The sequence below is a fragment of the Prorops nasuta genome, unplaced genomic scaffold (genome assembly GCF_024137725.1).
Source record: "Prorops nasuta isolate Cenicafe-Biocafe unplaced genomic scaffold, Cenicafe_Pnas_1.2 PNAS00001, whole genome shotgun sequence".
Lineage (NCBI taxonomy): Eukaryota > Metazoa > Arthropoda > Insecta > Hymenoptera > Bethylidae > Prorops > Prorops nasuta.
The window spans coordinates 669,760-813,938 of record NW_027116798.1 but is presented as its reverse complement, the minus strand read 5'-3'; the positions used below and the strand labels follow the sequence as shown (position 1 = coordinate 813,938).

The following is a 144,179-nucleotide window of genomic DNA, read 5'->3' as shown; positions in this document are numbered from 1 at the left end:
GACCCCATGTGACCCCCCCATGTCCTATATAAGTACTAAATGACCCCATGTCTCCCACCCTATTCCTGTATAAGTACTCAATGACCCCATGTGACCCCCCTAGTCCTATATAAGTACTCAATGACCTCAGGTCAGCCACCCTAGTCCTATATAAGTACTCAATGACCCCATGTGACCCACCCTATTCCTGTATAAGTACTCAATGACCCCATGTCTCCCACCCTAGTCGTATATAAGTTCTCCATGACGCCATGTGACCCACCCTAGTCCTATATAAGTACTCAATGACCCCATGTGACCCCCCCTAGTCCTATATAAGTACTCAATGACCCCATGTGACCCCCCCTAGTCCTATATAAGTACTCAATGACCCCATGTGACCCACCCTAGTACTATATAAGTACTCAATGACTTCATGTGACCACACCTAGTCCTATCTAAGTACTCAATGACCCCGTGTGACCCACCCTACTCCTATATAAGTACTCAATGACCCCATGTGACCCACCCTAGTCCAATATAAGTACTCAATGACCCCATGTGACCCCCCCTAGTCCTATATAAGTACTCAATGACCCCATGTGACCCACCCTATTCCTGTATAAGTACTCAATGACCCCATGTGACTCCCCTAGTCCTATATAAGTACTCAATGACCCCATGTGACCCACCCTAGTCCAATATAAGTACTCAATGACCCCATGTGACCCACCCTAGTCCAATATAAGTACTCAATGACCCCAAGTGACCCCCCCCTAGTCCTATATAAGTACTCAATGACCCCATGTGACCCACCCCATTCCTATATAAGTACTCAATGACCACATGTGACCCACCCTACTCTTATATAAGTACTCAATGACCCCATGTGAACCACCCTAGTCCTATATAAGTACTCAATGACGGCATGTGACCCACCTTAGTCCTATATAAGTACTCAATGACCCCATGTGACCCCCCTAGTCCTATATAAGTACTCAATGACCCCAGCTCAGCCACCCTAGTCCTATATAAGTACTCAATGACCCCATGTGACCCCCCCTAGTTGTATATAAGTACTCAATGACCGCATGTCAGCCACCCTAGTCCTATATAAATACTCAATGACCCCATGTGACCCCCCCTTGTCCTATATAAGTACTCAATGACCCCATGTGACCCTCCCTAGTCCTATATAAGTACTTAATGACCCCATGTGACCCACCCTATTCCTATATAAGTTCACAATTACCCCATGTGACCCACCCTAGTCTTATATAAGTACTCAATGACCCCATGTGACCCCCCATGTCCTATATAAGTACTAAATGACCCCATGTCTCCCACACTAGTCGTATATAAGTTCTCCATGACGCCATGTGAGCCACCCTAGTCCTATATAAGTACTCAATGACCCCATGTAACCCCCCCTAGTCCTATATAAGTACTCAATGACCCCAGGTCAGCCACCCTAGTCCTATATAAGTACTCAATGACCCCATGTGACCCCCCCCTAGTCCTATATAAGTACTCAATGACCCTATGTGACCCAGCCTAGTCCTATATAAGTACTCGATGACCACATGTGACCCACCCTAGTCTTATATAAGTACTCAATGACCCCATGTGAACCACCCTAGTCCTATATAAGTACTCAATGACGGCATGTGATCCACCTTAGTCCTATATAAGTACTCAATGACCCCATGTGACCCCCCTAGTCCTATATAAGTACTCAATGACCCCAGCTCAGCCACCCTAGTCCTATATAAGTACTCAATGACCCCATGTGACCACCCCTAGTTGTATATAAGTACTCAATGACCGCATGTCAGCCACCCTAGTCCTATATAAATACTCAATGACCCCATGTGACCCCCCCTAGTCCTATATAAGTACTCAATGACCCCAGCTCAGCCACCCTAGTCCTATATAAGTACTCAATGACGGCATGTGACCCACCTTAGTCCTATATAAGTACTCAATGACACCATGTGACCCCCCTAGTCCTATATAAGTACTCAATGACCCCAGCTCAGCCACCCTAGTCCTATATAAGTACTCAATGACCCCATGTGACCCCCCCTAGTTGTATATAAGTACTCAATGACCGCATGTCAGCCACCCTAGTCCTATATAAATACTCAATGACCCCATGTGACCCCCCCTTGTCCTATATAAGTTCACAATTACCCCATGTGACCCACCCTAGTCCTATATAAGTACTCAATGACCCCATGTGACCCCCCATGTCCTATATAAGTACTAAATGACCCCATGTCTCCCACACTAGTCGTATATAAGTTCTCCATGACGCCATGTGAGCCACCCTAGTCCTATATAAGTACTCAATGACCCCATGTAACCCCCCCTAGTCCTATATAAGTACTCAATGACCCCAGGTCAGCCACCCTAGTCCTATATAAGTACTCAATGTCCCCATGTGACCACCCCCTAGTCCTATATAAGTACTCAATGACCCTATGTGACCCCCCCTAGTCCTATATAAGTACTCAATGACCCCATGTGACCCACCCTATTCCTATATAAGTTCACAATTACCCCATGTGACCCACCCTAGTCCTATATAAGTAATCAGTAACCCCATGTGACCCCCCATGTCCTATATAAGTACTAAATGACCCCATGTCTCCCACCCTAGTCGTATATAAGTTCTCCATGATGCCATGTGAGCCACCCTAGTCCTATATAAGTACTCAATGACCCCATGTGACCCCCCCTAGTCCTATATAAGTACTCAATGACCCCAGGTCAGCCACCCTAGTCCTATATAAGTACTCAATGACCCCATGTGACCCCCCCTAGTCCTATATAAGTACTCTATGACCCCATGTGACCCACCCTAGTCCTATATAAGTACTCAATGACCCCATGCGACCCCCCATGTCCTATATAAGTACTCAATGACCCCATGTGACCCCCCTAGTCCTATATAAGTACTCAATGACCCCATGTGACCCACCCTAGTCTTATATAAGTACTCAATCACCCCATGTGACCCACCCTAGTACTATATAAGTACTCAATGACTCCATGTGACCACACTTAGTCCTATCTAAGGACTCAATGACCCCGTGTGACCCAGCCTAGTCCTATATAAGTCCTCGATGACCCCATGTGACCCACTCTAGTCCCATGTAAGGACTCAATGACCCCATGTGACCCACCCTAGTCCTATATAAGTACTCAATGACGACATGTGACCCACCATAGTCCTATATAAGTACTCAATGACCCCATGTGACCCCCCCTAGTCCTATATCAGTACTCAATGACCCCAGGTCAGCCACCCTAGTCCTATATAAGTACTCAATGACCCCATGTGACCCACCCTATTCCTATATAAGTTCACAATTACCCCATGTGACCCACCCTAGTCCTATATAAGTACTCAATGACCCCATGTGACCCCCCATGTCCTATATAAGTACTAAATGACCCCATGTCTCCCACCCTAGTCGTATATAAGTTCTCCATGACGCCATTTGAGCCACCCTAGTCCTATATAAGTATTCAATGACCCCATGTGACCCCCCCTAGTCCTATATAAGTACTCAATGACCCCATGTGACCCACCCTATTCCTATATAAGTTCACAATTACCCCATGTGACCCACCCTAGTCCTATATAAGTAATCAGTAACCCCATGTGACCCCCCATGTCCTATATAAGTACTAAATGACCCCATGTCTCCCACCCTAATCGTATATAAGTTCTCCATGACGCCATGTGAGCCACCCTAGTCCTATATAAGTACTCAATGACCCCATGTGACCCCCCCTAGTCCTATATAAGTACTCAATGACCCCAGGTCAGCCACCCTAGTCCTATATAAGTACTCAATGACCCCATGTGACCCCCCCTAGACCTATATAAGTACTCTATGACCGCATGTGACCCACCCTAGTCCTATATAACTACTCAATGACCACATGCGACCCCCCCATGTCCTATATAAGTACTCAATGACGCCATGTGACCCCCCTAGTCCTATATAAGTACTCAATGACCCCATGTGACCCACCCTAATCTTATATAAGTACTCAATCACCCCATGTGACACACCCTAGTACTATATAAGTACTCAATGACTCCATGTGACCACACTTAGTCCTATCTAAATACTCAATGACCCCGTGTGACCCAGCCTAGTCCTATATAAGTCTTCGATGACCCCATGTGACCCACTCTAGTCCCATGTAAGGACTCAATGACCCCATGTGACCCACCCTAGTCCTATATAAGTACTCAATGACGGCATGTGACCCACCATAGTCCTATATAAGTACTCAATGACCCCATGTGACCCCCCCTGGTCCTATATAAGTACTCAATGACCCCAGGTCAGCCACCCTAGTCCTATATAAGTACTCAATGACCCCATGTGACCCACCCTAGTCCTATATAAGTACTCAATGACCCCATGCGACCCCCCCATGTCCTATATAAGTACTCAATGACCCCATGTGACCCCCCTAGTCCTATATAAGTACTCAATGACACCATGTGAACCACCCTAGTCTTATATAAGTACTCAATCACCCCATGTGACCCACCCTAGTACTATATAAGTACTCAATGACTCCATGTGACCACACTTAGTCCTATCTAAGTACTCAATGACCCCGTGTGACCCAGCCTAGTCCTATATAAGTCCTCGATGACCCCATGTGACCCACTCTAGTCCCATGTAAGGACTCAATGACCCCATGTGACCCACCCTAGTCCTATATAAGTACTCAATGACCCCATGTGACCCACCCTAGTCCTATATAAGTACTCAATGACTCCATGTGACCACACCTAGTCCTATCTAAGTACTCAATGACCCCGTGTGACCCAGCCTAGTCCTATATAAGTACTCAATGACCCCATGTGACCCACCCTATTCCTATATAAGTTCACATTTACCCCATGTGACCCACCCTAGTCCTATATAAGTAATCAGTAACCCCATGTGACCCCCCATGTCCTATATAAGTACTAAATGACCCCATGTCTCCCACCCTAGTCGTATATAAGTTCTCCATGACCCCATGTGACCCCCCCTAGTCCAATATAAGTACTCTATGACCCCATGTGACCCACCCTAGTCCTATATAAGTACTCAATGACCCCATGCGACCCCCCATGTCCTATATAAGTACTCAATGACCCCATGTGACCCCCCTAGTCCTATATAAGTACTCAATGACCACATGTGACCCACCCTAGTCTTATATAAGTACTCAATCACCCCATGTGACCCACCCTAGTACTATATAAGTACTCAATGACTCCATGTGACCACACTTAGTCCTATCTAAGTACTCAATGACCCCGTGTGACCCAGCCTAGTCCTATATAAGTCCTCGATGACCCCATGTGACCCACTCTAGTCCCATGTAAGGACTCAATGACCCCATGTGACCCACCCTAGTCCTATATAAGTACTCAATGACGACATGTGACCCACCATAGTCCTATATAAGTACTCAATGACCCCATGTGACCCCCCCCCAATCCTATATCAGTACTCAATGACCCCAGGTCAGCCACCCTAGTCCTATATAAGTACTCAATGACCCCATGTGACCCACCCTATTCCTATATAAGTTCACAATTACCCCATGTGACCCACCCTAGTCCTATATAAGTACTCAATGACCCCATGTGACCCCCCCTAGTCCTATATAAGTACTCAATGACCCCATGTGACCCACCCTATTCCTATATAAGTTCACAATTACCCCATGTGACCCACCCTAGTCCTATATAAGTAATCAGTAACCCCATGTGACCCCCCATGTCCTATATAAGTACTAAATGACCCCATGTCTCCCACCCTAGTCGTATATAAGTTCTCCATGACGCCATGTGAGCCACCCTAGTCCTATATAAGTACTCAATGACCCCATGTGACCCCCCCTAGTCCTATATAAGTACTCAATGACCCCATGTGACCCCCCCTGGTCCTATATAAGTACTCAATGACCCCAGGTCAGCACCCTAGTCCTATATAAGTACTCAATGACCCCATGTGACCCACCCTAGTCCTATATAAGTACTCAATGACCCCATGCGACCCCCCCATGTCCTATATAAGTACTCAATGACCCCATGTGACCCCCCTAGTCCTATATAAGTACTCAATGACACCATGTGAACCACCCTAGTCTTATATAAGTACTCAATCACCCCATGTGACCCACCCTAGTACTATATAAGTACTCAATGACTCCATGTGACCACACTTAGTCCTATCTAAGTACTCAATGACCCCGTGTGACCCAGCCTAGTCCTATATAAGTCCTCGATGACCCCATGTGACCCACTCTAGTCCCATGTAAGGACTCAATGACCCCATGTGACCCACCCTAGTCCTATATAAGTACTCAATGACCCCATGTGACCCACCCTAGTCCTATATAAGTACTCAATGACTCCATGTGACCACACCTATTCCTATCTAAGTACTCAATGACCCCGTGTGACCCAGCCTAGTCCTATATAAGTACTCGATGACCCCATGTGACCCACCCTAGTCCTATATAAGTACTCAATGACCCCATGTGACCCCATCTAGTCTTATATAAGTACTCAATGACCCCAGGTCAGCCACCCTAGTCCTATATAAGTACTCAATGACCCCATGTGACCCACCCTAGTTCTATATAAGTACGCAATGACCTCATGTGACCCCCCTAGTCTTATATAAGTACTCAATGACCCCAGGTCAGCCACCCTAGTCCTATATAAGTACTCAATGACCCCATGTGACCCCTCCTAGTCCTATATAAGTACTCAATGATCCCATGTGACCCACCCTAGTCCTATATAAGTACTCAATTAACCCATGTGACCCACCCTAGTCCTATATAAGTACTCAATGACCCCATTTAACCTCCCCCCCATGTCCTATATAAGTACTAAATGACCCCATGTCTCCCACCCTAGTCGTATATAAGTTCTCCATGACGCCATGTGAGCCACCCTAGTCCTATATAAGTACTCAATGACCCCATGTGACCCCCCCTAGTCCTATATAAGTACACAATGACCCCATGTGACCCACCTTAGTCCTATCTAAGAACTCAATGACCCCGTGTGACCCAGTCTAGTCCTATATAAGTACTCAATGACCCCATGTGACCCACCCTACTCCTATATAAGTACTCAATGACCCCCTGTGACCCACCCTAGTCCTATATAAGTACTCAATGACGGCATGTGACCCACCATAGTCCTATATAAGTACTCAATGACCCCATGTGACCCACCCAAATCCTATATAAGTATTCAATGACCCCAGGTGAACCACCCTAGTCCTATAAAAGTACTCAATGACCCCATGAGACCCCCCTAGTCCTATATAAATACTCAATGACCCCATGTGACCCCTCCTTAGTCCTATATAAGTACTCAATGACCCCATGTGACCAACATTAGTCCTATATAAGTAATCAATGACCCCATGTGACCCACCCTAGTCTTATATAAGTACTCAATGACCCCATGTGACCCACCCTAGTCCTATATAAGTACACAATGACCCCATGTGACCCCCCCATGTCCTATATAAGTAATAAATGACCCCATGTCTCCCACCCTAGTCGTATATAAGTTCTCCATGACGCCATGTGACCCACCCTAGTCCTATATAAGTACTAAATGACCCCATGTGACCCCCCCTAGTCCTATATAAGTACTCAATGACCCCATGTGACCCACCCTATTCCTATATAAGTTCACAATTACCCCATGTGACCCACCCTAGTCCTATATAAGTACTCAATGACCACATGTGACCCCCCCATGTCCTATATAAGTACTAAATGACCCCATGTCTCCCACCCTAGTCGTATATAAGTTCTCCATGACGCCATGGGACCCACCCTAGTCCTATATAAGTACTCAATGACCCCATGTGACCCCCCCTAGTCCTATATAAGTACTCAATGACCCCATGTGACCCACCCTATTCCTATATAAGTTCACAATTACCCCATGTGACCCACCCTAGTCCTATATAAGTACTCAATGACCCCATGTGACCCCCCCATGTCCTATATAAGTACTAAATGACCCCATGTCTCCCACCCTATTCCTGTATAAGTACTCAATGACCCCATGTGACCCCCCTAGTCCTATATAAGTACTCAATGACCTCAGGTCAGCCACCCTAGTCCTATATAAGTACTCAATGACCCCATGTGACCCACCCTATTCCTGTATAAGTACTCAATGACCCCATGTCTCCCACCCTAGTCGTATATAAGTTCTCCATGACGCCATGTGACCCACCCTAGTCCTATATAAGTACTCAATGACCCCATGTGACCCCCCCTAGTCCTATATAAGTACTCAATGACCCCATGTGACCCCCCCTAGTCCTATATAAGTACTCAATGACCCCATGTGACCCACCCTAGTACTATATAAGTACTCAATGACTTCATGTGACCACACCTAGTCCTATCTAAGTACTCAATGACCCCGTGTGACCCAGCCTAGTCCTATATAAGTACTCGATGACCCCATGTGACCCACCCTAGTCCCATATAAGTACTCAATGACCCCATGTGACCCCATCTAGTCTTATATAAGTACTCAATGACCCCAGGTCAGCCACCCTAGTCCTATATAAGTACTCAATGACCCCATGTGACCCACCCTAGTTCTATATAAGTACGCAATGACCTCATGTGACCCCCCTAGTCTTATATAAGTACTCAATGACCCCAGGTCAGCCACCCTAGTCCTATATAAGTACTCAATGACCCCATGTGACCCTTCCTAGTCCTATATAAGTACTCAATGATCCCATGTGACCCACCCTAGTCCTATATAAGTACTCAATTAACCCATGTGACCCACCCTAGTCCTATATAAGTACTCAATGACCCCATTTGACCTCCCCCCCATGTCCTATATAAGTACTAAATGACCCCATGTCTCCCACCCTAGTCGTATATAAGTTCTCCATGACCCCATTTCTCCCACCCTAGTCGTATATAAGTTCTCCATGACGCCATGTGAGCCACCCTAGTCCTATATAAGTACTCAATGACCCCATGTGACCCCACCTAGTCCTATATAAGTACACAATGACCCCATGTGACCCACCTTAGTCCTATCTAAGAGCTCAATGACCCAGTGTGACCCAGTCTAGTCCTATATAAGTACTCAATGACCCCATGTGACCCACCCTACTCCTATATAAGTACTCAATGACCCCATGTGAACCGACCTAGTCCAATATAAGTACTCAATGACCCCCTGTGACCCACCCTAGTCCTATATAAGTACTCAATGACGGCATGTGACCCACCATAGTCCTATATAAGTACTCAATGACCCCATGTGACCCACCCAAATCCTATATAAGTACTCAATGACTACAGGTGAACCACCCTAGTCCTTTAAAAGTACTCAATGACCCCATGAGACCCCCCCTAGTCATATATAAATACTCAATGACCCCATGTGACCCCTCCTTAGTCCTATATAAGTACTCAATGACCCCATGTGACCAACATTAGTCCTATATAAGTACTCAATGACCCCATGTGACCCACCCTAGTCCTATATAAGTACTCAATGACCCCATGTGACCCACCCTAGTCCTATATAAGTACACAATGACCCCATGTGACCCCCCCATGTCCTATATAAGTAATAAATGACCCCATGTCTCCCACCCTAGTCGTATATAAGTTCTCCATGACGCCATGTGACCCACCCTAGTCCTATATAAGTACTCAATGACCCCATGTGACCCCCCCTAGTCCTATATAAGTACTCAATGACCCCATGTGACCCATCCTATTCCTATATAAGTTCACAATTACCCCATGTGACCCACCCTAGTCCTATATAAGTACTCAATGACCCCATGTCTCCCACCCTAGTCGTATATAAGTTCTCCATGACGCCATGGGACCCACCCTAGTCCTATATAAGTACTCAATGACCCCAGTTGACCCCCCCTAGTCCTATGTAAGTACTCAATGACCCCATGTGACCCACCCTATTCCTATATAAGTTCACAATTACCCCATGTGACCCACCCTAGTCCTATATAAGTACTCAATGACCCCATGTGACCCCCTCATGTCCTATATAAGTACTAAATGGCCCCATGTCTCCCACCCTATTCCTGTATAAGTACTCAATAACCCCATGTGACCCCCCTAGTCCTATATAAGTACTCAATGACCTCAGGTCAGCCACCCTAGTCCTATATAAGTACTCAATGACCCCATGTGACCCACCCTATTCCTGTATAAGTACTCAATGACCCCATGTCTCCCACCCTAGTCGTATATAAGTTCTCCATGACGCCATGTGACCCACCCTAGTCCTATATAAGTACTCAATGACCCCATGTGACCCCCCCTAGTCCTATATAAGTACTCAATGACCCCATGTGACCCACCCTATTCCTGTATAAGTACTCAATGACCCCATGTGACTCCCCTAGTCCTATATAAGTACTCAATGACCCCATGTGACCCACCCTAGTCCTATATAAGTACTCAATGACCCCATGTGACCCCCCCTAGTCCTATATAAGTACTCAATGACCCCATGTGACCCACCCTATTCCTATATAAGTTCACAATTACCCCATGTGACCCACCCTAGTCCTATATAAGTACTCAATGACCCCATGTGACCCCCCCATGTCCTATATAAGTACTAAATGACCCCATGTCTCCCACCCTATTCCTGTATAAATACTCAATGACCCCATGTGACCCCTCCTTAGTCCTATATAAGTACTCAATGACCCCATGTGACCAACATTAGTCCTATATAAGTACTCAATGACCCCATGTGACCCACCCTAGTCCTATATAAGTACTCAATGACCCCATGTGACCCACCCTAGTCCTATATAAGTACTCAATGACCCCATGTGACCCCCCCATGTCCTATATAAGTACTAAATGACCCCATTTCTCCCACCCTAGTCGTATATAAGTTCTCCATGACGCCATGTGACCCACCCTAGTCCTATATAAGTACTCAATGACCCCATGTGACCCCCCCTAGTCCTATATAAGTACTCAATGACCCCATGTGACCCACCCTATTCCTATATAAGTTCACAATTACCCCATGTGACCCACCCTAGTCCTATATAAGTACTCAATGACCCCATGTGACCCCCCCATGTCCTATATAAGTACTAAATGACCCCATGTCTCCCACCCTATTCCTGTATAAATACTCAATGACCCCATGTGACCCCTCCTTAGTCCTATATAAGTACTCAATGACCCCATGTGACCAACATTAGTCCTATATAAGTACTCAATGACCCCATGTGACCCACCCTAGTCCTATATAAGTACTCAATGACCCCATGTGACCCACCCTAGTCCTATATAAGTACTCAATGACCCCATGTGACCCCCCCATGTCCTATATAAGTACTAAATGACCCCATGTCTCCCACCCTAGTCGTATATAAGTTCTCCATGACGCCATGTGACCCACCCTAGTCCTATATAAGTACTCAATGACCCCATGTGACCCCCCCATGTCCTATATAAGTACTAAATGACCCCATGTCTCCCGCCCTATTCCTGTATAAGTACTCAATGACCCCATGTGACCCCCCTAGTCCTATATAAGTACTCAATGACCCCATGTTACCCACCCTAGTCCAATATAAGTACTCAATGACCCCATGTGACCCCCCCTAGTCCTATATAAGTACTCAATGACCCCATGTGACCCACCCTATTCCTGTATAAGTACTCAATGACCCCATGTGACTCCCCTAGTCCTATATAAGTACTCAATGACCCCATGTGACCCACCCTAGTCCAATATAAGTACTCAATGACCCCATGTGACCCACCCTAGTCCAATATAAGTACTCAATGACCCCAAGTGACCCCCTCCTAGTCCTATATAAGTACTCAATGACCCCATGTGACTCACCCCATTCCTATATAAGTACTCAATGACCACATGTGACCCACCCTAGTCTTATATAAGTACTCAATGACCCCATGTGACCCACCCTAGTCCTATATAAGTACTCAATGACGGCATGTGACCCACCTTAGTCCTATATAAGTACTCAATGACCCCATGTGACCCCCCTAGTCCTATATAAGTACTCAATGACCCCATGTGACCCCCCCTAGTTGTATATAAGTACTCAATGACCGCATGTCAGCCACCCTAGTCCTATATAAATACTCAACGACCCCATGTGACCCCCCCTTGTCCTATATAAGTACTCAATGACCCCATGTGACCCTCCCTAGTCCTATATAAGTACTTAATGACCCCATGTGACCCACCCTATTCCTATATAAGTTCACAATTACCCCATGTGACCCACCCTAGTCCTATATAAGTACTCAATGACCCCATGTGACGCCCCATGTCCTATATAAGTACTAAATGACCCCATGTCTCCCACACTAGTCGTATATAAGTTCTCCATGACGCCATGTGAGCCACCCTAGTCTTATATAAGTACTCAATGACCCCATGTAACCCCCCCTAGTCCTATATAAGTACTCAATGACCCCATGTGACCCCCCCTAGTCCTATATAAGTACTCAATGACCCCATGTGACCCACCCTATTCCTGTATAAGTACTCAATAACCCCATGTGACTCCCCTAGTCCTATATAAGTACTCAATGACCCCATGTGATCCACCCTAGTCCTATATAAGTTCTCCATGACGCCATGTGACCCACCCTAGTCCTATATAAGTACTCAATGACCCCATGTGACCCCCCCTAGTCCTATATAAGTACTCAATGACCTCAGGTCAGCCACCCTAGTCCTATATAAGTACTCAATGACCCCATGTGACCCACCCTATTCCTGTATAAGTACTCAATGACCCCATGTCTCCCACCCTAGTCGTATATAAGTTCTCCATGACGCCATGTGACCCACCCTAGTCCTATATAAGTACTCAATGACCCCATGTGACCCCCCCTAGTCCTATATAAGTACTCAATGACCCCATGTGACCCCCCCTAGTCCTATATAAGTACTCAATGACCCCATGTGACCCACCCTAGTACTATATAAGTACTCAATGACTTCATGTGACCACACCTAGTCCTATCTAAGTACTCAATGACCCCGTGTGACCCAGCCTAGTCCTATATAAGTACTCGATGACCCCATGTGACCCACCCTAGTCCTATATAAGTACTCAATGACCCCATGTGACCCCATCTAGTCTTATATAAGTACTCAATGACCCCAGGTCAGCCACCCTAGTCCTATATAAGTACTCAATGACCCCATGTGACCCACCCTAGTTCTATATAAGTACGCAATGACCTCATGTGACCCCCCTAGTCTTATATAAGTACTCAATGACCCCAGGTCAGCCACCCTAGTCCTATATAAGTACTCAATGACCCCATGTGACCCTTCCTAGTCCTATATAAGTACTCAATGATCCCATGTGACCCACCCTAGTCCTATATAAGTACTCAATTAACCCATGTGACCCACCCTAGTCCTATATAAGTACTCAATGACCCCATTTGACCTCCCCCCCATGTCCTATATAAGTACTAAATGACCCCATGTCTCCCACCCTAGTCGTATATAAGTTCTCCATGACCCCATTTCTCCCACACTAGTCGTATATAAGTTCTCCATGACGCCATGTGAGCCACCCTAGTCCTATATAAGTACTCAATGACCCCATGTGACCCCACCTAGTCCTATATAAGTACACAATGTCCCCATGTGACCCACCTTAGTCCTATCTAAGAGCTCAATGACCCCGTGTGACCCAGTCTAGTCCTATATAAGTACTCAATGACCCCATGTGACCCACCCTACTCCTATATAAGTACTCAATGACCCCATGTGAACCGACCTAGTCCAATATAAGTACTCAATGACCCCCTGTGACCCACCCTAGTCCTATATAAGTACTCAATGACGGCATGTGACCCACCATAGTCCTATATAAGTACTCAATGACCCCATGTGACCCACCCAAATCCTATATAAGTACTCAATGACCACAGGTGAACCACCCTAGTCCTATAAAAGTACTCAATGACCCCATGAGACCCCCCCTAGTCATATATAAATACTCAATGACCCCATGTGACCCCTCCTTAGTCCTATATAAGTACTCAATGACCCCATGTGACCAACATTAGTCCTATATAAGTACTCAATGACCCCATGTGACCCACCCTAGTCCTATATAAGTACTCAATGACCCCATGTGACCCACCCTAGTCCTATATAAGTACACAATGACCCCATGTGACCCCCCCCATGTCCTATATAAGTAATAAATGACCCCATGTCTCCCACCCTAGTCGTATATAAGTTCTCCATGACGCCATGTGACCCACCCTAGTCCTATATAAGTACTCAATGACCCCATGTGACCCCCCCTAGTCCTATATAAGTACTCAATGACCCCATGTGACCCATCCTATTCCTATATAAGTTCACAATTACCCCATGTGACCCACCCTAGTCCTATATAAGTACTCAATGACCCCATGTCTCCCACCCTAGTCGTATATAAGTTCTCCATGACGCCATGGGACCCACCCTAGTCCTATATAAGTACTCAATGACCCCAGTTGACCCCCCCTAGTCCTATGTAAGTACTCAATGACCCCATGTGACCCACCCTATTCCTATATAAGTTCACAATTACCCCATGTGACCCACCCTAGTCCTATATAAGTACTCAATGACCCCATGTGACCCCCTCATGTCCTATATAAGTACTAAATGGCCCCATGTCTCCCACCCTATTCCTGTATAAGTACTCAATAACCCCATGTGACCCCCCTAGTCCTATATAAGTACTCAATGACCTCAGGTCAGCCACCCTAGTCCTATATAAGTACTCAATGACCCCATGTGACCCACCCTATTCCTGTATAAGTACTCAATGACCCCATGTCTCCCACCCTAGTCGTATATAAGTTCTCCATGACGCCATGTGACCCACCCTAGTCCTATATAAGTACTCAATGACCCCATGTGACCCCCCCCTAGTCCTATATAAGTACTCAATGACCCCATGTGACCCACCCTATTCCTGTATAAGTACCCAATGACCCCATGTGACTCCCCTAGTCCTATATAAGTACTCAATGACCCCATGTGACCCACCCTAGTCCTATATAAGTACTCAATGACCCCATGTGACCCCCCCTAGTCCTATATAAGTACTCAATGACCCCATGTGACCCACCCTATTCCTATATAAGTTCACAATTACCCCATGTGACCCACCCTAGTCCTATATAAGTACTCAATGACCCCATGTGACCCCCCCATGTCCTATATAAGTACTAAATGACCCCATGTCTCCCACCCTATTCCTGTATAAATACTCAATGACCCCATGTGACCCCTCCTAAGTCCTATATAAGTACTCAATGACCCCATGTGACCAACATTAGTCCTATATAAGTACTCAATGACCCCATGTGACCCACCCTAGTTCTATATAAGTACTCAATGACCCCATGTGACCCACCCTAGTCCTATATAAGTACTCAATGACCCCATGTGACCCCCCCATGTGACCCCCCCATGTCCTATATAAGTACTAAATGACCCCATTTCTCCCACCCTAGTCGTATATAAGTTCTCCATGACGCCATGTGACCCACCCTAGTCCTATATAAGTACTCAATGACCCCATGTGACCCCCCCTAGTCCTATATAAGTATTCAATGACCCCATGTGACCCACCCTATTCCTATATAAGTTCACAATTACCCCATGTGACCCACCCTAGTCCTATATAAGTACTCAATGACCCCATGTGACCCCCCCATGTCCTATATAAGTACTAAATGACCCCATGTCTCCCACCCTATTCCTGTATAAATACTCAATGACCCCATGTGACCCCTCCTTAGTCCTATATAAGTACTCAATGACCCCATGTGACCAACATTAGTCCTATATAAGTACTCAATGACCCCATGTGACCCACCCTAGTCCTATATAAGTACTCAATGACCCCATGTGACCCACCCTAGTCCTATATAAGTACTCAATGAACCCATGTGACCCCCCCATGTCCTATATAAGTACTAAATGACCCTATGTCTCCCACCCTAGTCGTATATAAGTTCTCCATGACGCCATGTGACCCACCCTAGTCCTATATAAGTACTCAATGACCCCATGTGACCCCCCTAGTCCTATATAAGTACTCAATGACCCCATGTGACCCACCCTATTCCTATATAAGTTCACAATTACCCCATGTGACCCACCCTAGTCCTATATAAGTACTCAATGACCCCATGTGACCCCCCCATGTCCTATATAAGTACTAAATGACCCCATGTCTCCCACCCTATTCGTGTATAAGTACTCAATGACCCCATGTGACCCCCCTAGTCCTATATAAGTACTCAATGACCACATGTTACCCACCCTAGTCCAATATAAGTACTCAATGACCCCATGTGACCCCCCCTAGTCCTATATAAGTACTCAATGACCCCATGTGACCCACCCTATTCCTGTATAAGTACTCAATGACCCCATGTGACTCCCCTAGTCCTATATAAGTACTCAATGACCCCATGTGACCCACCCTAGTCCAATATAAGTACTCAATGACCCCATGTGACCCACCCTAGTCCAATATAAGTACTCAATGACCCCAAGTGACCCCCTCCTAGTCCTATATAAGTACTCAATGACCCCATGTCTCCCACCCTAGTCGTATATAAGTTCTCCATGACGCCATGTGACCCACCCTAGTCCTATATAAGTACTCAATGACCCCATGTGACCCACCCTATTCCTATATAAGTTCACAATTACCCCATGTGACCCACCCTAGTCCTATATAAGTACTCAATGACCCCATGTGACCCCCCCCATGTCCTATATAAGTACTAAATGACCCCATGTCTCCCACCCTATTCCTGTATAAGTACTCAATGACCCCATGTGACCCCCCTAGTCCTATATAAGTACTCAATGACCCCATGTTACCCACCCTAGTCAAATATAAGTACTCAATGACCCCATGTGACCCCCCCTAGTCCTATATAAGTACTCAATGACCCCATGTGACTCACCCCATTCCTATATAAGTACTCAATGACCACATGTGACCCACCCTAGTCTTATATAAGTAGTCAATGACCCCATGTGACCCACCCTAGTCTTATATAAGTACTCAATGACCCCATGTGACCCACCCTAGTCCTATATAAGTACACAATGACCCCATGTGACCCCCCCATGTCCTATATAAGTAATAAATGACCCCATGTCTCCCACCCTAGTCGTATATAAGTTCTCCATGACGCCATGTGACACACCCTAGTCATATATAAGTACTCAATGACCCCATGTGACCCCCCCTAGTCCTATATAAGTACTCAATGACCCCATGTGACCCACCCTATTCCTATATAAGTTCACAATTACCCCATGTGACCCACCCTAGTCCTATATAAGTACTCAATGACCCCATGTGACCCCCCCATCTCCTATATAAGTACTAAATGACCCCATGTCTCCCACCCTAGTCGTATATAAGTTCTCCATGACGCCATGGGACCCACCCTAGTCCTATATAAGTACTCAATGACCCCATGTGACCCCCCCTAGTCCTATATAAGTACTCAATGACCCCATGTGACCCACCCTATTCCTATATAAGTTCACAATTACCCCATGTGACCCACCCTAGTCCTATATAAGTACTCAATGACCCCATGTGACCCCCCCATGTCCTATATAAGTACTAAATGACCTCATGTCTCCCACCCTATTCCTGTATAAGTACTCAATGACCCCATGTGACCCCCCTAGTCCTATATAAGTACTCAATGACCTCAGGTCAGCCACCCTAGTCCTATATAAGTACTCAATGACCCCATGTGACCCACCCTATTCCTGTATAAGTACTCAATGACCCCATGTCTCCCACCCTAGTCGTATATAAGTTCTCCATGACGCCATGTGACCCACCCTAGTCCTATATAAGTACTCAATGACCCCATGTGACCCCCCCTAGTCCTATATAAGTACTCAATGACCCCATGTGACCCCCCCTAGTCCTATATAAGTACTCAATGACCCCATGTGACCCACCCTAGTACTATATAAGTACTCAATGACTTCATGTGACCACACCTAGTCCTATCTAAGTACTCAATGACCCCGTGTGACCCAACCTAGTCCTATATAAGTACTCGATGACCCCATGTGACCCACCCTAGTCCTATATAAGTACTCAATGACCCCATGTGACCCCATCTAGTCTTATATAAGTACTCAATGACCCCAGGTCAGCCACCCTAGTCCTATATAAGTACTCAATGACCCCATGTGACCCACCCTAGTTCTATATAAGTACGCAATGACCTCATGTGCCCCCCCTAGTCTTATATAAGTACTCAATGACCCCAGGTCAGCCACCCTAGTCCTATATAAGTACTCAATGACCCCATGTGACCCTTCCTAGTCCTATATAAGTACTCAATGATCCCATGTGACCCACCCTAGTCCTATATAAGTACTCAATTAACCCATGTGACCCACCCTAGTCCTATATAAGTACTCAATGACCCCATTTGACCTCCCCCCCATGTCCTATATAAGTACTAAATGACCCCATGTCTCCCACCCTAGTCGTATATAAGTTCTCCATGACCCCATTTCTCCCACCCTAGTCGTATATAAGTTCTCCATGACGCCATGTGAGCCACCCTAGTCCTATATAAGTACTCAATGACCCCATGTGACCCCACCTAGTCCTATATAAGTACACAATGACCCCATGTGACCCACCTTAGTCATATCTAAGAGCTCAATGACCCCGTGTGACCCAGTCTAGTCCTATATAAGTACTCAATGACCCCATGTGACCCACCCTACTCCTATATAAGTACTCAATGACCCCATGTGAACCGACCTAGTCCAATATAAGTACTCAATGACCCCCTGTGACCCACCCTAGTCCTATATAAGTACTCAATGACGGCATGTGACCCACCATAGTCCTATATAAGTACTCAATGACCCCATGTGACCCACCCAAATCCTATATAAGTACTCAATGACCACAGGTGAACCACCCTAGTCCTATAAAAGTACTCAATGACCCCATGAGACCCCCCCTAGTCATATATAAATACTCAATGACCCCATGTGACCCCTGCTTAGTCCTATATAAGTACTCAATGACCCCATGTGACCAACATTAGTCCTATATAAGTACTCAATGACCCCATGTGACCCACCCTAGTCCTATATAAGTACTCAATGACCCCATGTGACCCACCCTAGTCCTATATAAGTACACAATGACCCCATGTGACCCCCCCATGTCCTATATAAGTAATAAATGACCCCATGTCTCCCACCCTAGTCGTATATAAGTTCTCCATGACGCCATGTGACCCACCCTAGTCCTATATAAGTACTCAATGACCCCATGTGACCCCCCCTAGTCCTATGTAAGTACTCAATGACCCCATGTGACCCACCCTATTCCTATATAAGTTCACAATTACCCCATGTGACCCACCCTAGTCCTATATAAGTACTCAATGACCCCATGTGACCCCCTCATGTCCTATATAAGTACTAAATGGCCCCATGTCTCCCACCCTATTCCTGTATAAGTACTCAATAACCCCATGTGACCCCCCTAGTCCTATATAAGTACTCAATGACCACAGGTCAGCCACCCTAGTCCTATATAAGTACTCAATGACCCCATGTGACCCACCCTATTCCTGTATAAGTACTCAATGACCCCATGTCTCCCACCCTAGTCGTATATAAGTTCTCCATGACGCCATGTGACCCACCCTAGTCCTATATAAGTACTCAATGACCCCATGTGACCCCCCCTAGTCCTATATAAGTACTCAATGACCCCATGTGACCCACCCTATTCCTGTATAAGTACTCAATGACCCCATGTGACTCCCCTAGTCCTATATAAGTACTCAATGACCCCATGTGACCCACCCTAGTCCTATATAAGTACTCAATGACCCCATGTGACCCCCCCTAGTCCTATATAAGTACTCAATGACCCCATGTGACCCACCCTATTCCTATATAAGTTCACAATTACCCCATGTGACCCACCCTAGTCCTATATAAGTACTCAATGACCCCATGTGACCCCCCCATGTCCTATATAAGTACTAAATGACCTCATGTCTCCAACCCTATTCCTGTATAAGTACTCAATGACCCCATGTGACCCCCCTAGTCCTATATAAGTACTCAATGACCTCAGGTCAGCCACCCTAGTCCTATATAAGTACTCAATGACCCCATGTGACCCACCCTATTCCTATATAAGTTCACAATTACCCCATGTGACCCACCCTAGTCCTATATAAGTACTCAATGACCCCATGTGACCCCCCCATGTCCTATATAAGTACTAAATGACCTCATGTCTCCCACCCTATTCCTGTATAAGTACTCAATGACCCCATGTGACCCCCCTAGTCCTATATAAGTACTCAATGACTTCAGGTCAGCCACCCTAGTCCTATATAAGTACTCAATGACCCCATGTGACCCACCCTATTCCTGTATAAGTACTCAATGACCCCATGTCTCCCACCCTAGTCGTATATAAGTTCTCCATGACGCCATGTGACCCACCCTAGTCCTATATAAGTACTCAATGACCCCATGTGACCCCCCCTAGTCCTATATAAGTACTCAATGACCCCATGTGACCCCCCCTAGTCCTATATAAGTACTCAATGACCCCATGTGACCCACCCTAGTACTATATAAGTACTCAATGACTTCATGTGACCACACCTAGTCCTATCTAAGTACTCAATGACCCCGTGTGACCCAGCCTAGTCCTATATAAGTACTCGATGACCCCATGTGACCCACCCTAGTCCTATATAAGTACTCAATGACCCCATGTGACCCCATCTAGTCTTATATAAGTACTCAATGACCCCAGGTCAGCCACCCTAGTCCTATATAAGTACTCAATGACCCCATGTGACCCACCCTAGTTCTATATAAGTACGCAATGACCTCATGTGCCCCCCCTAGTCTTATATAAGTACTCAATGACCCCAGGTCAGCCACCCTAGTCCTATATAAGTACTCAATGACCCCATGTGACCCTTCCTAGTCCTATATAAGTACTCAATGATCCCATGTGACCCACCCTAGTCCTATATAAGTACTCAATTAACCCATGTGACCCACCCTAGTCCTATATAAGTACTCAATGACCCCATTTGACCTCCCCCCCATGTCCTATATAAGTACTAAATGACCCCATGTCTCCCACCCTAGTCGTATATAAGTTCTCCATGACCCCATTTCTCTCACCCTAGTCTTATATAAGTTCTCCATGACGCCATGTGAGCCACCCTAGTCCTATATAAGTACTCAATGACCCCATGTGACCCCACCTAGTCCTATATAAGTACACAATGACCCCATGTGACCCACCTTAGTCATATCTAAGAGCTCAATGACCCCGTGTGACCCAGTCTAGTCCTATATAAGTACTCAATGACCCCAAGTGACCCACCCTACTCCTATATAAGTACTCAATGACCCCATGTGAACCGACCTAGTCCAATATAAGTACTCAATGACCCCCTGTGACCCACCCTAGTCCTATATAAGTACTCAATGACGGCATGTGACCCACCATAGTCCTATATAAGTATTCAATGACCCCATGTGACCCACCCAAATCCTATATAAGTACTCAATGACCACAGGTGAACCACCCTAGTCCTATAAAAGTACTCAATGACCCCATGAGACCCCCCCTAGTCATATATAAATACTCAATGACCCCATGTGACCCCTGCTTAGTCCTATATAAGTACTCAATGACCCCATGTGACCAACATTAGTCCTATATAAGTACTCAATGACCCCATGTGACCCACCCTAGTCCTATATAAGTACTCAATGACCCCATGTGACCCACCCTAGTCCTATATAAGTACACAATGACCCCATGTGACCCCCCCATGTCCTATATAAGTAATAAATGACCCCATGTCTCCCACCCTAGTCGTATATAAGTTCTCCATGACGCCATGTGACCCACCCTAGTCCTATATAAGTACTCAATGACCCCATGTGACCCCCCCTAGTCCTATATAAGTATTCAATGACCCCATGTGACCCATCCTATTCCTATATAAGTTCACAATTACCCCATGTGACCCACCCTAGTCCTATATAAGTACTCAATGACCCCATGTCTCCCACCCTAGTCGTATATAAGTTCTCCATGACGCCATGGGACCCACCCTAGTCCTATATAAGTACTCAATGACCCCAGTTGACCCCCCCTAGTCCTATGTAAGTACTCAATGACCCCATGTGACCCACCCTATTCCTATATAAGTTCACAATTACCCCATGTGACCCACCCTAGTCCTATATAAGTACTCAATGACCCCATGTGACCCCCTCATGTCCTATATAAGTACTAAATGGCCCCATGTCTCCCACCCTATTCCTGTATAAGTACTCAATAACCCCATGTGACCCCCCTAGTCCTATATAAGTACTCAATGACCACAGGTCAGCCACCCTAGTCCTATATAAGTACTCAATGACCCCATGTGACCCACCCTATTCCTGTATAAGTACTCAATGACCCCATGTCTCCCACCCTAGTCGTATATAAGTTCTCCATGACGCCATGTGACACACCCTAGTCCTATATAAGTACTCAATGACCCCATGTGACCCCCCCTAGTCCTATATAAGTACTCAATGACCCCATGTGACCCACCCTATTCCTGTATAAGTACTCAATGACCCCATATGACTCCCCTAGTCCTATATAAGTACTCAATGACCCCATGTGACCCACCCTAGTCCTATATAAGTACTCAATGACCCCATGTGACCCCCCCTAGTCCTATATAAGTACTCAATGACCCCATGTGACCCACCCTATTCCTATATAAGTTCACAATTACCCCATGTGACCCACCCTAGTCCTATATAAGTACTCAATGACCCCATGTGACCCCCCCATGTCCTATATAAGTACTAAATGACCCCATGTCTCCCACCCTATTCCTGTATAAATACTCAATGACCCCATGTGACCCCTCCTTAGTCCTATATAAGTACTCAATGACCCCATGTGACCAACATTAGTCCTATATAAGTACTCAATGACCGCATGTGACCCACCCTAGTCCTATATAAGTACTCAATGACCCCATGTGACCCACCCTAGTCCTATATAAGTACTCAATGACCCCATGTGACCCCCCCATGTCCTATATAAGTACTAAATGACCCCATTTCTCCCACCCTAGTCGTATATAAGTTCTCCATGACGCCATGTGACCCACCCTAGTCCTATATAAGTACTCAATGACCCCATGTGACCCCCCCTAGTCCTATATAAGTACTCAATGACCCCATGTGACCCACCCTATTCCTATATAAGTTCACAATTACCCCATGTGACCCACCCTAGTCCTATATAAGTACTCAATGACCCCATGTGACCCCCCCATGTCCTATATAAGTACTAAATGACCCCATGTCTCCCACCCTATTCCTGTATAAATACTCAATGACCCCATGTGACCCCTCCTTAGTCCTATATAAGTACTCAATGACCCCATGTGACCAACATTAGTCCTATATAAGTACTCAATGACCCCATGTGACCAACCCTAGTCCTATATAAGTACTCAATGACCCCATGTGACCCACCCTAGTCCTATATAAGTACTCAATGACCCCATGTGACCCCCCCATGTCCTATATAAGTACTAAATGACCCCATGTCTCCCACCCTAGTCGTATATAAGTTCTCCAAGACGCCATGTGACCCACCCTAGTCCTATATAAGTACTCAATGACCCCATGTGACCCCCCCTAGTCCTATATAAGTACTCAATGACCCCATGTGACCCACCCTATTCCTATATAAGTTCACAATTACCCCAAAGTGACCCACCCTAGTCCTATATAAGTACTCAATGACCCCATGTGACCCCCCCATGTCCTATATAAGTACTAAATGACCCCATGTCTCCCACCCTATTCCTGTATAAGTACTCAATGACCCCATGTGACCCCCCTAGTCCTATATAAGTACTCAATGACCCCATGTTACCCACCCTAGTCCAATATAAGTACTCAATGACCCCATGTGACCCCCCCTAGTCCTATATAAGTACTCAATGACCCCATGTGACCCACCCTATTCCTGTACAAGTACTCAATGACCCCATGTGACTCCCCTAGTCCTATATAAGTACTCAATGACCCCATGTGACCCACCCTAGTCCAATATAAGTACTCAATGACCCCATGTGACCCACCCTAGTCCAATATAAGTACTCAATGACCCCAAGTGACCCCCCCATGTCCTATATAAGTACTAAATGACCCCATGTCTCCCACCCTAGTCGTATATAAGTTCTCCATGACGCCATGTGACCCACCCTAGTCTTATATAAGTACTCAATGACCCCATGTGACCCACCCTAGTCCTATATAAGTACTCAATGACCCCATGTGACCCACCCTATTCCTATATAAGTTCACAATTACCCCAAAGTTACCCACCCTAGTCCTATATAAGTACTCAATGACCCCATGTGACCCCCCCTAGTTGTATATAAGTACTCAATGACCGCATGTCAGCAACCCTAGTCCTATATAAATACTCAACGACCCCATGTGACCCCCCCTTGTCCTATATAAGTACTCAATGACCCCATGTGACCCTCCCTAGTCCTATATAAGTACTTAATGACCCCATGTGACCCACCCTATTCCTATATAAGTTCACAATTACCCCATGTGACCCACCCTAGTCCTATATAAGTACTCAATGACCCCATGTGACGCCCCATGTCCTATATAAGTACTAAATGACCCCATTTCTCCCACCCTAGTCGTATATAAGTTCTCCATGACGCCATGTGACCCACCCTAGTCCTATATAAGTACTCAATGACCCCATGTGACCCCCCCTAGTCCTATATAAGTACTCAATGACCCCATGTGACCCACCCTATTCCTATATAAGTTCACAATTACCCCATGTGACCCACCCTAGTCCTATATAAGTACTCAATGACCCCATGTGACCCCCCCATGTCCTATATAAGTACTAAATGACCCCATGTCTCCCACCCTATTCCTGTATAAATACTCAATGACCCCATGTGACCCCTCCTTAGTCCTATATAAGTACTCAATGACCCCATGTGACCAACATTAGTCCTATATAAGTACTCAATGACCCCATGTGACCAACCCTAGTCCTATATAAGTACTCAATGACCCCATGTGACCCACCCTAGTCCTATATAAGTACTCAATGACCCCATGTGACCCCCCATGTCCTATATAAGTACTAAATGACCCCATGTCTCCCACCCTAGTCGTATATAAGTTCTCCAAGACGCCATGTGACCCACCCTAGTCCTATATAAGTACTCAATGACCCCATGTGACCCCCCCTAGTCCTATATAAGTACTCAATGACCCCATGTGACCCACCCTATTCCTATATAAGTTCACAATTACCCCAAAGTGACCCACCCTAGTCCTATATAAGTACTCAATGACCCCATGTGACCCCCCCATGTCCTATATAAGTACTAAATGACCCCATGTCTCCCACCCTATTCCTGTATAAGTACTCAATGACCCCATGTGACCCCCCTAGTCCTATATAAGTACTCAATGACCCCATGTTACCCACCCTAGTCCAATATAAGTACTCAATGACCCCATGTGACCCCCCCTAGTCCTATATAAGTACTCAATGACCGCATGTGACCCACCCTATTCCTGTACAAGTACTCAATGACCCCATGTGACTCCCCTAGTCCTATATAAGTACTCAATGACCCCATGTGATCCACCCTAGTCCTATATAAGTTCTCCATGACGCCATGTGACCCACCCTAGTCCTATATAAGTACTCAATGACCCCATGTGACCCCCCCTAGTCCTATATAAGTACTCAATGACCTCAGGTCAGCCACCCTAGTCCTATATAAGTACTCAATGACCCCATGTGACCCACCCTATTCCTGTATAAGTACTCAATGACCCCATGTCTCCCACCCTAGTCGTATATAAGTTCTCCATGACGCCATGTGACCCACCCTAGTCCTATATAAGTACTCAATGACCCCATGTGACCCCCCCTAGTCCTATATAAGTACTCAATGACCCCATGTGACCCCCCCTAGTCCTATATAAGTACTCAATGACCCCATGTGACCCACCCTATTCCTGTATAAGTACTCAATGACCCCATGTGACTCCCCTAGTCCTATATAAGTACTCAATGACCCCATGTGATCCACCCTAGTCCTATATAAGTTCTACATGACGCCATGTGACCCACCCTAGTCCTATATAAGTACTCAATGACCCCATGTGACCCACCCTAGTCCTATATAAGTACTCAATGTCCCCATGTGACCCCCCCATGTCCTATATAAGTACTAAATGACCCCATTTCTCCCACCCTAGTCGTATATAAGTTCTCCATGACGCCATGTGACCCACCCTAGTCCTATATAAGTACTCAATGACCCCATGTGACCCCCCCTAGTCCTATATAAGTACTCAATGACCCCATGTGACCCACCCTATTCCTATATAAGTTCGCAATTACCCCATGTGACCCACCCTAGTCCTATATAAGTACTCAATGACCCCATGTGACCCCCCCATGTCCTATGTAAGTACTAAATGACCCCATGTCTCCCACCCTATTCCTGTATAAATACTCAATGACCCCATGTGACCCCTCCTTAGTCCTATATAAGTACTCAATGACCCCATGTGACCAACATTAGTCCTATATAAGTACTCAATGACCCCATGTGACCCACCCTAGTCCTATATAAGTACTCAATGACCCCATGTGACCCACCCTAGTCCTATATAAGTACTCAATGACCCCATGTGACCCCCCCATGTCCTATATAAGTACTAAATGACCCCATGTCTCCCACCCTAGTCGTATATAAGTTCTCCATGACGCCATGTGACCCACCCTAGTCCTATATAAGTACTCAATGACCCCATGTGACCCCCCCTAGTCCTATATAAGTACTCAATGACCCCATGTGACCCACCCTATTCCTATATAAGTTCACAATTACCCCAAAGTGACCCACCCTAGTCCTATATAAGTACTCAATGACCCCATGTGACCCCCCCATGTCCTATATAAGTACTAAATGACCCCATGTCTCCCACCCTATTCCTGTATAAGTACTCAATGACCCCATGTGACTCCCCTAGTCTTATATAAGTACTCAATGACCCCATGTGATCCACCCTAGTCCTATATAAGTTCTCCATGACGCCATGTGACCCACCCTAGTCCTATATAAGTACTCAATGACCCCATGTGACCCCCCCTAGTCCTATATAAGTACTCAATGACCTCAGGTCAGCCACCCTAGTCCTATATAAGTATTCAATGACCCCATGTGACCCACCCTATTCCTGTATAAGTACTCAATGACCCCATGTCTCCCACCCTAGTCGTATATAAGTTCTCCATGACGCCATGTGACCCACCCTAGTCCTATATAAGTACTCAATGACCCCATGTGACCCCCCCTAGTCCTATATAAGTACTCAATGACCCCATGTGACCCCCCCTAGTCCTATATAAGTACTCAATGACCCCATGTGACCCACCCTATTCCTGTATAAGTACTCAATGACCCCATGTGACTCCCCTAGTCCTATATAAGTACTCAATGACCCCATGTGATCCACCCTAGTCCTATATAAGTTCTCCATGACGCCATGTGACCCACCCTAGTCCTATATAAGTACTCAATGACCCCATGTGACCCACCCTAGTCCTATATAAGTACTAAATGACCCCATTTCTCCCACCCTAGTCGTATATAAGTTCTCCATGACGCCATGTGACCCACCCTAGTCCTATATAAGTACTCAATGACCCCATGTGACCCCCCTAGTCCTATATAAGTACTCAATGACCCCATGTGACCCATCCTATTCCTATATAAGTTCACAATTACCCCATGTGACCCACCCTAGTCCTATATAAGTACTCAATGACCCCATGTGACCCCCCCATGTCCTATATAAGTACTAAATGACCCCATGTCTCCCACCCTATTCCTGTATAAATACTCAATGACCCCATGTGACCCCTCCTTAGTCCTATATAAGTACTCAATGACCCCATGTGACCAACATTAGTCCTATATAAGTACTCAATGACCCCATGTGACCCACCCTAGTCCTATATAAGTACTCAATGACCCCATGTGACCCACCCTAGTCCTATATAAGTACTCAATGACCCCATGTGACCCCCCCATGTCCTATATAAGTACTAAATGACCCCATGTCTCCCACCCTAGTCGTATATAAGTTCTCCATGACGCCATGTGACCCACCCTAGTCCTATATAAGTACTCAATGACCCCATGTGACCCCCCCTAGTCCTATATAAGTACTCAATGACCCCATGTGACCCACCCTATTCCTATATAAGTTCACAATTACCCCAAAGTGACCCACCCTAGTCCTATATAAGTACTCAATGACCCCATGTGACCCCCCCATGTCCTATATAAGTACTAAATGACCCCATGTCTCCCACCCTATTCCTGTATAAGTACTCAATGACCCAATGTGAACCCCCTAGTCCTATATAAGTACTCAATGACCCCATGTTACCCACCCTAGTCCAATATAAGTACTCAATGACCCCATGTGACCCCCCCTAGTCCTATATAAGTACTCAATGACCCCATGTGACCCACCCTATTCCTGTATAAGTACTCAATGACCCCATGTGACTCCCCTAGTCCTATATAAGTACTCAATGACCCCATGTGACCCACCCTAGTCCAATATAAGTACTCAATGACCCCATGTGACCCACCCTAGTCCAATATAAGTACTCAATGACCCCAAGTGACCCCCTCCTAGTCCTATATAAGTACTCAATGACCCCATGTGACTCACCCCATTCCTATATAAGTACTCAATGACCACATGTGACCCACCCTAGTCTTATATAAGTACTCAATGACCCCATGTGACCCACCCTAGTCCTATATAAGTACTCAATGACGGCATGTGACCCACCTTAGTCCTATATAAGTACTCAATGACCCCATGTGACCCCCCTAGTCCTATATAAGTACTCAATGACCCCATGTGACCCCCCCTAGTTGTATATAAGTACTCAATGACCGCATGTCAGCAACCCTAGTCCTATATAAATACTCAACGACCCCATGTGACCCCCCCTTGTCCTATATAAGTACTCAATGACCCCATGTGACCCTCCCTAGTCCTATATAAGTACTTAATGACCCCATGTGACCCACCCTATTCCTATATAAGTTCACAATTACCCCATGTGACCCACCCTAGTCCTATATAAGTACTCAATGACCCCATGTGACGCCCCATGTCCTATATAAGTACTAAATGACCCCATGTCTCCCACACTAGTCGTATATAAGTTCTCCATGACGCCATGTGAGCCACCCTAGTCCTATAAAAGTACTCAATGACCCCATGTAACCCCCCCTAGTCCTATATAAGTACTCAATGACCCCATGTGACCCCCCCTAGTCCTATATAAGTACTCAATGACCCCATGTGACCCACCCTATTCCTGTATAAGTACTCAATGACCCCATGTGACTCCCCTAGTCCTATATAAGTACTCAATGACCCCATGTGATCCACCCTAGTCCTATATAAGTTCTCCATGACGCCATGTGACCCACCCTAGTCCTATATAAGTACTCAATGACCCCATGTGACCCCCCCTAGTCCTATATAAGTACTCAATGACCTCAGGTCAGCCACCCTAGTCCTATATAAGTACTCAATGACCCCATGTGACCCACCCTATTCCTGTATAAGTACTCAATGACCCCATGTCTCCCACCCTAGTCGTATATAAGTTCTCCATGACGCCATGTGACCCACCCTAGTCCTATATAAGTACTCAATGACCCCATGTGACCCCCCCTAGTCCTATATAAGTACTCAATGACCCCATGTGACCCCCCCTAGTCCTATATAAGTACTCAATGACCCCATGTGACCCACCCTATTCCTGTATAAGTACTCAATGACCCCATGTGACCCACCCTATTCCTGTATAAGTACTCAATGACCCCATGTGACTCCCCTAGTCCTATATAAGTACTCAATGACCCCATGTGATCCACCCTAGTCCTATATAAGTTCTCCATGACGCCATGTGACCCACCCTAGTCCTATATAAGTACTCAATGACCCCATGTGACCCACCCTAGTCCTATATAAGTACTCAATGACCCCATGTGACCCCCCCATGTCCTATATAAGTACTAAATGACCCCATTTCTCCCACCCTAGTCGTATATAAGTTCTCCATGACGCCATGTGACCCACCCTAGTCCTATATAAGTACTCAATGACCCCATGTGACCCCCCCTAGTCCTATATAAGTACTCAATGACCCCATGTGACCCACCCTATTCCTATATAAGTTCACAATTACCCCATGTGACCCACCCTAGTCCTATATAAGTACTCAATGACCCCATGTGACCCCCCCATGTCCTATATAAGTACTAAATGACCCCATGTCTCCCACCCTATTCCTGTATAAATACTCAATGACCCCATGTGACCCCTCCTTAGTCCTATATAAGTACTCAATGACCCCATGTGACCAACATTAGTGTCTTTACTAGTTTCGTCTCTGCTTCTGTTGGATATTGTGGTTTATATTGATCACTCACTATACTTGCGATTTAGATTATTTCTTTCTTTATTTATACTGAATGTATGACTAATTCAAGTGTTTAAGTATTATGATGTGATCGATTGATTGATCTCTGAAAAATCTGGTTCACCGTCCTCTAAGTTTGCCTAATAAGAAGTGACCCCAGCGCCTCCTTAGCTCGCCCTCCCTTCCACGGCCCACCCATCTCCCGATCCTTCCCGAATGTTACGTCACGTATCCGATCTAGTGTTCCGAATGTACGATCACTAACATTATGCTCGATGCACCAGATCTTTCGTTCGATTACTAAAAATTTTGAGAGTCTAAGAATCTTGTCTATTCAACTCTCTTTCTTATTTGCTATCGTGGATGTCTGTACAGAACATACTCCCCCGTTGAGAGGGTTACCGATCAATCATCATCCTTCCTTAAACATACTTGATACAAAAAATAATAATAATAATACATAGAAAAATTGTAAATACATTCTTAACATTATGTTAATGCTTAATAGCATTATTATTCGTGGACGTTTCGAACGCTAAATATATATATGTTGATGTTGTGAACTATGGAATATTCGCGTCGTCTGGTAGCGGACATATGTATTTAATTGTTCTTCGAATATTTCCGTTGAGGGTGCGTATTGTTACGACCCTCACTATGTTGTCTTCACCGGCATGTGTTTCAATTATTCGTCCCATGGCCCATTGCGAACATGGCATAGCCTTGTTTTTAATGAGCACCAACGTGCCGATTTTTATGTTTGGACTATTCCTTTGCCATTTATTTCTGATTTGCAACTCATTCAGATATTCCAGGCTCCACCTCTTCCAGAAATCTTGGCGAACCTTTGTAATGTGTTGCCATACAGATAACCTGTTATCTGGAACAGAAGATAAATTTTTCTCCGGAACGGAGGTTAATGATTTGCCGATGAGATAATGGCTTGGAGAAAGGGCTTGTATGTCATTTGGATCAGTAGAAATAGGCATTATAGGCCGAGAATTAAGAACACCCTCGATTTCGACCACAAAAGTATTGAATTCTTCTAAAGTGAATAAAATATCACCCACTACTCGTTGCAAATGATGTTTAAAAACCCTAACTGTCGATTCCCACAAACCACCGAAGTGAGGAGAGGCCGGAGGGATGAAATGCCACGTAAACTGATTCGATAACGCGTATGACATAAATTTTTGTTTATTTTCATCAAGGTCTAGAAAGTCGTAAATTTCCTTAATTTTATTATTAGCGCCAACAAAATTGGTTCCGTTATCGGAATATATGTGTGCTGGTAATCCCCGTCGCGAGGAGAACCTACTCAATGCTGCTAGAAATGCGTCTGCAGTCATTTCAGTGACGACTTCTAAGTGTACGGCCTTAACAGACATGCAAATGAAAACACACACGTAAACCTTGATTCTGTTACGGTTTCTGAATTTTTTTTCCTTTATAAAAAACGGACCGCAGAAGTCGATCCCTGTGTGAGTAAAAGGAGGTCCGACTGACACTCGCGATGCAGGCAAGTTGCCCATTTTGTAATTGACAGTATTTGTTCTAAAGCGAAAACAACGCATACATGACCTTATCACCTTTCGTACATAATTTCTCCCGTTTGAAATCCAATATTTTTGTCTAATATCATAGAGTGTCGTTTGCACTCCTGCATGTAAGAGTCTACAATGCGACTCTCTTGTGATACAAGTAGTTAGGTGTTGTTTTGGCATTAGTATCGGATGCTTCTGACCGAACGATAAATTGGACTTATGAATACGACCTCCTACCCGAAGGACGCCCCTATCGTCCTGGAACGGACTTAGATTAGCGAATTTTTGCGGACTTGTATTGCGTGGTTTATTTAAGGAGACGATGACATCTGAGAAATGTATTCCTTGTAATAATTTTATAATGTGCTCTTCAGCTTCATTCAGTTCGTCAATGCACAAAGGACCTCGATACTTATTGGATTTACAAACGCGTAAACAATATGCTACTATTCTTGTCGTTTTTGCGTAAGATGAAAATCTGGTGAAGACATCGAAATCATTTGTGCAATTCGAGAAGCATGTTTCTTCTTTAAGCTCGGGAATCATAGTAACATTATACTTTGTCTTCGGCCAACTCTTTTCTGAACTACTCAACCAATTCGGACCATGTCTCCAAAGTTTGTTATTAGCAAAATCGATTGGCAACTGTCCCCTGGATATCGCGTCGGCCGGGTTTTCTTTGGAATTGATATGACGCCATTCATGACCCTCGCTCAATTGTTTGGTATTCATTACGCGGTTGGCTACATATGTTTTTAGTTTATGTGGAGGTGTATTCAACCAGCATAAAACAATGGTAGAATCACACCAAAAGGTACATGACTCAAACATTCTTTTATCTATCGTTTTACTCACTTCATTGTACAGTTGCGCTAATAATGTCGCTCCGCACAATTCAAGTCGTGGAATCGTAGTGGGTTTTATCGGCGCAACTCTAGATTTCGCACCAAGTAGATGTGTAGCTATATTCCCATCTTGACCTTGTGATCTGATATACAAACACGCCCCATACCCCCGACTACTGGCGTCACAGAATCCGTGTAACTGTATATTCTTACAATTCGGAATTAGTAAATTTCGATCGAACGATATTGTACCCATTATTTCCCATTGGCGTACGAAATTTAGCCAATCAGTATAAATGCCTTGTGGTAGTGACTCGTCCCAATTAATTTTCTGGCGCCAAATGTTTTGCATTAACCATTTTAGGTAAAAAATTATTGGTCCTAATAGTCCAAGGGGATCAAATACCTTAGCCAATTCTGATAATATGATTCTCTTAGTTGGGGTTTTACATATTTGTATTCTTTTGGGTATATAGCATATCTCGTCTGTATCGGCATTCCATGTAATGCCTAGCGTTTTCAACGTGGTATCTATATTAATAATAAAATGGGCATGTACTGATTCAGCCGGTAAATCGTTAATTATTCGTGGATCATTCGATGCCCATTGACGTATACGAAATCCACCTCTTGAGAGAAGTGAAATTATGTCATTCCGTATTTCGCGCGCTTCTTCAATTGTATTCGCGCCTGTTAATAAGTCGTCAACGTAAAGATGATTCTTTAATATTTCCGCGGCTTTCGGAAAATCAGCCCTTTCGTCTTCAGCTAACCTTTGTATCGTACGGATTGCCAAGTACGGGGAAGAAGATACACCGAATGTAAGTGTATTCAATTGAAATGTCCGAACAATACCTTCGTGACGCCAGAGGACCCTTTGAAACCGTCGATCCTCTTGGTGCACCAATATTTGACGGTACATCTTTTCAATGTCTGCCGTGATTATGTAACGATGCATACGAAAGCGTGTTAAATGCGACACTAACCGATTTTGAATCGTCGGTCCTATCTTTAGCAAATCATTTAACGAGATTCCTTCTTGATCTTTCGCCGACGCGTCGAATACGACTCGAAGCTTAGTTGTGCAACTCGCTTCCTTGACCACAGCATGGTGTGGCATATAATAGCCTCCGTCATCTGCATCATCTATGAGCGACATATGTTCTAATTCTAAATATTCCTTGAAAGTTTTAGTATATGCTTCTTTTAATGTATCATTTTTAGAAAATCTGTTCTCGAGCACGGCGTAACGTTTCGCGGCGTTTTCCTTAGATCCGACGAAAATTTCCCTTCGCGTACGAAATGGTAATCTAACTATATATCTGCCACTTTCATGTCTTGTAACCGTTTCCTTGAAATGTGCTTCGCACTCGGATTCTTCCTTTGATAAACCTTTGGTCAAAGTGACTTCTTCGATTTCCCAGAATTTGTTCATGGTGTTTTCTAACCTTGCTAAATGACAAGCTTGTTCGTTTGCCAATGAATCAGAAATTCCGCCAGCTATGATCCAGCCTAATCGCGTCTTTTGTAAACATAACTCAACACCACCGCTTGTTAAAGTAATTTGTCCGATAGCTAGCATAGATAAAGTTTTGCCCGAGCCTAATAACAAATCTATCGCACGCGGCAAGTGAAAATCCGGATCAGCTAATTGTAAGTTCCTTGGTATTTGAAAACCCTCTCTTTGGAAAATTTGACATGGAACAAATTCTGCTACTTTCGGCATAATCAAACACGTCAAAGTTGTACAAAAATCGCTATAACAGGATTTCATCATTATTTGTACGGAACCTCGTGTAATTGTTTTCATTCCGTCTATTGTTGTGATCGTTTTTACGCATGGGTTTATCTGGCTACCTAAACGCTTAACCATGTTCTCGGAAATGAAGTTATTTGACGCTCCTGTGTCTAATAATGCCCTGCCGTTAATGAAAGATCGATTCTTGTCTCGTACCATTATGATCGCGGTTGTTAATAATTGTGTCGAAGACGAACCCTTTGCTGTGCATGTGATTTCAAGTTTATTTTTGTCAATTTCTAGTCATGAGGAACGATCGATCCCTGATTTAGTCTCCCCCTGATTGGTGTTGACGAGTCCTCTTTCGATGTGCAACAGCGTGTTGTGTCTTTGATTACAAACCGTACATCCGGATAATTTGCAAGGTTTGTTCCTGTGTGATCGAAGACAATTATAACATAGCTTTGCGTTTTTTACTAGGTTAAACCGATCTTGTGGTGTTAATCCCTTGAACGATTCGCATCTGAATAATGGGTGCCAATTCGATTGACAAGCTATACAAGTCTGTGTTGCGGTGGCCGTAAACGTTTGCCCTGGAGATTGTTTACGACGTTTCTTATTTTGGTTCTCGCCTTTGTCGGCGTCTCCCTCATGCGGACGTGTCCGATCGCGTCTGGAAGCGTTCACCGCGCATTTGTACAAGAACTCGTACATCTTGTCTAATTCTGGGTATTCATCTCTACTTAGTAAAGATTCCCATTGTCTCATCGTTGTCTTCGGTAATCGCGATTCTAGAATGTAAACCGCCATTTCCGGGGTCACGTTGACACCTAACGTTTGCAATGATGCTATATGCTGTTGCATATCGTCAGCCAATTTTGTAAAACCTTTGGTCGATTCCTTTTCTAAGCTAGGTAAATTTAAAATTAACGATAAGTGTTTCGATATTAACACTCTTTTAACTTCATACGCCTTTTCTAGGATCTCCCATGCCTTGCTATAATTGGTACTACTAACCGAAAATATTCCGATTTTGTTTGCAGCTTCACCTTTTAATGAAGACCTTAAATAATGTAGTTTATCGACATCTGACACGTCTGTACGCGACCCTATTAAACTTTGAAAGGCATTTTTATACGTTAACCAATCTTCAAATTGACCGTTGAACACGGGTAATGATATTTCCGGTAGTTTCACCTTTTGCTTATCTACGCTGTTTGACACCGACGATCCTTCGTTACGAAATTCACTATCACTCGCGGTACTTGGTTCGTTAGAATTCGTGGGAGGATTTATTAACAATTCTACTCTACTAGCCAAATGATAAAATCTTTCTTGCAAGGCATCAAAATCCGATTGATATTCATCCTTTGGTTCTAAGACCATCAATTCATCGAATAACTCCTCGAAATTATTGTATAAATCGTTTAAACGTTTCATTCGAAGCTTTATGAAAGTTATTTCTACCGTGCCGTTATCGAGGATGTTGCTTAAAGTCGTGATTTGCGCCTTTAACGCAGTCCTTTTTTGCAGGATTAATTTTATTTGATCGGCCATTTTATTAATTAACTGATCCAATGACTCACCCTTTTTTCTTTCTCTTGTTTCCGGACCTCACAGGAGGCACCAAAATGTCTTTACTAGTTTCGTCTCTGCTTCTGTTGGATATTGTGGTTTATATTGATCACTCACTATACTTGCGATTTAGATTATTTCTTTCTTTATTTATACTGAATGTATGACTAATTCAAGTGTTTAAGTATTATGATGTGATCGATTGATTGATCTCTGAAAAATCTGGTTCACCGTCCTCTAAGTTTGCCTAATAAGAAGTGACCCCAGCGCCTCCTTAGCTCGCCCTCCCTTCCACGGCCCACCCATCTCCCGATCCTTCCCGAATGTTACGTCACGTATCCGATCTAGTGTTCCGAATGTACGATCACTAACATTATGCTCGATGCACCAGATCTTTCGTTCGATTACTAAAAATTTTGAGAGTCTAAGAATCTTGTCTATTCAACTCTCTTTCTTATTTGCTATCGTGGATGTCTGTACAGAACAATTAGTCCTATATAAGTACTCAATGACCCCATGTGACCCACCCTAGTCCTATATAAGTACTCAATGACCCCATGTGACCCACCCTAGTCCTATATAAGTACTCAATGACCCCATGTGACCCCCCCATGTCCTATATAAGTACTAAATGACCCCATGTCTCCCACCCTAGTCGTATATAAGTTCTCCATGACGCCATGTGACCCACCCTAGTCCTATATAAGTACTCAATGACCCCATGTGACCCCCCCTAGTCCTATATAAGTACTCAATGACCCCATGTGACCCACCCTATTCCTATATAAGTTCACAATTAACCCAAAGTGACCCACCCTAGTCCTATATAAGTACTCAATGACCCCATGTGACCCCCCCATGTCCTATATAAGTACTAAATGACCCCATGTCTCCCACCCTATTCCTGTATAAGTACTCAATGACCCCATGTGACCCCCCTAGTCCTATATAAGTACTCAATGACCCCATGTTACCCACCCTAGTCCAATATAAGTACTCAATGACCCCATGTGACACCCCCTAGTCCTATATAAGTACTCAATGACCCCATGTGACCCACCCTATTCCTGTACAAGTACTCAATGACCCCATGTGACTCCCCTAGTCCTATATAAGTACTCAATGACCCCATGTGACCCACCCTAGTCCAATATAAGTACTCAATGACCCCATGTGACCCACCCTAGTCCAATATAAGTACTCAATGACCCCAAGTGACCCCCCCATGTCCTATATAAGTACTAAATGACCCCATGTCTCCCACCCTAGTCGTATATAAGTTCTCCATGACGCCATGTGACCCACCCTAGTCTTATATAAGTACTCAATGACCCCATGTGACCCACCCTAGTCCTATATAAGTACTCAATGACCCCATGTGACCCACCCTATTCCTATATAAGTTCAAAATTACCCCAAAGTTACCCACCCTAGTCCTATATAAGTACTCAATGACCCCATGTGACCCCCCCTAGTTGTATATAAGTACTCAATGACCCCATGTGACCCACCCTATTCCTATATAAGTTCACAATTACCCCAAAGTGACCCACCCTAGTCCTATATAAGTACTCAATGACCCCATGTGACCCCCCCATGTCCTATATAAGTACTAAATGACCCCATGTCTCCCACCCTATTCCTGTATAAGTACTCAATGACCCCATGTGACCCCCCTAGTCCTATATAAGTACTCAATGACCCCATGTTACCCACCCTAGTCCAATATAAGTACTCAATGACCCCATGTGACCCCCCCATGTCCTATATAAGTACTAAATGACCTCATGTCTCCCACCCTATTCCTGTATAAGTACTCAATGACCCCATGTGACCCCCCTAGTCCTATATAAGTACTCAATGACCTCAGGTCAGCCACCCTAGTCCTATATAAGTACTCAATGACCCCATGTGACCCACCCTATTCCTATATAAGTTCACAATTACCCCATGTGACCCACCCTAGTCCTATATAAGTACTCAATGACCCCATGTGACCCCCCCATGTCCTATATAAGTACTAAATGACCTCATGTCTCCCACCCTATTCCTGTATAAGTACTCAATGACCCCATGTGACCCCCCTAGTCCTATATAAGTACTCAATGACCTCAGGTCAGCCACCCTAGTCCTATATAAGTACTCAATGACCCCATGTGACCCACCCTATTCCTGTATAAGTACTCAATGACCCCATGTGACCCACCCTATTCCTATATAAGTTCACAATTACCCCTTGTGACCCACCCTAGTCCTATATAAGTACTCAATGACCCCATATGACCCCCCCATGTCCTATATAAGTACTAAATGACCCCATGTCTCCCACCCTATTCCTGTATAAATACTCAATGACCCCATGTGACCCCTCCTTAGTCCTATATAAGTACTCAATGACCCCATGTGACCAACATTAGTCCTATATAAGTACTCAATGACCGCATGTGACCCACCCTAGTCCTATATAAGTACTCAATGACCCCATGTGACCCACCCTAGTCCTATATAAGTACTCAATGACCCCATGTGACCCCCCCATGTCCTATATAAGTACTAAATGACCCCATTTCTCCCACCCTAGTCGTATATAAGTTCTCCATGACGCCATGTGACCCACCCTAGTCCTATATAAGTACTCAATGACCCCATGTGACCCCCCCTAGTCCTATATAAGTACTCAATGACCCCATGTGACCCACCCTATTCCTATATAAGTTCACAATTACCCCATGTGACCCACCCTAGTCCTATATAAGTACTCAATGACCCCATGTGACCCCCCCATGTCCTATATAAGTACTAAATGACCCCATGTCTCCCACCCTATTCCTGTATAAATACTCAATGACCCCATGTGACCCCTCCTTAGTCCTATATAAGTACTCAATGACCCCATGTGACCAACATTAGTCCTATATAAGTACTCAATGACCCCATGTGACCCACCCTAGTCCTATATAAGTACTCAATGACCCCATGTGACCCACCCTAGTCCTATATAAGTACTCAATGACCCCATGTGACCCCCCCATGTCCTATATAAGTACTAAATGACCCCATGTCTCCCACCCTAGTCGTATATAAGTTCTCCATGACGCCATGTGACCCACCCTAGTCCTATATAAGTACTCAATGACCCCATGTGACCCCCCCTAGTCCTATATAAGTACTCAATGACCCCATGTGACCCACCCTATTCCTATATAAGTTCACAATTAACCCAAAGTGACCCACCCTAGTCCTATATAAGTACTCAATGACCCCATGTGACCCCCCCATGTCCTATATAAGTACTAAATGACCCCATGTCTCCCACCCTATTCCTGTATAAGTACTCAATGACCCCATGTGACCCCCCTAGTCCTATATAAGTACTCAATGACCCCATGTTACCCACCCTAGTCCAATATAAGTACTCAATGACCCCATGTGACACCCCCTAGTCCTATATAAGTACTCAATGACCCCATGTGACCCACCCTATTCCTGTACAAGTACTCAATGACCCCATGTGACTCCCCTAGTCCTATATAAGTACTCAATGACCCCATGTGACCCACCCTAGTCCAATATAAGTACTCAATGACCCCATGTGACCCACCCTAGTCCAATATAAGTACTCAATGACCCCAAGTGACCCCCCCATGTCCTATATAAGTACTAAATGACCCCATGTCTCCCACCCTAGTCGTATATAAGTTCTCCATGACGCCATGTGACCCACCCTAGTCTTATATAAGTACTCAATGACCCCATGTGACCCACCCTAGTCCTATATAAGTACTCAATGACCCCATGTGACCCACCCTATTCCTATATAAGTTCAAAATTACCCCAAAGTTACCCACCCTAGTCCTATATAAGTACTCAATGACCCCATGTGACCCCCCCTAGTTGTATATAAGTACTCAATGACCGCATGTCAGCAACCCTAGTCCTATATAAATACTCAACGACCCCATGTGACCCCCCCTTGTCCTATATAAGTACTCAATGACCCCATGTGACCCTCCCTAGTCCTATATAAGTACTTAATGACCCCATGTGACCCACCCTATTCCTATATAAGTTCACAATTACCCCATGTGACCCACCCTAGTCCTATATAAGTACTCAATGACCCCATGTGACGCCCCATGTCCTATATAAGTACTAAATGACCCCATGTCTCCCACACTAGTCGTATATAAGTTCTCCATGACGCCATGTGAGCCACCCTAGTCCTATATAAGTACTCAATGACCCCATGTAACCCCCCCTAGTCCTATATAAGTACTCAATGACCCCATGTGACCCCCCCTAGTCCTATATAAGTACTCAATGACCCCATGTGACCCACCCTATTCCTGTATAAGTACTCAATGACCCCATGTGACTCCCCTAGTCCTATATAAGTACTCAATGACCCCATGTGATCCACCCTAGTCCTATATAAGTTCTCCATGACGCCATGTGACCCACCCTAGTCCTATATAAGTACTCAATGACCCCATGTGACCCCCCCTAGTCCTATATAAGTACTCAATGACCTCAGGTCAGCCACCCTAGTCCTATATAAGTACTCAATGACCCCATGTGACCCACCCTATTCCTGTATAAGTACTCAATGACCCCATGTCTCCCACCCTAGTCGTATATAAGTTCTCCATGACGCCATGTGACCCACCCTAGTCCTATATAAGTACTCAATGACCCCATGTGACCCCCCCTAGTCCTATATAAGTACTCAATGACCCCATGTGACCCCCCCTAGTCCTATATAAGTACTAAATGACCCCATGTGACCCACCCTATTCCTGTATAAGTACTCAATGACCCCATGTGACTCCCCTAGTCCTATATAAGTACTCAATGACCCCATGTGATCCACCCTAGTCCTATATAAGTTCTACATGACGCCATGTGACCCACCCTAGTCCTATATAAGTACTCAATGACCCCATGTGACCCACCCTAGTCCTATATAAGTACTCAATGACCCCATGTGACCCCCCCATGTCCTATATAAGTACTAAATGACCCCATTTCTCCCACCCTAGTCGTATATAAGTTCTCCATGACGCCATGTGACCCACCCTAGTCCTATATAAGTACTCAATGACCCCATGTGACCCCCCCTAGTCCTATATAAGTACTCAATGACCCCATGTGACCCACCCTATTCCTATATAAGTTCGCAATTACCCCATGTGACCCACCCTAGTCCTATATAAGTACTCAATGACCCCATGTGACCCCCCCATGTCCTATGTAAGTACTAAATGACCCCATGTCTCCCACCCTATTCCTGTATAAATACTCAATGACCCCATGTGACCCCTCCTTAGTCCTATATAAGTACTCAATGACCCCATGTGACCAACATTAGTCCTATATAAGTACTCAATGACCCCATGTGACCCACCCTAGTCCTATATAAGTACTCAATGACCCCATGTGACCCACCCTAGTCCTATATAAGTACTCAATGACCCCATGTGACCCCCCCATGTCCTATATAAGTACTAAATGACCCCATGTCTCCCACCCTAGTCGTATATAAGTTCTCCATGACGCCATGTGACCCACCCTAGTCCTATATAAGTACTCAATGACCCCATGTGACCCCCCCTAGTCCTATATAAGTACTCAATGACCCCATGTGACCCACCCTATTCCTATATAAGTTCACAATTACCCCAAAGTGACCCACCCTAGTCCTATATAAGTACTCAATGACCCCATGTGACCCCCCCATGTCCTATATAAGTACTAAATGACCCCATGTCTCCCACCCTATTCCTGTATAAGTACTCAATGACCCCATGTGACTCCCCTAGTCTTATATAAGTACTCAATGACCCCATGTGATCCACCCTAGTCCTATATAAGTTCTCCATGACGCCATGTGACCCACCCTAGTCCTATATAAGTACTCAATGACCCCATGTGACCCCCCCTAGTCCTATATAAGTACTCAATGACCTCAGGTCAGCCACCCTAGTCCTATATAAGTACTCAATGACCCCATGTGACCCACCCTATTCCTGTATAAGTACTCAATGACCCCATGTCTCCCACCCTAGTCGTATATAAGTTCTCCATGACGCCATGTGACCCACCCTAGTCCTATATAAGTACTCAATGACCCCATGTGACCCCCCCTAGTCCTATATAAGTACTCAATGACCCCATGTGACCCCCCCTAGTCCTATATAAGTACTCAATGACCCCATGTGACCCACCCTATTCCTGTATAAGTACTCAATGACCCCATGTCTCCCACCCTAGTCGTATATAAGTTCTCCATGACGCCATGTGACCCACCCTAGTCCTATATAAGTACTCAATGACCCCATGTGACCCCCCCTAGTCCTATATAAGTACTCAATGACCCCATGTGACCCACCCTATTCCTATATAAGTTCACAATTAACCCAAAGTGACCCACCCTAGTCCTATATAAGTACTCAATGACCCCATGTGACCCCCCCATGTCCTATATAAGTACTAAATGACCCCATGTCTCCCACCCTATTCCTGTATAAGTACTCAATGACCCCATGTGACCCCCCTAGTCCTATATAAGTACTCAATGACCCCATGTTACCCACCCTAGTCCAATATAAGTACTCAATGACCCCATGTGACACCCCCTAGTCCTATATAAGTACTCAATGACCCCATGTGACCCACCCTATTCCTGTACAAGTACTCAATGACCCCATGTGACTCCCCTAGTCCTATATAAGTACTCAATGACCCCATGTGACCCACCCTAGTCCAATATAAGTACTCAATGACCCCATGTGACCCACCCTAGTCCAATATAAGTACTCAATGACCCCAAGTGACCCCCCCATGTCCTATATAAGTACTAAATGACCCCATGTCTCCCACCCTAGTCGTATATAAGTTCTCCATGACGCCATGTGACCCACCCTAGTCTTATATAAGTACTCAATGACCCCATGTGACCCACCCTAGTCCTATATAAGTACTCAATGACCCCATGTGACCCACCCTATTCCTATATAAGTTCAAAATTACCCCAAAGTTACCCACCCTAGTCCTATATAAGTACTCAATGACCCCATGTGACCCCCCCTAGTTGTATATAAGTACTCAATGACCGCATGTCAGCAACCCTAGTCCTATATAAATACTCAACGACCCCATGTGACCCCCCCTTGTCCTATATAAGTACTCAATGACCCCATGTGACCCTCCCTAGTCCTATATAAGTACTTAATGACCCCATGTGACCCACCCTATTCCTATATAAGTTCACAATTACCCCATGTGACCCACCCTAGTCCTATATAAGTACTCAATGACCCCATGTGACGCCCCATGTCCTATATAAGTACTAAATGACCCCATGTCTCCCACACTAGTCGTATATAAGTTCTCCATGACGCCATGTGAGCCACCCTAGTCCTATATAAGTACTCAATGACCCCATGTAACCCCCCCTAGTCCTATATAAGTACTCAATGACCCCATGTGACCCCCCCTAGTCCTATATAAGTACTCAATGACCCCATGTGACCCACCCTATTCCTGTATAAGTACTCAATGACCCCATGTGACTCCCCTAGTCCTATATAAGTACTCAATGACCCCATGTGATCCACCCTAGTCCTATATAAGTTCTCCATGACGCCATGTGACCCACCCTAGTCCTATATAAGTACTCAATGACCCCATGTGACCCCCCCTAGTCCTATATAAGTACTCAATGACCTCAGGTCAGCCACCCTAGTCCTATATAAGTACTCAATGACCCCATGTGACCCACCCTATTCCTGTATAAGTACTCAATGACCCCATGTCTCCCACCCTAGTCGTATATAAGTTCTCCATGACGCCATGTGACCCACCCTAGTCCTATATAAGTACTCAATGACCCCATGTGACCCCCCCTAGTCCTATATAAGTACTCAATGACCCCATGTGACCCCCCCTAGTCCTATATAAGTACTAAATGACCCCATGTGACCCACCCTATTCCTGTATAAGTACTCAATGACCCCATGTGACTCCCCTAGTCCTATATAAGTACTCAATGACCCCATGTGATCCACCCTAGTCCTATATAAGTTCTACATGACGCCATGTGACCCACCCTAGTCCTATATAAGTACTCAATGACCCCATGTGACCCACCCTAGTCCTATATAAGTACTCAATGACCCCATGTGACCCCCCCATGTCCTATATAAGTACTAAATGACCCCATTTCTCCCACCCTAGTCGTATATAAGTTCTCCATGACGCCATGTGACCCACCCTAGTCCTATATAAGTACTCAATGACCCCATGTGACCCCCCCTAGTCCTATATAAGTACTCAATGACCCCATGTGACCCACCCTATTCCTATATAAGTTCGCAATTACCCCATGTGACCCACCCTAGTCCTATATAAGTACTCAATGACCCCATGTGACCCCCCCATGTCCTATGTAAGTACTAAATGACCCCATGTCTCCCACCCTATTCCTGTATAAATACTCAATGACCCCATGTGACCCCTCCTTAGTCCTATATAAGTACTCAATGACCCCATGTGACCAACATTAGTCCTATATAAGTACTCAATGACCCCATGTGACCCACCCTAGTCCTATATAAGTACTCAATGACCCCATGTGACCCACCCTAGTCCTATATAAGTACTCAATGACCCCATGTGACCCCCCCATGTCCTATATAAGTACTAAATGACCCCATGTCTCCCACCCTAGTCGTATATAAGTTCTCCATGACGCCATGTGACCCACCCTAGTCCTATATAAGTACTCAATGACCCCATGTGACCCCCCCTAGTCCTATATAAGTACTCAATGACCCCATGTGACCCACCCTATTCCTATATAAGTTCACAATTACCCCAAAGTGACCCACCCTAGTCCTATATAAGTACTCAATGACCCCATGTGACCCCCCCATGTCCTATATAAGTACTAAATGACCCCATGTCTCCCACCCTATTCCTGTATAAGTACTCAATGACCCCATGTGACTCCCCTAGTCTTATATAAGTACTCAATGACCCCATGTGATCCACCCTAGTCCTATATAAGTTCTCCATGACGCCATGTGACCCACCCTAGTCCTATATAAGTACTCAATGACCCCATGTGACCCCCCCTAGTCCTATATAAGTACTCAATGACCTCAGGTCAGCCACCCTAGTCCTATATAAGTACTCAATGACCCCATGTGACCCACCCTATTCCTGTATAAGTACTCAATGACCCCATGTCTCCCACCCTAGTCGTATATAAGTTCTCCATGACGCCATGTGACCCACCCTAGTCCTATATAAGTACTCAATGACCCCATGTGACCCCCCCTAGTCCTATATAAGTACTCAATGACCCCATGTGACCCCCCCTAGTCCTATATAAGTACTCAATGACCCCATGTGACCCACCCTATTCCTGTATAAGTACTCAATGACCCCATGTGACTCCCCTAGTCCTATATAAGTACTCAATGACCCCATGTGATCCACCCTAGTCCTATATAAGTTCTCCATGACGCCATGTGACCCACCCTAGTCCTATATAAGTACTCAATGACCCCATGTGACCCACCCTAGTCCTATATAAGTACTAAATGACCCCATTTCTCCCACCCTAGTCGTATATAAGTTCTCCATGACGCCATGTGACCCACCCTAGTCCTATATAAGTACTCAATGACCCCATGTGACCCCCCCTAGTCCTATATAAGTACTCAATGACCCCATGTGACCCACCCTATTCCTATATAAGTTCACAATTACCCCATGTGACCCACCCTAGTCCTATATAAGTACTCAATGACCCCATGTGACCCCCCCATGTCCTATATAAGTACTAAATGACCCCATGTCTCCCACCCTATTCCTGTATAAATACTCAATGACCCCATGTGACCCCTCCTTAGTCCTATATAAGTACTCAATGACCCCATGTGACCAACATTAGTCCTATATAAGTACTCAATGACCCCATGTGACCCACCCTAGTCCTATATAAGTACTCAATGACCCCATGTGACCCACCCTAGTCCTATATAAGTACTCAATGACCCCATGTGACCCCCCCATGTCCTATATAAGTACTAAATGACCCCATGTCTCCCACCCTAGTCGTATATAAGTTCTCCATGACGCCATGTGACCCACCCTAGTCCTATATAAGTACTCAATGACCCCATGTGACCCCCCCTAGTCCTATATAAGTACTCAATGACCCCATGTGACCCACCCTATTCCTATATAAGTTCACAATTACCCCAAAGTGACCCACCCTAGTCCTATATAAGTACTCAATGACCCCATGTGACCCCCCCATGTCCTATATAAGTACTAAATGACCCCATGTCTCCCACCCTATTCCTGTATAAGTACTCAATGACCCAATGTGAACCCCCTAGTCCTATATAAGTACTCAATGACCCCATGTTACCCACCCTAGTCCAATATAAGTACTCAATGACCCCATGTGACCCCCCCTAGTCCTATATAAGTACTCAATGACCCCATGTGACCCACCCTATTCCTGTATAAGTACTCAATGACCCCATGTGACTCCCCTAGTCCTATATAAGTACTCAATGACCCCATGTGACCCACCCTAGTCCAATATAAGTACTCAATGACCCCATGTGACCCACCCTAGTCCAATATAAGTACTCAATGACCCCAAGTGACCCCCTCCTAGTCCTATATAAGTACTCAATGACCCCATGTGACTCACCCCATTCCTATATAAGTACTCAATGACCACATGTGACCCACCCTAGTCTTATATAAGTACTCAATGACCCCATGTGACCCACCCTAGTCCTATATAAGTACTCAATGACGGCATGTGACCCACCTTAGTCCTATATAAGTACTCAATGACCCCATGTGACCCCCCTAGTCCTATATAAGTACTCAATGACCCCATGTGACCCCCCCTAGTTGTATATAAGTACTCAATGACAGCATGTCAGCAACCCTAGTCCTATATAAATACTCAACGACCCCATGTGACCCCCCCTTGTCCTATATAAGTACTCAATGACCCCATGTGACCCTCCCTAGTCCTATATAAGTACTTAATGACCCCATGTGACCCACCCTATTCCTATATAAGTTCACAATTACCCCATGTGACCCACCCTAGTCCTATATAAGTACTCAATGACCCCATGTGACGCCTCATGTCCTATATAAGTACTAAATGACCCCATGTCTCCCACACTAGTCGTATATAAGTTCTCCATGACGCCATGTGAGCCACCCTAGTCCTATATAAGTACTCAATGACCCCATGTAACCCCCCCTAGTCCTATATAAGTACTCAATGACCCCATGTGACCCCCCCTAGTCCTATATAAGTACTCAATGACCCCATGTGACCCACCCTATTCCTGTATAAGTACTCAATGACCCCATGTGACTCCCCTAGTCCTATATAAGTACTCAATGACCCCATGTGATCCACCCTAGTCCTATATAAGTTCTCCATGACGCCATGTGACCCACCCTAGTCCTATATAAGTACTCAATGACCCCATGTGACCCCCCCTAGTCCTATATAAGTACTCAATGACCTCAGGTCAGCCACCCTAGTCCTATATAAGTACTCAATGACCCCATGTGACCCACCCTATTCCTGTATAAGTACTCAATGACCCCATGTCTCCCACCCTAGTCGTATATAAGTTCTCCATGACGCCATGTGACCCACCCTAGTCCTATATAAGTACTCAATGACCCCATGTGACCCCCCCTAGTCCTATATAAGTACTCAATGACCCCATGTGACCCCCCCTAGTCCTATATAAGTACTCAATGACCCCATGTGACCCACCCTATTCCTGTATAAGTACTCAATGACCCCATGTGACTCCCCTAGTCCTATATAAGTACTCAATGACCCCATGTGATCCACCCTAGTCCTATATAAGTTCTCCATGACGCCATGTGACCCACCCTAGTCCTATATAAGTACTCAATGACCCCATGTGACCCACCCTAGTCCTATATAAGTACTCAATGACCCCATGTGACCCCCCCATGTCCTATATAAGTACTAAATGACCCCATTTCTCCCACCCTAGTCGTATATAAGTTCTCCATGACGCCATGTGACCCACCCTAGTCCTATATAAGTACTCAATGACCCCATGTGACCCCCCCTAGTCCTATATAAGTACTCAATGACCCCATGTGACCCACCCTATTCCTATATAAGTTCACAATTACCCCATGTGACCCACCCTAGTCCTATATAAGTACTCAATGACCCCATGTGACCCCCCCATGTCCTATATAAGTACTAAATGACCCCATGTCTCCCACCCTATTTCTGTATAAATACTCAATGACCCCATGTGACCCCTCCTTAGTCCTATATAAGTACTCAATGACCCCATGTGACCAACATTAGTGTCTTTACTAGTTTCGTCTCTGCTTCTGTTGGATATTGTGGTTTATATTGATCACTCACTATACTTGCGATTTAGATTATTTCTTTCTTTATTTATACTGAATGTATGACTAATTCAAGTGTTTAAGTATTATGATGTGATCGATTGATTGATCTCTGAAAAATCTGGTTCACCGTCCTCTAAGTTTGCCTAATAAGAAGTGACCCCAGCGCCTCCTTAGCTCGCCCTCCCTTCCACGGCCCACCCATCTCCCGATCCTTCCCGAATGTTACGTCACGTATCCGATCTAGTGTTCCGAATGTACGATCACTAACATTATGCTCGATGCACCAGATCTTTCGTTCGATTACTAAAAATTTTGAGAGTCTAAGAATCTTGTCTATTCAACTCTCTTTCTTATTTGCTATCGTGGATGTCTGTACAGAACATACTCCCCCGTTGAGAGGGTTACCGATCAATCATCATCCTTCCTTAAACATACTTGATACAAAAAATAATAATAATAATACATAGAAAAATTGTAAATACATTCTTAACATTATGTTAATGCTTAATAGCATTATTATTCGTGGACGTTTCGAACGCTAAATATATATATGTTGATGTTGTGAACTATGGAATATTCGCGTCGTCTGGTAGCGGACATATGTATTTAATTGTTCTTCGAATATTTCCGTTGAGGGTGCGTATTGTTACGACCCTCACTATGTTGTCTTCACCGGCATGTGTTTCAATTATTCGTCCCATGGCCCATTGCGAACATGGCATAGCCTTGTTTTTAATGAGCACCAACGTGCCGATTTTTATGTTTGGACTATTCCTTTGCCATTTATTTCTGATTTGCAACTCATTCAGATATTCCAGGCTCCACCTCTTCCAGAAATCTTGGCGAACCTTTGTAATGTGTTGCCATACAGATAACCTGTTATCTGGAACAGAAGATAATTTTTTCTCCGGAACGGAGGTTAATGATTTGCCGATGAGATAATGGCTTGGAGAAAGGGCTTGTATGTCATTTGGATCAGTAGAAATAGGCATTATAGGCCGAGAATTAAGAACACCCTCGATTTCGACCACAAAAGTATTGAATTCTTCTAAAGTGAATAAAATATCACCCACTACTCGTTGCAAATGATGTTTAAAAACCCTAACTGTCGATTCCCACAAACCACCGAAGTGAGGAGAGGCCGGAGGGATGAAATGCCACGTAAACTGATTCGATAACGCGTATGACATAAATTTTTGTTTATTTTCATCAAGGTCTAGAAAGTCGTAAATTTCCTTAATTTTATTATTAGCGCCAACAAAATTGGTTCCGTTATCGGAATATATGTGTGCTGGTAATCCCCGTCGCGAGGAGAACCTACTCAATGCTGCTAGAAATGCGTCTGCAGTCATTTCAGTGACGACTTCTAAGTGTACGGCCTTAACAGACATGCAAATGAAAACACACACGTAAACCTTGATTCTGTTACGGTTTCTGAATTTTTTTTCCTTTATAAAAAACGGACCGCAGAAGTCGATCCCTGTGTGAGTAAAAGGAGGTCCGACTGACACTCGCGATGCAGGCAAGTTGCCCATTTTGTAATTGACAGTATTTGTTCTAAAGCGAAAACAACGCATACATGACCTTATCACCTTTCGTACATAATTTCTCCCGTTTGAAATCCAATATTTTTGTCTAATATCATAGAGTGTCGTTTGCACTCCTGCATGTAAGAGTCTACAATGCGACTCTCTTGTGATACAAGTAGTTAGGTGTTGTTTTGGCATTAGTATCGGATGCTTCTGACCGAACGATAAATTGGACTTATGAATACGACCTCCTACCCGAAGGACGCCCCTATCGTCCTGGAACGGACTTAGATTAGCGAATTTTTGCGGACTTGTATTGCGTGGTTTATTTAAGGAGACGATGACATCTGAGAAATGTATTCCTTGTAATAATTTTATAATGTGCTCTTCAGCTTCATTCAGTTCGTCAATGCACAAAGGACCTCGATACTTATTGGATTTACAAACGCGTAAACAATATGCTACTATTCTTGTCGTTTTTGCGTAAGATGAAAATCTGGTGAAGACATCGAAATCATTTGTGCAATTCGAGAAGCATGTTTCTTCTTTAAGCTCGGGAATCATAGTAACATTATACTTTGTCTTCGGCCAACTCTTTTCTGAACTACTCAACCAATTCGGACCATGTCTCCAAAGTTTGTTATTAGCAAAATCGATTGGCAACTGTCCCCTGGATATCGCGTCGGCCGGGTTTTCTTTGGAATTGATATGACGCCATTCATGACCCTCGCTCAATTGTTTGGTATTCATTACGCGGTTGGCTACATATGTTTTTAGTTTATGTGGAGGTGTATTCAACCAGCATAAAACAATGGTAGAATCACACCAAAAGGTACATGACTCAAACATTCTTTTATCTATCGTTTTACTCACTTCATTGTACAGTTGCGCTAATAATGTCGCTCCGCACAATTCAAGTCGTGGAATCGTAGTGGGTTTTATCGGCGCAACTCTAGATTTCGCACCAAGTAGATGTGTAGCTATATTCCCATCTTGACCTTGTGATCTGATATACAAACACGCCCCATACCCCCGACTACTGGCGTCACAGAATCCGTGTAACTGTATATTCTTACAATTCGGAATTAGTAAATTTCGATCGAACGATATTGTACCCATTATTTCCCATTGGCGTACGAAATTTAGCCAATCAGTATAAATGCCTTGTGGTAGTGACTCGTCCCAATTAATTTTCTGGCGCCAAATGTTTTGCATTAACCATTTTAGGTAAAAAATTATTGGTCCTAATAGTCCAAGGGGATCAAATACCTTAGCCAATTCTGATAATATGATTCTCTTAGTTGGGGTTTTACATATTTGTATTCTTTTGGGTATATAGCATATCTCGTCTGTATCGGCATTCCATGTAATGCCTAGCGTTTTCAACGTGGTATCTATATTAATAATAAAATGGGCATGTACTGATTCAGCCGGTAAATCGTTAATTATTCGTGGATCATTCGATGCCCATTGACGTATACGAAATCCACCTCTTGAGAGAAGTGAAATTATGTCATTCCGTATTTCGCGCGCTTCTTCAATTGTATTCGCGCCTGTTAATAAGTCGTCAACGTAAAGATGATTCTTTAATATTTCCGCGGCTTTCGGAAAATCAGCCCTTTCGTCTTCAGCTAACCTTTGTATCGTACGGATTGCCAAGTACGGGGAAGAAGATACACCGAATGTAAGTGTATTCAATTGAAATGTCCGAACAATACCTTCGTGACGCCAGAGGACCCTTTGAAACCGTCGATCCTCTTGGTGCACCAATATTTGACGGTACATCTTTTCAATGTCTGCCGTGATTATGTAACGATGCATACGAAAGCGTGTTAAATGCGACACTAACCGATTTTGAATCGTCGGTCCTATCTTTAGCAAATCATTTAACGAGATTCCTTCTTGATCTTTCGCCGACGCGTCGAATACGACTCGAAGCTTAGTTGTGCAACTCGCTTCCTTGACCACAGCATGGTGTGGCATATAATAGCCTCCGTCATCTGCATCATCTATGAGCGACATATGTTCTAATTCTAAATATTCCTTGAAAGTTTTAGTATATGCTTCTTTTAATGTATCATTTTTAGAAAATCTGTTCTCGAGCACGGCGTAACGTTTCGCGGCGTTTTCCTTAGATCCGACGAAAATTTCCCTTCGCGTACGAAATGGTAATCTAACTATATATCTGCCACTTTCATGTCTTGTAACCGTTTCCTTGAAATGTGCTTCGCACTCGGATTCTTCCTTTGATAAACCTTTGGTCAAAGTGACTTCTTCGATTTCCCAGAATTTGTTCATGGTGTTTTCTAACCTTGCTAAATGACAAGCTTGTTCGTTTGCCAATGAATCAGAAATTCCGCCAGCTATGATCCAGCCTAATCGCGTCTTTTGTAAACATAACTCAACACCACCGCTTGTTAAAGTAATTTGTCCGATAGCTAGCATAGATAAAGTTTTGCCCGAGCCTAATAACAAATCTATCGCACGCGGCAAGTGAAAATCCGGATCAGCTAATTGTAAGTTCCTTGGTATTTGAAAACCCTCTCTTTGGAAAATTTGACATGGAACAAATTCTGCTACTTTCGGCATAATCAAACACGTCAAAGTTGTACAAAAATCGCTATAACAGGATTTCATCATTATTTGTACGGAACCTCGTGTAATTGTTTTCATTCCGTCTATTGTTGTGATCGTTTTTACGCATGGGTTTATCTGGCTACCTAAACGCTTAACCATGTTCTCGGAAATGAAGTTATTTGACGCTCCTGTGTCTAATAATGCCCTGCCGTTAATGAAAGATCGATTCTTGTCTCGTACCATTATGATCGCGGTTGTTAATAATTGTGTCGAAGACGAACCCTTTGCTGTGCATGTGATTTCAAGTTTATTTTTGTCAATTTCTAGTCATGAGGAACGATCGATCCCTGATTTAGTCTCCCCCTGATTGGTGTTGACGAGTCCTCTTTCGATGTGCAACAGCGTGTTGTGTCTTTGATTACAAACCGTACATCCGGATAATTTGCAAGGTTTGTTCCTGTGTGATCGAAGACAATTATAACATAGCTTTGCGTTTTTTACTAGGTTAAACCGATCTTGTGGTGTTAATCCCTTGAACGATTCGCATCTGAATAATGGGTGCCAATTCGATTGACAAGCTATACAAGTCTGTGTTGCGGTGGCCGTAAACGTTTGCCCTGGAGATTGTTTACGACGTTTCTTATTTTGGTTCTCGCCTTTGTCGGCGTCTCCCTCATGCGGACGTGTCCGATCGCGTCTGGAAGCGTTCACCGCGCATTTGTACAAGAACTCGTACATCTTGTCTAATTCTGGGTATTCATCTCTACTTAGTAAAGATTCCCATTGTCTCATCGTTGTCTTCGGTAATCGCGATTCTAGAATGTAAACCGCCATTTCCGGGGTCACGTTGACACCTAACGTTTGCAATGATGCTATATGCTGTTGCATATCGTCAGCCAATTTTGTAAAACCTTTGGTCGATTCCTTTTCTAAGCTAGGTAAATTTAAAATTAACGATAAGTGTTTCGATATTAACACTCTTTTAACTTCATACGCCTTTTCTAGGATCTCCCATGCCTTGCTATAATTGGTACTACTAACCGAAAATATTCCGATTTTGTTTGCAGCTTCACCTTTTAATGAAGACCTTAAATAATGTAGTTTATCGACATCTGACACGTCTGTACGCGACCCTATTAAACTTTGAAAGGCATTTTTATACGTTAACCAATCTTCAAATTGACCGTTGAACACGGGTAATGATATTTCCGGTAGTTTCACCTTTTGCTTATCTACGCTGTTTGACACCGACGATCCTTCGTTACGAAATTCACTATCACTCGCGGTACTTGGTTCGTTAGAATTCGTGGGAGGATTTATTAACAATTCTACTCTACTAGCCAAATGATAAAATCTTTCTTGCAAGGCATCAAAATCCGATTGATATTCATCCTTTGGTTCTAAGACCATCAATTCATCGAATAACTCCTCGAAATTATTGTATAAATCGTTTAAACGTTTCATTCGAAGCTTTATGAAAGTTATTTCTACCGTGCCGTTATCGAGGATGTTGCTTAAAGTCGTGATTTGCGCCTTTAACGCAGTCCTTTTTTGCAGGATTAATTTTATTTGATCGGCCATTTTATTAATTAACTGATCCAATGACTCACCCTTTTTTCTTTCTCTTGTTTCCGGACCTCACAGGAGGCACCAAAATGTCTTTACTAGTTTCGTCTCTGCTTCTGTTGGATATTGTGGTTTATATTGATCACTCACTATACTTGCGATTTAGATTATTTCTTTCTTTATTTATACTGAATGTATGACTAATTCAAGTGTTTAAGTATTATGATGTGATCGATTGATTGATCTCTGAAAAATCTGGTTCACCGTCCTCTAAGTTTGCCTAATAAGAAGTGACCCCAGCGCCTCCTTAGCTCGCCCTCCCTTCCACGGCCCACCCATCTCCCGATCCTTCCCGAATGTTACGTCACGTATCCGATCTAGTGTTCCGAATGTACGATCACTAACATTATGCTCGATGCACCAGATCTTTCGTTCGATTACTAAAAATTTTGAGAGTCTAAGAATCTTGTCTATTCAACTCTCTTTCTTATTTGCTATCGTGGATGTCTGTACAGAACAATTAGTCCTATATAAGTACTCAATGACCCCATGTGACCCACCCTAGTCCTATATAAGTACTCAATGACCCCATGTGACCCACCCTAGTCCTATATAAGTACTCAATGACCCCATGTGACCCCCCCATGTCCTATATAAGTACTAAATGACCCCATGTCTCCCACCCTAGTCGTATATAAGTTCTCCATGACGCCATGTGACCCACCCTAGTCCTATATAAGTACTCAATGACCCCATGTGACCCCCCCTAGTCCTATATAAGTACTCAATGACCCCATGTGACCCACCCTATTCCTATATAAGTTCACAATTACCCCAAAGTGACCCACCCTAGTCCTATATAAGTACTCAATGACCCCATGTGACCCCCCCATGTCCTATATAAGTACTAAATGACCCCATGTCTCCCACCCTATTCCTGTATAAGTACTCAATGACCCCATGTGACCCCCCTAGTCCTATATAAGTACTCAATGACCCCATGTTACCCACCCTAGTCCAATATAAGTACTCAATGACCCCATGTGACCCCCCCATGTCCTATATAAGTACTAAATGACCTCATGTCTCCCACCCTATTCCTGTATAAGTACTCAATGACCCCATGTGACCCCCCTAGTCCTATATAAGTACTCAATGACCTCAGGTCAGCCACCCTAGTCCTATATAAGTACTCAATGACCCCATGTGACCCACCCTATTCCTATATAAGTTCACAATTACCCCATGTGACCCACCCTAGTCCTATATAAGTACTCAATGACCCCATGTGACCCCCCCATGTCCTATATAAGTACTAAATGACCTCATGTCTCCCACCCTATTCCTGTATAAGTACTCAATGACCCCATGTGACCCCCCTAGTCCTATATAAGTACTCAATGACCTCAGGTCAGCCACCCTAGTCCTATATAAGTACTCAATGACCCCATGTGACCCACCCTATTCCTGTATAAGTACTCAATGACCCCATGTGACCCACCCTATTCCTATATAAGTTCACAATTACCCCTTGTGACCCACCCTAGTCCTATATAAGTACTCAATGACCCCATATGACCCCCCCATGTCCTATATAAGTACTAAATGACCCCATGTCTCCCACCCTATTCCTGTATAAATACTCAATGACCCCATGTGACCCCTCCTTAGTCCTATATAAGTACTCAATGACCCCATGTGACCAACATTAGTCCTATATAAGTACTCAATGACCGCATGTGACCCACCCTAGTCCTATATAAGTACTCAATGACCCCATGTGACCCACCCTAGTCCTATATAAGTACTCAATGACCCCATGTGACCCCCCCATGTCCTATATAAGTACTAAATGACCCCATTTCTCCCACCCTAGTCGTATATAAGTTCTCCATGACGCCATGTGACCCACCCTAGTCCTATATAAGTACTCAATGACCCCATGTGACCCCCCCTAGTCCTATATAAGTACTCAATGACCCCATGTGACCCACCCTATTCCTATATAAGTTCACAATTACCCCATGTGACCCACCCTAGTCCTATATAAGTACTCAATGACCCCATGTGACCCCCCCATGTCCTATATAAGTACTAAATGACCCCATGTCTCCCACCCTATTCCTGTATAAATACTCAATGACCCCATGTGACCCCTCCTTAGTCCTATATAAGTACTCAATGACCCCATGTGACCAACATTAGTCCTATATAAGTACTCAATGACCCCATGTGACCCACCCTAGTCCTATATAAGTACTCAATGACCCCATGTGACCCACCCTAGTCCTATATAAGTACTCAATGACCCCATGTGACCCCCCCATGTCCTATATAAGTACTAAATGACCCCATGTCTCCCACCCTAGTCGTATATAAGTTCTCCATGACGCCATGTGACCCACCCTAGTCCTATATAAGTACTCAATGACCCCATGTGACCCCCCCTAGTCCTATATAAGTACTCAATGACCCCATGTGACCCACCCTATTCCTATATAAGTTCACAATTAACCCAAAGTGACCCACCCTAGTCCTATATAAGTACTCAATGACCCCATGTGACCCCCCCATGTCCTATATAAGTACTAAATGACCCCATGTCTCCCACCCTATTCCTGTATAAGTACTCAATGACCCCATGTGACCCCCCTAGTCCTATATAAGTACTCAATGACCCCATGTTACCCACCCTAGTCCAATATAAGTACTCAATGACCCCATGTGACACCCCCTAGTCCTATATAAGTACTCAATGACCCCATGTGACCCACCCTATTCCTGTACAAGTACTCAATGACCCCATGTGACTCCCCTAGTCCTATATAAGTACTCAATGACCCCATGTGACCCACCCTAGTCCAATATAAGTACTCAATGACCCCATGTGACCCACCCTAGTCCAATATAAGTACTCAATGACCCCAAGTGACCCTCCCATGTCCTATATAAGTACTAAATGACCCCATGTCTCCCACCCTAGTCGTATATAAGTTCTCCATGACGCCATGTGACCCACCCTAGTCTTATATAAGTACTCAATGACCCCATGTGACCCACCCTAGTCCTATATAAGTACTCAATGACCCCATGTGACCCACCCTATTCCTATATAAGTTCAAAATTACCCCAAAGTTACCCACCCTAGTCCTATATAAGTACTCAATGACCCCATGTGACCCCCCCTAGTTGTATATAAGTACTCAATGACCGCATGTCAGCAACCCTAGTCCTATATAAATACTCAACGACCCCATGTGACCCCCCCTTGTCCTATATAAGTACTCAATGACCCCATGTGACCCTCCCTAGTCCTATATAAGTACTTAATGACCCCATGTGACCCACCCTATTCCTATATAAGTTCACAATTACCCCATGTGACCCACCCTAGTCCTATATAAGTACTCAATGACCCCATGTGACGCCCCATGTCCTATATAAGTACTAAATGACCCCATGTCTCCCACACTAGTCGTATATAAGTTCTCCATGACGCCATGTGAGCCACCCTAGTCCTATATAAGTACTCAATGACCCCATGTAACCCCCCCTAGTCCTATATAAGTACTCAATGACCCCATGTGACCCCCCCTAGTCCTATATAAGTACTCAATGACCCCATGTGACCCACCCTATTCCTGTATAAGTACTCAATGACCCCATGTGACTCCCCTAGTCCTATATAAGTACTCAATGACCCCATGTGATCCACCCTAGTCCTATATAAGTTCTCCATGACGCCATGTGACCCACCCTAGTCCTATATAAGTACTCAATGACCCCATGTGACCCCCCCTAGTCCTATATAAGTACTCAATGACCTCAGGTCAGCCACCCTAGTCCTATATAAGTACTCAATGACCCCATGTGACCCACCCTATTCCTGTATAAGTACTCAATGACCCCATGTCTCCCACCCTAGTCGTATATAAGTTCTCCATGACGCCATGTGACCCACCCTAGTCCTATATAAGTACTCAATGACCCCATGTGACCCCCCCTAGTCCTATATAAGTACTCAATGACCCCATGTGACCCCCCCTAGTCCTATATAAGTACTAAATGACCCCATGTGACCCACCCTATTCCTGTATAAGTACTCAATGACCCCATGTGACTCCCCTAGTCCTATATAAGTACTCAATGACCCCATGTGATCCACCCTAGTCCTATATAAGTTCTACATGACGCCATGTGACCCACCCTAGTCCTATATAAGTACTCAATGACCCCATGTGACCCACCCTAGTCCTATATAAGTACTCAATGACCCCATGTGACCCCCCCATGTCCTATATAAGTACTAAATGACCCCATTTCTCCCACCCTAGTCGTATATAAGTTCTCCATGACGCCATGTGACCCACCCTAGTCCTATATAAGTACTCAATGACCCCATGTGACCCCCCCTAGTCCTATATAAGTACTCAATGACCCCATGTGACCCACCCTATTCCTATATAAGTTCGCAATTACCCCATGTGACCCACCCTAGTCCTATATAAGTACTCAATGACCCCATGTGACCCCCCCATGTCCTATGTAAGTACTAAATGACCCCATGTCTCCCACCCTATTCCTGTATAAATACTCAATGACCCCATGTGACCCCTCCTTAGTCCTATATAAGTACTCAATGACCCCATGTGACCAACATTAGTCCTATATAAGTACTCAATGACCCCATGTGACCCACCCTAGTCCTATATAAGTACTCAATGACCCCATGTGACCCACCCTAGTCCTATATAAGTACTCAATGACCCCATGTGACCCCCCCATGTCCTATATAAGTACTAAATGACCCCATGTCTCCCACCCTAGTCGTATATAAGTTCTCCATGACGCCATGTGACCCACCCTAGTCCTATATAAGTACTCAATGACCCCATGTGACCCCCCCTAGTCCTATATAAGTACTCAATGACCCCATGTGACCCACCCTATTCCTATATAAGTTCACAATTACCCCAAAGTGACCCACCCTAGTCCTATATAAGTACTCAATGACCCCATGTGACCCCCCCATGTCCTATATAAGTACTAAATGACCCCATGTCTCCCACCCTATTCCTGTATAAGTACTCAATGACCCAATGTGAACCCCCTAGTCCTATATAAGTACTCAATGACCCCATGTTACCCACCCTAGTCCAATATAAGTACTCAATGACCCCATGTGACCCCCCCTAGTCCTATATAAGTACTCAATGACCCCATGTGACCCACCCTATTCCTGTATAAGTACTCAATGACCCCATGTGACTCCCCTAGTCCTATATAAGTACTCAATGACCCCATGTGACCCACCCTAGTCCAATATAAGTACTCAATGACCCCATGTGACCCACCCTAGTCCAATATAAGTACTCAATGACCCCAAGTGACCCCCTCCTAGTCCTATATAAGTACTCAATGACCCCATGTGACTCACCCCATTCCTATATAAGTACTCAATGACCACATGTGACCCACCCTAGTCTTATATAAGTACTCAATGACCCCATGTGACCCACCCTAGTCCTATATAAGTACTCAATGACGGCATGTGACCCACCTTAGTCCTATATAAGTACTCAATGACCCCATGTGACCCCCCCTAGTCCTATATAAGTACTCAATGACCCCATGTGACCCACCCTATTCCTGTATAAGTACTCAATGACCCCATGTGACTCCCCTAGTCCTATATAAGTACTCAATGACCCCATGTGACCCACCCTAGTCCAATATAAGTACTCAATGACCCCATGTGACCCACCCTAGTCCAATATAAGTACTCAATGACCCCAAGTGACCCCCTCCTAGTCCTATATAAGTACTCAATGACCCCATGTGACCCACCCTAGTCCTATATAAGTACTCAATGACCCCATGTGACCCACCCTAGTCCTATATAAGTACTCAATGACCCCATGTGACCCCCCCATGTCCTATATAAGTACTAAATGACCCCATGTCTCCCACCCTAGTCGTATATAAGTTCTCCATGACGCCATGTGACCCACCCTAGTCCTATATAAGTACTCAATGACCCCATGTGACCCCCCCTAGTCCTATATAAGTACTCAATGACCCCATGTGACCCACCCTATTCCTATATAAGTTCACAATTACCCCAAAGTGACCCACCCTAGTCCTATATAAGTACTCAATGACCCCATGTGACCCCCCCATGTCCTATATAAGTACTAAATGACCCCATGTCTCCCACCCTATTCCTGTATAAGTACTCAATGACCCAATGTGAACCCCCTAGTCCTATATAAGTACTCAATGACCCCATGTTACCCACCCTAGTCCAATATAAGTACTCAATGACCCCATGTGACCCCCCCTAGTCCTATATAAGTACTCAATGACCCCATGTGACCCACCCTATTCCTGTATAAGTACTCAATGACCCCATGTGACTCCCCTAGTCCTATATAAGTACTCAATGACCCCATGTGACCCACCCTAGTCCAATATAAGTACTCAATGACCCCATGTGACCCACCCTAGTCCAATATAAGTACTCAATGACCCCAAGTGACCCCCTCCTAGTCCTATATAAGTACTCAATGACCCCATGTGACTCACCCCATTCCTATATAAGTACTCAATGACCACATGTGACCCACCCTAGTCTTATATAAGTACTCAATGACCCCATGTGACCCACCCTAGTCCTATATAAGTACTCAATGACGGCATGTGACCCACCTTAGTCCTATATAAGTACTCAATGACCCCATGTGACCCCCCTAGTCCTATATAAGTACTCAATGACCCCATGTGACCCCCCCTAGTTGTATATAAGTACTCAATGACAGCATGTCAGCAACCCTAGTCCTATATAAATACTCAACGACCCCATGTGACCCCCCCTTGTCCTATATAAGTACTCAATGACCCCATGTGACCCTCCCTAGTCCTATATAAGTACTTAATGACCCCATGTGACCCACCCTATTCCTATATAAGTTCACAATTACCCCATGTGACCCACCCTAGTCCTATATAAGTACTCAATGACCCCATGTGACGCCTCATGTCCTATATAAGTACTAAATGACCCCATGTCTCCCACACTAGTCGTATATAAGTTCTCCATGACGCCATGTGAGCCACCCTAGTCCTATATAAGTACTCAATGACCCCATGTAACCCCCCCTAGTCCTATATAAGTACTCAATGACCCCATGTGACCCCCCCTAGTCCTATATAAGTACTCAATGACCCCATGTGACCCACCCTATTCCTGTATAAGTACTCAATGACCCCATGTGACTCCCCTAGTCCTATATAAGTACTCAATGACCCCATGTGATCCACCCTAGTCCTATATAAGTTCTCCATGACGCCATGTGACCCACCCTAGTCCTATATAAGTACTCAATGACCCCATGTGACCCCCCCTAGTCCTATATAAGTACTCAATGACCTCAGGTCAGCCACCCTAGTCCTATATAAGTACTCAATGACCCCATGTGACCCACCCTATTCCTGTATAAGTACTCAATGACCCCATGTCTCCCACCCTAGTCGTATATAAGTTCTCCATGACGCCATGTGACCCACCCTAGTCCTATATAAGTACTCAATGACCCCATGTGACCCCCCCTAGTCCTATATAAGTACTCAATGACCCCATGTGACCCCCCCTAGTCCTATATAAGTACTCAATGACCCCATGTGACCCACCCTATTCCTGTATAAGTACTCAATGACCCCATGTGACTCCCCTAGTCCTATATAAGTACTCAATGACCCCATGTGATCCACCCTAGTCCTATATAAGTTCTCCATGACGCCATGTGACCCACCCTAGTCCTATATAAGTACTCAATGACCCCATGTGACCCACCCTAGTCCTATATAAGTACTCAATGACCCCATGTGACCCCCCCATGTCCTATATAAGTACTAAATGACCCCATTTCTCCCACCCTAGTCGTATATAAGTTCTCCATGACGCCATGTGACCCACCCTAGTCCTATATAAGTACTCAATGACCCCATGTGACCCCCCCTAGTCCTATATAAGTACTCAATGACCCCATGTGACCCACCCTATTCCTATATAAGTTCACAATTACCCCATGTGACCCACCCTAGTCCTATATAAGTACTCAATGACCCCATGTGACCCCCCCATGTCCTATATAAGTACTAAATGACCCCATGTCTCCCACCCTATTTCTGTATAAATACTCAATGACCCCATGTGACCCCTCCTTAGTCCTATATAAGTACTCAATGACCCCATGTGACCAACATTAGTGTCTTTACTAGTTTCGTCTCTGCTTCTGTTGGATATTGTGGTTTATATTGATCACTCACTATACTTGCGATTTAGATTATTTCTTTCTTTATTTATACTGAATGTATGACTAATTCAAGTGTTTAAGTATTATGATGTGATCGATTGATTGATCTCTGAAAAATCTGGTTCACCGTCCTCTAAGTTTGCCTAATAAGAAGTGACCCCAGCGCCTCCTTAGCTCGCCCTCCCTTCCACGGCCCACCCATCTCCCGATCCTTCCCGAATGTTACGTCACGTATCCGATCTAGTGTTCCGAATGTACGATCACTAACATTATGCTCGATGCACCAGATCTTTCGTTCGATTACTAAAAATTTTGAGAGTCTAAGAATCTTGTCTATTCAACTCTCTTTCTTATTTGCTATCGTGGATGTCTGTACAGAACATACTCCCCCGTTGAGAGGGTTACCGATCAATCATCATCCTTCCTTAAACATACTTGATACAAAAAATAATAATAATAATACATAGAAAAATTGTAAATACATTCTTAACATTATGTTAATGCTTAATAGCATTATTATTCGTGGACGTTTCGAACGCTAAATATATATATGTTGATGTTGTGAACTATGGAATATTCGCGTCGTCTGGTAGCGGACATATGTATTTAATTGTTCTTCGAATATTTCCGTTGAGGGTGCGTATTGTTACGACCCTCACTATGTTGTCTTCACCGGCATGTGTTTCAATTATTCGTCCCATGGCCCATTGCGAACATGGCATAGCCTTGTTTTTAATGAGCACCAACGTGCCGATTTTTATGTTTGGACTATTCCTTTGCCATTTATTTCTGATTTGCAACTCATTCAGATATTCCAGGCTCCACCTCTTCCAGAAATCTTGGCGAACCTTTGTAATGTGTTGCCATACAGATAACCTGTTATCTGGAACAGAAGATAATTTTTTCTCCGGAACGGAGGTTAATGATTTGCCGATGAGATAATGGCTTGGAGAAAGGGCTTGTATGTCATTTGGATCAGTAGAAATAGGCATTATAGGCCGAGAATTAAGAACACCCTCGATTTCGACCACAAAAGTATTGAATTCTTCTAAAGTGAATAAAATATCACCCACTACTCGTTGCAAATGATGTTTAAAAACCCTAACTGTCGATTCCCACAAACCACCGAAGTGAGGAGAGGCCGGAGGGATGAAATGCCACGTAAACTGATTCGATAACGCGTATGACATAAATTTTTGTTTATTTTCATCAAGGTCTAGAAAGTCGTAAATTTCCTTAATTTTATTATTAGCGCCAACAAAATTGGTTCCGTTATCGGAATATATGTGTGCTGGTAATCCCCGTCGCGAGGAGAACCTACTCAATGCTGCTAGAAATGCGTCTGCAGTCATTTCAGTGACGACTTCTAAGTGTACGGCCTTAACAGACATGCAAATGAAAACACACACGTAAACCTTGATTCTGTTACGGTTTCTGAATTTTTTTTCCTTTATAAAAAACGGACCGCAGAAGTCGATCCCTGTGTGAGTAAAAGGAGGTCCGACTGACACTCGCGATGCAGGCAAGTTGCCCATTTTGTAATTGACAGTATTTGTTCTAAAGCGAAAACAACGCATACATGACCTTATCACCTTTCGTACATAATTTCTCCCGTTTGAAATCCAATATTTTTGTCTAATATCATAGAGTGTCGTTTGCACTCCTGCATGTAAGAGTCTACAATGCGACTCTCTTGTGATACAAGTAGTTAGGTGTTGTTTTGGCATTAGTATCGGATGCTTCTGACCGAACGATAAATTGGACTTATGAATACGACCTCCTACCCGAAGGACGCCCCTATCGTCCTGGAACGGACTTAGATTAGCGAATTTTTGCGGACTTGTATTGCGTGGTTTATTTAAGGAGACGATGACATCTGAGAAATGTATTCCTTGTAATAATTTTATAATGTGCTCTTCAGCTTCATTCAGTTCGTCAATGCACAAAGGACCTCGATACTTATTGGATTTACAAACGCGTAAACAATATGCTACTATTCTTGTCGTTTTTGCGTAAGATGAAAATCTGGTGAAGACATCGAAATCATTTGTGCAATTCGAGAAGCATGTTTCTTCTTTAAGCTCGGGAATCATAGTAACATTATACTTTGTCTTCGGCCAACTCTTTTCTGAACTACTCAACCAATTCGGACCATGTCTCCAAAGTTTGTTATTAGCAAAATCGATTGGCAACTGTCCCCTGGATATCGCGTCGGCCGGGTTTTCTTTGGAATTGATATGACGCCATTCATGACCCTCGCTCAATTGTTTGGTATTCATTACGCGGTTGGCTACATATGTTTTTAGTTTATGTGGAGGTGTATTCAACCAGCATAAAACAATGGTAGAATCACACCAAAAGGTACATGACTCAAACATTCTTTTATCTATCGTTTTACTCACTTCATTGTACAGTTGCGCTAATAATGTCGCTCCGCACAATTCAAGTCGTGGAATCGTAGTGGGTTTTATCGGCGCAACTCTAGATTTCGCACCAAGTAGATGTGTAGCTATATTCCCATCTTGACCTTGTGATCTGATATACAAACACGCCCCATACCCCCGACTACTGGCGTCACAGAATCCGTGTAACTGTATATTCTTACAATTCGGAATTAGTAAATTTCGATCGAACGATATTGTACCCATTATTTCCCATTGGCGTACGAAATTTAGCCAATCAGTATAAATGCCTTGTGGTAGTGACTCGTCCCAATTAATTTTCTGGCGCCAAATGTTTTGCATTAACCATTTTAGGTAAAAAATTATTGGTCCTAATAGTCCAAGGGGATCAAATACCTTAGCCAATTCTGATAATATGATTCTCTTAGTTGGGGTTTTACATATTTGTATTCTTTTGGGTATATAGCATATCTCGTCTGTATCGGCATTCCATGTAATGCCTAGCGTTTTCAACGTGGTATCTATATTAATAATAAAATGGGCATGTACTGATTCAGCCGGTAAATCGTTAATTATTCGTGGATCATTCGATGCCCATTGACGTATACGAAATCCACCTCTTGAGAGAAGTGAAATTATGTCATTCCGTATTTCGCGCGCTTCTTCAATTGTATTCGCGCCTGTTAATAAGTCGTCAACGTAAAGATGATTCTTTAATATTTCCGCGGCTTTCGGAAAATCAGCCCTTTCGTCTTCAGCTAACCTTTGTATCGTACGGATTGCCAAGTACGGGGAAGAAGATACACCGAATGTAAGTGTATTCAATTGAAATGTCCGAACAATACCTTCGTGACGCCAGAGGACCCTTTGAAACCGTCGATCCTCTTGGTGCACCAATATTTGACGGTACATCTTTTCAATGTCTGCCGTGATTATGTAACGATGCATACGAAAGCGTGTTAAATGCGACACTAACCGATTTTGAATCGTCGGTCCTATCTTTAGCAAATCATTTAACGAGATTCCTTCTTGATCTTTCGCCGACGCGTCGAATACGACTCGAAGCTTAGTTGTGCAACTCGCTTCCTTGACCACAGCATGGTGTGGCATATAATAGCCTCCGTCATCTGCATCATCTATGAGCGACATATGTTCTAATTCTAAATATTCCTTGAAAGTTTTAGTATATGCTTCTTTTAATGTATCATTTTTAGAAAATCTGTTCTCGAGCACGGCGTAACGTTTCGCGGCGTTTTCCTTAGATCCGACGAAAATTTCCCTTCGCGTACGAAATGGTAATCTAACTATATATCTGCCACTTTCATGTCTTGTAACCGTTTCCTTGAAATGTGCTTCGCACTCGGATTCTTCCTTTGATAAACCTTTGGTCAAAGTGACTTCTTCGATTTCCCAGAATTTGTTCATGGTGTTTTCTAACCTTGCTAAATGACAAGCTTGTTCGTTTGCCAATGAATCAGAAATTCCGCCAGCTATGATCCAGCCTAATCGCGTCTTTTGTAAACATAACTCAACACCACCGCTTGTTAAAGTAATTTGTCCGATAGCTAGCATAGATAAAGTTTTGCCCGAGCCTAATAACAAATCTATCGCACGCGGCAAGTGAAAATCCGGATCAGCTAATTGTAAGTTCCTTGGTATTTGAAAACCCTCTCTTTGGAAAATTTGACATGGAACAAATTCTGCTACTTTCGGCATAATCAAACACGTCAAAGTTGTACAAAAATCGCTATAACAGGATTTCATCATTATTTGTACGGAACCTCGTGTAATTGTTTTCATTCCGTCTATTGTTGTGATCGTTTTTACGCATGGGTTTATCTGGCTACCTAAACGCTTAACCATGTTCTCGGAAATGAAGTTATTTGACGCTCCTGTGTCTAATAATGCCCTGCCGTTAATGAAAGATCGATTCTTGTCTCGTACCATTATGATCGCGGTTGTTAATAATTGTGTCGAAGACGAACCCTTTGCTGTGCATGTGATTTCAAGTTTATTTTTGTCAATTTCTAGTCATGAGGAACGATCGATCCCTGATTTAGTCTCCCCCTGATTGGTGTTGACGAGTCCTCTTTCGATGTGCAACAGCGTGTTGTGTCTTTGATTACAAACCGTACATCCGGATAATTTGCAAGGTTTGTTCCTGTGTGATCGAAGACAATTATAACATAGCTTTGCGTTTTTTACTAGGTTAAACCGATCTTGTGGTGTTAATCCCTTGAACGATTCGCATCTGAATAATGGGTGCCAATTCGATTGACAAGCTATACAAGTCTGTGTTGCGGTGGCCGTAAACGTTTGCCCTGGAGATTGTTTACGACGTTTCTTATTTTGGTTCTCGCCTTTGTCGGCGTCTCCCTCATGCGGACGTGTCCGATCGCGTCTGGAAGCGTTCACCGCGCATTTGTACAAGAACTCGTACATCTTGTCTAATTCTGGGTATTCATCTCTACTTAGTAAAGATTCCCATTGTCTCATCGTTGTCTTCGGTAATCGCGATTCTAGAATGTAAACCGCCATTTCCGGGGTCACGTTGACACCTAACGTTTGCAATGATGCTATATGCTGTTGCATATCGTCAGCCAATTTTGTAAAACCTTTCGTCGATTCCTTTTCTAAGCTAGGTAAATTTAAAATTAACGATAAGTGTTTCGATATTAACACTCTTTTAACTTCATACGCCTTTTCTAGGATCTCCCATGCCTTGCTATAATTGGTACTACTAACCGAAAATATTCCGATTTTGTTTGCAGCTTCACCTTTTAATGAAGACCTTAAATAATGTAGTTTATCGACATCTGACACGTCTGTACGCGACCCTATTAAACTTTGAAAGGCATTTTTATACGTTAACCAATCTTCAAATTGACCGTTGAACACGGGTAATGATATTTCCGGTAGTTTCACCTTTTGCTTATCTACGCTGTTTGACACCGACGATCCTTCGTTACGAAATTCACTATCACTCGCGGTACTTGGTTCGTTAGAATTCGTGGGAGGATTTATTAACAATTCTACTCTACTAGCCAAATGATAAAATCTTTCTTGCAAGGCATCAAAATCCGATTGATATTCATCCTTTGGTTCTAAGACCATCAATTCATCGAATAACTCCTCGAAATTATTGTATAAATCGTTTAAACGTTTCATTCGAAGCTTTATGAAAGTTATTTCTACCGTGCCGTTATCGAGGATGTTGCTTAAAGTCGTGATTTGCGCCTTTAACGCAGTCCTTTTTTGCAGGATTAATTTTATTTGATCGGCCATTTTATTAATTAACTGATCCAATGACTCACCCTTTTTTCTTTCTCTTGTTTCCGGACCTCACAGGAGGCACCAAAATGTCTTTACTAGTTTCGTCTCTGCTTCTGTTGGATATTGTGGTTTATATTGATCACTCACTATACTTGCGATTTAGATTATTTCTTTCTTTATTTATACTGAATGTATGACTAATTCAAGTGTTTAAGTATTATGATGTGATCGATTGATTGATCTCTGAAAAATCTGGTTCACCGTCCTCTAAGTTTGCCTAATAAGAAGTGACCCCAGCGCCTCCTTAGCTCGCCCTCCCTTCCACGGCCCACCCATCTCCCGATCCTTCCCGAATGTTACGTCACGTATCCGATCTAGTGTTCCGAATGTACGATCACTAACATTATGCTCGATGCACCAGATCTTTCGTTCGATTACTAAAAATTTTGAGAGTCTAAGAATCTTGTCTATTCAACTCTCTTTCTTATTTGCTATCGTGGATGTCTGTACAGAACAATTAGTCCTATATAAGTACTCAATGACCCCATGTGACCCACCCTAGTCCTATATAAGTACTCAATGACCCCATGTGACCCACCCTAGTCCTATATAAGTACTCAATGACCCCATGTGACCCCCCCATGTCCTATATAAGTACTAAATGACCCCATGTCTCCCACCCTAGTCGTATATAAGTTCTCCATGACGCCATGTGACCCACCCTAGTCCTATATAAGTACTCAATGACCCCATGTGACCCCCCCTAGTCCTATATAAGTACTCAATGACCCCATGTGACCCACCCTATTCCTATATAAGTTCACAATTACCCCAAAGTGACCCACCCTAGTCCTATATAAGTACTCAATGACCCCATGTGACCCCCCCATGTCCTATATAAGTACTAAATGACCCCATGTCTCCCACCCTATTCCTGTATAAGTACTCAATGACCCCATGTGACCCCCCTAGTCCTATATAAGTACTCAATGACCCCATGTTACCCACCCTAGTCCAATATAAGTACTCAATGACCCCATGTGACCCCCCCTAGTCCTATATAAGTACTCAATGACCCCATGTGACCCACCCTATTCCTGTATAAGTACTCAATGACCCCATGTGACTCCCCTAGTCCTATATAAGTACTCAATGACCCCATGTGACCCACCCTAGTCCAATATAAGTACTCAATGACCCCATGTGACCCACCCTAGTCCAATATAAGTACTCAATGACCCCAAGTGACCCCCTCCTAGTCCTATATAAGTACTCAATGACCCCATGTGACTCACCCCATTCCTATATAAGTACTCAATGACCACATGTGACCCACCCTAGTCTTATATAAGTACTCAATGACCCCATGTGACCCACCCTAGTCCTATATAAGTACTCAATGACGGCATGTGACCCACCTTAGTCCTATATAAGTACTCAATGACCCCATGTGACCCCCCTAGTCCTATATAAGTACTCAATGACCCCATGTGACCCCCCCTAGTTGTATATAAGTACTCAATGACCGCATGTCAGCCACCCTAGTCCTATATAAATACTCAACGACCCCATGTGACCCCCCCTTGTCCTATATAAGTACTCAATGACCCCATGTGACCCTCCCTAGTCCTATATAAGTACTTAATGACACCATGTGACCCACCCTATTCCTATATAAGTTCACAATTACCCCATGTGACCCACCCTAGTCCTATATAAGTACTCAATGACCCCATGTGACGCCCCATGTCCTATATAAGTACTAAATGACCCCATGTCTCCCACACTAGTCGTATATAAGTTCTCCATGACGCCATGTGAGCCACCCTAGTCCTATATAAGTACTCAATGACCCCATGTAACCCCCCCTAGTCCTATATAAGTACTCAATGACCCCATGTGACCCCCCCTAGTCCTATATAAGTACTCAATGACCCCATGTGACCCACCCTATTCCTGTATAAGTACTCAATGACCCCATGTGACTCCCTTAGTCCTATATAAGTACTCAATGACCCCATGTGATCCACCCTAGTCCTATATAAGTTCTCCATGACGCCATGTGACCCACCCTAGTCCTATATAAGTACTCAATGACCCCATGTGACCCCCCCTAGTCCTATATAAGTACTCAATGACCTCAGGTCAGCCACCCTAGTCCTATATAAGTACTCAATGACCCCATGTGACCCACCCTATTCCTGTATAAGTACTCAATGACCCCATGTCTCCCACCCTAGTCGTATATAAGTTCTCCATGACGCCATGTGACCCACCCTAGTCCTATATAAGTACTCAATGACCCCATGTGACCCCCCCATGTCCTATATAAGTACTAAATGACCCCATGTCTCCCACCCTATTCCTGTATAAATACTCAATGACCCCATGTGACCCCTCCTTAGTCCTATATAAGTACTCAATGACCCCATGTGACCAACATTAGTCCTATATAAGTACTCAATGACCCCATGTGACCCACCCTAGTCCTATATAAGTACTCAATGACCCCATGTGACCCACCCTAGTCCTATATAAGTACTCAATGACCCCATGTGACCCCCCCATGTCCTATATAAGTACTAAATGACCCCATGTCTCCCACCCTAGTCGTATATAAGTTCTCCATGACGCCATGTGACCCACCCTAGTCCTATATAAGTACTCAATGACCCCATGTGACCCCCCCTAGTCCTATATAAGTACTCAATGACCCCATGTGACCCACCCTATTCCTATATAAGTTCACAATTACCCCAAAGTGACCCACCCTAGTCCTATATAAGTACTCAATGACCCCATGTGACCCCCCCATGTCCTATATAAGTACTAAATGACCCCATGTCTCCCACCCTATTCCTGTATAAGTACTCAATGACCCAATGTGAACCCCCTAGTCCTATATAAGTACTCAATGACCCCATGTTACCCACCCTAGTCCAATATAAGTACTCAATGACCCCATGTGACCCCCCCTAGTCCTATATAAGTACTCAATGACCCCATGTGACCCACCCTATTCCTGTATAAGTACTCAATGACCCCATGTGACTCCCCTAGTCCTATATAAGTACTCAATGACCCCATGTGACCCACCCTAGTCCAATATAAGTACTCAATGACCCCATGTGACCCACCCTAGTCCAATATAAGTACTCAATGACCCCAAGTGACCCCCTCCTAGTCCTATATAAGTACTCAATGACCCCATGTGACTCACCCCATTCCTATATAAGTACTCAATGACCACATGTGACCCACCCTAGTCTTATATAAGTACTCAATGACCCCATGTGACCCACCCTAGTCCTATATAAGTACTCAATGACGGCATGTGACCCACCTTAGTCCTATATAAGTACTCAATGACCCCATGTGACCCCCCTAGTCCTATATAAGTACTCAATGACCCCATGTGACCCCCCCTAGTTGTATATAAGTACTCAATGACAGCATGTCAGCAACCCTAGTCCTATATAAATACTCAAACGACCCCATGTGACCCCCCCTTGTCCTATATAAGTACTCAATGACCCCATGTGACCCTCCCTAGTCCTATATAAGTACTTAATGACCCCATGTGACCCACCCTATTCCTATATAAGTTCACAATTACCCCATGTGACCCACCCTAGTCCTATATAAGTACTCAATGACCCCATGTGACGCCCCATGTCCTATATAAGTACTAAATGACCCCATGTCTCCCACACTAGTCGTATATAAGTTCTCCATGACGCCATGTGAGCCACCCTAGTCCTATATAAGTACTCAATGACCCCATGTAACCCCCCCTAGTCCTATATAAGTACTCAATGACCCCATGTGACCCCCCCTAGTCCTATATAAGTACTCAATGACCCCATGTGACCCACCCTATTCCTGTATAAGTACTCAATGACCCCATGTGACTCCCCTAGTCCTATATAAGTACTCAATGACCCCATGTGATCCACCCTAGTCCTATATAAGTTCTCCATGACGCCATGTGACCCACCCTAGTCCTATATAAGTACTCAATGACCCCATGTGACCCCCCCTAGTCCTATATAAGTACTCAATGACCTCAGGTCAGCCACCCTAGTCCTATATAAGTACTCAATGACCCCATGTGACCCACCCTATTCCTGTATAAGTACTCAATGACCCCATGTCTCCCACCCTAGTCGTATATAAGTTCTCCATGACGCCATGTGACCCACCCTAGTCCTATATAAGTACTCAATGACCCCATGTGACCCCCCCTAGTCCTATATAAGTACTCAATGACCCCATGTGACCCCCCCTAGTCCTATATAAGTACTCAATGACCCCATGTGACCCACCCTATTCCTGTATAAGTACTCAATGACCCCATGTGACTCCCCTAGTCCTATATAAGTACTCAATGACCCCATGTGATCCACCCTAGTCCTATATAAGTTCTCCATGACGCCATGTGACCCACCCTAGTCCTATATAAGTACTCAATGACCCCATGTGACCCACCCTAGTCCTATATAAGTACTCAATGACCCCATGTGACCCCCCCATGTCCTATATAAGTACTAAATGACCCCATTTCTCCCACCCTAGTCGTATATAAGTTCTCCATGACGCCATGTGACCCACCCTAGTCCTATATAAGTACTCAATGACCCCATGTGACCCCCCCTAGTCCTATATAAGTACTCAATGACCCCATGTGACCCACCCTATTCCTATATAAGTTCACAATTACCCCATGTGACCCACCCTAGTCCTATATAAGTACTCAATGACCCCATGTGACCCCCCCATGTCCTATATAAGTACTAAATGACCCCATGTCTCCCACCCTATTCCTGTATAAATACTCAATGACCCCATGTGACCCCTCCTTAGTCCTATATAAGTACTCAATGACCCCATGTGACCAACATTAGTGTCTTTACTAGTTTCGTCTCTGCTTCTGTTGGATATTGTGGTTTATATTGATCACTCACTATACTTGCGATTTAGATTATTTCTTTCTTTATTTATACTGAATGTATGACTAATTCAAGTGTTTAAGTATTATGATGTGATCGATTGATTGATCTCTGAAAAATCTGGTTCACCGTCCTCTAAGTTTGCCTAATAAGAAGTGACCCCAGCGCCTCCTTAGCTCGCCCTCCCTTCCACGGCCCACCCATCTCCCGATCCTTCCCGAATGTTTCGTCACGTATCCGATCTAGTGTTCCGAATGTACGATCACTAACATTATGCTCGATGCACCAGATCTTTCGTTCGATTACTAAAAATTTTGAGAGTCTAAGAATCTTGTCTATTCAACTCTCTTTCTTATTTGCTATCGTGGATGTCTGTACAGAACATACTCCCCCGTTGAGAGGGTTACCGATCAATCATCATCCTTCCTTAAACATACTTGATACAAAAAATAATAATAATAATACATAGAAAAATTGTAAATACATTCTTAACATTATGTTAATGCTTAATAGCATTATTATTCGTGGACGTTTCGAACGCTAAATATATATATGTTGATGTTGTGAACTATGGAATATTCGCGTCGTCTGGTAGCGGACATATGTATTTAATTGTTCTTCGAATATTTCCGTTGAGGGTGCGTATTGTTACGACCCTCACTATGTTGTCTTCACCGGCATGTGTTTCAATTATTCGTCCCATGGCCCATTGCGAACATGGCATAGCCTTGTTTTTAATGAGCACCAACGTGCCGATTTTTATGTTTGGACTATTCCTTTGCCATTTATTTCTGATTTGCAACTCATTCAGATATTCCAGGCTCCACCTCTTCCAGAAATCTTGGCGAACCTTTGTAATGTGTTGCCATACAGATAACCTGTTATCTGGAACAGAAGATAAATTTTTCTCCGGAACGGAGGTTAATGATTTGCCGATGAGATAATGGCTTGGAGAAAGGGCTTGTATGTCATTTGGATCAGTAGAAATAGGCATTATAGGCCGAGAATTAAGAACACCCTCGATTTCGACCACAAAAGTATTGAATTCTTCTAAAGTGAATAAAATATCACCCACTACTCGTTGCAAATGATGTTTAAAAACCCTAACTGTCGATTCCCACAAACCACCGAAGTGAGGAGAGGCCGGAGGGATGAAATGCCACGTAAACTGATTCGATAACGCGTATGACATAAATTTTTGTTTATTTTCATCAAGGTCTAGAAAGTCGTAAATTTCCTTAATTTTATTATTAGCGCCAACAAAATTGGTTCCGTTATCGGAATATATGTGTGCTGGTAATCCCCGTCGCGAGGAGAACCTACTCAATGCTGCTAGAAATGCGTCTGCAGTCATTTCAGTGACGACTTCTAAGTGTACGGCCTTAACAGACATGCAAATGAAAACACACACGTAAACCTTGATTCTGTTACGGTTTCTGAATTTTTTTTCCTTTATAAAAAACGGACCGCAGAAGTCGATCCCTGTGTGAGTAAAAGGAGGTCCGACTGACACTCGCGATGCAGGCAAGTTGCCCATTTTGTAATTGACAGTATTTGTTCTAAAGCGAAAACAACGCATACATGACCTTATCACCTTTCGTACATAATTTCTCCCGTTTGAAATCCAATATTTTTGTCTAATATCATAGAGTGTCGTTTGCACTCCTGCATGTAAGAGTCTACAATGCGACTCTCTTGTGATACAAGTAGTTAGGTGTTGTTTTGGCATTAGTATCGGATGCTTCTGACCGAACGATAAATTGGACTTATGAATACGACCTCCTACCCGAAGGACGCCCCTATCGTCCTGGAACGGACTTAGATTAGCGAATTTTTGCGGACTTGTATTGCGTGGTTTATTTAAGGAGACGATGACATCTGAGAAATGTATTCCTTGTAATAATTTTATAATGTGCTCTTCAGCTTCATTCAGTTCGTCAATGCACAAAGGACCTCGATACTTATTGGATTTACAAACGCGTAAACAATATGCTACTATTCTTGTCGTTTTTGCGTAAGATGAAAATCTGGTGAAGACATCGAAATCATTTGTGCAATTCGAGAAGCATGTTTCTTCTTTAAGCTCGGGAATCATAGTAACATTATACTTTGTCTTCGGCCAACTCTTTTCTGAACTACTCAACCAATTCGGACCATGTCTCCAAAGTTTGTTATTAGCAAAATCGATTGGCAACTGTCCCCTGGATATCGCGTCGGCCGGGTTTTCTTTGGAATTGATATGACGCCATTCATGACCCTCGCTCAATTGTTTGGTATTCATTACGCGGTTGGCTACATATGTTTTTAGTTTATGTGGAGGTGTATTCAACCAGCATAAAACAATGGTAGAATCACACCAAAAGGTACATGACTCAAACATTCTTTTATCTATCGTTTTACTCACTTCATTGTACAGTTGCGCTAATAATGTCGCTCCGCACAATTCAAGTCGTGGAATCGTAGTGGGTTTTATCGGCGCAACTCTAGATTTCGCACCAAGTAGATGTGTAGCTATATTCCCATCTTGACCTTGTGATCTGATATACAAACACGCCCCATACCCCCGACTACTGGCGTCACAGAATCCGTGTAACTGTATATTCTTACAATTCGGAATTAGTAAATTTCGATCGAACGATATTGTACCCATTATTTCCCATTGGCGTACGAAATTTAGCCAATCAGTATAAATGCCTTGTGGTAGTGACTCGTCCCAATTAATTTTCTGGCGCCAAATGTTTTGCATTAACCATTTTAGGTAAAAAATTATTGGTCCTAATAGTCCAAGGGGATCAAATACCTTAGCCAATTCTGATAATATGATTCTCTTAGTTGGGGTTTTACATATTTGTATTCTTTTGGGTATATAGCATATCTCGTCTGTATCGGCATTCCATGTAATGCCTAGCGTTTTCAACGTGGTATCTATATTAATAATAAAATGGGCATGTACTGATTCAGCCGGTAAATCGTTAATTATTCGTGGATCATTCGATGCCCATTGACGTATACGAAATCCACCTCTTGAGAGAAGTGAAATTATGTCATTCCGTATTTCGCGCGCTTCTTCAATTGTATTCGCGCCTGTTAATAAGTCGTCAACGTAAAGATGATTCTTTAATATTTCCGCGGCTTTCGGAAAATCAGCCCTTTCGTCTTCAGCTAACCTTTGTATCGTACGGATTGCCAAGTACGGGGAAGAAGATACACCGAATGTAAGTGTATTCAATTGAAATGTCCGAACAATACCTTCGTGACGCCAGAGGACCCTTTGAAACCGTCGATCCTCTTGGTGCACCAATATTTGACGGTACATCTTTTCAATGTCTGCCGTGATTATGTAACGATGCATACGAAAGCGTGTTAAATGCGACACTAACCGATTTTGAATCGTCGGTCCTATCTTTAGCAAATCATTTAACGAGATTCCTTCTTGATCTTTCGCCGACGCGTCGAATACGACTCGAAGCTTAGTTGTGCAACTCGCTTCCTTGACCACAGCATGGTGTGGCATATAATAGCCTCCGTCATCTGCATCATCTATGAGCGACATATGTTCTAATTCTAAATATTCCTTGAAAGTTTTAGTATATGCTTCTTTTAATGTATCATTTTTAGAAAATCTGTTCTCGAGCACGGCGTAACGTTTCGCGGCGTTTTCCTTAGATCCGACGAAAATTTCCCTTCGCGTACGAAATGGTAATCTAACTATATATCTGCCACTTTCATGTCTTGTAACCGTTTCCTTGAAATGTGCTTCGCACTCGGATTCTTCCTTTGATAAACCTTTGGTCAAAGTGACTTCTTCGATTTCCCAGAATTTGTTCATGGTGTTTTCTAACCTTGCTAAATGACAAGCTTGTTCGTTTGCCAATGAATCAGAAATTCCGCCAGCTATGATCCAGCCTAATCGCGTCTTTTGTAAACATAACTCAACACCACCGCTTGTTAAAGTAATTTGTCCGATAGCTAGCATAGATAAAGTTTTGCCCGAGCCTAATAACAAATCTATCGCACGCGGCAAGTGAAAATCCGGATCAGCTAATTGTAAGTTCCTTGGTATTTGAAAACCCTCTCTTTGGAAAATTTGACATGGAACAAATTCTGCTACTTTCGGCATAATCAAACACGTCAAAGTTGTACAAAAATCGCTATAACAGGATTTCATCATTATTTGTACGGAACCTCGTGTAATTGTTTTCATTCCGTCTATTGTTGTGATCGTTTTTACGCATGGGTTTATCTGGCTACCTAAACGCTTAACCATGTTCTCGGAAATGAAGTTATTTGACGCTCCTGTGTCTAATAATGCCCTGCCGTTAATGAAAGATCGATTCTTGTCTCGTACCATTATGATCGCGGTTGTTAATAATTGTGTCGAAGACGAACCCTTTGCTGTGCATGTGATTTCAAGTTTATTTTTGTCAATTTCTAGTCATGAGGAACGATCGATCCCTGATTTAGTCTCCCCCTGATTGGTGTTGACGAGTCCTCTTTCGATGTGCAACAGCGTGTTGTGTCTTTGATTACAAACCGTACATCCGGATAATTTGCAAGGTTTGTTCCTGTGTGATCGAAGACAATTATAACATAGCTTTGCGTTTTTTACTAGGTTAAACCGATCTTGTGGTGTTAATCCCTTGAACGATTCGCATCTGAATAATGGGTGCCAATTCGATTGACAAGCTATACAAGTCTGTGTTGCGGTGGCCGTAAACGTTTGCCCTGGAGATTGTTTACGACGTTTCTTATTTTGGTTCTCGCCTTTGTCGGCGTCTCCCTCATGCGGACGTGTCCGATCGCGTCTGGAAGCGTTCACCGCGCATTTGTACAAGAACTCGTACATCTTGTCTAATTCTGGGTATTCATCTCTACTTAGTAAAGATTCCCATTGTCTCATCGTTGTCTTCGGTAATCGCGATTCTAGAATGTAAACCGCCATTTCCGGGGTCACGTTGACACCTAACGTTTGCAATGATGCTATATGCTGTTGCATATCGTCAGCCAATTTTGTAAAACCTTTCGTCGATTCCTTTTCTAAGCTAGGTAAATTTAAAATTAACGATAAGTGTTTCGATATTAACACTCTTTTAACTTCATACGCCTTTTCTAGGATCTCCCATGCCTTGCTATAATTGGTACTACTAACCGAAAATATTCCGATTTTGTTTGCAGCTTCACCTTTTAATGAAGACCTTAAATAATGTAGTTTATCGACATCTGACACGTCTGTACGCGACCCTATTAAACTTTGAAAGGCATTTTTATACGTTAACCAATCTTCAAATTGACCGTTGAACACGGGTAATGATATTTCCGGTAGTTTCACCTTTTGCTTATCTACGCTGTTTGACACCGACGATCCTTCGTTACGAAATTCACTATCACTCGCGGTACTTGGTTCGTTAGAATTCGTGGGAGGATTTATTAACAATTCTACTCTACTAGCCAAATGATAAAATCTTTCTTGCAAGGCATCAAAATCCGATTGATATTCATCCTTTGGTTCTAAGACCATCAATTCATCGAATAACTCCTCGAAATTATTGTATAAATCGTTTAAACGTTTCATTCGAAGCTTTATGAAAGTTATTTCTACCGTGCCGTTATCGAGGATGTTGCTTAAAGTCGTGATTTGCGCTTTTAACGCAGTCCTTTTTTGCAGGATTAATTTTATTTGATCGGCCATTTTATTAATTAACTGATCCAATGACTCACCCTTTTTTCTTTCTCTTGTTTCCGGACCTCACAGGAGGCACCAAAATGTCTTTACTAGTTTCGTCTCTGCTTCTGTTGGATATTGTGGTTTATATTGATCACTCACTATACTTGCGATTTAGATTATTTCTTTCTTTATTTATACTGAATGTATGACTAATTCAAGTGTTTAAGTATTATGATGTGATCGATTGATTGATCTCTGAAAAATCTGGTTCACCGTCCTCTAAGTTTGCCTAATAAGAAGTGACCCCAGCGCCTCCTTAGCTCGCCCTCCCTTCCACGGCCCACCCATCTCCCGATCCTTCCCGAATGTTACGTCACGTATCCGATCTAGTGTTCCGAATGTACGATCACTAACATTATGCTCGATGCACCAGATCTTTCGTTCGATTACTAAAAATTTTGAGAGTCTAAGAATCTTGTCTATTCAACTCTCTTTCTTATTTGCTATCGTGGATGTCTGTACAGAACAATTAGTCCTATATAAGTACTCAATGACCCCATGTGACCCACCCTAGTCCTATATAAGTACTCAATGACCCCATGTGACCCACCCTAGTCCTATATAAGTACTCAATGACCCCATGTGACCCCCCCATGTCCTATATAAGTACTAAATGACCCCATGTCTCCCACCCTAGTCGTATATAAGTTCTCCATGACGCCATGTGACCCACCCTAGTCCTATATAAGTACTCAATGACCCCATGTGACCCCCCCTAGTCCTATATAAGTACTCAATGACCCCATGTGACCCACCCTATTCCTATATAAGTTCACAATTACCCCAAAGTGACCCACCCTAGTCCTATATAAGTACTCAATGACCCCATGTGACCCCCCCATGTCCTATATAAGTACTAAATGACCCCATGTCTCCCACCCTATTCCTGTATAAGTACTCAATGACCCCATGTGACCCCCCTAGTCCTATATAAGTACTCAATGACCCCATGTTACCCACCCTAGTCCAATATAAGTACTCAATGACCCCATGTGACCCCCCCTAGTCCTATATAAGTACTCAATGACCCCATGTGACCCACCCTATTCCTGTATAAGTACTCAATGACCCCATGTGACTCCCCTAGTCCTATATAAGTACTCAATGACCCCATGTGACCCACCCTAGTCCAATATAAGTACTCAATGACCCCATGTGACCCACCCTAGTCCAATATAAGTACTCAATGACCCCAAGTGACCCCCTCCTAGTCCTATATAAGTACTCAATGACCCCATGTGACTCACCCCATTCCTATATAAGTACTCAATGACCACATGTGACCCACCCTAGTCTTATATAAGTACTCAATGACCCCATGTGACCCACCCTAGTCCTATATAAGTACTCAATGACGGCATGTGACCCACCTTAGTCCTATATAAGTACTCAATGACCCCATGTGACCCCCCTAGTCCTATATAAGTACTCAATGACCCCATGTGACCCCCCCTAGTTGTATATAAGTACTCAATGACCGCATGTCAGCCACCCTAGTCCTATATAAATACTCAACGACCCCATGTGACCCCCCCTTGTCCTATATAAGTACTCAATGACCCCATGTGACCCTCCCTAGTCCTATATAAGTACTTAATGACACCATGTGACCCACCCTATTCCTATATAAGTTCACAATTACCCCATGTGACCCACCCTAGTCCTATATAAGTACTCAATGACCCCATGTGACGCCCCATGTCCTATATAAGTACTAAATGACCCCATGTCTCCCACACTAGTCGTATATAAGTTCTCCATGACGCCATGTGAGCCACCCTAGTCCTATATAAGTACTCAATGACCCCATGTAACCCCCCCTAGTCCTATATAAGTACTCAATGACCCCATGTGACCCCCCCTAGTCCTATATAAGTACTCAATGACCCCATGTGACCCACCCTATTCCTGTATAAGTACTCAATGACCCCATGTGACTCCCTTAGTCCTATATAAGTACTCAATGACCCCATGTGATCCACCCTAGTCCTATATAAGATCTCCATGACGCCATGTGACCCACCCTAGTCCTATATAAGTACTCAATGACCCCATGTGACCCCCCCTAGTCCTATATAAGTACTCAATGACCTCAGGTCAGCCACCCTAGTCCTATATAAGTACTCAATGACCCCATGTGACCCACCCTATTCCTGTATAAGTACTCAATGACCCCATGTCTCCCACCCTAGTCGTATATAAGTTCTCCATGACGCCATGTGACCCACCCTAGTCCTATATAAGTACTCAATGACCCCATGTGACCCCCCCTAGTCCTATATAAGTACTCAATGACCCCATGTGACCCCCCCCTAGTCCTATATAAGTACTCAATGACCCCATGTGACCCACCCTAGTACTATATAAGTACTCAATGACTTCATGTGACCACACCTAGTCCTATCAAAGTACTCAATGACCCCGTGTGACCCAGCCTAGTCTTATATAAGTACTCGATGACCCCATGTGACCCACCCAAATCATATATAAGTACTCAATGACCCCATGTGACCCCATCTAGTCTTATATAAGTACTCAATGACCCCAGGTCAGCCACCCTAGTCCTATATAAATACTCAATGACCCCATGTGACCCACCCTAGTTCTATATAAGTACGCAATGACCTCATGTGACCCCCCTAGTCTTATATAAGTACTCAATGACCCCAGGTCAGCCACCCTAGTCCTATATAAGTACTCAATGACCCCATGTGACCCTTCCTAGTCCTATATAAGTACTCAATGATCCCATGTGACCCACCCTAGTCCTATATAAGTACTCAATTAACCCATGTGACCCACCCTAGTCCTATATAAGTACTCAATGACACCATTTGACCTCCCCCCCATGTCCTATATAAGTACTAAATGACCCCATGTCTCCCACCCTAGTCGTATATAAGTTCTCCATGACCCCATTTCTCCCACCCTAGTCGTATATAAGTTCTCCATGACGCCATGTGAGCCACCCTAGTCCTATATAAGTACTCAATGACCCCATGTGACCCCACCTAGTCCTATATAAGTACACAATGACCCCATGTGACCCACCTTAGTCCTATCTAAGAGCTCAATGACCCCGTGTGACCCAGTCTAGTCCTATATAAGTACTCAATGACCCCATGTGACCCACCCTACTCCTATATAAGTACTCAATGACCCCATGTGAACCGACCTAGTCCAATATAAGTACTCAATGACCCCCTGTGACCCACCCTAGTCCTATATAAGTACTCAATGACGGCATGTGACCCACCATAGTCCTATATAAGTACTCAATGAACCCATGTGACCCACCCAAATCATATATAAGTACTCAATGACCACAGGTGAACCACCCTAGTCCTATAAAAGTACTCAATGACCCCATGAGACCCCCCATAGTCATATATAAATACTCAATGACCCCATGTGACCCCTCCTTAGTCCTATATAAGTACTCAATGACCCCATGTGACCAACATTAGTCCTATATAAGTACTCAATGACCCCATGTGACCCACCCTAGTCCTATATAAGTACTCAATGACCCCATGTGACCCACCCTAGTCCTATATAAGTACACAATGACCCCATGTGACCCCCCCATGTCCTATATAAGTAATAAATGACCCCATGTCTCCCACCCTAGTCGTATATAAGTTCTCCATGACGCCATGTGACCCACCCTAGTCCTATATAAGTACTCAATGACCCCATGTGACCCCCCCTAGTCCCATATAAGTACTCAATGACCCCATGTGACCCATCCTATTCCTATATAAGTTCACAATTACCCCATGTGACCCACCCTAGTCCTATATAAGTACTCAATGACCCCATGTCTCCCACCCTAGTCGTATATAAGTTCTCCATGACACCATGGGACCCACCCTAGTCCTATATAAGTACTCAATGACCCCAGTTGACCCCCCCTAGTCCTATGTAAGTACTCAATGACCCCATGTGACCCACCCTATTCCTATATAAGTTCACAATTACCCCATGTGACCCACCCTAGTCCTATATAAGTACTCAATGACCCCATGTGACCCCCTCATGTCCTATATAAGTACTAAATGGCCCCATGTCTCCCACCCTATTCCTGTATAAGTACTCAATAACCCCATGTGACCCCCCTAGTCCTATATAAGTACTCAATGACCTCAGTTCAGCCACCCTAGTCCTATATAAGTACTCAATGACCCCATGTGACCCACCCTATTCCTGTATAAGTACTCAATGACCCTATGTCTCCCACCCTAGTCGTATATAAGTTCTCCATGACGCCATGTGACCCACCCTAGTCCTACATAAGTACTCAATGACCCCATGTGACCCCCCCTAGTCCTATATAAGTACTCAATGACCCCATGTGACCCACCCTATTCCTGTATAAGTACTCAATGACCCCATGTGACTCCCCTAGTCCTATATAAGTACTCAATGACCCCATGTGACCCACCCTAGTCCTATATAAGTACTCAATGACCCCATGTGACGCCCCTAGTCCTATATAAGTACTCAATGACCCCATCGACCCACCCTATTCCTATATAAGTACTCAATGACCCCATGTGACCCACCCTTGTCCTATATAAGTACTCAATGACCCCATGTGACCCCCCTAGTCCTATACAAGTACTTAATGACCCCATGTGACCCCCCCTAGTCATATATAAGTACTCAATGACCCCATGTGACCCACCCTAGTCCTATATAAGTACTCAATGACCACATGTGACCCCCCCTAGTCCTATATAAGTACTTAATGACCCCAAGTGACCCCCCCATGTCCTATATAAGTACTCAATGAACCCATGTGACCCCCCTAGTACTATATAAGTACTCAATGACCCCATGTGACGCACCCTAGTCCTATATAAGAACTCAATGACCCCATGTGACCCACCCTAGTAATATATAAGTGCTCAATGACCCAATGTGACGAACCCTAGTCCTATATAAGAACTCAATGACCCCATGTGACCCACCCTAGTAATATATAAGTACACAATGACCCATGTGACCCACCCTAGTCCTATATAAGTACAAAATGACCCCATGTGACCCACCCTAGTCATATATAAGTACTCAATGACCCCATGTGACCCCCCCTAGTCATATATAAGTACACAATGACCCATGTGACATACCCTAGTCCTATATAAGTACAAAATGACCCCATGTGACCCACCCTAGTCCTATATAAGTACTCAATGACCCCATGTGACCCCCCCTAGTCATATATAAGTACTCAATGACCCCATGTGACCCACCCTAGTTCTATATAAGTACTCAATGACCACATGTGACCCCCCCCTAGTCCTATATAAGTACTTAATGACCCCATGTGACACCCCATGTCCTATATAAGTACTCAATGACCCCATGTGACCCCCCCTAGTCATATATAAGTACTCAATGACCCCATGTGACCCCCCTAGTCCTATATAAGTACTCAATGACCCCATGTGACCCACCCTAGTTCTATATAAGTACGCAATGACCTCATGTAACCCCCCTAGTCTTATATAAGTACTCAATGACCCCAGGTCAGCCACCCTAGTCCTATATAAGTACTCAATGACCCCATGTGACCCTTCCTAGTCCTATATAAGTACTCAATGATCCCATGTGACCCACCCTAGTCCTATATAAGTACTCAATTAACCCATGTGACCCACCCTAGTCCTATATAAGTACTCAATGACCCCATTTGACCTCCCCCCCATGTCCTATATAAGTACTAAATGACCCCATGTCTCCCACCCTAGTCGTATATAAGTTCTCCATGACCCCATTTCTCCCACCCTAGTCGTATATAAGTTCTCCATGACGCCATGTGAGCCACCCTAGTCCTATATAAGTACTCAATGACCCCATGTGACCCCACCTAGTCCTATATAAGTACACAATGACCCCATGTGACCCACCTTAGTCCTATCTAAGAGCTCAATGACCCCGTGTGACCCAGTCTAGTCCTATATAAGTACTCAATGACCCCATGTGACCCACCCTACTCCTATATAAGTACTCAATGACCCCATGTGAACCGACCTAGTCCAATATAAGTACTCAATGACCCCCTGTGACCCACCCTAGTCCTATATAAGTACTCAATGACGGCATGTGACCCACCATAGTCCTATATAAGTACTCAATGACCCCATGTGACCCACCCAAATCCTATATAAGTACTCAATGACCACAGGTGAACCACCCTAGTCCTATAAAAGTACTCAATGACCCCATGAGACCCCCCCTAGTCATATATAAATACTCAATGACCCCATGTGACCCCTCCTTAGTCCTATATAAGTACTCAATGACCCCATGTGGACCAACATTAGTCCAATATAAGTACTCAATGACCCCATGTGACCCACCCTAGTCCTATATAAGTACTCAATGACCCCATGTGACCCACCCTAGTCCTATATAAGTACACAATGACCCCATGTGACCCCCCCATGTCCTATATAAGTACTCAATGACCCCATGTGACCCATCCTATTCCTATATAAGTTCACAATTACCCCATGTGACCCACCCTAGTCCTATATAAGTACTCAATGACCCCATGTCTCCCACCCTAGTCGTATATAAGTTCTCCATGACGCCATGGGACCCACCCTAGTCCTATATAAGTACTCAATGACCCCAGTTGACCCCCCCTAGTCCTATGTAAGTACTCAATGACCCCATGTGACCCACCCTATTCCTATATAAGTTCACAATTACCCCATGTGACCCACCCTAGTCCTATATAAGTACTCAATGACCCCATGTGACCCCCTCATGTCCTATATAAGTACTAAATGGCCCCATGTCTCCCACCCTATTCCTGTATAAGTACTCAATAACCCCATGTGACCCCCCTAGTCCTATATAAGTACTCAATGACCTCAGGTCAGCCACCCTAGTCCTATATAAGTACTCAATGACCCCATGTGACCCACCCTATTCCTGTATAAGTACTCAATGACCCCATGTCTCCCACCCTAGTCGTATATAAGTTCTCCATGACGCCATGTGACCCACCCTAGTCCTATATAAGTACTCAATGACCCCATGTGACCCCCCCTAGTCCTATATAAGTACTCAATGACCCCATGTGACCCACCCTATTCCTGTATAAGTACTCAATGACCCCATGTGACTCCCCTAGTCCTATATAAGTACTCAATGACCCCATGTGACCCACCCTAGTCCTATATAAGTACTCAATGACCCCATGTGACCCCCCCTAGTCCTATATAAGTACTCAATGACCCCATGTGACCCACCCTATTCCTATATAAGTTCACAATTACCCCATGTGACCCACCCTAGTCCTATATAAGTACTCAATGACCCCATGTGACCCCCCCATGTCCTATATAAGTACTAAATGACACCATGTCTCCCACCCTATTCCTGTATAAATACTCAATGACCCCATGTGACCCCTCCTTAGTCCTATATAAGTACTCAATGACCCCATGTGACCAACATTAGTCCTATATAAGTACTCAATGACCCCATGTGACCCACCCTAGTCCTATATAAGTACTCAATGACCCCATGTGACCCACCCTAGTCCTATATAAGTACTCAATGACCCCATGTGACCCCCCCATGTCCTATATAAGTACTAAATGACCCCATTTCTCCCACCCTAGTCGTATATAAGTTCTCCATGACGCCATGTGACCCACCCTAGTCCTATATAAGTACTCAATGACCCCATGTGACCCCCCCTAGTCCTATATAAGTACTCAATGACCCCATGTGACCCACCCTATTCCTATATAAGTTCACAATTACCCCATGTGACCCGCCCTAGTCCTATATAAGTACTCAATGACCCCATGTGACCCCCCCATGTCCTATATAAGTACTAAATGACCCCATGTCTCCCACCCTATTCCTGTATAAATACTCAATGACCCCATGTGACCCCTCCTTAGTCCTATATAAGTACTCAATGACCCCATGTGACCAACATTAGTCCTATATAAGTACTCAATGACCCCATGTGACCCACCCTAGTCCTATATAAGTACTCAATGACCCCATGTGACCCACCCTAGTCCTATATAAGTACTCAATGACCCCATGTGACCCCCCCATGTCCTATATAAGTACTAAATGACCCCATGTCTCCCACCCTAGTCGTATATAAGTTCTCCATGACGCCATGTGACCCACCCTAGTCCTATATAAGTACTCAATGACCCCATGTGACCCCCCCTAGTCCTATATAAGTACTCAATGACCCCATGTGACCCACCCTATTCCTATATAAGTTCACAATTACCCCATGTGACCCACCCTAGTCCTATATAAGTACTCAATGACCCCATGTGACCCCCCCATGTCCTATATAAGTACTAAATGACCCCATGTCTCCCACTCTATTCCTGTATAAGTACTCAATGACCCCATGTCTCCCACCCTAGTCGTATATAAGTTCTCCATGACGCCATGTGACCCACCCTAGTCCTATATAAGTACTCAATGACCCCATGTGACCCCCCCTAGTCCTATATAAGTACTCAATGACCCCATGTGACCCACCCTATTCCTGTATAAGTACTCAATGACACCATGTGACTCCCCTAGTCCTATATAAGTACTCAATGACCCCATGTGACCCACCCTAGTCCTATATAAGTACTCAATGACCCCATGTGACCCCCCCTAGTCCTATATAAGTACTCAATGACCCCATGTGACCCACCCTATTCCTATATAAGTTCACAATTACCCCATGTGACCCACCCTAGTCCTATATAAGTACTCAATGACCCCATGTGACCCCCCCATGTCCTATATAAGTACTAAATGACACCATGTCTCCCACCCTATTCCTGTATAAATACTCAATGACCCCATGTGACCCCTCCTTAGTCCTATATAAGTACTCAATGACCCCATGTGACCAACATTAGTCCTATATAAGTACTCAATGACCCCATGTGACCCACCCTAGTCCTATATAAGTACTCAATGACCCCATGTGACCCACCCTAGTCCTATATAAGTACTCAATGACCCCATGTGACCCCCCCATGTCCTATATAAGTACTAAATGACCCCATTTCTCCCACCCTAGTCGTATATAAGTTCTCCATGACGCCATGTGACCCACCCTAGTCCTATATAAGTACTCAATGACCCCATGTGACCCCCCCTAGTCCTATATAAGTACTCAATGACCCCATGTGACCCACCCTATTCCTATATAAGTTCACAATTACCCCATGTGACCCGCCCTAGTCCTATATAAGTACTCAATGACCCCATGTGACCCCCCCATGTCCTATATAAGTACTAAATGACCCCATGTCTCCCACCCTATTCCTGTATAAATACTCAATGACCCCATGTGACACCTCCTTAGTCCTATATAAGTACTCAATGACCCCATGTGACCAACATTAGTCCTATATAAGTACTCAATGACCCCATGTGACCCACCCTAGTCCTATATAAGTACTCAATGACCCCATGTGACCCACCCTAGTCCTATATAAGTACTCAATGACCCCATGTGACCCCCCCATGTCCTATATAAGTACTAAATGACCCCATGTCTCCCACCCTAGTCGTATATAAGTTCTCCATGACGCCATGTGACCCACCCTAGTCCTATATAAGTACTCAATGACCCCATGTGACCCCCCCTAGTCCTATATAAGTACTCAATGACCCCATGTGACCCACCCTATTCCTATATAAGTTCACAATTACCCCATGTGACCCACCCTAGTCCTATATAAGTACTCAATGACCCCATGTGACCCCCCCATGTCCTATATAAGTACTAAATGACCCCATGTCTCCCACTCTATTCCTGTATAAGTACTCAATGACCCCATGTGACCCCCCTAGTCCTATATAAGTACTCAATGACCTCATGTTACCCACCCTAGTCCAATATAAGTACTCAATGACCCCATGTGACCCCCCCCTAGTCCTATATAAGTACTCAATGACCCCATGTGACCCACCCTATTCCTGTATAAGTACTCAATGACCCCATGTGACTCCCCTAGTCCTATACAAGTACTCAATGACCCCATGTGACCCACCCTAGTCCTATATAAGTACTCAATGACCCCATGTGACCCCTCCTTAGTCCTATATAAGTACTCAATGACCCCATGTGGACCAACATTAGTCCAATATAAGTACTCAATGACCCCATGTGACCCACCCTAGTCCTATATAAGTACTCAATGACCCCATGTGACCCACCCTAGTCCTATATAAGTACACAATGACCCCATGTGACCCCCCCATGTCCTATATAAGTACTCAATGACCCCATGTGACCCATCCTATTCCTATATAAGTTCACAATTACCCCAAGTGACCCACCCTAGTCCTATATAAGTACTCAATGACCCCATGTCTCCCACCCTAGTCGTATATAAGTTCTCCATGACGCCATGGGACCCACCCTAGTCCTATATAAGTACTCAATGACCCCAGTTGACCCCCCCTAGTCCTATGTAAGTACTCAATGACCCCATGTGACCCACCCTATTCCTATATAAGTTCACAATTACCCCATGTGACCCACCCTAGTCCTATATAAGTACTCAATGACCCCATGTGACCCCCTCATGTCCTATATAAGTACTAAATGGCCCCATGTCTCCCACCCTATTCCTGTATAAGTACTCAATAACCCCATGTGACCCCCCTAGTCCTATATAAGTACTCAATGACCTCAGGTCAGCCACCCTAGTCCTATATAAGTACTCAATGACCCCATGTGACCCACCCTATTCCTGTATAAGTACTCAATGACCCCATGTCTCCCACCCTAGTCGTATATAAGTTCTCCATGACGCCATGTGACCCACCCTAGTCCTATATAAGTACTCAATGACCCCATGTGACCCCCCCTAGTCCTATATAAGTACTCAATGACCCCATGTGACCCACCCTATTCCTGTATAAGTACTCAATGACCCCATGTGACTCCCCTAGTCCTATATAAGTACTCAATGACCCCATGTGACCCACCCTAGTCCTATATAAGTACTCAATGACCCCATGTGACCCCCCCTAGTCCTATATAAGTACTCAATGACCCCATGTGACCCACCCTATTCCTATATAAGTTCACAATTACCCCATGTGACCCACCCTAGTCCTATATAAGTACTCAATGACCCCATGTGACCCCCCCATGTCCTATATAAGTACTAAATGACACCATGTCTCCCACCCTATTCCTGTATAAATACTCAATGACCCCATGTGACCCCTCCTTAGTCCTATATAAGTACTCAATGACCCCATGTGACCAACATTAGTCCTATATAAGTACTCAATGACCCCATGTGACCCACCCTAGTCCTATATAAGTACTCAATGACCCCATGTGACCCACCCTAGTCCTATATAAGTACTCAATGACCCCATGTGACCCCCCCATGTCCTATATAAGTACTAAATGACCCCATTTCTCCCACCCTAGTCGTATATAAGTTCTCCATGACGCCATGTGACCCACCCTAGTCCTATATAAGTACTCAATGACCCCATGTGACCCCCCCTAGTCCTATATAAGTACTCAATGACCCCATGTGACCCACCCTATTCCTATATAAGTTCACAATTACCCCATGTGACCCGCCCTAGTCCTATATAAGTACTCAATGACCCCATGTGACCCCCCCATGTCCTATATAAGTACTAAATGACCCCATGTCTCCCACCCTATTCCTGTATAAATACTCAATGACCCCATGTGACCCCTCCTTAGTCCTATATAAGTACTCAATGACCCCATGTGACCAACATTAGTCCTATATAAGTACTCAATGACCCCATGTGACCCACCCTAGTCCTATATAAGTACTCAATGACCCCATGTGACCCACCCTAGTCCTATATAAGTACTCAATGACCCCATGTGACCCCCCCATGTCCTATATAAGTACTAAATGACCCCATGTCTCCCACCCTAGTCGTATATAAGTTCTCCATGACGCCATGTGACCCACCCTAGTCCTATATAAGTACTCAATGACCCCATGTGACCCCCCCTAGTCCTATATAAGTACTCAATGACCCCATGTGACCCACCCTATTCCTATATAAGTTCACAATTACCCCATGTGACCCACCCTAGTCCTATATAAGTACTCAATGACCCCATGTGACCCCCCCATGTCCTATATAAGTACTAAATGACCCCATGTCTCCCACTCTATTCCTGTATAAGTACTCAATGACCCCATGTCTCCCACCCTAGTCGTATATAAGTTCTCCATGACGCCATGTGACCCACCCTAGTCCTATATAAGTACTCAATGACCCCATGTGACCCCCCCTAGTCCTATATAAGTACTCAATGACCCCATGTGACCCACCCTATTCCTGTATAAGTACTCAATGACACCATGTGACTCCCCTAGTCCTATATAAGTACTCAATGACCCCATGTGACCCACCCTAGTCCTATATAAGTACTCAATGACCCCATGTGACCCCCCCTAGTCCTATATAAGTACTCAATGACCCCATGTGACCCACCCTATTCCTATATAAGTTCACAATTACCCCATGTGACCCACCCTAGTCCTATATAAGTACTCAATGACCCCATGTGACCCCCCCATGTCCTATATAAGTACTAAATGACACCATGTCTCCCACCCTATTCCTGTATAAATACTCAATGACCCCATGTGACCCCTCCTTAGTCCTATATAAGTACTCAATGACCCCATGTGACCAACATTAGTCCTATATAAGTACTCAATGACCCCATGTGACCCACCCTAGTCCTATATAAGTACTCAATGACCCCATGTGACCCACCCTAGTCCTATATAAGTACTCAATGACCCCATGTGACCCCCCCATGTCCTATATAAGTACTAAATGACCCCATTTCTCCCACCCTAGTCGTATATAAGTTCTCCATGACGCCATGTGACCCACCCTAGTCCTATATAAGTACTCAATGACCCCATGTGACCCCCCCTAGTCCTATATAAGTACTCAATGACCCCATGTGACCCACCCTATTCCTATATAAGTTCACAATTACCCCATGTGACCCGCCCTAGTCCTATATAAGTACTCAATGACCCCATGTGACCCCCCCATGTCCTATATAAGTACTAAATGACCCCATGTCTCCCACCCTATTCCTGTATAAATACTCAATGACCCCATGTGACACCTCCTTAGTCCTATATAAGTACTCAATGACCCCATGTGACCAACATTAGTCCTATATAAGTACTCAATGACCCCATGTGACCCACCCTAGTCCTATATAAGTACTCAATGACCCCATGTGACCCACCCTAGTCCTATATAAGTACTCAATGACCCCATGTGACCCCCCCATGTCCTATATAAGTACTAAATGACCCCATGTCTCCCACCCTAGTCGTATATAAGTTCTCCATGACGCCATGTGACCCACCCTAGTCCTATATAAGTACTCAATGACCCCATGTGACCCCCCCTAGTCCTATATAAGTACTCAATGACCCCATGTGACCCACCCTATTCCTATATAAGTTCACAATTACCCCATGTGACCCACCCTAGTCCTATATAAGTACTCAATGACCCCATGTGACCCCCCCATGTCCTATATAAGTACTAAATGACCCCATGTCTCCCACTCTATTCCTGTATAAGTACTCAATGACCCCATGTGACCCCCCTAGTCCTATATAAGTACTCAATGACCTCATGTTACCCACCCTAGTCCAATATAAGTACTCAATGACCCCATGTGACCCCCCCCTAGTCCTATATAAGTACTCAATGACCCCATGTGACCCACCCTATTCCTGTATAAGTACTCAATGACCCCATGTGACTCCCCTAGTCCTATACAAGTACTCAATGACCCCATGTGACCCACCCTAGTCCAATATAAGTACTCAATGACCCCATGTGACCCACCCTAGTCCAATATAAGTACTCAATGACCCCAAGTGACCCCCTCCTAGTCCTATATAAGTACTCAATGACCCCATGTGACTCACCCCATTCCTATATAAGTACTCAATGACCACATGTGACCCACCCTAGTCTTATATAAGTGCTCAATGACCCCATGTGACCCACCCTAGTCCTATATAAGTACTCAATGACGGCATGTGACCCACCTTAGTCCTATATAAGTACTCAATGACCCCATGTGACCCCCCTAGTCCTATATAAGTACTCAATGACCCCATGTGACCCCCCCTAGTTGTATATAAGTACTCAATGACCGCATGTCAGCCACCCTAGTCCTATATAAATACTCAACGACCCCATGTGACCCCCCCTTGTCCTATATAAGTACTCAATGACCCCATGTGACCCTCCCTAGTCCTATATAAGTACTTAATGACCCCATGTGACCCACCCTATTTCTATATAAGTTCACAATTACCCCATGTGACCCACCCTAGTCCTATATAAGTACTCAATGACCCCGTGTGACGCCCCATGTCCTATATAAGTACTAAATGACCCCATGTCTCCCACACTAGTCGTATATAAGTTCTCCATGTCGCCATGTGAGCCACCCTAGTCCTATATAAGTACTCAATGACCCCATGTAACCCCCCCTAGTCCTATATAAGTACTCAATGACCCCATGTGACCCCCCCTAGTCCTATATAAGTACTCAATGACCCCATGTGACCCACCCTATTCCTGTATAAGTACTCAATGACCCCATGTGACTCCCCTAGTCCTATATAAGTACTCAATGACCCCATGTGATCCACCCTAGTCCTATATAAGTTCTCCATGACGCCATGTGACCCACTTTAGTCCTATATAAGTACTCAATGACCCCATGTGACCCCCCCTAGTCCTATATAAGTACTCAATGACCTCAGGTCAGCCACCCTAGTCCTATATAAGTACTCAATGACCCCATGTGACCCACCCTATTCCTGTATAAGTACTCAATGACCCCATGTCTCCAACCCTAGTCGTATATAAGTTCTCCATGACGCCATGTGACCCACCCTAGTCCTATATAAGTACTCAATGACCACATGTGACCCCCCCTAGTCCTATATAAGTACTCAATGACCCCATGTGACCCCCCCTAGTCCTATATAAGTACTCAATGACCCCATGTGACCCACCCTAGTACTATATAAGTACTCAATTACTTCATGTGACCACACCTAGTCCTATCAAAGTACTCAATGACCCCGTGTGACCCAGCCTAGTCCTATATAAGTACTCGATGACCCCATGTGACCCACCCTAGTCCTATATAAGTACTCAATGACCCCATGTGACCCCATCTAGTCTTATATAAGTACTCAATGACCCCAGGTCAGCCACCCTAGTCCTATATAAGTACTCAATGACCCCATGTGACCCACCCTAGTTCTATATAAGTACGCTATGACCTCATGTGACCCCCCTAGTCTTATATAAGTACTCAATGACCCCAGGTCAGCCACCCTAGTCGTATATAAGTACTCAATGACTCCATGTGACCCTTCCTAGTCCTATATAAGTACTCAATGATCCCATGTGACCCACCCTAGTCCTATATAAGTACTCAATTAACCCATGTGACCCACCCTAGTCCTATATAAGTACTCAATGACCCCATTTGACCCCCCCCCATGTCCTATATAAGTACTAAATGACCCCATGTCTCCCACCCTAGTCGTATATAAGTTCTCCATGACCCCATTTCTCCCACCCTAGTCGTATATAAGTTCTCCATGACGCCATGTGAGCCACCCTAGTCCTATATAAGTACTCAATGACCCCATGTGACCCCACCTAGTCCTATATAAGTACACAATGACCCCATGTGACCCACCTTAGTCCTATCTAAGAGCTCAATGACCCCGTGTGACCCAGTCTAGTCCTATATAAGTACTCAATGACCCCATGTGACCCACCCTACTCCTATATAAGTACTCAATGACCCCATGTGAACCGACCTAGTCCAATATAAGTACTCAATGACCCCCTGTGACCCACCCTAGTCCTATATAAGTACTCAATGACGGCATGTGACCCACCATAGTCCTATATAAGTACTCAATGACCCCATGTGACCCACCCAAATCATATATAAGTACTCAATGACCACAGGTGAACCACCCTAGTCCTATAAAAGTACTCAATGACCCCATGAGACCCCCCATAGTCATATATAAATACTCAATGACCCCATGTGACCCCTCCTTAGTCCTATATAAGTACTCAATGACCCCATGTGACCAACATTAGTCCTATATAAGTACTCAATGACCCCATGTGACCCACCCTAGTCCTATATAAGTACTCAATGACCCCATGTGACCCACCCTAGTCCTATATAAGTACACAATGACCCCATGTGACCCCCCCATGTCCTATATAAGTAATAAATGACCCCATGTCTCCCACCCTAGTCGTATATAAGTTCTCCATGACGCCATGTGACCCACCCTAGTCCTATATAAGTACTCAATGACCCCATGTGACCCCCCCTAGTCGTATATAAGTACTCAATGACCCCTTGTGACCCATCCTATTCCTATATAAGTTCACAATTACCCCATGTGACCCACCCTAGTCCTATATAAGTACTCAATGACCCCATGTCTCCCACCCTAGTCGTATATAAGTTCTCCATGACGCCATGGGACCCACCCTAGTCCTATATAAGTACTCAATGACCCCAGTTGACCCCCCCTAGTCCTATGTAAGTACTCAATGACCCCATGTGACCCACCCTATTCCTATATAAGTTCACAATTACCCCATGTGACCCACCCTAGTCCTATATAAGTACTCAATGACCCCATGTGACCCCCTCATGTCCTATATAAGTACTAAATGGCCCCATGTCTCCCACCCTATTCCTGTATAAGTACTCAATAACCCCATGTGACCCCCCTAGTCCTATATAAGTACTCAATGACCTCAGGTCAGCCACCCTAGTCCTATATAAGTACTCAATGACCGCATGTGACCCACCCTATTCCTGTATAAGTACTCAATGACCCCATGTCTCCCACCCTAGTCGTATATAAGTTCTCCATGACGCCATGTGACCCACCCTAGTCCTATATAAGTACTCAATGACCCCATGTGACCCCCCCTAGTCCTATATAAGTACTCAATGACCCCATGTGACCCACCCTATTCCTGTATAAGTACTCAATGACACCATGTGACTCCCCTAGTCCTATATAAGTACTCAATGACCCCATGTGACCCACCCTAGTCCTATATAAGTACTCAATGACCCCATGTGACCCCCCCTAGTCCTATATAAGTACTCAATGACCCCATGTGACCCACCCTATTCCTATATAAGTTCACAATTACCCCATGTGACCCACCCTAGTCCTATATAAGTACTCAATGACCCCATGTGACCCCCCCATGTCCTATATAAGTACTAAATGACCCCATGTCTCCCACCCTATTCCTGTATAAATACTCAATGACCCCATGTGACCCCTCCTTAGTCCTATATAAGTACTCAATGACCCCATGTGACCAACATTAGTCCTATATAAGTACTCAATGACCCCATGTGACCCACCCTAGTCCTATATAAGTACTCAATGACCCCATGTGACCCACCCTAGTCCTATATAAGTACTCAATGACCCCATGTGACCCCCCATGTCCTATATAAGTACTAAATGACCCCATTTCTCCCACCCTAGTCGTATATAAGTTCTCCATGACGCCATGTGACCCACCCTAGTCCTATATAAGTACTCAATGACCCCATGTGACCCCCCCTAGTCCTATATAAGTACTCAATGACCCCATGTGACCCACCCTATTCCTATATAAGTTCACAATTACCCCATGTGACCCACCCTAGTCCTATATAAGTACTCAATGACCCCATGTGACCCCCCCATGTCCTATATAAGTACTAAATGACCCCATGTCTCCCACCCTATTCCTGTATAAATACTCAATGACCCCATGTGACCCCTCCTTAGTCCTATATAAGTACTCAATGACCCCATGTGACCAACATTAGTCCTATATAAGTACTCAATGACCCCATGTGACCCACCCTAGTCCTATATAAGTACTCAATGACCCCATGTGACCCACCCTAGTCCTATATAAGTACTCAATGACCCCATGTGACCCCCCCATGTCCTATATAAGTACTAAATGACCCCATGTCTCCCACCCTAGTCGTATATAAGTTCTCCATGACGCCATGTGACCCACCCTAGTCCTATATAAGTACTCAATGACCCCATGTGACCCACCCTATTCCTGTATAAGTACTTAATGACCCCATGTGACTCCCCTAGTCCTATATAAGTACTCAATGACCCCATGTGACCCACCCTAGTCCTATATAAGTAATCAATGACCCCATGTGACTCCCCTAGTCCTATATAAGTACTCAATGACCCCATGTGACCCACCCTAGTCCTATATAAGTACTCAATGACCCCATGTGACCCCCCCTAGTCCTATATAAGTACTCAATGACCCCATGTGACTCCCCTAGTCCTATATAAGTACTCAATGACCCCATGTGACCCACCCTAGTCCAATATAAGTACTCAATGACCCCATGTGATCCACCCTAGTCCTATATAAGTTCTCCATGACGCCATGTGACCCACCCTAGTCCTATATAAGTACTCAATGACCCCATGTGACCCCCCCTAGTCCTATATAAGTACTCAATGACCTCAGGTCAGCCACCCTAGTCCTATATAAGTACTCAATGACCCCATGTGACCCACCCTATTCCTGTATAAGTACTCAATGACCCCATGTCACCCACCCTAGTCGTATATAAGTTCTCCATGACGCCATGTGACCCACCCTAGTCCTATATAAGTACTCAATGACCCCATGTGACCCCCCCTAGTCCTATATAAGTACTCAATGACCCCATGTGACCCCCCCTAGTCCTATATAAGTACTCAATGACCCCATGTGACCCACCCTAGTACTATATAAGTACTCAATTACTTCATGTGACCACACCTAGTCCTATCAAAGTACTCAATGACCCCGTGTGACCCAGCCTAGTCCTATATAAGTACTCGATGACCCCATGTGACCCACCCTAGTCCTATATAAGTACTCAATGACCCCATGTGACCCCATCTAGTCTTATATAAGTACTCAATGACCCCAGGTCAGCCACCCTAGTCCTATATAAGTACTCAATGACCCCATGTGACCCACCCTAGTTCTATATAAGTACGCTATGACCTCATGTGACCCCCCTAGTCTTATATAAGTACTCAAGGACCCCAGGTCAGCCACCCTAGTCCTATATAAGTACTCAATGACCCCATGTGACCCACCCTAGTACTATATAAGTACTCAATTACTTCATGTGACCACACCTAGTCCTATCAAAGTACTCAATGACCCCGTGTGACCCAGCCTAGTCCTATATAAGTACTCAATGACCCCATGTGACCCACCCTATTCCTATATAAGTTCACAATTACCCCATGTGACCCACCCTAGTCCTATATAAGTACTCAATGACCCCATGTGACCCCCCCATGTCCTATATAAGTACTAAATGACACCATGTCTCCCACCCTATTCCTGTATAAATACTCAATGACCCCATGTGACCCCTCCTTAGTCCTATATAAGTACTCAATGACCCCATGTGACCAACATTAGTCCTATATAAGTACTCAATGACCCCATGTGACCCACCCTAGTCCTATATAAGTACTCAATGACCCCATGTGACCCACCCTAGTCCTATATAAGTACTCAATGACCCCATGTGACCCCCCCATGTCCTATATAAGTACTAAATGACCCCATTTCTCCCACCCTAGTCGTATATAAGTTCTCCATGACGCCATGTGACCCACCCTAGTCCTATATAAGTACTCAATGACCCCATGTGACCCCCCCTAGTCCTATATAAGTACTCAATGACCCCATGTGACCCACCCTATTCCTATATAAGTTCACAATTACCCCATGTGACCCGCCCTAGTCCTATATAAGTACTCAATGACCCCATGTGACCCCCCCATGTCCTATATAAGTACTAAATGACCCCATGTCTCCCACCCTATTCCTGTATAAATACTCAATGACCCCATGTGACCCCTCCTTAGTCCTATATAAGTACTCAATGACCCCATGTGACCAACATTAGTCCTATATAAGTACTCAATGACCCCATGTGACCCACCCTAGTCCTATATAAGTACTCAATGACCCCATGTGACCCACCCTAGTCCTATATAAGTACTCAATGACCCCATGTGACCCCCCCATGTCCTATATAAGTACTAAATGACCCCATGTCTCCCACCCTAGTCGTATATAAGTTCTCCATGACGCCATGTGACCCACCCTAGTCCTATATAAGTACTCAATGACCCCATGTGACCCCCCCTAGTCCTATATAAGTACTCAATGACCCCATGTGACCCACCCTATTCCTATATAAGTTCACAATTACCCCATGTGACCCACCCTAGTCCTATATAAGTACTCAATGACCCCATGTGACCCCCCCATGTCCTATATAAGTACTAAATGACCCCATGTCTCCCACTCTATTCCTGTATAAGTACTCAATGACCCCATGTAACCCCCCTAGTCCTATATAAGTACTCAATGACCTCATGTTACCCACCCTAGTCCAATATAAGTACTCAATGACCCCATGTGACCCCCCCCTAGTCCTATATAAGTACTCAATGACCCCATGTGACCCACCCTATTCCTGTATAAGTACTCAATGACCCCATGTGACTCCCCTAGTCCTATACAAGTACTCAATGACCCCATGTGACCCACCCTAGTCCAATATAAGTACTCAATGACCCCATGTGACCCACCCTAGTCCAATATAAGTACTCAATGACCCCAAGTGACCCCCTCCTAGTCCTATATAAGTACTCAATGACCCCATGTGACTCACCCCATTCCTATATAAGTACTCAATGACCACATGTGACCCACCCTAGTCTTATATAAGTGCTCAATGACCCCATGTGACCCACCCTAGTCCTATATAAGTACTCAATGACGGCATGTGACCCACCTTAGTCCTATATAAGTACTCAATGACCCCATGTGACCCCCCTAGTCCTATATAAGTACTCAATGACCCCATGTGACCCCCCCTAGTTGTATATAAGTACTCAATGACCGCATGTCAGCCACCCTAGTCCTATATAAATACTCAACGACCCCATGTGACCCCCCCTTGTCCTATATAAGTACTCAATGACCCCATGTGACCCTCCCTAGTCCTATATAAGTACTTAATGACCCCATGTGACCCACCCTATTTCTATATAAGTTCACAATTACCCCATGTGACCCACCCTAGTCCTATATAAGTACTCAATGACCCCGTGTGACGCCCCATGTCCTATATAAGTACTAAATGACCCCATGTCTCCCACACTAGTCGTATATAAGTTCTCCATGTCGCCATGTGAGCCACCCTAGTCCTATATAAGTACTCAATGACCCCATGTAACCCCCCTAGTCCTATATAAGTACTCAATGACCCCATGTGACCCCCCCTAGTCCTATATAAGTACTCAATGACCCCATGTGACCCACCCTATTCCTGTATAAGTACTCAATGACCCCATGTGACTCCCCTAGTCCTATATAAGTACTCAATGACCCCATGTGATCCACCCTAGTCCTATATAAGTTCTCCATGACGCCATGTGACCCACTTTAGTCCTATATAAGTACTCAATGACCCCATGTGACCCCCCCTAGTCCTATATAAGTACTCAATGACCTCAGGTCAGCCACCCTAGTCCTATATAAGTACTCAATGACCCCATGTGACCCACCCTATTCCTGTATAAGTACTCAATGACCCCATGTCTCCAACCCTAGTCGTATATAAGTTCTCCATGACGCCATGTGACCCACCCTAGTCCTATATAAGTACTCAATGACCACATGTGACCCCCCCTAGTCCTATATAAGTACTCAATGACCCCATGTGACCCCCCCTAGTCCTATATAAGTACTCAATGACCCCATGTGACCCACCCTAGTACTATATAAGTACTCAATTACTTCATGTGACCACACCTAGTCCTATCAAAGTACTCAATGACCCCGTGTGACCCAGCCTAGTCCTATATAAGTACTCGATGACCCCATGTGACCCACCCTAGTCCTATATAAGTACTCAATGACCCCATGTGACCCCATCTAGTCTTATATAAGTACTCAATGACCCCAGGTCAGCCACCCTAGTCCTATATAAGTACTCAATGACCCCATGTGACCCACCCTAGTTCTATATAAGTACGCTATGACCTCATGTGACCCCCCTAGTCTTATATAAGTACTCAATGACCCCAGGTCAGCCACCCTAGTCCTATATAAGTACTCAATGACTCCATGTGACCCTTCCTAGTCCTATATAAGTACTCAATGATCCCATGTGACCCACCCTAGTCCTATATAAGTACTCAATTAACCCATGTGACCCACCCTAGTCCTATATAAGTACTCAATGACCCCATTTGACCCCCCCCCCATGTCCTATATAAGTACTAAATGACCCCATGTCTCCCACCCTAGTCGTATATAAGTTCTCCATGACGCCATGTGAGCCACCCTAGTCCTATATAAGTACTCAATGACCCCATGTGACCCCACCTAGTCCTATATAAGTACACAATGACCCCATGTGACCCACCTTAGTCCTATCTAAGAGCTCAATGACCCCGTGTGACCCAGTCTAGTCCTATATAAGTACTCAATGACCCCATGTGACCCACCCTACTCCTATATAAGTACTCAATGACCCCATGTGAACCGACCTAGTCCAATATAAGTACTCAATGACCCCCTGTGACCCACCCTAGTCCTATATAAGTACTCAATGACGGCATGTGACCCACCATAGTCCTATATAAGTACTCAATGACCCCATGTGACCCACCCAAATCATATATAAGTACTCAATGACCACAGGTGAACCACCCTAGTCCTATAAAAGTACTCAATGACCCCATGAGACCCCCCATAGTCATATATAAATACTCAATGACCCCATGTGACCCCTCCTTAGTCCTATATAAGTACTCAATGACCCCATGTGACCAACATTAGTCCTATATAAGTACTCAATGACCCCATGTGACCCACCCTAGTCCTATATAAGTACTCAATGACCCCATGTGACCCACCCTAGTCCTATATAAGTACACAATGACCCCATGTGACCCCCCCATGTCCTATATAAGTAATAAATGACCCCATGTCTCCCACCCTAGTCGTATATAAGTTCTCCATGACGCCATGTGACCCACCCTAGTCCTATATAAGTACTCAATGACCCCATGTGACCCCCCCTAGTCCTATATAAGTACTCAATGACCCCTTGTGACCCATCCTATTCCTATATAAGTTCACAATTACCCCATGTGACCCACCCTAGTCCTATATAAGTACTCAATGACCCCATGTCTCCCACCCTAGTCGTATATAAGTTCTCCATGACGCCATGGGACCCACCCTAGTCCTATATAAGTACTCAATGACCCCAGTTGACCCCCCCTAGTCCTATGTAAGTACTCAATGACCCCATGTGACCCACCCTATTCCTATATAAGTTCACAATTACCCCATGTGACCCACCCTAGTCCTATATAAGTACTCAATGACCCCATGTGACCCCCTCATGTCCTATATAAGTACTAAATGGCCCCATGTCTCCCACCCTATTCCTGTATAAGTACTCAATAACCCCATGTGACCCCCCTAGTCCTATATAAGTACTCAATGACCTCAGGTCAGCCACCCTAGTCCTATATAAGTACTCAATGACCGCATGTGACCCACCCTATTCCTGTATAAGTACTCAATGACCCCATGTCTCCCACCCTAGTCGTATATAAGTTCTCCATGACGCCATGTGACCCACCCTAGTCCTATATAAGTACTCAATGACCCCATGTGACCCCCCCTAGTCCTATATAAGTACTCAATGACCCCATGTGACCCACCCTATTCCTGTATAAGTACTCAATGACCCCATGTGACTCCCCTAGTCCTATATAAGTACTCAATGACCCCATGTGACCCACCCTAGTCCTATATAAGTACTCAATGACCCCATGTGACCCCCCCTAGTCCTATATAAGTACTCAATGACCCCATGTGACCCACCCTATTCCTATATAAGTTCACAATTACCCCATGTGACCCACCCTAGTCCTATATAAGTACTCAATGACCCCATGTGACCCCCCCATGTCCTATATAAGTACTAAATGACCCCATGTCTCCCACCCTATTCCTGTATAAATACTCAATGACCCCATGTGACCCCTCCTTAGTCCTATATAAGTACTCAATGACCCCATGTGACCAACATTAGTCCTATATAAGTACTCAATGACCCCATGTGACCCACCCTAGTCCTATATAAGTACTCAATGACCCCATGTGACCCACCCTAGTCCTATATAAGTACTCAATGACCCCATGTGACCCCCCATGTCCTATATAAGTACTAAATGACCCCATTTCTCCCACCCTAGTCGTATATAAGTTCTCCATGACGCCATGTGACCCACCCTAGTCCTATATAAGTACTCAATGACCCCATGTGACCCCCCCTAGTCCTATATAAGTACTCAATGACCCCATGTGACCCACCCTATTCCTATATAAGTTCACAATTACCCCATGTGACCCACCCTAGTCCTATATAAGTACTCAATGACCCCATGTGACCCCCCCATGTCCTATATAAGTACTAAATGACCCCATGTCTCCCACCCTATTCCTGTATAAATACTCAATGACCCCATGTGACCCCTCCTTAGTCCTATATAAGTACTCAATGACCCCATGTGACCAACATTAGTCCTATATAAGTACTCAATGACCCCATGTGACCCACCCTAGTCCTATATAAGTACTCAATGACCCCATGTGACCCACCCTAGTCCTATATAAGTACTCAATGACCCCATGTGACCCCCCCATGTCCTATATAAGTACTAAATGACCCCATGTCTCCCACCCTAGTCGTATATAAGTTCTCCATGACGCCATGTGACCCACCCTAGTCCTATATAAGTACTCAATGACCCCATGTGACCCACCCTATTCCTGTATAAGTACTTAATGACCCCATGTGACTCCCCTAGTCCTATATAAGTACTCAATGACCCCATGTGACCCACCCTAGTCCTATATAAGTAATCAATGACCCCATGTGACTCCCCTAGTCCTATATAAGTACTCAATGACCCCATGTGACCCACCCTAGTCCTATATAAGTACTCAATGACCCCATGTGACCCCCCCTAGTCCTATATAAGTACTCAATGACCCCATGTGACTCCCCTAGTCCTATATAAGTACTCAATGACCCCATGTGACCCACCCTAGTCCAATATAAGTACTCAATGACCCCATGTGATCCACCCTAGTCCTATATAAGTTCTCCATGACGCCATGTGACCCACCCTAGTCCTATATAAGTACTCAATGACCCCATGTGACCCCCCCTAGTCCTATATAAGTACTCAATGACCTCAGGTCAGCCACCCTAGTCCTATATAAGTACTCAATGACCCCATGTGACCCACCCTATTCCTGTATAAGTACTCAATGACCCCATGTCACCCACCCTAGTCGTATATAAGTTCTCCATGACGCCATGTGACCCACCCTAGTCCTATATAAGTACTCAATGACCCCATGTGACCCCCCCTAGTCCTATATAAGTACTCAATGACCCCATGTGACCCCCCCTAGTCCTATATAAGTACTCAATGACCCCATGTGACCCACCCTAGTACTATATAAGTACTCAATTACTTCATGTGACCACACCTAGTCCTATCAAAGTACTCAATGACCCCGTGTGACCCAGCCTAGTCCTATATAAGTACTCGATGACCCCATGTGACCCACCCTAGTCCTATATAAGTACTCAATGACCCCATGTGACCCCATCTAGTCTTATATAAGTACTCAATGACCCCAGGTCAGCCACCCTAGTCCTATATAAGTACTCAATGACCCCATGTGACCCACCCTAGTTCTATATAAGTACGCTATGACCTCATGTGACCCCCCTAGTCTTATATAAGTACTCAAGGACCCCAGGTCAGCCACCCTAGTCCTATATAAGTACTCAATGACTCCATGTGACCCTTCCTAGTCCTATATAAGTACTCAATGATCCCATGTGACCCACCCTAGTCCTATATAAGTACTCAATTAACCCATGTGACCCACCCTAGTCCTATATAAGTACTCAATGACCCCATTTGACCTCCCCCCCATGTCCTATATAAGTACTAAATGACCCCATGTCTCCCACCCTAGTCGTATATAAGTTCTCCATGACCCCATTTCTCCCACCCTAGTCGTATATAAGTTCTCCATGACGCCATGTGAGCCACCCTAGTCCTATATAAGTACTCAATGACCCCATGTGACCCCACCTAGTCCTATATAAGTACACAATGACCCCATGTGACCCACCTTAGTCCTATCTAAGAGCTCAATGACCCCGTGTGACCCAGTCTAGTCCTATATAAGTACTCAATGACCCCATGTGACCCACCCTACTCCTATATAAGTACTCAATGACCCCATGTGAACCGACCTAGTCCAATATAAGTACTCAATGACCCCCTGTGACCCACCCTAGTCCTATATAAGTACTCAATGACGGCATGTGACCCACCATAGTCCTATATAAGTACTCAATGACCCCATGTGACCCACCCAAATCATATATAAGTACTCAATGACCACAGGTGAACCACCCTAGTCCTATAAAAGTACTCAATGACCCCATGAGACCCCCCATAGTCATATATAAATACTCAATGACCCCATGTGACCCCTCCTTAGTCCTATATAAGTACTCAATGACCCCATGTGACCAACATTAGTCCTATATAAGTACTCAATGACCCCATGTGACCCACCCTAGTCCTATATAAGTACTCAATGACCCCATGTGACCCACCCTAGTCCTATATAAGTACACAATGACCCCATGTGACCCCCCCATGTCCTATATAAGTAATAAATGACCCCATGTCTCCCACCCTAGTCGTATATAAGTTCTCCATGACGCCATGTGACCCACCCTAGTCCTATATAAGTACTCAATGACCCCATGTGACCCCCCCTAGTCCTATATAAGTACTCAATGACCCCTTGTGACCCATCCTATTCCTATATAAGTTCACAATTACCCCATGTGACCCACCCTAGTCCTATATAAGTACTCAATGACCCCATGTCTCCCACCCTAGTCGTATATAAGTTCTCCATGACGCCATGGGACCCACCCTAGTCCTATATAAGTACTCAATGACCCCAGTTGACCCCCCCTAGTCCTATGTAAGTACTCAATGACCCCATGTGACCCACCCTATTCCTATATAAGTTCACAATTACCCCATGTGACCCACCCTAGTCCTATATAAGTACTCAATGACCCCATGTGACCCCCCTAGTCCTATATAAGTACTCAATGACCCCATGTGACCCACCCTATTCCTATATAAGTTCACAATTACCCCATGTGACCCACCCTAGTCCTATATAAGTACTCAATGACCCCATGTGACCCCCCCATGTCCTATATAAGTACTAAATGACCCCATGTCTCCCACCCTATTCCTGTATAAATACTCAATGACCCCATGTGACCCCTCCTTAGTCCTATATAAGTACTCAATGACCCCATGTGACCCCCCCATGTCCTATATAAGTACTAAATGACCCCATGTCTCCCACCCTAGTCGTATATAAGTTCTCCATGACGCCATGTGACCCACCCTAGTCCTATATAAGTACTCAATGACCCCATGTGACCCACCCTATTCCTGTATAAGTACTTAATGACCCCATGTGACTCCCCTAGTCCTATATAAGTACTCAATGACCCCATGTGACCCACCCTAGTCCTATATAAGTAATCAATGACCCCATGTGACCCCCCCTAGTCCCATATAAGTACTCAATGACCCCATGTGACCCACCCTATTCCTATATAAGTTCACAATTACCCCATGTGACCCACCCTAGTCCTATATAAGTACTCAATGACCCCATGTGACCCCCCATGTCCTATATAAGTACTAAATGACCCCATGTCTCCCACCCTATTCCTGTATAAATACTCAATGACCCCATGTGACCCCTCCTTAGTCCTATATAAGTACTCAATGACCCCATGTGACCAACATTAGTCCTATATAAGTACTCAATGACCCCATGTGACCCACCCTAGTCCTATATAAGTACTCAATGACCCCATGTGACCCACCCTAGTCCTATATAAGTACTCAATGACCCCATGTGACCCCCCCATGTCCTATATAAGTACTAAATGACCCCATTTCTCCCACCCTAGTCGTATATAAGTTCTCCATGACGCCATGTGACCCACCCTAGTCCTATATAAGTACTCAATGACCCCATGTGACCCCCCTAGTCCTATATAAGTACTCAATGACCCCATGTGACCCACCCTATTCCTATATAAGTTCACAATTACCCCATGTGACCCACCCTAGTCCTATATAAGTACTCAATGACCCCATGTGACCCCCCATGTCCTATATAAGTACTAAATGACCCCATGTCTCCCACCCTATTCCTGTATAAATACTCAATGACCCCATGTGACCCCTCCTTAGTCCTATATAAGTACTCAATGACCCCATGTGACCAACATTAGTCCTATATAAGTACTCAATGACCCCATGTGACCCACCCTAGTCCTATATAAGTACTCAATGACCCCATGTGACCCACCCTAGTCCTATATAAGTACTCAATGACCCCATGTGACCCCCCCTAGTTGTATATAAGTACTCAATGACCGCATGTCAGCCACCCTAGTCCTATATAAATACTCAACGACCCCATGTGACCCCCCCTTGTCCTATATAAGTACTCAATGACCCCATGTGACCCTCCCTAGTCCTATATAAGTACTTAATGACCCCATGTGACCCACCCTATTTCTATATAAGTTCACAATTACCCCATGTGACCCACCCTAGTCCTATATAAGTACTCAATGACCCCGTGTGACGCCCCATGTCCTATATAAGTACTAAATGACCCCATGTCTCCCACACTAGTCGTATATAAGTTCTCCATGTCGCCATGTGAGCCACCCTAGTCCTATATAAGTACTCAATGACCCCATGTAACCCCCCCTAGTCCTATATAAGTACTCAATGACCCCATGTGACCCCCCCTAGTCCTATATAAGTACTCAATGACCCCATGTGACCCACCCTATTCCTGTATAAGTACTCAATGACCCCATGTGACTCCCCTAGTCCTATATAAGTACTCAATGACCCCATGTGATCCACCCTAGTCCTATATAAGTTCTCCATGACGCCATGTGACCCACTTTAGTCCTATATAAGTACTCAATGACCCCATGTGACCCCCCCTAGTCCTATATAAGTACTCAATGACCTCAGGTCAGCCACCCTAGTCCTATATAAGTACTCAATGACCCCATGTGACCCACCCTATTCCTGTATAAGTACTCAATGACCCCATGTCTCCAACCCTAGTCGTATATAAGTACTCAATGACCCCATGTGACCCACCCTATTCCTGTATAAGTACTTAATGACCCCATGTGACTCCCCTAGTCCTATATAAGTACTCAATGACCCCATGTGACCCACCCTAGTCCTATATAAGTAATCAATGACCCCATGTGACCCCCCCTAGTCCCATATAAGTACTCAATTACTTCATGTGACCACACCTAGTCCTATCAAAGTACTCAATGACCCCGTGTGACCCAGCCTAGTCCTATATAAGTACTCGATGACCCCATGTGACCCACCCTAGTCCTATATAAGTACTCAATGACCCCATGTGACCCCATCTAGTCTTATATAAGTACTCAATGACCCCAGGTCAGCCACCCTAGTCCTATATAAGTACTCAATGACCCCATGTGACCCACCCTAGTTCTATATAAGTACGCTATGACCTCATGTGACCCCCCTAGTCTTATATAAGTACTCAATGACCCCAGGTCAGCCACCCTAGTCCTATATAAGTACTCAATGACTCCATGTGACCCTTCCTAGTCCTATATAAGTACTCAATGATCCCATGTGACCCACCCTAGTCCTATATAAGTACTCAATTAACCCATGTGACCCACCCTAGTCCTATATAAGTACTCAATGACCCCATTTGACCCCCCCCCCATGTCCTATATAAGTACTAAATGACCCCATGTCTCCCACCCTAGTCGTATATAAGTTCTCCATGACCCCATTTCTCCCACCCTAGTCGTATATAAGTTCTCCATGACGCCATGTGAGCCACCCTAGTCCTATATAAGTACTCAATGACCCCATGTGACCCCACCTAGTCCTATATAAGTACACAATGACCCCATGTGACCCAGCTTAGTCCTATCTAAGAGCTCAATGACCCCGTGTGACCCAGTCTAGTCCTATATAAGTACTCAATGACCCCATGTGACCCACCCTACTCCTATATAAGTACTCAATGACCCCATGTGAACCGACCTAGTCCAATATAAGTACTCAATGACCCCCTGTGACCCACCCTAGTCCTATATAAGTACTCAATGACGGCATGTGACCCACCATAGTCCTATATAAGTACTCAATGACCCCATGTGACCCACCCAAATCATATATAAGTACTCAATGACCACAGGTGAACCACCCTAGTCCTATAAAAGTACTCAATGACCCCATGAGACCCCCCATAGTCATATATAAATACTCAATGACCCCATGTGACCCCTCCTTAGTCCTATATAAGTACTCAATGACCCCATGTGACCAACATTAGTCCTATATAAGTACTCAATGACCCCATGTGACCCACCCTAGTCCTATATAAGTACTCAATGACCCCATGTGACCCACCCTAGTCCTATATAAGTACACAATGACCCCATGTGACCCCCCCATGTCCTATATAAGTAATAAATGACCCCATGTCTCCCACCCTAGTCGTATATAAGTTCTCCATGACGCCATGTGACCCACCCTAGTCCTATATAAGTACTCAATGACCCCATGTGACCCCCCCTAGTCCTATATAAGTACTCAATGACCCCTTGTGACCCATCCTATTCCTATATAAGTTCACAATTACCCCATGTGACCCACCCTAGTCCTATATAAGTACTCAATGACCCCATGTCTCCCACCCTAGTCGTATATAAGTTCTCCATGACGCCATGGGACCCACCCTAGTCCTATATAAGTACTCAATGACCCCAGTTGACCCCCCCTAGTCCTATGTAAGTACTCAATGACCCCATGTGACCCACCCTATTCCTATATAAGTTCACAATTACCCCATGTGACCCACCCTAGTCCTATATAAGTACTCAATGACCCCATGTGACCCCCTCATGTCCTATATAAGTACTAAATGGCCCCATGTCTCCCACCCTATTCCTGTATAAGTACTCAATAACCCCATGTGACCCCCCTAGTCCTATATAAGTACTCAATGACCTCAGGTCAGCCACCCTAGTCCTATATAAGTACTCAATGACCGCATGTGACCCACCCTATTCCTGTATAAGTACTCAATGACCCCATGTCTCCCACCCTAGTCGTATATAAGTTCTCCATGACACCATGTGACCCACCCTAGTCCTATATAAGTACTCAATGACCCCATGTGACCCCCCCTAGTCCTATATAAGTACTCAATGACCCCATGTGACCCACCCTATTCCTGTATAAGTACTCAATGACCCCATGTGACTCCCCTAGTCCTATATAAGTACTCAATGACCCCATGTGACCCACCCTAGTCCTATATAAGTACTCAATGACCCCATGTGACCCCCCCTAGTCCTATATAAGTACTCAATGACCCCATGTGACCCACCCTATTCCTATATAAGTTCACAATTACCCCATGTGACCCACCCTAGTCCTATATAAGTACTCAATGACCCCATGTGACCCCCCCATGTCCTATATAAGTACTAAATGACCCCATGTCTCCCACCCTATTCCTGTATAAATACTCAATGACCCCATGTGACCCCTCCTTAGTCCTATATAAGTACTCAATGACCCCATGTGACCAACATTAGTCCTATATAAGTACTCAATGACCCCATGTGACCCACCCTAGTCCTATATAAGTACTCAATGACCCCATGTGACCCACCCTAGTCCTATATAAGTACTCAATGACCCCATGTGACCCCCCATGTCCTATATAAGTACTAAATGACCCCATTTCTCCCACCCTAGTCGTATATAAGTTCTCCATGACGCCATGTGACCCACCCTAGTCCTATATAAGTACTCAATGACCCCATGTGACCCCCCCTAGTCCTATATAAGTACTCAATGACCCCATGTGACCCACCCTATTCCTATATAAGTTCACAATTACCCCATGTGACCCACCCTAGTCCTATATAAGTACTCAATGACCCCATGTGACCCCCCCATGTCCTATATAAGTACTAAATGACCCCATGTCTCCCACCCTATTCCTGTATAAATACTCAATGACCCCATGTGACCCCTCCTTAGTCCTATATAAGTACTCAATGACCCCATGTGACCAACATTAGTCCTATATAAGTACTCAATGACCCCATGTGACCCACCCTAGTCCTATATAAGTACTCAATGACCCCATGTGACTCCCCTAGTCCTATATAAGTACTCAATGACCCCATGTGACCCACCCTAGTCCTATATAAGTACTCAATGACCCCATGTGACCCCCCCTAGTCCTATATAAGTACTCAATGACCCCATGTGACCCACCCTATTCCTATATAAGTTCACAATTACCCCATGTGACCCACCCTAGTCCTATATAAGTACTCAATGACCCCATGTGACCCCCCCATGTCCTATATAAGTACTAAATGACCCCATGTCTCCCACCCTATTCCTGTATAAATACTCAATGACCCCATGTGACCCCTCCTTAGTCCTATATAAGTACTCAATGACCCCATGTGACCAACATTAGTCCTATATAAGTACTCAATGACCCCATGTGACCCACCCTAGTCCTATATAAGTACTCAATGACCCCATGTGACCCACCCTAGTCCTATATAAGTACTCAATGACCCCATGTGACCCCCCATGTCCTATATAAGTACTAAATGACCCCATTTCTCCCACCCTAGTCGTATATAAGTTCTCCATGACGCCATGTGACCCACCCTAGTCCTATATAAGTACTCAATGACCCCATGTGACCCCCCCTAGTCCTATATAAGTACTCAATGACCCCATGTGACCCACCCTATTCCTATATAAGTTCACAATTACCCCATGTGACCCACCCTAGTCCTATATAAGTACTCAATGACCCCATGTGACCCCCCCATGTCCTATATAAGTACTAAATGACCCCATGTCTCCCACCCTATTCCTGTATAAATACTCAATGACCCCATGTGACCCCTCCTTAGTCCTATATAAGTACTCAATGACCCCATGAGACCAACATTAGTCCTATATAAGTACTCAATGACCCCATGTGACCCACCCTAGTCCTATATAAGTACTCAATGACCCCATGTGACCCACCCTAGTCCTATATAAGTACTCAATGACCCCATGTGACCCCCCCATGTCCTATATAAGTACTAAATGACCCCATGTCTCCCACCCTAGTCGTATATAAGTTCTCCATGACGCCATGTGACCCACCCTAGTCCTATATAAGTACTCAATGACCCCATGTGACCCACCCTATTCCTGTATAAGTACTTAATGACCCCATGTGACTCCCCTAGTCCTATATAAGTACTCAATGACCCCATGTGACCCACCCTAGTCCTATATAAGTAATCAATGACCCCATGTGACTCCCCTAGTCCTATATAAGTACTCAATGACCCCATGTGACCCACCCTAGTCCTATATAAGTACTCAATGACCCCATGTGACCCCCCCTAGTCCTATATAAGTACTCAATGACCCCATGTGACTCCCCTAGTCCTATATAAGTACTCAATGACCCCATGTGACCCACCCTAGTCCAATATAAGTACTCAATGACCCCATGTGATCCACCCTAGTCCTATATAAGTTCTCCATGACGCCATGTGACCCACCCTAGTCCTATATAAGTACTCAATGACCCCATGTGACCCCCCCTAGTCCTATATAAGTACTCAATGACCTCAGGTCAGCCACCCTAGTCCTATATAAGTACTCAATGACCCCATGTGACCCACCCTATTCCTGTATAAGTACTCAATGACCCCATGTCACCCACCCTAGTCGTATATAAGTTCTCCATGACGCCATGTGACCCACCCTAGTCCTATATAAGTACTCAATGACCCCATGTGACCCCCCCTAGTCCTATATAAGTACTCAATGACCCCATGTGACCCCCCCTAGTCCTATATAAGTACTCAATGACCCCATGTGACCCACCCTAGTACTATATAAGTACTCAATTACTTCATGTGACCACACCTAGTCCTATCAAAGTACTCAATGACCCCGTGTGACCCAGCCTAGTCCTATATAAGTACTCGATGACCCCATGTGACCCACCCTAGTCCTATATAAGTACTCAATGACCCCATGTGACCCCATCTAGTCTTATATAAGTACTCAATGACCCCAGGTCAGCCACCCTAGTCCTATATAAGTACTCAATGACCCCATGTGACCCACCCTAGTTCTATATAAGTACGCTATGACCTCATGTGACCCCCCTAGTCTTATATAAGTACTCAATGACCCCAGGTCAGCCACCCTAGTCCTATATAAGTACTCAATGACTCCATGTGACCCTTCCTAGTCCTATATAAGTACTCAATGATCCCATGTGACCCACCCTAGTCCTATATAAGTACTCAATTAACCCATGTGACCCACCCTAGTCCTATATAAGTACTCAATGACCCCATTTGACCTCCCCCCCATGTCCTATATAAGTACTAAATGACCCCATGTCTCCCACCCTAGTCGTATATAAGTTCTCCATGACCCCATTTCTCCCACCCTAGTCGTATATAAGTTCTCCATGACGCCATGTGAGCCACCCTAGTCCTATATAAGTACTCAATGACCCCATGTGACCCCACCTAGTCCTATATAAGTACACAATGACCCCATGTGACCCACCTTAGTCCTATCTAAGAGCTCAATGACCCCGTGTGACCCAGTCTAGTCCTATATAAGTACTCAATGACCCCATGTGACCCACCCTACTCCTATATAAGTACTCAATGACCCCATGTGAACCGACCTAGTCCAATATAAGTACTCAATGACCCCCTGTGACCCACCCTAGTCCTATATAAGTACTCAATGACGGCATGTGACCCACCATAGTCCTATATAAGTACTCAATGACCCCATGTGACCCACCCAAATCATATATAAGTACTCAATGACCACAGGTGAACCACCCTAGTCCTATAAAAGTACTCAATGACCCCATGAGACCCCCCATAGTCATATATAAATACTCAATGACCCCATGTGACCCCTCCTTAGTCCTATATAAGTACTCAATGACCCCATGTGACCAACATTAGTCCTATATAAGTACTCAATGACCCCATGTGACCCACCCTAGTCCTATATAAGTACTCAATGACCCCATGTGACCCACCCTAGTCCTATATAAGTACACAATGACCCCATGTGACCCCCCCATGTCCTATATAAGTAATAAATGACCCCATGTCTCCCACCCTAGTCGTATATAAGTTCTCCATGACGCCATGTGACCTACCCTAGTCCTATATAAGTACTCAATGACCCCATGTGACCCCCCCTAGTCCTATATAAGTACTCAATGACCCCTTGTGACCCATCCTATTCCTATATAAGTTCACAATTACCCCATGTGACCCACCCTAGTCCTATATAAGTACTCAATGACCCCATGTCTCCCACCCTAGTCGTATATAAGTTCTCCATGACGCCATGGGACCCACCCTAGTCCTATATAAGTACTCAATGACCCCAGTTGACCCCCCCTAGTCCTATGTAAGTACTCAATGACCCCATGTGACCCACCCTATTCCTATATAAGTTCACAATTACCCCATGTGACCCACCCAAATCATATATAAGTACTCAATGACCACAGGTGAACCACCCTAGTCCTATAAAAGTACTCAATGACCCCATGAGACCCCCCATAGTCATATATAAATACTCAATGACCCCATGTGACCCCTCCTTAGTCCTATATAAGTACTCAATGACCCCATGTGACCAACATTAGTCCTATATAAGTACTCAATGACCCCATGTGACCCACCCTAGTCCTATATAAGTACTCAATGACCCCATGTGACCCACCCTAGTCCTATATAAGTACACAATGACCCCATGTGACCCCCCCATGTCCTATATAAGTAATAAATGACCCCATGTCTCCCACCCTAGTCGTATATAAGTTCTCCATGACGCCATGTGACCCACCCTAGTCCTATATAAGTACTCAATGACCCCATGTGACCCCCCCTAGTCCTATATAAGTACTCAATGACCCCTTGTGACCCATCCTATTCCTATATAAGTTCACAATTACCCCATGTGACCCACCCTAGTCCTATATAAGTACTCAATGACCCCATGTCTCCCACCCTAGTCGTATATAAGTTCTCCATGACGCCATGGGACCCACCCTAGTCCTATATAAGTACTCAATGACCCCAGTTGACCCCCCCTAGTCCTATGTAAGTACTCAATGACCCCATGTGACCCACCCTATTCCTATATAAGTTCACAATTACCCCATGTGACCCACCCTAGTCCTATATAAGTACTCAATGACCCCATGTGACCCCCCCTAGTCCTATATAAGTACTCAATGACCCCATGTGACCCACCCTATTCCTATATAAGTTCACAATTACCCCATGTGACCCACCCTAGTCCTATATAAGTACTCAATGACCCCATGTGACCCCCCCATGTCCTATATAAGTACTAAATGACCCCATGTCTCCCACCCTATTCCTGTATAAATACTCAATGACCCCATGTGACCCCTCCTTAGTCCTATATAAGTACTCAATGACCCCATGTGACCCTCCCATGTCCTATATAAGTACTAAATGACCCCATGTCTCCCACCCTAGTCGTATATAAGTTCTCCATGACGCCATGTGACCCACCCTAGTCCTATATAAGTACTCAATGACCCCATGTGACCCACCCTATTCCTGTATAAGTACTTAATGACCCCATGTGACTCCCCTAGTCCTATATAAGTACTCAATGACCCCATGTGACCCACCCTAGTCCTATATAAGTAATCAATGACCCCATGTGACACCCCCTAGTCCCATATAAGTACTCAATGACCCCATGTGACCCACCCTATTCCTATATAAGTTCACAATTACCCCATGTGACCCACCCTAGTCCTATATAAGTACTCAATGACCCCATGTGACCCCCCATGTCCTATATAAGTACTAAATGACCCCATGTCTCCCACCCTATTCCTGTATAAATACTCAATGACCCCATGTGACCCCTCCTTAGTCCTATATAAGTACTCAATGACCCCATGTGACCAACATTAGTCCTATATAAGTACTCAATGACCCCATGTGACCCACCCTAGTCCTATATAAGTACTCAATGACCCCATGTGACCCACCCTAGTCCTATATAAGTACTCAATGACCCCATGTGACCCCCCCATGTCCTATATAAGTACTAAATGACCCCATTTCTCCCACCCTAGTCGTATATAAGTTCTCCATGACGCCATGTGACCCACCCTAGTCCTATATAAGTACTCAATGACCCCATGTGACCCCCCTAGTCCTATATAAGTACTCAATGACCCCATGTGACCCACCCTATTCCTATATAAGTTCACAATTACCCCATGTGACCCACCCTAGTCCTATATAAGTACTCAATGACCCCATGTGACCCCCCCATGTCCTATATAAGTACTAAATGACCCCATGTCTCCCACCCTATTCCTGTATAAATACTCAATGACCCCATGTGACCCCTCCTTAGTCCTATATAAGTACTCAATGACCCCATGTGACCAACATTAGTCCTATATAAGTACTCAATGACCCCATGTGACCCCCCCTAGTCCTATATAAGTACTCAATGACCCCATGTGACCCACCCTATTCCTGTATAAGTACTCAATGACCCCATGTGACTCCCCTAGTCCTATATAAGTACTCAATGACCCCATGTGACCCACCCTAGTCCAATATAAGTACTCAATGACCCCATGTGACCCACCCTAGTCCAATATAAGTACTCAATGACCCCAAGTGACCCCCTCCTAATCCTATATAAGTACTCAATGACCCCATGTGACTCACCCCATTCCTATATAAGTACTCAATGACCACATGTGACCCACCCTAGTCTTATATAAGTAGTCAATGACCCCATGTGACCCACCCTAGTCCTATATAAGTACTCAATGACGGCATGTGACCCACCTTAGTCCTATATAAGTACTCAATGACCCCATGTGACCCCCCTAGTCCTATATAAGTACTCAATGACCCCATGTGACCCCCCCTAGTTGTATATAAGTACTCAATGACCGCATGTCAGCCACCCTAGTCCTATATAAATACTCAACGACCCCATGTGACCCCCCCTTGTCCTATATAAGTACTCAATGACCCCATGTGACCCTCCCTAGTCCTATATAAGTACTTAATGACCCCATGTGACCCACCCTATTCCTATATAAGTTCACAATTACCCCATGTGACCCACCCTAGTCCTATATAAGTACTCAATGACCCCATGTGACGCCCCATGTCCTATATAAGTACTAAATGACCCCATGTCTCCCACACTAGTCGTATATAAGTTCTCCATGACGCCATGTGAGCCACCCTAGTCCTATATAAGTACTCAATGACCCCATGTCACCCACCCTAGTCGTATATAAGTTCTCCATGACGCCATGTGACCCACCCTAGTCCTATATAAGTACTCAATGACCCCATGTGACCCCCCCTAGTCCTATATAAGTACTCAATGACCCCATGTGACCCCCCCTAGTCCTATATAAGTACTCAATGACCCCATGTGACCCACCCTAGTACTATATAAGTACTCAATTACTTCATGTGACCACACCTAGTCCTATCAAAGTACTCAATGACCCCGTGTGACCCAGCCTAGTCCTATATAAGTACTCGATGACCCCATGTGACCCACCCTAGTCCTATATAAGTACTCAATGACCCCATGTGACCCACCCTAGTCCAATATAAGTACTCAATGACCCCATGTGATCCACCCTAGTCCTATATAAGTTCTCCATGACGCCATGTGACCCACCCTAGTCCTATATAAGTACTCAATGACCCCATGTGACCCCCCCTAGTCCTATATAAGTACTCAATGACCTCAGGTCAGCCACCCTAGTCCTATATAAGTACTCAATGACCCCATGTGACCCACCCTATTCCTGTATAAGTACTCAATGACCCCATGTCACCCACCCTAGTCGTATATAAGTTCTCCATGACGCCATGTGACCCACCCTAGTCCTATATAAGTACTCAATGACCCCATGTGACCCCCCCTAGTCCTATATAAGTACTCAATGACCCCATGTGACCCCCCCTAGTCCTATATAAGTACTCAATGACCCCATGTGACCCACCCTAGTACTATATAAGTACTCAATTACTTCATGTGACCACACCTAGTCCTATCAAAGTACTCAATGACCCCGTGTGACCCAGCCTAGTCCTATATAAGTACTCGATGACCCCATGTGACCCACCCTAGTCCTATATAAGTACTCAATGACCCCATGTGACCCCATCTAGTCTTATATAAGTACTCAATGACCCCAGGTCAGCCACCCTAGTCCTATATAAGTACTCAATGACCCCATGTGACCCACCCTAGTTCTATATAAGTACGCTATGACCTCATGTGACCCCCCTAGTCTTATATAAGTACTCAATGACCCCAGGTCAGCCACCCTAGTCCTATATAAGTACTCAATGACTCCATGTGACCCTTCCTAGTCCTATATAAGTACTCAATGATCCCATGTGACCCACCCTAGTCCTATATAAGTACTCAATTAACCCATGTGACCCACCCTAGTCCTATATAAGTACTCAATGACCCCATTTGACCTCCCCCCCATGTCCTATATAAGTACTAAATGACCCCATGTCTCCCACCCTAGTCGTATATAAGTTCTCCATGACCCCATTTCTCCCACCCTAGTCGTATATAAGTTCTCCATGACGCCATGTGAGCCACCCTAGTCCTATATAAGTACTCAATGACCCCATGTGACCCACCTTAGTCCTATCTAAGAGCTCAATGACCCCGTGTGACCCAGTCTAGTCCTATATAAGTACTCAATGACCCCATGTGACCCACCCTACTCCTATATAAGTACTCAATGACCCCATGTGAACCGACCTAGTCCAATATAAGTACTCAATGACCCCCTGTGACCCACCCTAGTCCTATATAAGTACTCAATGACGGCATGTGACCCACCATAGTCCTATATAAGTACTCAATGACCCCATGTGACCCCCCTAGTCCTATATAAGTACTCAATGACCCCATGTGACCCACCCTATTCCTATATAAGTTCACAATTACCCCATGTGACCCACCCTAGTCCTATATAAGTACTCAATGACCCCATGTGACCCCCCCATGTCCTATATAAGTACTAAATGACCCCATGTCTCCCACCCTATTCCTGTATAAATACTCAATGACCCCATGTGACCCCTCCTTAGTCCTATATAAGTACTCAATGACCCCATGTGACCAACATTAGTCCTATATAAGTACTCAATGACCCCATGTGACCCCCCCTAGTCCTATATAAGTACTCAATGACCCCATGTGACCCACCCTATTCCTGTATAAGTACTCAATGACCCCATGTGACTCCCCTAGTCCTATATAAGTACTCAATGACCCCATGTGACCCACCCTAGTCCAATATAAGTACTCAATGACCCCATGTGACCCACCCTAGTCCAATATAAGTACTCAATGACCCCAAGTGACCCCCTCCTAATCCTATATAAGTACTCAATGACCCCATGTGACTCACCCCATTCCTATATAAGTACTCAATGACCACATGTGACCCACCCTAGTCTTATATAAGTAGTCAATGACCCCATGTGACCCACCCTAGTCCTATATAAGTACTCAATGACGGCATGTGACCCACCTTAGTCCTATATAAGTACTCAATGACCCCATGTGACCCCCCTAGTCCTATATAAGTACTCAATGACCCCATGTGACCCCCCCTAGTTGTATATAAGTACTCAATGACCGCATGTCAGCCACCCTAGTCCTATATAAATACTCAACGACCCCATGTGACCCCCCCTTGTCCTATATAAGTACTCAATGACCCCATGTGACCCTCCCTAGTCCTATATAAGTACTTAATGACCCCATGTGACCCACCCTATTCCTATATAAGTTCACAATTACCCCATGTGACCCACCCTAGTCCTATATAAGTACTCAATGACCCCATGTGACGCCCCATGTCCTATATAAGTACTAAATGACCCCATGTCTCCCACACTAGTCGTATATAAGTTCTCCATGACGCCATGTGAGCCACCCTAGTCCTATATAAGTACTCAATGACCCCATGTCACCCACCCTAGTCGTATATAAGTTCTCCATGACGCCATGTGACCCACCCTAGTCCTATATAAGTACTCAATGACCCCATGTGACCCCCCCTAGTCCTATATAAGTACTCAATGACCCCATGTGACCCCCCCTAGTCCTATATAAGTACTCAATGACCCCATGTGACCCACCCTAGTACTATATAAGTACTCAATTACTTCATGTGACCACACCTAGTCCTATCAAAGTACTCAATGACCCCGTGTGACCCAGCCTAGTCCTATATAAGTACTCGATGACCCCATGTGACCCACCCTAGTCCTATATAAGTACTCAATGACCCCATGTGACCCACCCTAGTCCAATATAAGTACTCAATGACCCCATGTGATCCACCCTAGTCCTATATAAGTTCTCCATGACGCCATGTGACCCACCCTAGTCCTATATAAGTACTCAATGACCCCATGTGACCCCCCCTAGTCCTATATAAGTACTCAATGACCTCAGGTCAGCCACCCTAGTCCTATATAAGTACTCAATGACCCCATGTGACCCACCCTATTCCTGTATAAGTACTCAATGACCCCATGTCACCCACCCTAGTCGTATATAAGTTCTCCATGACGCCATGTGACCCACCCTAGTCCTATATAAGTACTCAATGACCCCATGTGACCCCCCCTAGTCCTATATAAGTACTCAATGACCCCATGTGACCCCCCCTAGTCCTATATAAGTACTCAATGACCCCATGTGACCCACCCTAGTACTATATAAGTACTCAATTACTTCATGTGACCACACCTAGTCCTATCAAAGTACTCAATGACCCCGTGTGACCCAGCCTAGTCCTATATAAGTACTCGATGACCCCATGTGACCCACCCTAGTCCTATATAAGTACTCAATGACCCCATGTGACCCCATCTAGTCTTATATAAGTACTCAATGACCCCAGGTCAGCCACCCTAGTCCTATATAAGTACTCAATGACCCCATGTGACCCACCCTAGTTCTATATAAGTACGCTATGACCTCATGTGACCCCCCTAGTCTTATATAAGTACTCAATGACCCCAGGTCAGCCACCCTAGTCCTATATAAGTACTCAATGACTCCATGTGACCCTTCCTAGTCCTATATAAGTACTCAATGATCCCATGTGACCCACCCTAGTCCTATATAAGTACTCAATTAACCCATGTGACCCACCCTAGTCCTATATAAGTACTCAATGACCCCATTTGACCTCCCCCCCATGTCCTATATAAGTACTAAATGACCCCATGTCTCCCACCCTAGTCGTATATAAGTTCTCCATGACCCCATTTCTCCCACCCTAGTCGTATATAAGTTCTCCATGACGCCATGTGAGCCACCCTAGTCCTATATAAGTACTCAATGACCCCATGTGACCCACCTTAGTCCTATCTAAGAGCTCAATGACCCCGTGTGACCCAGTCTAGTCCTATATAAGTACTCAATGACCCCATGTGACCCACCCTACTCCTATATAAGTACTCAATGACCCCATGTGAACCGACCTAGTCCAATATAAGTACTCAATGACCCCCTGTGACCCACCCTAGTCCTATATAAGTACTCAATGACGGCATGTGACCCACCATAGTCCTATATAAGTACTCAATGACCCCATGTGACCCACCCAAATCATATATAAGTACTCAATGACCACAGGTGAACCACCCTAGTCCTATAAAAGTACTCAATGACCCCATGAGACCCCCCATAGTCATATATAAATACTCAATGACCCCATGTGACCCCTCCTTAGTCCTATATAAGTACTCAATGACCCCATGTGACCAACATTAGTCCTATATAAGTACTCAATGACCCCATGTGACCCACCCTAGTCCTATATAAGTACTCAATGACCCCATGTGACCCACCCTAGTCCTATATAAGTACACAATGACCCCATGTGACCCCCCCATGTCCTATATAAGTAATAAATGACCCCATGTCTCCCACCCTAGTCGTATATAAGTTCTCCATGACGCCATGTGACCCACCCTAGTCCTATATAAGTACTCAATGACCCCATGTGACCCCCCCTAGTCCTATATAAGTACTCAATGACCCCTTGTGACCCATCCTATTCCTATATAAGTTCACAATTACCCCATGTGACCCACCCTAGTCCTATATAAGTACTCAATGACCCCATGTCTCCCACCCTAGTCGTATATAAGTTCTCCATGACGCCATGGGACCCACCCTAGTCCTATATAAGTACTCAATGACCCCAGTTGACCCCCCCTAGTCCTATGTAAGTACTCAATGACCCCATGTGACCCACCCTATTCCTATATAAGTTCACAATTACCCCATGTGACCCACCCAAATCATATATAAGTACTCAATGACCACAGGTGAACCACCCTAGTCCTATAAAAGTACTCAATGACCCCATGAGACCCCCCATAGTCATATATAAATACTCAATGACCCCATGTGACCCCTCCTTAGTCCTATATAAGTACTCAATGACCCCATGTGACCAACATTAGTCCTATATAAGTACTCAATGACCCCATGTGACCCACCCTAGTCCTATATAAGTACTCAATGACCCCATGTGACCCACCCTAGTCCTATATAAGTACACAATGACCCCATGTGACCCCCCCATGTCCTATATAAGTAATAAATGACCCCATGTCTCCCACCCTAGTCGTATATAAGTTCTCCATGACGCCATGTGACCCACCCTAGTCCTATATAAGTACTCAATGACCCCATGTGACCCCCCCTAGTCCTATATAAGTACTCAATGACCCCTTGTGACCCATCCTATTCCTATATAAGTTCACAATTACCCCATGTGACCCACCCTAGTCCTATATAAGTACTCAATGACCCCATGTCTCCCACCCTAGTCGTATATAAGTTCTCCATGACGCCATGGGACCCACCCTAGTCCTATATAAGTACTCAATGACCCCAGTTGACCCCCCCTAGTCCTATGTAAGTACTCAATGACCCCATGTGACCCACCCTATTCCTATATAAGTTCACAATTACCCCATGTGACCCACCCTAGTCCTATATAAGTACTCAATGACCCCATGTGACCCCCCCTAGTCCTATATAAGTACTCAATGACCCCATGTGACCCACCCTATTCCTATATAAGTTCACAATTACCCCATGTGACCCACCCTAGTCCTATATAAGTACTCAATGACCCCATGTGACCCCCCCATGTCCTATATAAGTACTAAATGACCCCATGTCTCCCACCCTATTCCTGTATAAATACTCAATGACCCCATGTGACCCCTCCTTAGTCCTATATAAGTACTCAATGACCCCATGTGACCCTCCCATGTCCTATATAAGTACTAAATGACCCCATGTCTCCCACCCTAGTCGTATATAAGTTCTCCATGACGCCATGTGACCCACCCTAGTCCTATATAAGTACTCAATGACCCCATGTGACCCACCCTATTCCTGTATAAGTACTTAATGACCCCATGTGACTCCCCTAGTCCTATATAAGTACTCAATGACCCCATGTGACCCACCCTAGTCCTATATAAGTAATCAATGACCCCATGTGACCCCCCCTAGTCCCATATAAGTACTCAATGACCCCATGTGACCCACCCTATTCCTATATAAGTTCACAATTACCCCATGTGACCCACCCTAGTCCTATATAAGTACTCAATGACCCCATGTGACCCCCCATGTCCTATATAAGTACTAAATGACCCCATGTCTCCCACCCTATTCCTGTATAAATACTCAATGACCCCATGTGACCCCTCCTTAGTCCTATATAAGTACTCAATGACCCCATGTGACCAACATTAGTCCTATATAAGTACTCAATGACCCCATGTGACCCACCCTAGTCCTATATAAGTACTCAATGACCCCATGTGACCCACCCTAGTCCTATATAAGTACTCAATGACCCCATGTGACCCCCCCATGTCCTATATAAGTACTAAATGACCCCATTTCTCCCACCCTAGTCGTATATAAGTTCTCCATGACGCCATGTGACCCACCCTAGTCCTATATAAGTACTCAATGACCCCATGTGACCCCCCTAGTCCTATATAAGTACTCAATGACCCCATGTGACCCACCCTATTCCTATATAAGTTCACAATTACCCCATGTGACCCACCCTAGTCCTATATAAGTACTCAATGACCCCATGTGACCCCCCCATGTCCTATATAAGTACTAAATGACCCCATGTCTCCCACCCTATTCCTGTATAAATACTCAATGACCCCATGTGACCCCTCCTTAGTCCTATATAAGTACTCAATGACCCCATGTGACCAACATTAGTCCTATATAAGTACTCAATGACCCCATGTGACCCCCCCTAGTCCTATATAAGTACTCAATGACCCCATGTGACCCACCCTATTCCTGTATAAGTACTCAATGACCCCATGTGACTCCCCTAGTCCTATATAAGTACTCAATGACCCCATGTGACCCACCCTAGTCCAATATAAGTACTCAATGACCCCATGTGACCCACCCTAGTCCAATATAAGTACTCAATGACCCCAAGTGACCCCCTCCTAATCCTATATAAGTACTCAATGACCCCATGTGACTCACCCCATTCCTATATAAGTACTCAATGACCACATGTGACCCACCCTAGTCTTATATAAGTAGTCAATGACCCCATGTGACCCACCCTAGTCCTATATAAGTACTCAATGACGGCATGTGACCCACCTTAGTCCTATATAAGTACTCAATGACCCCATGTGACCCCCCTAGTCCTATATAAGTACTCAATGACCCCATGTGACCCCCCCTAGTTGTATATAAGTACTCAATGACCGCATGTCAGCCACCCTAGTCCTATATAAATACTCAACGACCCCATGTGACCCCCCCTTGTCCTATATAAGTACTCAATGACCCCATGTGACCCTCCCTAGTCCTATATAAGTACTTAATGACCCCATGTGACCCACCCTATTCCTATATAAGTTCACAATTACCCCATGTGACCCACCCTAGTCCTATATAAGTACTCAATGACCCCATGTGACGCCCCATGTCCTATATAAGTACTAAATGACCCCATGTCTCCCACACTAGTCGTATATAAGTTCTCCATGACGCCATGTGAGCCACCCTAGTCCTATATAAGTACTCAATGACCCCATGTAACCCCCCCTAGTCCTATATAAGTACTCAATGACCCCATGTGACCCCCCCCTAGTCCTATATAAGTACTCAATGACCCCATGTGATCCACCCTAGTCCAATATAAGTACTCAATGACGGCATGTGACCCCCCCTAGTCCTATATAAGTACTCAATGACCCCATGTGACCCCCCCTAGTCCTATATAAGTACTCAATGACCCCAGGTCAGCCACCCTAGTCCTATATAAGTACTCAATGACCCCATGTGACCCCCCCTAGTCCTATATAAGTACTCAATGACCCCAGGTCAGCCACCCTATTCCTATATAATTACTCAATGACCCCATGTGACCCCCCCTAGTCCTATATAAGTACTCAATGACCCCATGTGACCCCCCCTAGTCCTATATAAGTACTCAAAGACCCCAGGTCAGCCACCCTAGTCCTATATAAGTACTCAATGACCCCATGTGACCCCCCCTAGTCCTATATAAGTACTAAATGACCCCATGTCTCCCACCCTATTCCTGTATAAATACTCAATGACCCCATGTGACCCCTCCTTAGTCCTATATAAGTACTCAATGACCCCATGTGACCAACATTAGTCCTATATAAGTACTCAATGACCCCATGTGACCCACCCTAGTCCTATATAAGTACTCAATGACCCCATGTGACCCCCCCATGTCCTATATAAGTACTAAATGACCCCATTTCTCCCACCCTAGTCGTATATAAGTTCTCCATGACGCCATGTGACCCACCCTAGTCCTATATAAGTACTCAATGACCCCATGTGACCCCCCTAGTCCTATATAAGTACTCAATGACCCCATGTGACCCACCCTAGTCCTATATAAGAACTCAATGACCCCATGTGACCCACCCTAGTCCTATATAAGTACTTAATGACCCCATGTGACCCCCCCATGTCCTATATAAGTACTAAATGACCCCATTTCTCCCACCCTAGTCGTATATAAGTTCTCCATGACGCCATGTGACCCACCCTAGTCCTATATAAGTACTCAATGACCCCATGTGACCCCCCTAGTCCTATATAAGTACTCAATGACCCCATGTGACCCACCCTATTCCTATATAAGTTCACAATTACCCCATGTGACCCACCCTAGTCCTATATAAGTACTCAATGACCCCATGTGACCCCCCCATGTCCTATATAAGTACTAAATGACCCCATGTCTCCCACCCTATTCCTGTATAAATACTCAATGACCCCATGTGACCCCTCCTTAGTCCTATATAAGTACTCAATGACCCCATGTGACCAACATTAGTCCTATATAAGTACTCAATGACCCCATGTGACCCACCCTAGTCCTATATAAGTACTCAATGACCCCATGTGACCCACCCTAGTCCTATATAAGTACTCAATGACCCCATGTGACCCCCCCATGTCCTATATAAGTACTAAATGACCCCATGTCTCCCACCCTAGTCGTATATAAGTTCTCCATGACGCCATGTGACCCACCCTAGTCCTATATAAGTACTCAATGACCCCATGTGACCCCCCCTAGTCCTATATAAGTACTCAATGACCCCATGTGACCCACCCTATTCCTATATAAGTACTCAATGACCCCATGTGACCCACCCTAGTCCAATATAAGTACTCAATGACCCCATGTGACCCCCCCTAGTCCTATATAAGTACTCAATGACCCCATGTGACCCCCCCTAGTCCTATATAAGTACTCAATGACCCCAGGTCAGCCACCCTATTCCTATATAAGTACTAAATGACCCCATGTCTCCCACCCTATTCCTGTATAAATACTCAATGACCCCATGTGACCCCTCCTTAGTCCTATATAAGTACTCAATGACCCCATGTGACCAACATTAGTCCTATAAAAGTACTCAATGACCCCATGTGACCCACCCTAGTCCTATATAAGTACTCAATGACCCCATGTGACCCACCCTAGTCCTATATAAGTACTCAATGACCCCATGTGACCCACCCTAGTCCTATATAAGTACTCAATGACCCCATGTGACCCCCCCATGTCCTATATAAGTACTAAATGACCCCATGTCTCCCACCCTAGTCGTATATAAGTTCTCCATGACGCCATGTGACCCACCCTAGTCCTATATAAGTACTCAATGACCCCATGTGACCCCCCCTAGTCCTATATAAGTACTCAATGACCCCATGTGACCCACCCTATTCCTGTATAAGTACTCAATTACCCCATGTGACTCCCCTAGTCCTATATAAGTACTGAATGACCCCATGTGATCCACCCTAGTCCTATATAAGTACTCAATGACGGCATGTGACCCCCCCTAATCCTATATAAGTACTCAATGACGGCATGTGACCCCCCCTAGTCCTATATAAGTACTCAATGACCCCAGGTCAGCCACCCTAGTCCTATATAAATACTCAATGACCCCATGTGACCCCCCCTAGTCCTATATAAGTACTCAATGACCCCAGGTCAGCCACGCTATTCCTATATAATTACTCAATGACCCCATGTGACCCCCCCTAGTCCTATATAAGTACTCAATGACCCCATGTGACCCCCCCTAGTCCTATATAAGTACTCAATGACCCCAGGTCAGCCACCCTAGTCCTATATAAGTACTCAATGACCCCAGGTCAGCCACCCTATTCCTATATAAGTACTCAATGACCCCATGTGACCCCTCCTAGTCCTATATAAGTACTCAATGACCCCATGTGACCCCCCCCTAGTCCTATATAAGTACTCAATGACCGCATGTGACCCACCCTATTCCTATATAAGTTCAGAATTACCTCATGTGACCCACCCTAGTCCTATATAAGTGCTCAATGACCCCATGTGACCCCACATGTCCTATATAAGTACTAAATGACCCCATGTCTCCCACCCTAGTCGTATATAAGTTCTCCATGACGCCATGTGACCCACCCTAGTCCTATATAAGTACTCAATGACCCCATGTGCCCCCCCCCCTAGTCCTATATAAGTACTCAATGACCCCATGTGACCCACCCTATTCCTGTATAAGTACTCAATGACACCATGTGACTCCCCTAGTCCTATACAAGTACTCAATGACCCCATGTGACCCACCCTAGTCCTATATAAGTACTCAATGACCCCATGTGACCCCCCCTAGTCCTATATAAGTACTCAATGACCCCATGTGACCCACCCTATTCCTATATAAGTTCACAATTACCCCATGTGACCCACCCTAGTCCTATATAAGTACTCAATGACCCCATGTGACCCCCCCATGTCCTATATAAGTACTAAATGACCCCATGTCTCCCACCCTAGTCGTATATAAGTTCTCCATGACGCCATGTGACCCACCCTAGTCCTATATAAGTACTCAATGACCCCATGTGACCCACCCTATTCCTATATAAGTTCACAATTACCCCATGTGACCCACCCTAGTCCTATATAAGTACTCAATGACCCCATGTGACCCCCCCATGTCCTATATAAGTACTAAATGACCCCATGTGACCCACCCTATTCCTGTATAAGTACTCAATTACCCCATGTGACTCCCCTAGTCCTATATAAGTACTCAATGACCCCATGTGATCCACCCTAGTCCTATATAAGTACTCAATGACGGCATGTGACCCCCCCTAATCCTATATAAGTACTCAATGACGGCATGTGACCCCCCCTAGTCCTATATAAGTACTCAATGACCCCATGTGACCCACCCTATTCCTGTATAAGTACTCAATGACACCATGTGACTCCCCTAGTCCTATACAAGTACTCAATGACCCCATGTGACCCCTCCTTAGTCCTATATAAGTACTCAATGACCCCATGTGACCAACATTAGTCCTATATAAGTACTCAATGACCCCATGTGACCCACCCTATTCCTATATAAGTTCACAATTACCCCATGTGACCCACCCTAGTCCTATATAAGTACTCAATGACCCCATGTGACCCCCCCATGTCCTATATAAGTACTAAATGACCCCATGTCTCCCACCCTAGTCGTATATAAGTTCTCCATGACGCCATGTGACCCACCCTAGTCCTATATAAGTACTCAATGACCCCATGTGACCCACCCTATTCCTATATAAGTTCACAATTACCCCATGTGACCCACCCTAGTCCTATATAAGTACTCAATGACCCCATGTGACCCCCCCATGTCCTATATAAGTACTAAATGACCCCATGTGACCCACCCTATTCCTGTATAAGTACTCAATTACCCCATGTGACTCCCCTAGTCCTATATAAGTACTCAATGACCCCATGTGATCCACCCTAGTCCTATATAAGTACTCAATGACGGCATGTGACCCCCCCTAATCCTATATAAGTACTCAATGACGGCATGTGACCCCCCCTAGTCCTATATAAGTACTCAATGACCCCATGTGACCCACCCTATTCCTGTATAAGTACTCAATGACACCATGTGACTCCCCTAGTCCTATACAAGTACTCAATGACCCCATGTGACCCCTCCTTAGTCCTATATAAGTACTCAATGACCCCATGTGACCAACATTAGTCCTATATAAGTAATCAATGACCCCATGTGACCCACCCTAGTCCTATATAAGTACTCAATGACCCCATATGACCCACCCTAGTCCTTTATAAGTACTCAATGACCCCATGTGACCCCCCCATGTCCTATATAAGTACTAAATGACCCCATGTCTCCCACCCTATTCCTGTATAAGTACTCAATGACCCCATGTGACCCCCCTAGTCCTATATAAGTACTCAATGACCCCATGTGACCCACCCTAGTCCAATATAAGTACTCAATGACCCCATGTGACCCCCCCTAGTCCTATATAAGTACTCAATGACCCCAGGTCAGCCACCCTAGTCCTATATAAGTACTCAATGACCCCATGTGACCCCCCCATGTCCTATATAAGTACTAAATGACCCCATGTCTCCCACCCTATTCCTGTATAAATACTCAATGACCCCATGTGAACCCTCCTTAGTCCTATATAAGTACTCAATGACCCCATGTGACCAACATTAGTCCTATATAAGTACTCAATGACCCCATGTGACCCACCCTAGTCCTATATAAGTACTCAATGACCCCATGTGACCCACCCTAGTCCTTTATAAGTACTCAATGACCCCATGTGACCCTCCCATGTCCTATATAAGTACTAAATGACCCCATGTCTCCCACCCTAGTCGTATATAAGTTCTCCATGACGCCATGTGACCCACCCTAGTCCTATATAAGTACTCAATGACCCCATGTGACCCCCCCTAGTCCTATATAAGTACTCAATGACCCCATGTGACCCACCCTATTCCTATATAAGTTCACAATTACCCCATGTGACCCACCCTAGTCCTATATAAGTACTCAATGACCCCATGTGACCCCACCATGTCCTATATAAGTACTAAATGACCCCATGTCTCCCACCCTATTCCTGTATAAGTACTCAATGACCCCATGTGACCCCCCTAGTCCTATATAAGTACTCAATGACCCCATGTGACCCACCCTAGTCCAATATAAGTACTCAATCACCCCATGTGACCCACCCTAGTACTATATAAGTACTCAATGACTCCATGTGACCACACTTAGTCCTATCTAAGTACTCAATGACCCCGTGTGACCCAGCCTAGTCCTATATAAGTCCTCGATGACCCCATGTGACCCACTCTAGTCCCATGTAAGGACTCAATGACCCCATGTGACCCACCCTAGTCCTATATAAGTACTCAATGACGACATGTGACCCACCATAGTCCTATATAAGTACTCAATGACCCCATGTGACCCCCCCTAGTCCTATATCAGTACTCAATGACCCCAGGTCAGCCACCCTAGTCCTATATAAGTACTCAATGACCCCATGTGACCCACCCTATTCCTATATAAGTTCACAATTACCCCATGTGACTCACCCTAGTCCTATATAAGTACTCAATGACCCCATGTGACCCCCCATGTCCTATATAAGTACTAAATGACCCCATGTCTCCCACCCTAGTCGTATATAAGTTCTCCATGACGCCATTTGAGCCACCCTAGTCCTATATAAGTATTCAATGACCCCATGTGACCCCCCCTAGTCCTATATAAGTACTCAATGACCCCATGTGACCCCCCCTAGTCCTATATCAGTACTCAATGACCCCAGGTCAGCCACCCTAGTCCTATATAAGTACTCAATGACCCCATGTGACCCACCCTATTCCTATATAAGTTCACAATTACCCCATGTGACTCACCCTAGTCCTATATAAGTACTCAATGACCCCATGTGACCCCCCATGTCCTATATAAGTACTAAATGACCCCATGTCTCCCACCCTAGTCGTATATAAGTTCTCCATGACGCCATTTGAGCCACCCTAGTCCTATCTAAGTACTCAATGACCCCGTGTGACCCAGCCTAGTCCTATATAAGTCCTCGATGACCCCATGTGACCCACTCTAGTCCCATGTAAGGACTCAATGACCCCATGTGACCCACCCTAGTCCTATATAAGTACTCAATGACGACATGTGACCCACCATAGTCCTATATAAGTACTCAATGACCCCATGTGACCCCCCCTAGTCCTATATCAGTACTCAATGACCCCAGGTCAGCCACCCTAGTCCTATATAAGTACTCAATGACCCCATGTGACCCACCCTATTCCTATATAAGTTCACAATTACCCCATGTGACCCACCCTAGTCCTATATAAGTACTCAATGACCCCATGTGACCCCCCATGTCCTATATAAGTACTAAATGACCCCATGTCTCCCACCCTAGTCGTATATAAGTTCTCCATGACGCCATTTGAGCCACCCTAGTCCTATATAAGTATTCAATGACCCCATGTGACCCCCCCTAGTCCTATATAAGTACTCAATGACCCCATGTGACCCACCCTATTCCTATATAAGTTCACAATTACCCCATGTGACCCACCCTAGTCCTATATAAGTAATCAGTAACCCCATGTGACCCCCCATGTCCTATATAAGTACTAAATGACCCCATGTCTCCCACCCTAGTCGCATATAAGTTCTCCATGACGCCATGTGAGCCACCCTAGTCCTATATAAGTACTCAATGACCCCATGTGACCCCCCCTAGTCCTATATAAGTACTCAATGACCCCAGGTCAGCCACCCTAGTCCTATATAAGTACTCAATGACCCCATGTGACCCCCCCTAGTCCTATATAAGTACTCTATGACCCCATGTGACCCACCCTAGTCCTATATAACTACTCAATGACCCCATGCTTCCCCCCATGTCCTATATAAGTACTCAATGACCCCATGTGACCCACCCTAATCTTATATAAGTACTCAATCACCCCATGTGACACACCATAGTACTATATAAGTGCTCAATGACTCCATGTGACCACACTTAGTCCTATCTAAGTACTCAATGACCCCGTGTGACACACCCTATTCCTATATAAGTTCACAATTACCCCATGTGACCCACCCTAGTCCTATATAAGTAATCAGTAACCCCTTGTGACCCCCCATGTCCTATATAAGTACTAAATGACCCCATGTCTCCCACCCTAGTCGTATATAAGTTCTCCATGACCCCATGTGACCCCCCCTAGTCCTATATAAGTAATCTATGACCCCATGTGACCCACCCTAGTCCTATATAAGTACTCAATGACCCCATGCGACCCCCCATGTCCTATATAAGTACTCAATGACCCCATGTGACCCCCCTAGTCCTATATAAGTACTCAATGACCCCATGTGACCCACCCTAGTCTTATATAAGTACTCAATCACCCCATGTGACCCACCCTAGTACTATATAAGTACTCAATGACTCCATGTGACCACACTTAGTCCTATCTAAGTACTCAATGACCCCGTGTGACCCAGCCTAGTCCTATATAAGTCCTCGATGACCCCATGTGACCCACTCTAGTCCCATGTAAGGACTCAATGACCCCATGTGACCCACCCTAGTCCTATATAAGTACTCAATGACGACATGTGACCCACCATAGTCCTATATAAGTACTCAATGACCCTATGTGACCCCCCCCAATCCTATATCAGTACTCAATGACCCCAGGTCAGCCACCCTAGTCCTATATAAGTACTCAATGACCCCATGTGACCCACCCTATTCCTATATAAGTTCACAATTACCCCATGTGACCCACCCTAGTCCTATATAAGTACTCAATGACCCCATGTGACCCCCCCTAGTCCTATATAAGTACTCAATGACCCCATGTGACCCACCCTATTCCTATATAAGTTCACAATTACCCCATGTGACCCACCCTAGTCCTATATAAGTAATCAGTAACCCCATGTGACCCCCCATGTCCTATATAAGTACTAAATGACCCCATGTCTTCCACCCTAGTCGTATATAAGTTCTCCATGACGCCATGTGAGCCACCCTAGTCCTATATAAGTACTCAATGACCCCATGTGACCCCCCCTAGTCCTATATAAGTACTCAATGACCCCAGGTCAGCCACCCTAGTCCTATATAAGTACTCAATGACCCCATGTGACCCCCCCTAGTCCTATATAAGTACTCTATGACCCCATGTGACCCACCCTAGTCCTATATAACTACTCAATGACCCCATGCGACCCCCCCATGTCCTATATAAGTACTCAATGACCCCATGTGACCCACCCTAATCTTATATTAGTACTCAATGACCCCATGTGACCCCCCCTAGTCCTATATAAGTACTCAATGACCCCATGTGACCCCCCCTAGTCCTATATAAGTACTCAATGACCCCAGGTCAGCCACCCTAGTCCTATATAAGTACTCAATGACCCCATGTGACCCCCCCTAGTCCTATATAAGTACTCGATGACCCCAGGTCAGCCACCCTATTCCTATATAAGTACTCAATGACCCCATGTGACCCCCCTAGTCCTATATAAGTACTCAATGACCCCATGTGACCCCCCCTAGTCCTATATAAGTACTCAATGACCCCAGGTCAGCCACCCTAGTCCTATATAAGTACTCAATGACCCCATGTGACCCCACCATGTCCTATATAAGTACTAAATGACCCCATGTCTCCCACCCTATTCCTGTATAAGTACTCAATGACCCCATGTGACCCCCCTAGTCCTATATAAGTACTCAATGACCCCATGTGACCCACCCTAGTCCAATATAAGTACTCAATCACCCCATGTGACCCACCCTAGTACTATATAAGTACTCAATGACTCCATGTGACCACACTTAGTCCTATCTAAGTACTCAATGACCCCGTGTGACCCAGCCTAGTCCTATATAAGTCCTCGATGACCCCATGTGACCCACTCTAGTCCCATGTAAGGACTCAATGACCCCATGTGACCCACCCTAGTCCTATATAAGTACTCAATGACGACATGTGACCCAACATAGTCCTATATAAGTACTCAATGACCCCATGTGACCCCCCCTAGTCCTATATCAGTACTCAATGACCCCAGGTCAGCCACCCTAGTCCTATATAAGTACTCAATGACCCCATGTGACCCACCCTATTCCTATATAAGTTCACAATTACCCCATGTGACTCACCCTAGTCCTATATAAGTACTCAATGACCCCATGTGACCCCCCATGTCCTATATAAGTACTAAATGACCCCATGTCTCCCACCCTAGTCGTATATAAGTTCTCCATGACGCCATTTGAGCCACCCTAGTCCTATATAAGTATTCAATGACCCCATGTGACCCCCCCTAGTCCTATATAAGTACTCAATGACCCCATGTGACCCACCCTATTCCTATATAAGTTCACAATTACCCCATGTGACCCACCCTAGTCCTATATAAGTAATCAGTAACCCCATGTGACCACACTTAGTCCTATCTAAGTACTCAATGACCCCGTGTGACCCAGCCTAGTCCTATATAAGTCCTCGATGACCCCATGTGACCCACTCTAGTCCCATGTAAGGACTCAATGACCCCATGTGACCCACCCTAGTCCTATATAAGTACTCAATGACGACATGTGACCCACCATAGTCCTATATAAGTACTCAATGACCCCATGTGACCCCCCCTAGTCCTATATCAGTACTCAATGACCCCAGGTCAGCCACCCTAGTCCTATATAAGTACTCAATGACCCCATGTGACCCACCCTATTCCTATATAAGTTCACAATTACCCCATGTGACCCACCCTAGTCCTATATAAGTACTCAATGACCCCATGTGACCCCCCATGTCCTATATAAGTACTAAATGACCCCATGTCTCCCACCCTAGTCGTATATAAGTTCTCCATGACGCCATTTGAGCCACCCTAGTCCTATATAAGTATTCAATGACCCCATGTGACCCCCCCTAGTCCTATATAAGTACTCAATGACCCCATGTGACCCACCCTATTCCTATATAAGTTCACAATTACCCCATGTGACCCACCCTAGTCCTATATAAGTAATCAGTAACCCCATGTGACCCCCCATGTCCTATATAAGTACTAAATGACCCCATGTCTCCCACCCTAGTCGCATATAAGTTCTCCATGACGCCATGTGAGCCACCCTAGTCCTATATAAGTACTCAATGACCCCATGTGACCCCCCCTAGTCCTATATAAGTACTCAATGACCCCAGGTCAGCCACCCTAGTCCTATATAAGTACTCAATGACCCCATGTGACCCCCCCTAGTCCTATATAAGTACTCTATGACCCCATGTGACCCACCCTAGTCCTATATAACTACTCAATGACCCCATGCTTCCCCCCATGTCCTATATAAGTACTCAATGACCCCATGTGACCCACCCTAATCTTATATAAGTACTCAATCACCCCATGTGACACACCATAGTACTATATAAGTGCTCAATGACTCCATGTGACCACACTTAGTCCTATCTAAGTACTCAATGACCCCGTGTGACACACCCTATTCCTATATAAGTTCACAATTACCCCATGTGACCCACCCTAGTCCTATATAAGTAATCAGTAACCCCTTGTGACCCCCCATGTCCTATATAAGTACTAAATGACCCCATGTCTCCCACCCTAGTCGTATATAAGTTCTCCATGACCCCATGTGACCCCCCCTAGTCCTATATAAGTAATCTATGACCCCATGTGACCCACCCTAGTCCTATATAAGTACTCAATGACCCCATGCGACCCCCCATGTCCTATATAAGTACTCAATGACCCCATGTGACCCCCCTAGTCCTATATAAGTACTCAATGACCCCATGTGACCCACCCTAGTCTTATATAAGTACTCAATCACCCCATGTGACCCACCCTAGTACTATATAAGTACTCAATGACTCCATGTGACCACACTTAGTCCTATCTAAGTACTCAATGACCCCGTGTGACCCAGCCTAGTCCTATATAAGTCCTCGATGACCCCATGTGACCCACTCTAGTCCCATGTAAGGACTCAATGACCCCATGTGACCCACCCTAGTCCTATATAAGTACTCAATGACGACATGTGACCCACCATAGTCCTATATAAGTACTCAATGACCCTATGTGACCCCCCCCAATCCTATATCAGTACTCAATGACCCCAGGTCAGCCACCCTAGTCCTATATAAGTACTCAATGACCCCATGTGACCCACCCTATTCCTATATAAGTTCACAATTACCCCATGTGACCCACCCTAGTCCTATATAAGTACTCAATGACCCCATGTGACCCCCCCTAGTCCTATATAAGTACTCAATGACCCCATGTGACCCACCCTATTCCTATATAAGTTCACAATTACCCCATGTGACCCACCCTAGTCCTATATAAGTAATCAGTAACCCCATGTGACCCCCCATGTCCTATATAAGTACTAAATGACCCCATGTCTCCCACCCTAGTCGTATATAAGTTCTCCATGACGCCATGTGAGCCACCCTAGTCCTATATAAGTACTCAATGACCCCATGTGACCCCCCCTAGTCCTATATAAGTACTCAATGACCCCAGGTCAGCCACCCTAGTCCTATATAAGTACTCAATGACCCCATGTGACCCCCCCTAGTCCTATATAAGTACTCTATGACCCCATGTGACCCACCCTAGTCCTATATAACTACTCAATGACCCCATGCGACCCCCCCATGTCCTATATAAGTACTCAATGACCCCATGTGACCCACCCTAATCTTATATTAGTACTCAATGACCCCATGTGACCCCCCCTAGTCCTATATAAGTACTCAATGACCCCATGTGACCCCCCCTAGTCCTATATAAGTACTCAATGACCCCAGGTCAGCCACCCTAGTCCTATATAAGTACTCAATGACCCCATGTGACCCCCCCTAGTCCTATATAAGTACTCGATGACCCCAGGTCAGCCACCCTATTCCTATATAAGTACTCAATGACCCCATGTGACCCCCCCTAGTCCTATATAAGTACTCAATGACCCCATGTGACCCCCCCCTAGTCCTATATAAGTACTCAATGACCGCATGTGACCCACCCTAGTCCTATATAAGTGCTCAATGACCCCATGTGACCCCACATGTCCTATATAAGTACTAAATGACCCCATGTCTCCCACCCTAGTCGTATATAAGTTCTCCATGACGCCATGTGAGCAACCCTAGTCCTATATAAGTACTCAATGACCTCATGTGACCCCCCCTAGTCCTATATAAGTACTCAATGACCCCATGTGACCCCCCCTAGTCCTATATAAGTACTCAATGACCCCATGTGACCCACCCTAGTGTTATATAAGTACTCAATGACTTCATGTGACCACACCTAGTCCTATCTAAGTACTCAATGACCCCGTGTGACCCAGCCTAGTCCTATATAAGTACTCGATGACCCCATGTGACCCACCCTAGTCCTATATAAGTACTCAATGACCCCATGTGACCCACCCTAGTTCTATATAAGTACGCAATGACCTCATGTGACCCCCCTAGTCTTATATAAGTACTCAATGACCCCAGGTCAGCCACCCTAGTCCTATATAAGTACTCAATGACCCCATGTGACCCCTCCTAGTCCTATATAAGTACTCAATGATCCCATGTGACCCACCCTAGTCCTATATAAGTACTCAATTAACCCATGTGACCCACCCTAGTCCTATATAAGTCCTCGATGACCCCATGTGACCCACTCTAGTCCCATGTAAGGACTCAATGACCCCATGTGACCCACCCTAGTCCTATATAAGTACTCAATGACGACATGTGACCCACCATAGTCCTATATAAGTACTCAATGACCCCATGTGACCCCCCCTAGTCCTATATCAGTACTCAATGACCCCAGGTCAGCCACCCTAGTCCTATATAAGTACTCAATGACCCCATGTGACCCACCCTATTCCTATATAAGTTCACAATTACCCCATGTGACCCACCCTAGTCCTATATAAGTACTCAATGACCCCATGTGACCCCCCATGTCCTATATAAGTACTAAATGACCCCATGTCTCCCACCCTAGTCGTATATAAGTTCTCCATGACGCCATTTGAGCCACCCTAGTCCTATATAAGTATTCAATGACCCCATGTGACCCCCCCTAGTCCTATATAAGTACTCAATGACCCCATGTGACCCACCCTATTCCTATATAAGTTCACAATTACCCCATGTGACCCACCCTAGTCCTATATAAGTAATCAGTAACCCCATGTGACCCCCCATGTCCTATATAAGTACTAAATGACCCCATGTCTCCCACCCTAGTCGCATATAAGTTCTCCATGACGCCATGTGAGCCACCCTAGTCCTATATAAGTACTCAATGACCCCATGTGACCCCCCCTAGTCCTATATAAGTACTCAATGACCCCAGGTCAGCCACCCTAGTCCTATATAAGTACTCAATGACCCCATGTGACCCCCCCTAGTCCTATATAAGTACTCTATGACCCCATGTGACCCACCCTAGTCCTATATAACTACTCAATGACCCCATGCTTCCCCCCATGTCCTATATAAGTACTCAATGACCCCATGTGACCCACCCTAATCTTATATAAGTACTCAATCACCCCATGTGACACACCATAGTACTATATAAGTGCTCAATGACTCCATGTGACCACACTTAGTCCTATCTAAGTACTCAATGACCCCGTGTGACACACCCTATTCCTATATAAGTTCACAATTACCCCATGTGACCCACCCTAGTCCTATATAAGTAATCAGTAACCCCTTGTGACCCCCCATGTCCTATATAAGTACTAAATGACCCCATGTCTCCCACCCTAGTCGTATATAAGTTCTCCATGACCCCATGTGACCCCCCCTAGTCCTATATAAGTAATCTATGACCCCATGTGACCCACCCTAGTCCTATATAAGTACTCAATGACCCCATGCGACCCCCCATGTCCTATATAAGTACTCAATGACCCCATGTGACCCCCCTAGTCCTATATAAGTACTCAATGACCCCATGTGACCCACCCTAGTCTTATATAAGTACTCAATCACCCCATGTGACCCACCCTAGTACTATATAAGTACTCAATGACTCCATGTGACCACACTTAGTCCTATCTAAGTACTCAATGACCCCGTGTGACCCAGCCTAGTCCTATATAAGTCCTCGATGACCCCATGTGACCCACTCTAGTCCCATGTAAGGACTCAATGACCCCATGTGACCCACCCTAGTCCTATATAAGTACTCAATGACGACATGTGACCCACCATAGTCCTATATAAGTACTCAATGACCCTATGTGACCCCCCCCAATCCTATATCAGTACTCAATGACCCCAGGTCAGCCACCCTAGTCCTATATAAGTAATCAATGACCCCATGTGACCCACCCTATTCCTATATAAGTTCACAATTACCCCATGTGACCCACCCTAGTCCTATATAAGTACTCAATGACCCCATGTGACCCCCCCTAGTCCTATATAAGTACTCAATGACCCCATGTGACCCACCCTATTCCTATATAAGTTCACAATTACCCCATGTGACCCACCCTAGTCCTATATAAGTAATCAGTAACCCCATGTGACTCCCCATGTCCTATATAAGTACTAAATGACCCCATGTCTCCCACCCTAGTCGTATATAAGTTCTCCATGACGCCATGTGAGCCACCCTAGTCCTATATAAGTACTCAATGACCCCATGTGACCCCCCCTAGTCCTATATAAGTACTCAATGACCCCAGGTCAGCCACCCTAGTCCTATATAAGTACTCAATGACCCCATGTGACCCCCCCTAGTCCTATATAAGTACTCTATGACCCCATGTGACCCACCCTAGTCCTATATAACTACTCAATGACCCCATGCGACCCCCCCATGTCCTATATAAGTACTCAATGACCCCATGTGACCCACCCTAATCTTATATTAGTACTCAATGACCCCATGTGACCCCCCCTAGTCCTATATAAGTACTCAATGACCCCATGTGACCCCCCCTAGTCCTATATAAGTACTCAATGACCCCAGGTCAGCCACCCTAGTCCTATATAAGTACTCAATGACCCCATGTGACCCCCCCTAGTCCTATATAAGTACTCGATGACCCCAGGTCAGCCACCCTATTCCTATATAAGTACTCAATGACCCCATGTGACCCCCCTAGTCCTATATAAGTACTCAATGACCCCATGTGACCCCCCCTAGTCCTATATAAGTACTCAATGACCCCAGGTCAGCCACCCTAGTCCTATATAAGTACTCAATGACCCCATGTGACCCCACCATGTCCTATATAAGTACTAAATGACCCCATGTCTCCCACCCTATTCCTGTATAAGTACTCAATGACCCCATGTGACCCCCCTAGTCCTATATAAGTACTCAATGACCCCATGTGACCCACCCTAGTCCAATATAAGTACTCAATCACCCCATGTGACCCACCCTAGTACTATATAAGTACTCAATGACTCCATGTGACCACACTTAGTCCTATCTAAGTACTCAATGACCCCGTGTGACCCAGCCTAGTCCTATATAAGTCCTCGATGACCCCATGTGACCCACTCTAGTCCCATGTAAGGACTCAATGACCCCATGTGACCCACCCTAGTCCTATATAAGTACTCAATGACGACATGTGACCCACCATAGTCCTATATAAGTACTCAATGACCCCATGTGACCCCCCCTAGTCCTATATCAGTACTCAATGACCCCAGGTCAGCCACCCTAGTCCTATATAAGTACTCAATGACCCCATGTGACCCACCCTATTCCTATATAAGTTCACAATTACCCCATGTGACTCACCCTAGTCCTATATAAGTACTCAATGACCCCATGTGACCCCCCATGTCCTATATAAGTACTAAATGACCCCATGTCTCCCACCCTAGTCGTATATAAGTTCTCCATGACGCCATTTGAGCCACCCTAGTCCTATATAAGTATTCAATGACCCCATGTGACCCCCCCTAGTCCTATATAAGTACTCAATGACCCCATGTGACCCACCCTATTCCTATATAAGTTCACAATTACCCCATGTGACCCACCCTAGTCCTATATAAGTAATCAGTAACCCCATGTGACCACACTTAGTCCTATCTAAGTACTCAATGACCCCGTGTGACCCAGCCTAGTCCTATATAAGTACTCGATGACCCCATGTGACCCACCCTAGTCCTATATAAGTACTCAATGACCCCATGTGACCCACCCTAGTTCTATATAAGTACGCAATGACCTCATGTGACCCCCCTAGTCTTATATAAGTACTCAATGACCCCAGGTCAGCCACCCTAGTCCTATATAAGTACTCAATGACCCCATGTGACCCCTCCTAGTCCTATATAAGTACTCAATGATCCCATGTGACCCACCCTAGTCCTATATAAGTACTCAATTAACCCATGTGACCCACCCTAGTCCTATATAAGTCCTCGATGACCCCATGTGACCCACTCTAGTCCCATGTAAGGACTCAATGACCCCATGTGACCCACCCTAGTCCTATATAAGTACTCAATGATGACATGTGACCCACCATAGTCCTATATAAGTACTCAATGACCCCATGTGACCCCCCCTAGTCCTATATCAGTACTCAATGACCCCAGGTCAGCCACCCTAGTCCTATATAAGTACTCAATGACCCCATGTGACCCACCCTATTCCTATATAAGTTCACAATTACCCCATGTGACCCACCCTAGTCCTATATAAGTACTCAATGACCCCATGTGACCCCCCATGTCCTATATAAGTACTAAATGACCCCATGTCTCCCACCCTAGTCGTATATAAGTTCTCCATGACGCCATTTGAGCCACCCTAGTCCTATATAAGTATTCAATGACCCCATGTGACCCCCCCTAGTCCTATATAAGTACTCAATGACCCCATGTGACCCACCCTATTCCTATATAAGTTCACAATTACCCCATGTGACCCACCCTAGTCCTATATAAGTAATCAGTAACCCCATGTGACCCCCCATGTCCTATATAAGTACTAAATGACCCCATGTCTCCCACCCTAGTCGCATATAAGTTCTCCATGACGCCATGTGAGCCACCCTAGTCCTATATAAGTACTCAATGACCCCATGTGACCCCCCCTAGTCCTATATAAGTACTCAATGACCCCAGGTCAGCCACCCTAGTCCTATATAAGTACTCAATGACCCCATGTGACCCCCCCTAGTCCTATATAAGTACTCTATGACCCCATGTGACCCACCCTAGTCCTATATAACTACTCAATGACCCCATGCTTCCCCCCATGTCCTATATAAGTACTCAATGACCCCATGTGACCCACCCTAATCTTATATAAGTACTCAATCACCCCATGTGACACACCATAGTACTATATAAGTGCTCAATGACTCCATGTGACCACACTTAGTCCTATCTAAGTACTCAATGACCCCGTGTGACACACCCTATTCCTATATAAGTTCACAATTACCCCATGTGACCCACCCTAGTCCTATATAAGTAATCAGTAACCCCTTGTGACCCCCCATGTCCTATATAAGTACTAAATGACCCCATGTCTCCCACCCTAGTCGTATATAAGTAATCTATGACCCCATGTGACCCACCCTAGTCCTATATAAGTACTCAATGACCCCATGCGACCCCCCATGTCCTATATAAGTACTCAATGACCCCATGTGACCCCCCTAGTCCTATATAAGTACTCAATGACCCC

General features: G+C 44.7%; 8 protein-coding genes across 8 annotated transcripts; all 8 read right to left on the bottom strand.

Moving 5' to 3' along the window:
• Positions 1–31,339: 31,339 nt before the first annotated feature.
• LOC136774638 (uncharacterized) lies at positions 31,340–35,122 on the bottom strand. The gene has a single exon (XM_066729056.1). The coding sequence runs from the start codon at positions 35,120–35,122 to the stop codon at positions 31,340–31,342; it is 3,783 nt and encodes a 1,260-aa protein (XP_066585153.1).
• Positions 35,123–35,206: 84 nt separating this feature from the next.
• Positions 35,207–49,433, bottom strand: LOC136774631 (uncharacterized). The gene is made up of 6 exons (XM_066729046.1): positions 49,376–49,433; positions 49,139–49,243; positions 36,762–36,885; positions 36,490–36,561; positions 35,391–36,425; positions 35,207–35,336 (listed from the first exon to the last, which is right to left on the bottom strand). Exons 1-6 carry the CDS (start codon positions 49,431–49,433, stop codon positions 35,207–35,209), a joined length of 1,524 nt encoding a protein of 507 aa, XP_066585143.1.
• Positions 49,434–49,506: 73 nt separating this feature from the next.
• Positions 49,507–53,289, bottom strand: LOC136774622 (uncharacterized). The gene has a single exon (XM_066729033.1). It carries the CDS (start codon positions 53,287–53,289, stop codon positions 49,507–49,509), a length of 3,783 nt encoding a protein of 1,260 aa, XP_066585130.1.
• Positions 53,290–53,373: 84 nt separating this feature from the next.
• Positions 53,374–63,420, bottom strand: LOC136774610 (uncharacterized). The gene is made up of 6 exons (XM_066729022.1): positions 63,363–63,420; positions 63,126–63,230; positions 54,929–55,052; positions 54,657–54,728; positions 53,558–54,592; positions 53,374–53,503 (listed from the first exon to the last, which is right to left on the bottom strand). The coding sequence occupies exons 1-6, from the start codon at positions 63,418–63,420 to the stop codon at positions 53,374–53,376; spliced, it is 1,524 nt and encodes a 507-aa protein (XP_066585119.1).
• Positions 63,421–63,493: 73 nt separating this feature from the next.
• On the bottom strand, positions 63,494–67,276 carry LOC136774599 (uncharacterized). The gene has a single exon (XM_066729010.1). It carries the CDS (start codon positions 67,274–67,276, stop codon positions 63,494–63,496), a length of 3,783 nt encoding a protein of 1,260 aa, XP_066585107.1.
• An 84-nt stretch (positions 67,277–67,360) lies between these two features.
• On the bottom strand, positions 67,361–74,046 carry LOC136774588 (uncharacterized). Its single transcript, XM_066728999.1, has 6 exons — positions 73,989–74,046; positions 73,752–73,856; positions 68,916–69,039; positions 68,644–68,715; positions 67,545–68,579; positions 67,361–67,490 (listed from the first exon to the last, which is right to left on the bottom strand). The coding sequence occupies exons 1-6, from the start codon at positions 74,044–74,046 to the stop codon at positions 67,361–67,363; spliced, it is 1,524 nt and encodes a 507-aa protein (XP_066585096.1).
• A 73-nt stretch (positions 74,047–74,119) lies between these two features.
• Positions 74,120–77,902, bottom strand: LOC136774580 (uncharacterized). Its single transcript, XM_066728989.1, has one exon. The coding sequence runs from the start codon at positions 77,900–77,902 to the stop codon at positions 74,120–74,122; it is 3,783 nt and encodes a 1,260-aa protein (XP_066585086.1).
• Positions 77,903–77,986: 84 nt separating this feature from the next.
• LOC136774573 (uncharacterized) lies at positions 77,987–79,240 on the bottom strand. Its single transcript, XM_066728975.1, has 2 exons — positions 78,171–79,240; positions 77,987–78,116 (listed from the first exon to the last, which is right to left on the bottom strand). Exons 1-2 carry the CDS (start codon positions 79,238–79,240, stop codon positions 77,987–77,989), a joined length of 1,200 nt encoding a protein of 399 aa, XP_066585072.1.
• Between the last annotated feature and the right edge of the window lie 64,939 nt (positions 79,241–144,179).

Excerpts from the sequence above, each read along its gene's own strand:
- LOC136774638 (XM_066729056.1), bottom strand. The coding sequence starts at position 35,122 with ATGGTACGAGACAAGAATCGATCTTTCATTAACGGCAGGGCATTATTA.
- LOC136774631 (XM_066729046.1), bottom strand. The coding sequence starts at position 49,433 with ATGTTAAGAATGTATTTACAATTTTTCTATGTATTATTATTATTATTT. Across the intron at positions 36,886-49,138 it reads CGGGAAGGATCGGGAGATGG|TAATCGAACGAAAGATCTGG; the intron begins GTGGGCCGTGGA and ends CAAAATTTTTAG. Across the intron at positions 36,426-36,489 it reads AACAAGAGAAAGAAAAAAGG|GACTGCGTTAAAGGCGCAAA; the intron begins GTGAGTCATTGG and ends CCTGCAAAAAAG.
- LOC136774622 (XM_066729033.1), bottom strand. The coding sequence starts at position 53,289 with ATGGTACGAGACAAGAATCGATCTTTCATTAACGGCAGGGCATTATTA.
- LOC136774610 (XM_066729022.1), bottom strand. The coding sequence starts at position 63,420 with ATGTTAAGAATGTATTTACAATTTTTCTATGTATTATTATTATTATTT. Across the intron at positions 63,231-63,362 it reads ATTATTATTTTTTGTATCAA|TAATCGAACGAAAGATCTGG; the intron begins GTATGTTTAAGG and ends CAAAATTTTTAG. Across the intron at positions 54,729-54,928 it reads GGTGGGCCGTGGAAGGGAGG|AAGCAGAGACGAAACTAGTA; the intron begins GCGAGCTAAGGA and ends AATATCCAACAG.
- LOC136774599 (XM_066729010.1), bottom strand. The coding sequence starts at position 67,276 with ATGGTACGAGACAAGAATCGATCTTTCATTAACGGCAGGGCATTATTA.
- LOC136774588 (XM_066728999.1), bottom strand. The coding sequence starts at position 74,046 with ATGTTAAGAATGTATTTACAATTTTTCTATGTATTATTATTATTATTT. Across the intron at positions 69,040-73,751 it reads CGGGAAGGATCGGGAGATGG|TAATCGAACGAAAGATCTGG; the intron begins GTGGGCCGTGGA and ends CAAAATTTTTAG. Across the intron at positions 67,491-67,544 it reads GGATTAACACCACAAGATCG|GAACAAACCTTGCAAATTAT; the intron begins GTTTAACCTAGT and ends TCGATCACACAG.
- LOC136774580 (XM_066728989.1), bottom strand. The coding sequence starts at position 77,902 with ATGGTACGAGACAAGAATCGATCTTTCATTAACGGCAGGGCATTATTA.
- LOC136774573 (XM_066728975.1), bottom strand. The coding sequence starts at position 79,240 with ATGGCCGATCAAATAAAATTAATCCTGCAAAAAAGGACTGCGTTAAAA. Across the intron at positions 78,117-78,170 it reads GGATTAACACCACAAGATCG|GAACAAACCTTGCAAATTAT; the intron begins GTTTAACCTAGT and ends TCGATCACACAG.